At 41.8% G+C, this 102,908-nt stretch overlaps 7 protein-coding genes across 12 annotated transcripts in view; 2 read left to right on the top strand and 5 right to left on the bottom strand.

Annotated features, from left to right (window-relative positions):
- Nucleotides 1–4,073, top strand: part of LOC139459334 (sodium/mannose cotransporter SLC5A10-like) — an 18,108-nt gene extending 14,035 nt beyond the window's left edge. For both annotated transcript variants that reach the window (XM_071240794.1, XM_071240793.1), the window contains 3 exons: nt 1–84; nt 1,308–1,407; nt 3,839–4,073. The exon at nt 1–84 is cut by the window's left edge and continues 132 nt beyond it. In XM_071240794.1, the coding sequence (XP_071096895.1) occupies nt 1–84; nt 1,308–1,407; nt 3,839–4,008 (354 nt within the window). In that variant the 3' untranslated portion in view covers nt 4,009–4,073. The remainder of the gene's footprint in view (nt 85–1,307; nt 1,408–3,838) is intronic.
- A 6,173-nt stretch (nt 4,074–10,246) lies between these two features.
- Nucleotides 10,247–17,596, bottom strand: LOC139459333 (uncharacterized). Of its 2 annotated transcripts, none has more exons than XM_071240791.1 (3): nt 17,489–17,596; nt 12,512–12,632; nt 10,247–10,503 (listed from the first exon to the last, which is right to left on the bottom strand). In XM_071240791.1, exons 2-3 carry the CDS (start codon nt 12,576–12,578, stop codon nt 10,256–10,258), a joined length of 315 nt encoding a protein of 104 aa, XP_071096892.1. In that variant the 5' UTR covers nt 12,579–12,632; nt 17,489–17,596; the 3' UTR covers nt 10,247–10,255. The 2 variants fall into 2 exon arrangements, with proteins under 2 accessions (XP_071096892.1, XP_071096893.1); XM_071240792.1 differs by having other exon boundaries at nt 17,493–17,576.
- Nucleotides 17,597–25,150: 7,554 nt separating this feature from the next.
- On the bottom strand, nt 25,151–36,486 carry LOC139459332 (uncharacterized). Of its 3 annotated transcripts, XM_071240789.1 has the most exons (4): nt 32,319–32,389; nt 29,481–29,495; nt 26,859–26,934; nt 25,151–26,390 (listed from the first exon to the last, which is right to left on the bottom strand). In XM_071240789.1, the coding sequence occupies exons 3-4, from the start codon at nt 26,923–26,925 to the stop codon at nt 26,155–26,157; spliced, it is 303 nt and encodes a 100-aa protein (XP_071096890.1). In that variant the 5' UTR covers nt 26,926–26,934; nt 29,481–29,495; nt 32,319–32,389; the 3' UTR covers nt 25,151–26,154. The 3 variants fall into 3 exon arrangements, with proteins under 3 accessions (XP_071096890.1, XP_071096891.1, XP_071096888.1); XM_071240790.1 differs by lacking the exons at nt 29,481–29,495; nt 32,319–32,389 and adding an exon at nt 36,406–36,486; XM_071240787.1 differs by lacking the exon at nt 29,481–29,495 and having other exon boundaries at nt 32,319–32,402.
- Nucleotides 36,487–46,130: 9,644 nt separating this feature from the next.
- On the bottom strand, nt 46,131–47,069 carry LOC139459331 (uncharacterized). The gene has a single exon (XM_071240786.1). The coding sequence runs from the start codon at nt 47,067–47,069 to the stop codon at nt 46,131–46,133; it is 939 nt and encodes a 312-aa protein (XP_071096887.1).
- Nucleotides 47,070–48,821: 1,752 nt separating this feature from the next.
- LOC139458703 (uncharacterized) lies at nt 48,822–50,039 on the bottom strand. Its single transcript, XM_071240114.1, has one exon. It carries the CDS (start codon nt 50,037–50,039, stop codon nt 48,822–48,824), a length of 1,218 nt encoding a protein of 405 aa, XP_071096215.1.
- An 18,368-nt stretch (nt 50,040–68,407) lies between these two features.
- On the top strand, nt 68,408–102,628 carry LOC139459913 (tyramine beta-hydroxylase-like). The gene is made up of 9 exons (XM_071241639.1): nt 68,408–68,527; nt 75,313–75,505; nt 78,645–78,777; nt 79,025–79,132; nt 80,716–80,892; nt 94,355–94,515; nt 95,121–95,364; nt 96,584–96,680; nt 100,931–102,628. Exons 1-9 carry the CDS (start codon nt 68,499–68,501, stop codon nt 101,805–101,807), a joined length of 2,019 nt encoding a protein of 672 aa, XP_071097740.1. The 5' UTR covers nt 68,408–68,498; the 3' UTR covers nt 101,808–102,628.
- LOC139459914 (carbohydrate sulfotransferase 11-like) lies at nt 82,285–89,774 on the bottom strand. Of its 2 annotated transcripts, XM_071241640.1 has the most exons (4): nt 89,729–89,774; nt 87,817–88,454; nt 86,602–86,654; nt 82,285–83,370 (listed from the first exon to the last, which is right to left on the bottom strand). In XM_071241640.1, exons 2-4 carry the CDS (start codon nt 87,923–87,925, stop codon nt 82,303–82,305), a joined length of 1,230 nt encoding a protein of 409 aa, XP_071097741.1. In that variant the 5' UTR covers nt 87,926–88,454; nt 89,729–89,774; the 3' UTR covers nt 82,285–82,302. The 2 variants fall into 2 exon arrangements, with proteins under 2 accessions (XP_071097741.1, XP_071097742.1); XM_071241641.1 differs by lacking the exon at nt 89,729–89,774 and having other exon boundaries at nt 88,231–88,344.
- Nucleotides 102,629–102,908: the final 280 nt, after the last annotated feature.

The following is a 102,908-nucleotide window of genomic DNA, read 5'->3' as shown; positions in this document are numbered from 1 at the left end:
TACTTCAGCATCTTCATCTTCTTCTTCACCTGCGTCTGCATCTACGTCTTCAGCTACACCAACAAACCGCCAACAGAGGAGCAGGTTCGATGCTTTAAAGTCAGGTAGTGAGTAGTGTTTCACGCCGCTTTGAGCAATATTCCAGCAATATCACGGCAGGTGTGTGTGTGTGTGTGTGTGTGTGTGTGTGTGTGTGTGTGTGTGTGTGTAAAATTATTTTTTTCAAAAGCTTTTCATGTTTGGGTCCTTTACTTATTGGCTTCTTTGTGTAATTTTTAAAACTCAAATTAGTTAAAGCTCGTCGGGAAAACGGCGGATCTGTTAATTTAGTACTTAAGAAACCACGTCACTTTATACAACCACATGGGTTATATAACCTATCAGCAACAAATCTAAGACTGTATATTAGCTCAGACAATCTATTGCTGGAATGGCACAGAGGTGTATCCTGAATTACTGAAAGGTGTGTGTATGTGTGTGGTGTGTGTGTGTATGTGTGTGGTGTGTGTGTGTATGTGTGTGTGGTGTGTGTATGTGTGTGTGGTGTGTGTATGTGTGTGTGGTGTGTGTATGTGCGTGGTGTGTGTATGTGTGTGTGGTGTGTGTGTGGTGTTAGTGTGTGTATGTGTGTGTGTGTGTGGTGTGTGTATGTGTGTGTGCGAGAATAGGGGCTCATCACCGCATATTCACGGTCTAAAGAAACCTTACCCAAATATGTCAGAAATAATGTGTATCTGTTTTGATGTTTATCGACGCAATATTCAGCAATATATCGATATATAGATCGATAGAGTGAACAATGTTCTACGTATTCAGAGTAAGATGTGACGGAAAGAGGTAACATCTGGGTTTCCAGGTTCCTAGCAACTACTGCATCAGCATTACTACTGCATCAGCATTACTGCATTACTGCAACTACTGCAACTACTGCATGGACCGTCATTCACCGTGTAACGGAAACCTAGGATCGAAGGCTCGAACTCCAGATTCGCACTTGTGGGCGGACCCAGAGGGGATAGGGGTGGGGTACAGGGGACCGCCCTCTCCCCTTTTGAAAAGCAAACGTTGTATGTTGTAGGCAGTAAAACTTTCGGAAAAAAATATGGATATTTTTGACGCCTCTCTTTTAAAAATGCTGGATCCGCCGTTGTCCCTGATTATGTTTGTCTGTCGCCTGTATCTTCTCACGGCAAGCAGACACGCCATGATATATCCGACACAGAACCAAGAGAGTGGCCTGAGTTGTATACAGTGCAGTTCATGAAAATACTGACTTCATTGAATCAATTGTCTCTGTATTTATTCAGCTGCATGGGGTCACATGGTGGACGAGGGTAGGCCGGAAAGAAGAATCTTCCACGAACGTCCTTGAAGAGCAGGGCACGAACGACAACTCTGACAGACAAAGTAGGACTTAGTTCTGTCTATAATAATGAAAACACCCACGATGGCCTAGTTATATATCTAAAACGTCAGTAATAAAATTACAGATGTACAATGTATGTATGCTACTTTCATTCCGTGTGTTTGTTGGAAATAGAGAGAGGTGTTTGACTGTAAATTCAAAACGTCAATGCCAGAGACTCACCAGTCTCGATTATCGATTATCTGCCGAAACAGATTCCATTGGGCGTAAAGGCAAATTAGTATTGAAATTATATGAATGGATCACTGAAAACAAAGGTGTTCAGTTTCATTTTTTAATTAGAATGCCCGTGACATATCCTGGCGCAAATTAGTGACCCACGATCGCCTTTAATCGAATTACTGCTCGTCAGGGTTCCCTCGGAACAGAAATAGCTAACTAATTAGAGACTAGATATTGCTCCGTATAAAGCCTAACTTTTAAAGACGCAGATCAAGAAACAACATGTGCTGTAATAACTCTGCAAGGGACGTAATTGGTTAAGCAAGTTTAGGGACGACTTCTGTGAAGTTGGACTCGAATATAATCTAAAGAAATCGGATATAAAGAATTTTGATATAAAGAATTCGGATAAAAATGCTTTCAATCGGATAAAACGTTAAATAAGGCTACAGCCAATAAGTACGGTGTCAACAGTCACCACTGCTTCAGTACCTGCACCCTCGAGATATAAACTAGGAAAACCCTACTTCCTATCATTCCATATAATAGAGCCGTTATTAGAAATTGCTTCCTTTAATACTTTTATGACTAAACATACTCATGTTGAAACACAGAGACAAAAATCGATTATCTACTAGCTGTTGCTAGGCAATGGCCAATTCAATTGCTTCTGCATCTTTGCACCAGGTGTTATACATCAGTACCCGCGACTATCTTGAGAAACATACAGTTCTTGTAGCAACTGTCAGCAGCTGGGAAGGGTGTATTAAACACATATCACACTATGAAACAACGTGCAGCAACGTTCACCTGTTGTACCTATGTCGGGATTTGAACCCGGTGTTGGAGGCTGAAATACTCCCCAGGCTCAGACGAGACGCCTAGAGTTATTTGAGCCTAGGCTCAGATGACTACCCTTAGGCCCAAACGACTCCCCCGTCGTTGGCTCAGATAACTCCCAAGGGTCAGTCGACTAGAGTTATTAGAGCCTAGGCTCAGATGACTACCCTCAGGCCCAAACGACTCCCCCGTCGGAGGCTCAGATAACTCACCAGGCTCAAATGACTCCTCCATTTGTTTTGAAGAATACAAATTTCTTGACACTAATTGTGCAACATTCTGAGAATGTCGTACACAAATAATAATTTTTCGACGATTTAGCATAGTATTTTCGATGATTGCACCCCATTGTTTTACATGTTGTGAAATAACAAGATTTTTTGCATAATCAGATCTTATGTGATAAATTTGAAGGACATTATCAAGTCATTTCGTTTAGACTTTTTAAATACTGGTACACATCAGCAACTCTGACATAATGGCTGGATATGATGTGATAGTGAAGCTTTACTGCAATATTTGTTGAACTTATTTGTTGAAGATTTGTGTTCAATATTCTGATTTACTAACTTTGTATTTCAAATAATACTGCACCTTATGTTTGATTGTTATGTCTGTAATACGTTTAAGAAAGATAACGGATCCTCACACTAACTTCCTGATGTTCACATCAGACACAACGTGCAGATGGTTTAGAATTTAGTGCACAAGTATCCGTTCCATCTGACTTCATTATTCCGACTGCGCTATAACATACACCCGGAGTTGAATTTATTGTTTTCGCAGGGTCCACGGTTTGTGTGTTCGAATGTGTGACTCCACTGCCGATCAAACCGCCTTCGTGGTGTTGTGGACAGCAAAGGTCGGTGGTTCGAACCCCGGTCGCTTCATTCAAAAATACTTTAAAAATGTTGTACTTGTTGTTACCACGCCTGGCGCGCGGCATTAAGGGGATAAATCAAGAACTGTTGGCCAGTGTAGTGTGTCTGAGTGGGATAGCACAATAACACCGGCATAAGTCCGAAGTAGGTACAACCTCTCTCTCTCTCTCACTCTCTTTTTATCGCTGTCTCTTTTAATCGCTGTCTCTCTCTTTATCGCTCTCTCTCTCTTTATCTCTCTCTCTCTCTTTATCTCTCTCTCTCTCTTTATCGCTCTCTTTCTCTTTATCTCTCTCTTGTTATCGCTTTCTTTATCTCTCTCTTTATCGCTTTCTCTCCCTCTTTATCGCTCTCTCTCTCTTTATCATTCTCTTTCTCTCTATCTCTCTTCATCACTTTCTTTCTCTATTTCTCTCTCTCTCCCTCTCTTCTGTGGCGTTAAACAACATACACCCCCACTTCGTGCGGACCTCTGTCATATAACTGAAATACTGTTCAAACTAACAAGGCCATTTTTTAATGTTACCAGCATTTCAAGTCGGGGCCGCCAACACAGCCGATGAAACAAGAGAGGGAAGGTGTTCTTATTGGACTGGCGTCATCTGCGGAATACCAAAGGATCATGGGACGGCGGATGAGATCCAGGACATTGATGATGACCATAAGCGCCACTTCCTGACAGATCGAAATGGAGGCTGATTTTAAACTTTAATGCTGGGCTCGGATTGGTTGTTATGGCTTTCATGTATGGCTATTTCAAATAAAGCACCACACACTGTTGTCCACTAGAAAATGCTTGCTGATTGGCTAATTCTCGTCTATCGTTCCACACACTCCTTCCTTTTGATCAATCTCGCTACATATCGCACCACATTGTCTATTCAAAACTATGTCCATCTTTCTTTTCCTGTTTGAAGACTTCACACACTAATGAGATCAACACATGTTGCAAAATGCTCAGCTTTCATCGAGAAATGTGACCAACGTTTCCATTACGTATTTATCCTAACACGTGCAGAAATCATAGCTCTATGGATAGCTAGTTTTAACTAATTTCAGTTTCAGAAAATACACAAAGAAGCCAATAAGTAAAGTACCCAAACATAAAACGCTTTAAAAAAAATAAAAATTATAGTAACAATAAACTTTAAATTTTATAAAAATATCATTACAATCCTCAAACGAAGTCTTATTAAAGTCGTGAAGCAGGGTTATTAAAGAATAGTGTTCAATGCCGAAATCGAATGTTAACCGTGTGTTTGTTTGCTCTCCCTGGAGAATATTTGTAAAGCATACGTCTGTCCACACAGTGTTATTAATGTCTAGTATACAATTTAATGCATGTAGAGATTGCAAATTCTACATTATCAAAAGGGTGTATGTCTGTGTAAAAGTTGCGATTGTAACATTGAGGTCAGTCTTTGGCCTGTTCCACAAATACATCTTAACGCTGCCATAGTCGTAAGTCTGTGTTAAGGTACGGGTGTTACGAACGTCTTAGCGGTGAGATAGATTTGTTGGTCGAGTTTCAAAGAATATATCTGATATAAAAAAAACACTAGGATGAGATTCTATTTAACGACACATTAAACTCAACACTAAATGGTCGGGCATAATTCGTGTCAGACTTATGATTGTAACGAACCTCTGCTCTTGACACTGTTAGTTATACAGGATAACTCCTTAACCTGTATCTCGGTTAATTTCTCGTTCTTTGGCAATGGAGATCAGATTACACTTAACGTCAGTTTGACAATGAAATCAATTGGCTCCCCACACTGAATCATTTCCCTGTAAAATCTACACAAAAGAAGAACATGGCAACACGCGATTGGAAGAAAGAGCACCAAGTAAACAGAAGTTAATTATGAATATATTTAACATGGTTTCATATAACAGTTATCAATAGAACGTGCATGAACAAAATACACGACTTGCTCCTCAAACTCGGCCCAGTATGACAGCGACAGACATAATCCACATTTGGTACTATTATCTGTGATTAGTTAGGATTTGAGTTACTCGCGATCGCTGCGATCGAAACCTAGGATAATGTCATCCCTCGCGTTATTACTTCTGTCGTTAATTAGTACCAGGATACGAAATATGTTGCAAGGATCATTGCTTGGCGTCGGTCGGCATTTATAAGCAAATGGTCTACATTCATGTTGTGTTCAGACAGAAACAAAGCAATTTGGCATTGTGTTTCCAATATCTCTGAAGGACAAATGTAATGAGATAGGACTCATTTATTCATTCATACGTCTCTTGCTCAAATGTTGTGTGATCAGGGTTACAACATTGAAAGCCCCTGCAAAGCTTCAAAACTTTTTATGTTAGGCACGTAGGCAAATTTGAAGCATCTGTGACAAAATGATGTCCGATGCAGTTCCCTTTTACTGTATGTTCCTGTGTATATTTATAGGAACAATTGACTTGCCTTTGCATGTGTTTGTTACGGGGGCAACCAGGGTGGAAGGATACGGTCCCCGTTTTGCGAACACCTGCTGTCATCACAATGTGATAGTGATTTATTTTCCTCAGAACGTTCACTCTCTGCGAATACTTCCATCAGATGAACCCTGTCTTTGACCCCAAGCTAAAAGAATGCTGCGTGGGCTCTTTAGCCCATTAGCTGTAAGCTTTCTAAAACGATTCGTATTCATTTTTTTGCCGCCTCGATTCGGAAACCTCACACAGAGCACAAACTTTGGGTGAAGATGCAATGGCGCTCAAAAACGAGAGGGTGCATGAAATAATCCAAATGTTCTGACGCCTCTGTACTTTCTACTACTGACTGCGTCCAGCACGTGCATATACGATTTCCTGTGCGGGGTTGCAAAAGGCGTCAGGACCCGTGAAGATCGGGGAAGAATAGGTCTTCACCAACCCATGCTTGCTGTAAAAGGCGACTATGCTTGTCGTAACCCGCCTAACGGGATCGGGTGGTCAGGCTCGCTGACTTGGTTGATGCATGTCATCATATCCCTATTGCGTGGATCGATGCTTATGATGTCAATCACACGATTGTCATTGCTATCACTTCTTATACTTCAATGGTAAGTGTTTTTACCTTTCCGCAGACCGCCTCCGTGGTCTAGTGGATAGAGCGTCTGCCTGGTGGGCGAAAGGTCGGTGGTTTGATCCTTCAGCCGCGTCATACCATGACGTTATATTGTAATAATTGTACTTATTGTTATACCGTTTAGCGCTAGACAACAAGGACTGGTCGGCTCGGAGTTCCTGTGTAGAGGCATGGCGTTGTTAACATTTTATGTCTGTTTCAGTTAATTTCTGCAGCTGTAACACGGGAACATCTTATTGAATTGGAACCCCGTGAAAATCCGAGTTAGAATTGTCTTAAGCAATCCATGCTTGTCGTAAGAGGTGACTAACGGGATCAGGTGGTCAGGCTCATTGAACCCGACTGATGCATGTCATCGTATCCAAGTTGCGTAGATCACTGCTTATGATGTGAATCAATGGATTGTCTGGTCCAGACTCGATTATTTACAGACCGCCGTCATATAGCTGGAATATTGCCGAGTGCGGCATTAAACAGCAAAGAAAGAAACAAAATATCCAACACAATACTTCTTACGTTTCGAGAGATTTTACAGCCGCTTCGACGCTATCGACGACTTTTGTTTTGTTTGTTTGTTGTTTAACGCCGCACTCAGCAATATCACAGCTATATGACGGAGTCCGAAAATAATCGAGTCTGGACAGGACATTCCAGTCATTGACATCATGACCATCGATCCTCGCAATTGGGATACGATGACATGCATCAATCAAGTCAGCGAGTCTGACCAACCGATCCCGTTAGTCGCCTCTTACGACAAGCATAGTCGCCTTTTACAGCAAGCATGGGTTGGTGAAGACCTATTCTACCCTAAGTCTTCACTGGTCTTCGACGGCTTAATATGCGGGACTCGCGGGGCATCTTATTGTGTCTCTATTTATATACTGGTTGTATTATTTATACGATATTTGTATTAATAATGATATTATTTTTCTTATTTATGACTTGACCTAGCATGGGATATTAAACGATGGGTCGCTTACAATGAAAAGAAAACAACTGCAAATAGGCACCGGTATTCTTATTAAATCGTCACTTCATTTTGGTCGACACTGTACCCATCAGTAGGTAAAGGGCCATTGACCTTCCTGTAGGGTCATCATTTCATAATCTGGCGCGGGGGTGGGGGTGGGAGTGGGGGTGGGGGTGGGGGTGTATTTGTCTGGAGATGAGACATTTCTTTCAGCTACAGCCGCAGCGCCACATATAGTTTTAATGACGACTAAGAGCCTGATTATTTTTTTAGGAAAAACACCTTGCAAGTATTTTCTTCTTTTTCGATAGTCTAAGGCATAATTATTTTTTTCAAGAATTTTCTGTGACATTTGATTTTGTTCGATAAAATCCCAGGTTCATCAAGGAATATCAAATGATCGGTCCCTTACGAGTCCGTCGAAATCGGTGGAGTGATCGAGTATGGTTTTACGCCGCTTTTAGCAATATTCCAGCAATATCACGGCGGGGGACACCAGAAATGGGCTCGAAATCGGTTGAAGGTGATGTGAAACGCTTAACCTTTGACATGAAAAGACAGGAAAGTAGAACCCTTATCTCATTTCAACATAAGTACGGAAACACAAACAATATTTTTTTAGAATCCTGCATAGCAAAGGACATCAGATCGGCTCTTGTCTTATGCATATATACACGTGTTCACAATTAACATAACATATTGTGAGGTGAAAACGTCATTTTATGATAAGGAAGAGAATATATGGATGTCAACTTATTTATTATTAGGAACACAACGTTTCGGAGTATATGCTTACTCCTTCATCAGGTGAATGAATATGCTCCGAAACGTTGTGTTTCTCATAGTAAAAAGGGGCGGTCGGGTAGCCTAGTGGTCAAAGCGTTGGCTCGTCACGCCGAAGACCCGGGTTCGATTCCCGACATGGGTACAATGTTTGAAGCCCATTTCTGGTGTCCCCCGCCGTGATATTGCTGGAATATTGCTGAAAGCGGCGTAAAACCGTACTCACTCACTCATATTAAAAAAGTTGACATCATTATATATTCTCTTCCTGTTGTGTATCACTTCTAAATGCCTTTCAAAGACATCATTTTATGATAATTTGTATGTCTAATTGCTTCACATAAATATCATTCTTTGAAAATTTAACGTTAACTGGCGTCTCCTTGGGATAAGATGTTCCATGTATGATGTATAGTCATATGTGAGTTTGTTTGTTTGTTTGTTTCCAGATATATGACGGCGGTCTGTAAATAATCGAGTCTGGACCAGACAATCCAGTGATTCACATCATAAGCAGTGATCTACGCAACTTGGATACGATGACATGCATCAGTCGGGTTCAACGAGCTTGACCACCTGATCCCGTTAGTCACCTCTTACGACAAGCATGGATTGCTTAAGACAATTCTAACTCGGATTTTCACGGGGTTTCAATTCAATAAGATGTTCACGTGTTACAGCTGCAGAAATTAATTGAAACAGACATAAAATGTTAACAACGCGATGCCTTAACACAGGAAGTTCGAAATAATTCCCCCCCACTCATCCCCAGTTTGTTTGTTTGTTGTTTAACGCCCCACTCAGCAAAATTCCAGCTATAAGACGGCGGTCTGTAAATAATCGAGTCTGGACCAGAGAATCCAGTTATTGACGTCATGAGCATCGACATACGCAATTAGGATACGATGAAATGTATCAACCAACTCAGCTAGCCTGACCACCCGATCCCGTTAGTCGCCTCTTACGACATGCAGTCACCTCTTACAGCATGCATGGGTTGCTGAAAACCTTTTCGACTCTGGATCTGCACATCTCCGGCGGCAGATTGCTACTACTCTTGGCTTGTAACTCATGTCTAGCATTACAAGATATAGTTTTGAAAACATTGCATCATAAGATAAGTGGGGGGTAATTTTTTTGAAAAGATGAGGTGAGGCGTTCAAAAACACTGCACTTATGTAGCAAAGTGCATGCATGTGCGTTTTGTGCGTAATAAAGTCAGTTTTATAGTGCATGCTCAATGATATACCATGCCATAGTGACTCCGAGCCGACCAGTCCTTGTTTTAACCCCTTAATGTCTAGCGCTAAACAGGGTATAACAATAAGTACAATAATATAACGTCATGGTATGACGCGGCTGAAGGATCAAACCACCGACCTTTCGCCCACCAGGCAGACGCTCTATCCACTAGACCACGGAAGCGGTCTGCGGATAGGTAAACACACTTACCATTGAAGTATAAGAAGTGATAGCAATGTACATCAGTGTCATAATCTTATCGCAATTTATGTGCTAAGTATTTGTTTATGTGTTATATGAGTGAGTGAGTGAGTTGGGTTTAACGCCGTGACATCAGTGACAAAAATGATGTCAAATGCAATTCCCTATTTTGTCATGTACCATGTGTCCCCGTGTTATTCCAGGTGAACATTTGACGTGCCTTTGCATGTGTTTGTGACGGGTGCCGCCAGTGGGGCAGGATACGCTAACCTTTTGGCGAACACCTGATGTAATTACTATTTGATAGTGATTCATAAACACATGCTCATGATATACTCGGAATCATACAGTCGACTCGTTTGAAGACCATTTCTGGTGTCCCCCGCCGTGATATTGCTGGAATATTGCTAAAAGCGGCGTAAAACCATACACACTCACTCACTACAGTCGATTCGTTTTTTTGGCAGAGATTTCTTCTGACTGTGGCAAGGACTTTGTCGCTTTTAGTTATTTTATAACGTCCTCATACTAGGTAATCTGTCATGTTGTCATGGCAACAACGTGACTTTGCCCAATCAATAAAACGTGTTGCTTGTATCAGATGCATATACACACAACAAAAAACGTGAACCTTTGATATAGTTTATCGTTTTATTCCCGTGTTACAGAGTCTGACCAAACAAACCCCAGACGACTGTATGGAGGCCCAGGAGGGACACGCTGACCAGGTGCATGCAGGCGCCACTCCGGGGTGTAGGAACGGGCACCATGAGACACGTGCAGTTGTTGGCGCCCCACAGATTCACGACTGCATCAGCACATTGCTGGCAGCAGACCGTCACCCCGTTCAGTGAGTTGGTACCTTGGCACGAATCACACTGATTCTGTCGCCAGCAGGGGACATGTTGCCCTGGAAATAGCAGGAATTTCACTGCTAAAATACTAGTGTATGTTTAGATCCTATAAACTACTTTATATCCTAAACATGTTGAACAATTTGTTTAAAATCTAAACAAGTTCGGATCTAAGTAATCATTTTCAAAATGTTTTCAAGATGGCCATATTTAGAATAAATTCCAATCGCACAGTGCTGCTTTGCGGTGTCAATTAGTAAACACATACCTTTTTATTCAACAGTGGCTGATGCTAGGTAGGGCAGGACATGTTTTACCGTTTCGTGAACACCTGGTGTTATCACTCATTTTCAGTGATCCATTCATATAATTTTTACCGCTGTTTTATCTGTTATGGTCAATGTAAACTGTTTCGTCGCATAATCGTGTCTGCCTTTTATCTGATTTTTTATTTACTGAAATACTGTTCAAAGTGGTGTTTGCCAAACTCTCTCACTCACCAACCCAAGGACCTTCATGAATTTGACACAAGTGATACGACACCCATCTACTCTAAACATTGTAACGTACTTCCTGCTGCCTCGCAAGATGGACTGATCCTATTGAATTTTATTACCCAGTCAGTTCAGACCATGACTATGAGTTGGGAATATGCTTAGATATTAAACACATTGCTAAACGTGTTTAGGACACATAAATTGAACTCCTAGATCATTTCATGGCTTTGTTTCTTTCAGGATTAAAACCCAACCCTTAACACGTTTAGAGTTCAATATATTTAGTGTGTGTTTTATCCCTAAAAACATTTTTACAGTGTATCCGGGTAAGTTTAAATGTACGCTGACTCATGCTGACATTCCTTCACCTGAAACAAATGTTCCTCAAATCGAAATCATTTACCAATGTATACAGAGGTTTGACTTACCTTCATCTCCTAGTGTTTGTGTGTATGTACGAGTGTTAGGTCACCTGATCGCGACATTGACGTTCATAAGTGTATGAACGACACAATTTGACGTTTATAAGTTTTTCACGAGACCGTGTTCTTGAAATGACGTAAACACTGACGGACTACTTCCACATTCCTGGGGAAACCCCTGGGAATTCCCCAGCACGAATACATACAGAAGCGTTCTTTCTGATCATTTAGACCCTTTAATCTTGAACTCAGCGTTTTACAATACATTGAGAAATGTCAGAGTTTGACTGCATGATCGTTCACGAATATTCTCGCTACGACCCATCCTAGTGAACAAAACGAAGAAATGCACATCCAAACTATGGTATTATCGACTCGATCTGTGTCTAGGCTGGCAGTGACTGTCTCCAGTAATCTATGACTTTACCTTTGTGTCTATTTGACACATCTTTAATCACCTTTCAATGATCGGCCAATGGATCAATGATGACTAAACCATGTAACCGCCATGGGTTCATTAACAACTCCCGAAATCTCTCCCGTCACGTTTATCGTGTCAGCCATTTTGTACTTAATGTAAGTGTACGACGGCGCCCTGTCATTGTGACTGACTTACTGAGGTTGTTCTTAACAGACCATTCTAATCTAATGGTGATATTATTTGAATACATGTGTTGCGTAAGATAGTTTCTGAAGAGCAAGTTGTGCATCCATACGCTCATGTCACCTCTCTTTTTCAGAAACTATTTTACTCCGCGATATAGCTGGTTGTTGTATGGCCGTCAGTGTAAACATGAAGTCACACGTACTAAATAAAATTGTGTTTAGATCTAGGCCTACATCCTTTGAGGTAAGAAATTGTGATAAAAATTATAAGAACTGACTTTCATTGGGTCTGTGAGTTCATTGGAGTATGAACCTTCATAGAGTAAGGGCCAAACAATGGATGACGTCATACAATAAATGATGTCATAATACAATGGATGACGCCTTATGCGTCCATGAGATCTTGACCCCTTTCGGAATGTTGCACAAGAAAGTGTTCTATAATTAATAATAACATATATAGCCACATTAAAGTAAACTTCAGTAATTGCTACTGAATAGATGATATGTATATGTAAATTGAATCAAGTAATGCTTACTGTCTTGTCCATCAGCGGGCATCCCGGAGAGAGCCAGAATGGCGAATAACACAGCTGCGGGGGACATTTTCAGACGGAGAATGGAGAATGTTGAATCACCTCGTCTTCTGTCCAACAAGGGCTAAACATTAACAGAAGAATGTAGGTACTCACAACGCAATGGACAGGTGCATCATGGTCTGAACTGGTTGCTTTGTGGTATTTTGTAAAATGTGTTTGCAAAATATATTAACAACTAAATATAAGATCATACATTACAGATTATCATAACCCCATGTCAGAATGATGAGAATGATGAGATCTGATAAAACACTGTGTAACCCGCATTGGAGGGGAATACATTTCTCAGCGGGGGAATAAATCCCTTATACCCCGCCACGGGCACTACAGGCTGCACGTCGATTTCTGAGAGACAGAATAAATCCTTTATACCCCACTTCCGACTCGTGGTATAAAACCTTGCTCGCGATGCATAAAACTCCATGTGCCCCTCGTGATCCTGCATTTCTGTTGTGAATTTCATTTACCATTTAAATAACCACTATGCTCTTCACATAGTCCCTTCTTCATATTCGGGGATAAATCATTTTAAATATTTAAGTAAACTAAAATAAGCGGCAAAAGAAAATTTAAGTTGGCAATTTGTAATTTTCCTAAACACAGCGATAACTAGTGGAAAGTTGGTATTGGGAATATGACAGGAACAGGTACCAAAAAACACCTCACCCGAACGCGCCACCTTTGACGGCGCTCGTTCGGTGACAAAAAAATGGTGAAACAGGTTTCCCGCCTATGGCATAAGCTGCACGTGCATGTTAGCTGTATAATCGCGTTCGTCTGCAGGGTATAACAACACGTGATGAAAGCACACAAAAGAAATGCCACGACTGTCACAGGAGCAGAGAGAGAGAGACATCGGTATGGCCGAAATGGGGGCAACACAGGTCCAAATTGCCAGAAGGTTTGGTTGTACACCATTGACAGTAGCCAGGCTGATGCAAGAGTACAGACAGACAGGGAGGGCACACGACAGGCCTAGATCCGGACGACCCAGAGTGACAACACCACGGGAAGACGGTCAGATACGGCTCATTCACCTGCGAAAAAAAATCGTAACGGCGACGGCGACGGCAACATCGTTGGGACATCCCATTAGCCAACGTACAGGATTACGACGACTTCGTGCTGCTGGAATCCGAACGTATCATCCTTTAAATTTCCGAGGAATGGTACTGACTACTCAACATCGACGCCTGAGACTGCGAACGCTGGTAAGTGAGAAATTGGCGTCGAGTGCTGTTTACTGAAATGTTTGGAAATGACGGTAGAGGACGAGTTTATCGACGCAGAGGCTCCGGCGTGTATTCGAGAGGTCCATCCATTCGGCGGTGTAGGTGTCATGGTGTGGGGCGGTATTTGTGGAGATCAGAAGACTGATTTTGGTGATTGTACAGGGAAACCTGAACGCTGTGCAGTACACAGACCAAGTGTTGCAGCCAGTTGTGCTTCCGTGCTTACAAAACCAACAGCAGGGGACAATGTTTCAACACGACAATGCCAGGCCCCATACTGCAAGACTGACTCGGAACTTTCTAAACCAGCAGAACGTTGACGTTTTGCCCTGGCCTGCCCACTCACCCGATATGAATCCTATTGAACATCTGTGGGACCATCTTGACAGACAGATTAGAGCACGCCATCAGCCTCCCGTCAACAGACAAGAATTGCAGCAGGCCCTGAGAGACGAGTGGCAACGGATTCCAGTCCACGTCATCAGAAGACTGACGTCATCGATGAGGCGGCGTATCACAGCATGCATTGAGGCAGCTGGAGGTCATACACGCTATTGAAGGCAACTGTGTCGACAATGAACTTGTAGTGTGTCTGACAATGTTTTGGCGACATTTCAGACAACTTTTGAAAATGAAATTTCTTACCCCACCATTGTTTACCTTGAGCTTACATTACCTGTGATTGCACAATTTAATTCAAACTGTGGTTGATCAATCACTTGATACTCCTCCCTAGATGATATTATAATTCACAACAAAACCTCTTCTTGTTATTTTTTTATCGACCATGGAACTCGACCTATACTTTCTTTTGCCGCCCAGTTTACTTCAGTTAATACAAACCTTTCACAATTTCGCTGTCAACGTTCAACCACAGATAGTTACATCTCTTCACGTTGTTAAAACAGTAATATACATTGAATAGCTACAAAGATGCTCAGGAATCTGCCGAATCAGATTAGAAATAGACTGTAGACTACATGTACTTGGATATGAAGTCATCAGTAAACAATGTCAACAAATTCAGACATCATATAAACGTTTATGTCAGCGTTGATATAGAGAATTTCACCCGAATGTCTTTTGATGTAAAAAATATCAACACGAGTTGATGAAACTGGACAAACTCGAGCTCCGAGGCTTGCTAAGGAGTTTTTTAACTTTTATCAACGAGTGTTGATATATACTCGGATAATTTGGGCCATAAAACCAAAGATTAGCGGACCAAGAGGTGCAACATGAAGACTGAGGTTTAATGTGTTATAGTGTCAGTGATAAATTTCACGGATCAAAATGATCACAACAAGGACATGCAAGCCATCAGTCGGAAAAACGCACCCAGCGCATCAACAAAAGGGCCATGGAGCTGCACGCACTGCACGTGCAGCAGCACTATGAACGGTATTAAAGTGCATGTGTTTTATTGCCTGGCATCTGCGTCAATCGAACAGCGACAGTTCAACAACATGCCAAGATAAACAGCAGTGCAAAGAAACAACCTCATAGGTCAGACAGGAGGATCCCGATCAGTTGTAGCCAGGGTTTTCAATGTAGCGCCCAGCACCATCACAAGGCTATGAGATCGGTTTCAACGGCATGGGTTAACACGTGATCGGCCAAGCTTAGGACGACCAAGAGTAACCACCCCCGCCCAAGATCGCTACACCCAACTGCGCGATCAACAGGAAAGGACGACCACAGCCACCTCAACCGCATCACAAATACCCGGACTGCGCAGAATCTCCGACCAGACCGTACGAAAACGTTAAAGAGCTGCAGGTCTACGAGCAAGACGTCCTCCGTCGAGGGGATGGAAGAGCATGGGTCTACAGACGTTGGGGAGAACGTTACGCCGGAAACTGCGTACAAGAAGTGGACAGGTTTGGTGGTGGTAGCGTTATGATGTGGGCGGGTATCTCTCATCATGGCATTACAGGTTTGGTCTATATCCAGGGCAATCTAACGGCTCAACGATACATCAACGAAATTCTCCTACCACACGTCCTCCCAATTTCAACCATCGGCAACGGTATATTCCAGCTGGACAACGCTCGACCGCATACAGCAGGGATCACAATAGCCTTTCTACACAACAAAAACGTTGATATTCTCCCCTGGCCCTCCAGATCCCCGGATTTGAACCCGACAGAGCACCTGTGGGATGAATTGGATAGACGGCTACGTCGACGTAAAAAACAATCCAAGACGTTGAACCATTTGGTTTTTGCGTTGCAGGCCGAGTGGGCTGCCATTCTCCAGGATGTGATTCGCAAACTCGTCTCTTCCATGGGCAGGAGATGTCAGACCGCTATCGATTCCAACGGGGAACATACGCGTTATTGATGGTAGCTGACCTTGACCTAGGACGTTTCCTATGTACTGATAACTGAGATGACTACAATCACCAAGTGTTTTCTCCACAACATTTGGGTTCAGTACCTTGTACGTTCCTCGTATAAATATAATTTCCTACCTCACTAAAATCATCTGGCTTTGCGTTTCTTCTTTTGAAGAGTATGATATCAACTCCAGCTTCTGGTGTCTACATTTCCCCTTCATGCCGAACAATATACTATCAGCTCCAACATCTGATGTCTACATTTCCGCTTTCACCGAAGTGGTAAACGTCTGAGATCTGCATCACTTCAGGCTTTCCTCCCACATTAAGCTGACAAGCAGTGATATAACTGGAATACTGTTAAAAGCGGCGTTAAACCAAACTCACTGACTCACTCTCATGAGGCAACATTGTCTAAACACAACGGTATAATAAGATCAACATTTAATGCATCGCGAAAAACTGAGGCTATAAACTACACGTATACGAAGTTTAATTACATTTTGGAAGCAGAGAATTAGGGACATAAGTTTCACTCTTCAGTACGTTCAAAGTTCAGAGATAGCATCGAGGTCGAATTTATAATATCGTACAAAAACGGAAATGTACAGTGAGCTTAACAACAAACTATACATTAAACCAAATGTCATGAAACATTCCATGAAAAGTCTAACAGAAACATAGAGTGATGGCCATAAATAGCGGTTTCAATATGGTTACTTTGTACAAATTGGGTTGTCATCACTTGTGTGAAGAAGAATGTAAGAAACTATAAACAACGGGCGAAGGACAAACAGTCCATGACTTAAGATCTCTAGGCGCTCAGTCGGGTGAGCTAATACTGCACCAGGTGAGCTAATACTGCACCAGGTGAGCTAATGCTGTACAAGAGGAGCACCGGAACAATGCCACGTTACTGGTCCCAACTGTTTCGTTTGTCCTTATCGACCAGTGAAGATCCGGGGTAGAATAGGTCTTCACCAACCAATGCTTGCCATAAAAGGCGGCTATGCTTGTCGTGAGCGGCGACTAACGGAATCGAGATGCATGTCATCGATCCAAATTGCGAGTATCGATGCTCATGATGTCAATCACTGGATTGTCTGGTCCAGATTCGATTATTTACAGACCGCCGTCATATATCTGGAATGTTGCTGAGCGCGAAGTTAAACAACAAACAAACACAACTGAACAACTGAACAACTGACCCCCATCCTCCAAACTGGGAACAAACAAACAAACAAACAAAAAACAAAAAAAACCAAAAAAAAACAACAAACAAACAAACAAACGTCTGTCCTTATCACGACTACTAGTTGAGGAGCATATTCTACACACTCTACTCACATACGTGTACTCCTCCGGAGCAGGGCAGTCGGCCTGTTTGTCTTTACAGCTTCACTGATGCTTCCAACCTCCCACACTGAGACGCAAACAGGATTCAACGTTACTTCCCCCCCATGTAACTATGAGCCTGTACCATGTTCCGGGTTACATTGTGTTCTCCGCAACCCATGTTAGGGAGAGGCGACTATCTCAATCGGCTGGTCTGGCTCGGTGATTTGGTTGATGGAGTATCATCGTACTCCGATAATAATATATCACTGGTTTGTCTGGTTCAAACTCGATTATTTACAGGCAGCTAATATACAGTTAACTACGGTATTAACGAACTCAAATGGACCACTAATTTTAGTTCGTAGTAACCGTAGTTCGTTATAAGCATATACACATGTACAGTAAACTATGTTTATAACGAACACGCTTATAACGAACTGAACGATATAACAAACATATTTTTAGTCCCGGCCATTTGTTGTTTATGTGCTGTACATTTAACGAACTACGGTTATAACGAACTAAAATAGTGGTCCCTTTGAGTTCGTTATAACCGTAGTTCACTGTATACAACAAATGGCCCGGACTAAACATAAGTTCGTCATATCGGTCAGTTCGTTATAAGCGTGTTCGTTATAAACGAAGTTCACTGTAATTTGAATAGTGCGGCGTTAGACAATAGTAAACAAACAAGATGAACGAAAATGGTTATTTTCTACTTTATTATATGTCATCGTAGTTTATTTCAGCATTCACTTGAGCCATCGTCACATGTTACAGCAGCAACAATAGTGTTGTCACAATATGTTTTTCCTAAGCTGCATAGTCTCTTTAACACACGCTGCTAGATTTCAATACAACCAACATGTACACTTCTTTCAAAAATCGTTTATTACCCTGTCTTACTGCACAATTGGCAGTGGTCGGGTTCTTCAGGTGGAGGGGCACGGGTGGCCCAGTCGTCTATGGCGCCGCGATTCGCTGTGCAGAGTTGCGTCCCTTGGGCACGCCAGAAACCTATGATTGTGGGTTCGAATCCCGGTTTGCCCCAATTATGTTTCTAGGTTTATTAGCACCATACCCGTGCTCGAGGGGTTCGCCGAAGTGGTAAACGTCTTAGACCTGCATCACTTCTGGCTTTCCTCCCACATGAAGCTGACACGCCGTGATATAACTGGAATAATGTTAAAAGCGGCGTTAAACCCAACTCACTCACTCACTCTTCAGGTGGAGATCGAGGTCAAGACAGGCGGTGTCTAATACGGAACCAAATCACTCAGGCATTTCTGGCGTTACCAAAATGTCGGAACTACAACACCCGTGTCTACGTCACTTGTGTGGCTTGATTGGTTGCTGATAATGTTGACGATGTGATCGACTTCCAGTGAATGTCCGGTTCTTCGTTGCTATCTATGGGGAAATTGTTTCAGTTTGGGTCATGTCGACATACGTTCTAATGGCATCTCTCAATTCGGAGAGGGATATCGTCTTCTGTGACAGTGGCTACCCTCAGTACTGACAAGAAGATGTCTGTAGATATTCAATTTGGACCAGACATTCCAGTGATTGATTACATGAGCATCCAACCACGCAATTGGGATACGATGACATGCCTCAACAAAGTCAGCAAGCCTGACCCGATCCCGTTAGTTGCCTCTTACGACAAGCATAATAGCCCTTTACGGTAAGCATTGGTTGCTTAAGACTTATTTCTGATCTTTACGGATGTGCTCATGATATCAATCACTTGATTGTCTGGTCCATACGCGATTATTTATAGACCGCCGTCATATATCTAGAATATTGCTGAGTAGGGCTTTCAACAACAAACAAACATTTGTTAATTACTTCGACGCCGTGGATCGTAGCTCATAATATCAATTACTGGGTTGTCTGGTCAAGACTCGATAATTTACATTTATGAGCTGAAATGTTGCACATTGCATCGTTAAACAAACAACAATTATCTATTAGGAAGACTTCACTGGATCCAGATCAATGACGTCAAAACAGATTGATGTGTCAGCTTGACCATACTATATTGTAGGTCATTGTATACGTAACGGAATATCAAGGACATGATCGGAAATGAAGCCAAGAGGACAGAGGGCAAAGAGCACTGTCATCCGGTAGCCCTTGTGACTAAGTGGGTGTGTCTGGTTGTCTCTATATGGGACGCGTGAACATCCGGGTTAGAATTGGTCTTCGGCAGCCCGTGCTTGTCTTAAGAGGCGACTATGCTTATAACAGGCGACAAACTTGCAGACCCCATTTGCGTAGGATCGATGCTCTTGATGTCAATCACTGGATTGTCTGGTCTTGAATAATGCTGAGTGAGGCATTAAAAAACAAACAAATAAACAAATATGGGAATTCAAGTTTGTTTAGTACATCAACGTTGAAATGACCGTCAGGTAGCCATCCATGATTTAAAAAGAAACAATATATATTCATCTCAAAAACGAAAGGGTCGGAAGCCCCATTGTTGATGTTGTTTACGACACCCTTGCCTAAATTCCGGTATTTCTTTCTCTCTCGCTCGGGAAATACCGCAATTTAGACACTCGTAAACATAGTATGACACGAACACTCGTATAATATCCTTTATATATTTAATCATGACCTTGACTTTGACATTGAAACCAATAAAGCAGAAAGTCGCCTCTTCCAACCAATAATAACACCTGAATTTGTTCAAGACGAATCGAATTTCCAATATGGCCATCAAGAAACAAGTTCAGTTTAAATGTGTAGATAGTAGTGGGTCTAAAAAACAGGCTTTTTTTTCACAAAACGTTTTAAGTTAGAGAAATGAAATTTACGCACGTCTATCACTGGTCATGATCTAAGTGAGTTAGGTGTCTTAAATGCACTTTTTAAGAGTTATAGTCCTTGCTCCGTGCTTTTTAACTTGGTGCATATTGCGTCAAATGGGGACAAGTTTTCTCAGGAGCTACTGAAGTTACCTGAATAAAGGTTTTCATGCTTATCTTAGAAATACTTGTCAGGACTGAGTTCGCAAATTGGTGACCTTATTTTTTTATAAACAGAGTTATGGTCCTTGCTCCGTGCTTAGATACATGAATGGAAGCGATACTTGTCAAGACATTGGTGCCGTAATTCTTTTCAGAGAAGGGGCATTTTGTGTGTATTAATGTCACATTCAGTCATTTTACCCACATGAACTAGAATAAAGACGACCAGAGGGACCGCCTCGTCTGTTTCATATTTAGATCTTGTTTAAAGATTCAGAGTGACTAAACACGCTCCACAAGACTGTATGACGAGACGGATGTCTTCAACTTTCGAATTGTCAACTTTCCCTTAATGTCAAGAAATATTCAACAGCTTCAGTCTTTGATGTCTAGATTTCACTACTTTTGAGATACAATCGAACATGTTCTTCTACCAAGTTACCAAAGACCACCATACGACTCTTGCTCAAACGTTGTTTCATCATCGCCACAAGGCATGAGTAAAGCTTTCATAAGAGTTTATGGTAGACATGTGGAGGACATTTCCTCATGTGCCGCATTAGTGACGAAAGTTATGTCTAAAGCAATATCCTATTTTGACTTACTACATGTTCCCGTGTTTTTCAGGTGAACAATTGACTTGCCTTTGCATGTGGTTGTGACGGGTGCCGACGTTTGGGCGGGCAACGCTCACCTTTTCGCGAACACCTGGTATCATCACTATTTGATAGTGATTCATAAAAACATGCTCATGATATAGTGGGTTTCGTAAAATCGATGTCTTATAAGTGAGTGAGTGAGTGAGGTTTTACGCCGCTTTAAGCAATATTCTAGCAATATCACGGCGGCGGGCACCAGAAATGGGCTTCACACATTGTACCCATCTGAGGAATCGAACCCGTGCCTTCGGCGTGAAGAGTGAACGCTTTAACCACAAGGATACCCAACCGCCCCAGATTTCCTAAGAACATGGAAATAATGGACTCTAACGTACCAGAACAGATCCCATTAGGCGTAAATATTGATAAAAATTGTATGAATGGATCACTGAAATTTAGTGATGACACCAGGTGTTCACGAAACAAATTCACCAAAGTAATTATGTTTCACAATCTGAAGGGATTTGACAATCATGAAATCATGAAACAATTAGAAACGACCTTTAGAGGTGCATGTAACACTGCTAATAAAATGCATGAATATATCTCCTTTTCTCGAAGTAACCTTACATTCATTGGCGCTCGACAGTTACTGACAACATCTTTGGAAAAATTTCGTCAACAATTTAAAAGCAGAAGGTACTGACAGTTTACACAACTGGCACATGAAGTTCCAGTCCAGCAACGAAACAGTTTGTCGAACGTACTAACACTCATCTGTCACACGTACTTAAATTCATCTGTCACACGAACTTACATTCATCTGTCACACGAACTAACACCCATCTGTCACACGAACTAACACTCATTTGTCACACGAAAGTACTCATTTGTCACACGAACTGACACTTATCTGTCTCGGAAACTAACACCAATCAGTCACACGAAGTAACACACATCTGTCACACGTACTTACATTAATCTGTTGCGCGAACTAACATTCATCTGTCACACGCACTTACATTCATCTGTTGCACGAACTAACACTCATCTGTCACTCGTACCTACACATCTGTCACACGTACGTACACTCATTTCTCACACGTACGTACACTCATTTCTCACACGTACGTACACTCATCTGTCACACGTTCCTTTTTGTATGTAGTTTCTTGTTAGCTAAAATTAGCTTTGTTTGTTTGTTGTTTGACGCCGCACTCAGCAATATTCCAGCTATATGACGGCGGTCTGTAAATAATCGAGTCTGGACCAGATAATCCAGTGATTGTCATCATGAGCATCGATCCACGCAATTGGGATACGATGACATGCATCAACCAAGTCAGCGAGCCTGTTACGACAAGCATAGTCGCTTTTTACGGCAAGCATGGGTTGGTGAAGATCTATGATGTTACACTGAGTGGAAACCTCTTTATTGTAATATTAGTAAAATACACCTTATGTGAAACCTGTGCGAGGCCTTTCAATCTACAGGTTGAACAATTTTACGATGCCCTTTTTAGATAACTTTATGTCCGAAACAAACGGTTATGAAATCAATATTCTGCTGTTGCATAACCTGTTTTCAAGAGTCACGTGACATCGCTCTGAACTTTCATTGTGTGACTATTAAATTCTCCGGTCGATAAGCAACAGATAAACGTATTTGCCCGATTCATTTATCCCCCAAACTCAGATAATTTCATGTCAGTATATAACGAAGCAGTGCGACTCCCTTATGGGAGTCTAACTGTAGACCAAAGACCTGACAGTAGTGAAAGAGAACGGCGTTAAACAGCAGAGTGCAGACAAATCGACGTTGGACGGTTGCCGAGTCTAATCTCTGCTTTCGGTGTCTCTAAAACCAGTTCATGTGACGTATGGTATGAAAGATTGCTACTCACCTTGGGAAATGATGCTTATACTTTACTTGAACCTTTACGGTAAGGGAGTCGGCTCTCGTTTCAATCGAGCGAGACTTTAAGAGTTCACATGATAGGAAAGTATCTCTCATACACAATTCTAGTTTAGATTGCTGGTAAGAATTTTCTTACACGTGTCTCGTAAACAAATGATACACCTATTTCCTTCTACATTAACTTGTTTTGGAACAGATATAAGAGACAATTACCAGCATGGAGTGAATGAGATGTGTTGTAATCCAAAACGGGTACCTTGTAAGATGATTTTAACGTTAAACTTTTGGAGTTAAGAACGCAGGAAAACTTTTTTAAACTGACAGTTTGTAGCATTGGGGGTTAGGAACACATTTTTTCCGAAAGTATTCTTTCCTTCTAATATAAGTTTTCAAATTTTACACATGGCTATGATTAATATAATGATTACTATATGATTATGATAATGAATATTTTTCAAAAGGATATCAGTAACGTATTTTAAGACTGAACAAGTAGGCATTGCTTTAGGACGTTCAGATACTTGTGATTGGGAAATGTCAGGGGTATTGCCAGATATGTTTGCTTAGCTCCCCGTCCCAGGTCAGTGCGCGATAACGTATCTATGGACAAAGGTACCTACCCTCAATTTTGTTCAGTGGTATTTTCCTTCCGTGTAAGTACTTATTTATATGGAATTCATTACTCTCCCTTGTTCTACCCGGGGGCACGGGTGGCCCAGTCGTCAAAGGCGCCGCGATTCGCTGTGCAGAGTTGCGTCCTTTGGGCACGCCAGAAACCTATGATTGTGGGTTCGAATCCCGGTTCGCCCCGATTATGTTTCTAGGTTTGTCAGCACCATGCTCGTGCTTGTGGGTTTCATCGAGGTGGTAAACGTCTGAGACCTGCATCACTTCGGGCTTTCCTCCCACATTAAGCTGACACCCCATGGTATAACTAGAAAACTGTTAAAAGCGGCGTTAAACCCAACTCACTCACTGACTCTTCAAGGCCCCGCTCTTTTGTGCCGTCATGCATGTGTGCATAGAAGGATCGTAAGGTGCAGCAGCCTACAATTTATATCTACAAAGTGTTTTTATGAAACATTGTGTCAAAAAGAAATTTTGACATATTGTTCAGTATTGCCGATCCTCGTGTGGATTCAAAATTACATCTTCAAATAGAATGTGTAGATGAGTGTCTCTTGTCTGAAAAGATGTGTGTCTGCGAAGAACTACCAGCGATCGTAAACAGTAATGACGAAAACAAGACTATCTATTGCAGAACAATCAAACTATTGGAGGGCTACTGTTGGAGGGCTACTGTTAGAGGTCTACTGTTAGAGGGCTACTGTTAGAGGGCTACTGTCCAGTGGTCAGACTATTGGAAGATTTCACTATGAAAGGTCACCGTGACCAACTAACATTCATCTAGCTTTGTTTTCAACCTGTGAAGGTCCGTGGTAGAATAGGCTTTCAGCGACCCAAGCTTGTTGTAAATGGCATTGCTTGTAACAGATGACTAACAGGATCAGGTGGACAGGCTCGGGGTGACTTGGTTGATGCATTTCATTGAAACCCAATTGCGTGGATCAATGCTCATGTTATCAATCACTGGATTCTCCGGTCCACTCTCGATTATTTACAGACAACCGTCATGTAGCTGGAATATTGCCAATTGTGTCGTTAAAATAACAAACAAACAAACTGACTTGTTTAACATATTACCTCAACACAAACTGTCATGCAACCCTAAGTAAATATCATGCCAGTGTTGATAACGAAAGCAGGCAGTAGTTGGTTTAGAGCGTGCCATATGTGACCTTACAGAGTAAGGTCCCACACAGATAGGAGCCTCTACAGCAACAGCCCAGCGTAAGTCAATAATCTGGCCATGTCACCATACCAACACTATCTGACTGCTAATTTTAGCGACCCGTGAAGATCCGGGGTAGAATAGGCCTTCAGCAACCCATGCTTGCCCTTACAGGCGACTAACGGGATCTGGTGGTCAGGCTCGCTGACTTGGTTGATGCATGTCATCGTATCCCAATTGCGTGGATCGATGCTCATGATGACAATCACTGGATTGTCTGGTCCAAACTCGATTATTTACAGACCGCCGTCAAGTAGCTGGAATATTGCTGAGTGCGGCGTCAAACAACAAACAAACAAAGCTAATTTTAGCTAACAAGAAACTACATACAAAAAGGAACCTTTTAATATATTTTTCCAAACAAATAGGAATCTGTCGAGCAGAAAGCAGTATAAATTTGACTCAATACAAAGGATTTACAACTTCTTTACATTATAAAAACAAGGGCGGGTCCAGCATTTTTAAAAGGGGGAGAGGCAGGATATCACAAGCCTCTGGACCCGCCTATTATAAAACTACATACAAACGTGATGCACTGCTTAGTAGTCATCTACATAACGTCCACATGGCTTCTAAAACACCACGCATTTTAAAACAGAGCACCTGGAACATCCCAGATTACTGGATAGAAACACAGGATCAAGTTACATTGGAAACAAACCAGTCGATCTTAGATTCCAGCAACGTTTCCTATGTCCAGAAAAGATGGGAGTGTGGTAAGCGAATGCAGGTCAAGATGTACCAAACGTTTCAGGCAGACAGTGTCTGTAGGATCAGGTTTCAATGTAGGAGGTGTTTCAGGCAGATAGTGTCTGTAGTTTAGGTTTCATTGTAGGAGATGTTTCAGGCAGACAGTGTCTGTAGGATCAGGTTTCAATGTAGGAGGTGTTTCAGGCAGATAGTGTATGTAGTTTAGGTTTCATTGCAGGAGATGTTTCAGGCAGACAGTGTCTGTAGGATCAGGTGTCATTGTAGGAGATGTTTCAGGCAGAAAGTGTCTGTAGGATCAGGTGTCATTGCAGGAGATGTTTCAGGCAGACAGTGTCTGTAGGATCAGGTGTCATTGTAGGAGATGTTTCAGGCAGAAAGTGTCCGTAGGATCAGGTGTCATTGCAGGAGATGTTTCAGGCAGACAGTGTCTGTAGGATCAGGTGTCATTGCAGGAGATGTTTCAGGCAGACAGTGTCTGTAGGATCAGGTGTCATTGTAGGAGATGTTTCAGGCAGTGTATGTAGGATCGGGTTTCATTGTAGGAGATGTTGGAGGCTCATCTGATCAGGCTCTAGTGCACGGGATGGGTCCGGAAGATGCTTCGTTTTAGTAGGATGGGTTCAATGCAGGAGATGTTTCAGGCAGATGGCCAGCGTCAGTGTGATTGCGGATGCAATGACGGACACTCCCCGAGGCAGGGCTGCAATGGAAATGTCGCACGTGCACGTCCCGCCTTCCACCATCTGCAGGACGCCGGGAGTACAGCTCGGGCAGCACACGGTGCCCAGACCGAAAGCATTTGGTTGTGCAGAGGAGCATGACCCGCACTGGTTGTTTGTCCAGCAGTTTTCTATCCCTGGAACGACGGAAACAGTGAGTGAGTGAATGAGTTAGATTTAATGCGGCATTAAACAGTATTACAGTTTTGTGATTGCGTGCCAGCTTAATGTGGGAGGAAAGCCCGAAGTGATGCAGGTCTCAGACGTTTATTGAAACCACTGTTCTGGTGCTGACAAACCAAGAAACATAATCGGGGCAAATCGGGATTCGAACCCACAATCATAGGATTATGGCGTTCCAAAGGGACGCAACTCTGCACCGCGAATTGAGGCGTCGACGGAGATACATACATCACATTTACAAAAAAACCATACTGAATGTGTATATTATAAGTGCAAGCCTACAATTATACGATTAAATGTATGTATGGAGGTACACCATTGCTGCAAAAAACTTGGAATTGAAAACGCTTTTACCATTTTGTTACAACGAGGACTATCATGTGATTATTGATATTAAAATTGTTACAAAAGTTATGACTTACTCATTTCAACTATGTTTATCATAAGACAGAGTGATACCACCGCCAACCAACTTCGTATTGCCGCCATCTTCCAATGCTGCAACGATAACAGAACAGTAATCAGCGACACATGAGAGGGTACTGCTGAACACTGATAGCGTGATCCTTTTGAAGAGTTTATTTGCTGTCTAACGCCGCACTCAGCAATATTCCAGCTGTATGACGGCGGCGTAAACAATCGCGTCTACACCAGATAATCCAGTGATTGCCATCACGAGCATCGATCCACGCAAGTGGGATGCGATGGCATGCATCAACCAAGTCAGCAAGCCTTACCACCCGATCCTGTTAGTCGCCTCTTATCACAAGCATAGTCGCCTTTTACGGGAAGCATGGGTTGCTGAAGCATGCTAGATTTAATCCTAAGCTAAGTCGTTGTTGTTGCATTAAGTGTTTAAGAGGTCGCCTTTTGCCAAAGCAATTTCGGCTGACCTGTCCCTTTTTGGGACTCATGTGTGTGAGTAGGGTACACATATCTATTGGGAGTTTGGTATTCCCATAATTTCTGTTTTTGTATTGATATTATTTTTATTTTCGCATATTGATATAATTGCATTTGTAGCCTTGGCTGCTCTTTTTACATACATTCAAGTAGCTGTCATCTCTCAGAATGCGCTATTGCATCTCTTGGCTTTAGGAGATCTATGACAGATAGCGGATCTAACTGCAATTCTTGAGTTAACCGAGCCCGGGCTGGGACATGGTCTTGACATTCTAGTAACACGTGATCAATGGTTTCAGCCTGATTGTAAGATGAACAAACCTTGTCATAGTGCTTTTTGTGACCGAGTCTGAGGCGTGAGTGGCAATTTCAATTTTCCTTTCATTTGAGTATGAGTTTGGCTTTTGTTGGATCTTGGGTTGAATTGCCATCTGCCGATCTTACTTACATCCTTGTCATGTTTGGGCTATAGAGGCTTTGATTTTGCTTTTTATCTCTAGTTTACTAAAAGGAATTGACTGTATCTCCGCTTTGGCTAGAGCTAGCTTCGCCAGTGAGTCTGTTTTTTTCATTTCCATGAATATGTTTGTGAGAGGGGATCCAACACAGCTCCACCTGTTGCCCTTGGTCCGATAGTTTTGTTTATTCGTATAGAATATTGTTGACTGTGTTTGACCTGGAGTTTGAGTTTCTGCCGCTGATGGCTTGAAGTGCACTTAGCGAGTCTGATAGGACGACTGTCTTTGCTGCCGGAAGTTCCGGTATGAGTTTGAGTGCATGATGAATTGCCTCCAATTCAGCAGTGAATACTGACTGACCATCAGGCAGGGTAACCGAATGTGCTTGGGGTGTGGAGCTGTCACTAAAGCTGAACCACTATCACACTGCCATGTATTGTATTACGTAGCCTGGATGGTCAGTCTGCAGTTCCCCCACACCTCATCCTCAATGCCATGTTTCACAGCAAAAAAAATGCAGTTTCCGGTATCCGGATACCTGCCGGATACCACCGGACACTTACCCAAAACGCGTCCGGGTATCCGGTGGCAGATACCAAGCCGGATACCAGATCCGTGGTATCCGGCATGGACACCTCACCTGAAAGTATGCCACCTGGAATCCGGGTATCCGGCACCGGATACCTCACCGGATACCTCAATCTGGGTGTCCAAGGATCCGGCACTGGATACCAAGGATCCGGCACCGGATACCTCATTCTGAGTTTCCAAAAACATGTCACAATTTGGGGGTGCATTTTGTTCAATTAAGTGTGAAACACCTAAATATATTTAGTGACCACCTGGTCATTATGTACAGACAGTTGACCCGCAAATGGTCATAACAACACAACAGTCAAAGCAACAACAATCTCAATTTATCCCAAAAATAAACAAATAAAGCAAATAAAGCAATACGATAGATGCTATAAGAAGCGTGGGACTTGGTGCGGATAATTGAACAAACAATACACAGTAGGCATATTCCTAGATTTCTCTAAAGCTTTCGATATGGTATGGCATAGCGGACAAATACAAAAACTCCAAAAAGCAGGACAAAAGCCAAATAATAACTATATTCATGACTTCCTAACAAATCGCAAAATAACCGTGGGAATCGAACAAACGCTATCGGAGCAGTGTCCCCTAGAAAATCACACACTCCAAGGCAGCATTCTAAGCCCAACACTTTTCAACATTGTGATAAACGACTTATTCGAGGAATAATTAAATAAAGTTCAAACGTCTAAATAAGCAGATGACGGAGCCCTCTGGATCCGCACTAGTAGCATAAATATGGCACAAAAAATATTGCAGAAGGCATAAAACAATATACAAATATGTGCAAATAGATGGTTCCAATTGGGGGGCCTCCAAAGAGACCCTAATGGGGCACATAATTAATTAGATCAAAAACAGACAATGGATGCCCAATATATAACACCTTAAACACAACACTAAACGATAATCTAAACTCAATCCAATATCAAGCACTTTAGATAATCACACGCACACAACAAGGCACTTCGCTTACGTCACTGCAGGCCCTAACAGGCGAAATCCCCCTGGATTGACGCCGACAACAGTTAACAATTCATGTCGGGGCCTGAAACCAACAAAACACCCTAAACCTTACTGACTCACTCAATGGACTCCAAGCTATTAGAAACAAAAACAGAAAATATCGACCTAAATTAATTCAACAGATGCTCAAAAGCTGCCAAACAGCTCCGCAATCTCGGTAAAGAAATAGAATTCGTATGGATCGCTGCCCGTCGGAATGTTTGGTAACGAACAACCCTCTAGTCCACAATAATCTGTAATAAAATATGTCTCCGGCACCACTTCTAAACCAACTAAACGACCTTCAAAACTTCAAAGCATTAGGCATACTCCTAATTACAACAGGCCTACTAGGCCGCTTCTAATAACTACAAAATCATTCTACACCATGCTAAAATCCTAAGAAAAATATATATAATACAAAAACAAACTGAAAGAATAAATACATAACGATTACAATAATAAAACACAAAATAACCCAAAACCACACAAACTCCCTTAGTGCCCCAACCTATTGCGCGTCATTCTTCAAAATTCCAAATTTCCCCTAAATTGTATCAGCCTGGTTCCCTGGGTATGCTGCGCTGGCGCAACACTCATCCGGGCAATGACTGCACAATGGCCGCCTCCACCAGACGAACAAACATGGCGGACACGACATGTATTTACTATCGAAAAACGCTAGAACGGGTGGTTATAATTTTTTCTTAGCATTTTCATGAATGCTCTATTTAATGATAGGGTCTGTCATTGATTCTGATATTGGGCCTTTGGATTTTATTCTCATAAAAAGCCATTCATTTGGCATTTGTTTGAAAAGAAAACCAATATGATCATGATGGTAATACATAACATAAAAGTGCAGATTTCACAGAAAATGTAAGATTTGAGGATGAAAGCTGGAGTCACATGTGTACTTTCCACTATTTATTTGTGACCTCTTAAGGGTGATGATTACCCGGTACCAATGGCACCTGTCCTGACTATGAGAACCATAGTTTGGGGGGCTCAAAGCCAGTACCAAAGCATATACTGACATCATTTAGAGCATGATATACATGTAGATCTGACAAAAGTAATAACTCACATAATGTAATATGATGTCATCTTTTATTCTGCTAGTGCATTTGAATCTGTTTGCTTCACACTCTTATGCTTTAACAGTACTGCTTCCATGCCTGGTTCCACACAGAATCAGTGATTTTTCTTTGATCATAATTTGTACTGAATTTGTTGACCAATTTTTCATTGTAATTTACATACTAACAAGTTCCAAAACTAATTATGTAACTTTGTTTTTGCTTTTATTCAGGACATCATGTTAATCAGCTTTGCATATTTTAGATTGTTCAATTTGTTGTGAAAAAACATGATGGAATTTTCTCAGATGTCTGATTGTTGAAAACCCTTTGGAGTTAACGTAGATTGGTCAGTACAATCATCTTAAATTACATTTATTTTTAATGTGCTTGAACGTTATGGTTATTTGTTATTTGCATGTGTGTGCCTTAGAATGTATTATTTGAATTTTGATGATAAATAATAGGTATAATTATAACATGCCACACCATGACTACTGTTACATTTTCACATGTTTCATCCTGTGAAAAAGAGAATACACATGGATGTGTATGCCACTGTACCAAATTTATACAAATTAATTAACATATTCTTTATTGTTATACCATTCAGATCCGACATTTTTACAAGCACACACATAGTTAAAAAACACTATAATGGATTTAATCAATTATTTTTCCAAAATAAATAGATCTATGTATGATTAATTTCATTGTGTAATAAGAAAACAAAAGCCAAATGAATGGCTTTTCATGTGAATAAAATCAAAAGGCCAGTGAAGACCCTATCATTATATACCATCATTACGGATCAAAAGTGTTGGTTTTTTCTAGTTATTATACAGGGCGTTCAATAACTACGCTTAACCCACCACTTTACAATGGGAGAAAACGGGGCATTATCGGCGACATTTGCGTCATAAAATAAATATGCTAACGGTATTTCATTAACGCGGTCGTTTAATTCCATGTATCATGTGAACGATTTCGTGACAACAGTGAGCTGACACGAAATATTAACGAAAATAGCACTGTCGAAAATGGGGTATGTGTCCTTGTTTATATTTACCGATGGGACAACCACTTTCGAGTCTCGTAACAGCTTAAATAATGTTTCCTTCACTAAAAGTAACTATAAAAAATTAAAAAAAATTATAACCACCCGTTCTAGCGTTTTTCTATAATAAATACATGTCGTGTCCGCCATGTTTGTTCGTCTAGTGGAGGCGGCCATTGTGCAGTCATTGCCTTGGAACCCGGCTGCTATGATGTCGGGTCTGGACTGACTGCCTGCCCAGATCGAGGCTCTCTACTAGGCACACCTGCACATTCCACATGGTCACATGATCCTTTTTAATGATGGCGTTGATGCTATTTAAATGTTAAGTTAGGTTAAGAATTTATGGATGAATAATTCTTTATTACAATTCAGAGCGACGTTTCGGTGTAGGTTCTAACACTGTTATCAAGCAAGTGATTTTCAGAGTTTGGTTGGCAAGTATATATACAAGTAGAAGCCAATGTTTAACATCCTACCTGTATACTCTGGAAATCACTTCCTGGATAACGGTGTTAGAACCTACACCGAAACGTCGCTCTTAATTGTAATAAAGAAATTGTTCATCTATAAATTCTTATCCTTACTTAATGCTCCAACTACTAAATGCCTATCAAAGAAGTAATTAAACGTTCACACATTTTTCTAGAATTTGGCCGGCTCAATTGAACGATAACGTGAGCTCTGATGCAAAGACACGAATGCATACCAGAATTTAGTTTGATATTCATTAATGCGCTTGACATGTATATCTTTACATGGCTAATGAAGCGTATGTCATACCTTGAGGACGAAGAATTCCCTTTTAACACTGCGTCATTCACAACCTTGTGCGGGGAAAATCATCTGGGGCGTTTTAGATCACGCCACTCGGATTACCTCGTGTTTATTCTTACTTGGACCCCGGCGTCTCACCTGGACGCATAGACGGGCCATATTGGTGACATTGAGAACGCAACCGAGGTACAGTCCGTTTGACTCCAAATGAGAACGATGAATTGCAAAATAACTCGAAATCCAGAAAAGTGTATAAAACATCAATACGGTACTTGACCATGAATACCCTGTACCCAACAAAATCTGAATTTTGTTTATTTTAAGACCCATGACGGATGAAGTTCTTTAAGTAACTGCCATTTAATTTTGTAGAGAAATTTGTACATGACACGTAGGGGGACAAACCGTGGAAGGAACAGCACAAGCACGGTCTGCACGTGCTACACAGTGACCGTGTTCATTCAATGACAAGATGCGCTACTCAGCAGATGTTAAACAGTTGATGTTGAATGTGTATGATTTCTTTAGAAGTGAAGCAGAAAGAGCAAAGCCTTTTTATGCAATAAATTCTTGAAACGAGCTTCAAAAGCTCTTGGTATGTCCCCTCAGAAACTTAAAAATGTTGTTAGTCGACGAGATATCCGTTCACGGTATAGAGCTCGGATTAAAACATATTTGGATCCCATTCTCTGATGTGTCATTCGTTTTGTTGCAGCAGTACCCCAGAAAATCAAGTGTCGCCTGATACAAAACGCCCCTCGCTTATTTACACTGCTGACACATACATGGATGCCGTGCGGGTCAAGGTGTGTGACGTACAACCCCGGGCATTGTGAAACATAGCCTGGTCATTGCAACATACAACAAGGATTCCTGGGCGTGGTGCTGATTAGCATTGCCCCAGATAGATAAACAACATACTTCATTCTAGAGCACCAAACATCTCGTAGATCCAGCTGTCGTTCCCAACTAAAGCACATGAACCCTGTTGTATACAAGTAGAGATTGCTGCAGAGCATCAATAGCTCCCCGCAATGTAATGTTATGTGCAGAGGAAGGAAGTGTAAGCTATTGGAGGAGAGAATTTGTGTTAAGTACAAATTGGTTGTTATTAATGTAGTTATCTTTGGAAAGTACGTGTACGCTTCACTCAGACATGAATGGTTATAATGATATCAATTATGTAAGAACATTTAATGGAGAACTGATAAAGAAGACATATTTCTTTGCAACGAATCTTCAGGCAAGTTGGTATCACTTGTTGAAAAAGACGTATTCACAAATATTTATGAAAGTATTGAGTTTATTAGATTGGCACTCTCCTATGCCGGTGATGAAATGAAGAAAGTCGTTCACATGGATAAGAAAACACAACAATGGTTTAATTGGGAATGTCAGTTACAAAAAAGAGAGATGTACATGCCTCAACAAATACAGAAGAGATAAAGATTTGCAGTCGTTAAGGGAATATACAAGAATTAGATATCTTTACAAAACCTCGTGCAGGGAAAAGAAACATATTTTTCTTGAAAACAAAAACAAAATAAAATTGGAAGGTAACATTAAGTCGTCGAAAGAATTTTGGACAACCCTCGGAAAGCTAATCCACATTATGAGTTTAAAAATAATATTGAAATTGATAACTCGTATAATATTTCAAAAATATGATTAGTGGTAATGGTGTTAGGGATGATACCATCTTTGAATTTTCAGGTCAGGAAACATATGACAATGACATAACTGACTCGCCAATTACAAGAGAGGAAATTCAAGTTATCTACGAGCATAGATGGTTTAATTCCAGAGTTTTTTAAACATTCTGTCAACATTTTACTCCCATACCTTGAATTACAGTTTGATATGATTTAGAAACGTCTTATTTCCCAAAAGAGTGGACCATCGGTGTGATTGTTCCAATACGCAAATCAGAATCATGTAATGATACGAACATTTATCGAGGAATTACCCTTCTGAGTGTTTTTAGCAAAATATTTGTTTCTATTATCAACAAAAGAGTCACTTTTGGTCAGATTCATTTGATAATTTTTCGGAAGAACAAGCAGGTTTTAGACAAGGGTACTCAACCACGGATAATATTTTCATAATTCATGCGATTATTCACAAATACATGCAGATAAAAGGTGGAAATTTGTATGCAATATTTGTAGATTTCAAAAAGGCGTTTGATTCTGTAAACAGTAACATAATGTGGTCATTGTTTCTATCAAATGGTGTGAGTAATAAAACGGGTAAATTATTATGCAATATTTATCAAAATGTGAAGTCTTGTGTTAAAAATGGGGGAATATATTCTGATGCCTTCACAGGTAACATTGGTGTACACCAAGGCTGTATTCTTAGCCCCTTCCTGTTCTGTTTTTTCATCAATGAACTGACTGCACAACTAACTGAGGATAATTGTACTGATAGTATACAGCTGCATCCAGATATTGTTGATATATTTCTGCTGCTTTTTGCTGGTGATATAGTTCTGTTCTCTAGTACGATAAAAGGTTTACAGAATTTGATAGAAAAGTGTTAAAACGAAAGTGTTCGTTTTTAAAAAGTAGGGAACAATGGTTCTTCAACTCACAACCGTTACAAATTGTCACTTCTTATAAATGGGGTTACTTTCACAGGCAGATTATCGTGGAATTACCACACCAGTAATGCAGCAATGCAGGCAAAAAAGATACTAATGGGAGTCTTACATAATTTAACAACTTTGACTGATCTTTCGTATAAAACCTTTTTTGAAATATTTGATACAAAAATTACTCCAATTTCATTTATATAGAGCAGAGGTCTGGGTCATGAGCTGGTCCATCTATATGCTTGTAAACGATTCCTTGGCGTAAAAAAAACTGTACATCGTGTGTTATGGTATATGGTGAATGTGGACGTGTACCACTTTACATATTTAAACATTTTAGAATTCTCCAGTATTGGTTCAAAATTCTTAAAATGCCTATTGGTAGATTACCTAGAAAATGTTATAATGAAAAACACGGAATCCGCAATAGGGTATATGATGTAAAGTCGTTATCAAATGAATGCGGCTATGAGTTTATTTTTCATAATCAATGAGTACATAACAATCCAGATTCGTTTTTAGTATCTCTGCGCCAAAGACGTAAGGATATTTACTTATAAAACTGGTCATCGCATGTTTTAAGATCAGAAATATGCAATTATTACAAGCTTTTTAAGACAACTATTTCCCCTGAATACTATTTATTTGATGTCAATTTTAAAAAAGCTAAGACTAACTTTAGCACAATTTAGGTGTAACTCTCATAGAATATGTGAGCAATGTGGTTTAAATGTGACTGAAGATGAGTTACATTTTCTGTTAGTTTTTCCAAAATACGACAACTTAAGAAGAAAATATATTTATCTGCCTTTTTATGTACATGCCACTCACAGAAAATTATATCTATCATGTCAACAACTGATAAAGATACTCTAAAACATCTATCAATGTACATTTATCATGAGAGAGAGAGAGAGAGAGAGAGAGAGAGAGAGAGAGAGAGAGAGAGAGAGATTTTTTTTACAAAAGTTGGCACTCACTAATTAAATAAAAATACACGACCAAATCGGAAGTCTGGCGGCGTCATTTGTGCGGGGGCACCTAGTCGTCACGAGCTTAACAATACCGCAGCTGTCACAACTTCGGGGGTCATGTAAAGGTCAACGCCTTGTGATGGGTTTGGCTTTATACGTCCGTGGTGTCCAGCGCCTGGACTAGATCTGTCGCCAGTCAGATTATAATTTGCATTGATATATTACATTTTTGGGCTAAAAACATAGTCATATTATATAATAATTTGTTATGTATGTTTATGATCAGATAGTGTAATACATCATCAGTGTGACAGCAGGAGTTAGATAATGGAGGAGTGAGATAGTTGAGAAACAGTATGCGACACATGACGAGTGTATGTGACAGTCTAACGGCGTCATTTTAAAGGCTTTGTGCCCGGCGGACCTGCTCGTCACGTGCTTAACAATACCGCAGTTGTCACAATGTCGGGGGTCATGTCAAGGTTACATAGGTCGTCAACGTCTTGTGATAGGGGAATGTACTGACCTTTCAGCGAACGTTTTGCTGATAGTGGTTCGAGGTAGATTGGTTTGGCTTGATACGTCCGTGTTGTCCAGCGCCTAGACCAGATCTGCCGCTTGTCAGATTTCGTCTCGATCACACCCGGAAACACCCGAGTCAGAGCGGATGGCCAATCCTAGCTATGCAACACGATGTATGAGTGCCGAAGCAACGATCACTCCACAGATGCAAAACGAATTTAACCGAGGCAGCCATTTATTCATGGCTAGATAAATATACGTTCATATCTTTTAGTAACCATTTTGTTTTATTTACAACACATCGATTATAAACACAGGTGAACGTAAGATATATTACATATTATATTTGTTTACATCATACAAGATTTGTGATAGAATAGGTCTTCAGCAACCCAAAGCTTGCCGTAAATCGCGAGTATGCTTAGGTTGTAACACTGTTATCAAGCAAATAATGTACAGAGTATGGTTGACAAGTATATATACAGGTATGAGGCAGTTTTGATACAGTTGAGTAGGTTAGGATGTAGTTACACTGGAGTGGAGAAGCCTGTTACGTACACAAAAAAAGTAAATATTTAGACAGGTGAAGCCAGTGGTTTGATTGTTTGTTTTTTAACGCCGCACACAACAATATTCCAGCTATATGGCGGCGGTCTGTAAATAATCAAGTCTGGACCAGACAATCCAGTGAGTTATATCATGAGCATCGATCCACGCAATTGGGATACGATGACATGCTTCAACCAAGTCAGCGAGTCTGACCACCCGTTCCCGTTAGTGTCCTGTTACAACAAGCATATTCACCTTTTACGGCAAGCATGGGTTGCTGAAGACATATTCCATCCCGGATTTTCACGGGTCTGTTTGATAGCGATTGATAAACACATGCTTGTGATATTGTGAAAATCGTACAGTGGAATGGGTTTTGTCGCTTACACTCAAAGCCTTTTCCATCTGTGCATAACGTGTCCGCATCAGCAGCTGACTCGAAACCAATGAGGCAATGATGTAGCATATCGGCAGCTGTGTAAACCAAACAACGAGGCCTCGTTTGGCACGAGGAAGATGCGAGGGTTTTAGCGACCCCGTGTGTTTACCAAGAACGATGAGAAGTGTTTTATTACTCATAAGGGAACGGAGATGAGTGGTAATATTGGTATAATGTAACCTCCCTAAAGAGTATTCATGACCAACTCAATATGGCGGCGGTTTGTAAAAAATCGAGTAATCTAGTGATTGATATCTTGAGCATTGATCCACGCAATTGGAATTCGATGGCATGCATAAACCCATTAGTGACCAACTTGTGTTACTCCGGGACAAGCCGAATAGCGACTCGTGTCCCTCTCATGTCCATTTTTGCGACCGGGATCCGTCTTAGCGCAAACGGGCATATGTAAAACAATTGTCAACTCGTTGCGTAATGGTTCACATATATTTCCCCATATATTATATATATTTCAGATGCATTTTAAAGCACATCGGGACGTGTGGAATTATACAGTATGATTGCACACATTTTGCTGTGTTTTGGGTATATTGTTAAATGCAAGACATATGTAAAATGGGCGATTTTCGGAACTGTTCATTGTGAAGAGACGCTGACGGCTGTCATACACGGTGCCACGTCTGTTGAAAAACGGAAATGAGTTGCGGCGATACAATAAACCATTCCTTTGAAGATTTTGACATAGGTTTATTGAAAAAAAAACATGGACTACATTTCACATTTCGGTTGCAAAAGCTGAGGCACGCTCGTCACAGAATACGAAGATCTCGACAAAAACTGACGTGAGTGTTCAGTGCCCTGTTCCACAAGGCGATCGTTGCGCAACGCCAGCCGAAAGTCTGTTAAAGTATGGGAGTTAAGGTAAATTTAGCGCTACGATGGCCTTGTGAAACGGACCGCAGGTCGGTAACGAGCGTGCAGTGAGTTACAGAAAAGCATCTTTCATATACACCATCGAGTCTTGTTGCAGAAATTCTGTCTGGGGATTCTGTCACCGGTTGTTGCTGGAAGATAGGTTGGATTCCTGGTTCAAGGATGTGCCGAATCTGCGGACAGGATGTGACGCCTCTGTGTCAGATTGTAAGCGATTTTACTGCCGGAACCAAGGGGAAAAACGAAACACGAAAAACATCTGAGCATACGTAAAGGTATTTTTTTCAAAGAAACATGACCATTGAAGAGACACTCGGGTTTCTATGTCATTTTGTTTCATGGTAATTCCCGAAAGAACACACATCTTAATGGGTTTGTCAAGTAATACTGATGTAGACTGGGCGTGGTTCAGAGGTGTGTAAGATTACCATGACACGAGAGAGCCGACAGACCGCCGTCCCGGCGTAGTGGCCGAATACACCTGTCGACATTTGCTACGAGATAGGACAATGGGGGTCATCCGGTGAAAACAGGTTGGGTGTTTGGAGGCAGGGATGACAATATTCAAGGTTTGCGTGCCTGTAAGAAGTACTGTTGAAGATCGTACAGGACTGGATCATTGAACCGGGCTCGGAGATATGGAGCGACTGCTGGATATTCTCATGGGGCAGTTAATCATTCTAAATGTTTTGTAAACAAACAAACCGGAAACCAACAGGATAGAAAGTGTTTGTTTGTTGTTGAACGCCGCACTTATATTATAATGACATAATACGTACATAGACTCACTGATGATTCAAATAAGTGTTTTCAGATACTAAATAATTTTTACAGTAATAATGTAGTTTTTTATGATTAATTTGTGTGGCGAACAAATTCTATATTCGCACCTATCTGCCGAGATACACAAACGCGATATCGATGTTGTGATTTCTTCATACTCACAGCACGCAACTACCTATATGATGTACAACCTAGTTTCCTAGCCCGATCTACAGCGGTGCTTTCAAGGTAAATATTTGCAAACCTGTTGAGTCGTACCGACCCAAATGTCGCCACATCGTTCACATATCTTCAGGCTCCGAATTTAACTCTTGCTCCAATGTTTGTGGTTAATGCACATTAACATTGAAACTTTATCGTAAACACTTTGGCAAGGAGGTTTTATCAGGGAATTTATATATGTTTTACATATTCCCCGATTGAAGTAAGTTAAACATATGTTCTTAAATATCCGGGGCACGGGTGGTCCAGCCGTCTCAAGTGCCGCACTTCGCTTTGCAGAGTTGCGTCCCTTGGACACGCCAGAAACCTATGATTGTGGGTTCGATTCCCGGTTCGCCCTGATTATGTTTCTAGGTTTGTCATCACCATACCCGTGCTCTTGGGTTTCACCGAAATGGTAAACGTCTGAGACCTGCATCACTTTGGGCTTTCCTCCCACATTAAGCTAACATGCCGTGATATAACTGGAATACTGTTAAAAGCAACACAGAGAGATTATTAGCATGTCACGCTTTACAATGTTGCAGATTAATCATATAGGAATTAAATACATAAGTCATGAAAACATATTCTTAAATGTGTGAAGCTATAACAATTTCAGCACTATGTAAGTATTGTTAAAGACAGTTCAATATAAAACATAACTTATGCATAATTATCATCAAGGGTATAAATACTCTGGGATAAATTTGAAGCTTCATAAAATAATTCATATCTTAAAACTCATTAAAAGGGACACAAAATGAGAAAGTGCTTTTCATCTTCAGCAGTGCAGATATTCAAAACATTACAATATTTACAAATTAGAAACAGCAGCTGGGCTAATATTACCATGGCCAGCAACCAAGAGTCTGTCGGTCAGCTGTCTGTCATTAAACGTTCGACAAAATGGCCGATTGGCCAGGCCACGGAAGCTGACGTTGTGACTGAGGTGCGGGATACTGCAGGCTGATCAGTGAGTGAATGAGTGAGTTCGATTTTACGCCGCTTTTAACAATATTCCAGCAATATCACGGCGGGGGACACCAGAAATGGGCTTCACACATTGTACCCATGTCGGGAATCGAACCCGGGTCTTCGGCGTGACGAGCGAACGCTTTAACCACTAGGCTACCCGACCGCCCCTCAGGCTGATCAGAGAGGTATCGATTTGTCAGTGATTTGTCTAGTAGTTTAAGTTAGGATACTTTTTGTTAGTCGCGACTTGACCCTCGGACAGCGGCTAGGCAGGTTGGCTGACGATCGCCTCCAAGATGGCACGTTGCCAATACTGTCCAGTTGTCAGTGTAGGACATATGCTCACTTGACAGAGTCTGTCAAATAAACCTTACTTGTTGTGAAATCACTTTACACTGTTTGCTGTTGTTGAGAATGTGCAGACCGACAAATATTTTGTTTTTCTTTTCACGAGAACAGGTGACTGACAGCCATGTCGACCGAGAGAAACTGGCGAACAGTTTGAACTGCACGTATTTGGATTTTGCATAAACAATAAAGTCAAGTCATTTTTTATTCATTGTTGTACTATAATACACGAATCAAAAGGTTTATTTATCGCCAAAAATCAATGTTTTGTTTAGATTGTCGAAGAATTAATGCCGATCAAACGAATAATTTAACATTCGCGGAATCTTAGTGTTGAGTGTAGACTGTGCGTGATAAGGTAAAATATCCAGATTAGGTAAAATTCCACGAATTCGATGCCGTTTCAGACGCGTTTGAATATTATGAAACGCGACTTCGTCTCTGTTATAAGAGCAAACTGTTTCTTGCCTTTTAAGTTTCTTATTTTAAAGGGGGCACGGGTGGCCCAGTCGTCTAATGCGCCATGATTCGCTGTGCAGAGTTGCGTCCCTTGGGCACGCCAGAAACCTATGATTGTGGGTTCGAATCCCGGTTCGCCCCGATTATGTTTCTAGGTTTGTCAGCACCATACCCGTGCTCGTGGGTTTCACCGAAGTGGTAAACATCTTAGGCCTGCATCACTTCGGGCTTTCCTCCCACATTAAGCTGACACGCCGTGACATAACTGGAATACAGTTAAAAGCGGCGTTAAACCCAACTCACTCACTCACTCTTATTTTAAAACATGACGATGGGCAATAAAAACAATAAAGTACCCGTGACGAGGAATGACGGCCTAAGTTCGGGACAGATGCTCCGTCATTGCTCGTCGATCGTAAATTATGTTTATATCTCTAAAGTATAAACTGACTCTAAAGCAATATTCCAGCAATATCCCGGCAAGGGACACCAGAAATTTGCTTCACACATTGTACCCATGTTGGGAATCGAACCCGGGTCTTCAACGTGACGAGCGAACGCTTTAACCACTGGGCTACCCGACTACCCGCGTATAAACTGAAGGAATATCTACAATTAGTAGTTAAAACGAAGACAATTATGTTTGTTGAGAGATCGATGTTAGCAAGACTTTGTATAACGAGGAACGAAGGGAACAAGTGTTGAAACGGGAATGTTGCAAGGAGGAAATGCTGGAATAACACGCCGGCCGATCAGAGGGCTGTCTTAGGTCACGTGGTTTGGTCTCAATCCAGATCGGTGACACCCGAGACTGTACGAAAAATCCAACTTAGGTGTGTCCACACAATATTAATACGTAACATTTTTATTTCATGTTATGATAAACCTTATACAAGATAGGAAAGCAACTTAAACTTATCTTTCACTCACATTCCGACTGGTGTCTCAACTTTGTGTTTGATTAATTAATCTCGTGTTTGAATTGCTAATCTCGTGTTTGAATTGCTAATCTCGTGTTTGAATCGGTAATCTCGTGTTTGAATCGGTAATCTAGTCGCCTTTTGACAGAGTAGAATAATAACAACAGATTACATTCATGATTTAGACACCACGGTTGCGGTACCTATTTTATTGATAAGCTTACAACAAAGAAACCAGTAAGAAGTACAACCTGTAAAGACCGCCCCCGTGGTGTAGTGGTAGAGCGTCCGCCCGGAGAGCGGAAGGACGCGTGTTCGATCCCCGGCAGCTTCATACCAAAAGACGTTAAATGATGGTACTTGTTGTTACCCTGCCAGGCGCGGGCATTAAGGCTAAAAAAAGGACTGGTCGGCTCGGAATCATTACACTGTGTCTGAATGGGTATTGATGTTGAACTCTCTGTGATGGGTCTACAGGTGTGCGAGAGACCGAGTGACACACAGAAGAGCATCATTTCGACGGTCTTTTGCTGCAACAAGATCGAAGTTGGGACCCGTGACCGACAGTGGGACCCGTGAAGATCCGGGGCAGATAGGTCACAAACACATGCAAATACAAGTCAAGTGTTCAGTTGAAAAAAACACTGGTACACATGGTACAAGTCAAAATAGGGAATTGCATTAGACATCATTTTTGTGACTGATGCGTCGGATTTGGAAATGTCCTCCATCTAACTCCCTTAAAACGTTTTGAAAGCTTTACTGATGCCTTGAATGTGTAACCTTGATCAAACAGTTTGTTTGGCGCTCTTTGAATACCAAGTAGAAAGAGACATCAAAAGATCTATTGATGGACTACAAGGTAAATAAAAGGATAATGATTATCTTATTTCATCTCACAACAGAAAACACTACCTTTACAAGTTTATTATTGAGAGGGCTATCAAAACAAGAAGGCCAGACTTTAACGACCTAATGTATGTGTTTCAGTGTTAGGCGATTAGTTTACTCAACATATTTTCATCACATTTAAAATTACGCCAAAGGTATATTTTCATAAAAAATACATAAAAAAACTTCAATTTAAAGTTCCAATAAGTAGAGTGATATGGATTTTGATAGAGTCTTGTATTAATGTCACCGAGTATGGGCACGATAAGTGGCAAACATGAATTAAATGTCCACAATTCCACAATCTTCAACGCTATTTCGGGGTGTACCGTGAAAATATCCCCATCAATATGTCGTTTGATTATGGAAGCAAATGAACGGAGGTCTGTTTTGAAATGTACATGGGCATTTTCAACAGCGGTCGTCCTGATTGCGCGGTGTGTGGATTGACTAGGTTTTCTTGTCCAGACATCATGGCTGTAATACTTCAAAAGGAATATACCATCCCCCCGATGAACTATCTTCCTCACCAGACACACGCATTTGTTGATATTGCACAAACCCCGTTTCCCCGTACATATTTGCACAAAGACAATGGTGTAGTTCATATCGATAAGTCTGTTCCTGTTGGCTAGCTCTAGTCAATAAATACCACTTAACTTGGAAAAGATAAATATTTACAATCATAATATTACGTGTCTCGTTTATACTGTCAAAGAAATGAAAGTCCCAACATTATAGAAACAAATATCCCATGAACATCATTGTAAAATAAGACCTTTAATTAGATTGTTTCACTCATTATTCCTGTTCGAATAATACAAAACGTCAACGCCAGAAAACAAACAGTCTCGATGATCCACCGATTCCATTGGTCGTGAGAGCCAATTTAGCCGTGGAAATGACACGAATTGATGACTGGAAATCAGTGGCACCGGGTGTTCGTACCACTGTTCGAAATTTTGGCCCTGAGAACTGATTGCTACTATGGTTAGAAAAACATTGAAGTGGGCAACAATGACTAACTAATGTCCTACACTAGACATAAGGCACCCGTTCTGGTTTAACAGTTGGAGTAAGTGAATGAGTTTTCACAATTATGACCCGGTAACTGGGGGTGGGCAGCGCGAGTAAATGATTTATTACCCATGTTTTCTATTACATTACAAGGGGTGGTGGGGTAGTCTAGTGGGTAAAGCGTTCGCCCGTCGCGCCGAAGACCCGGGTTCGATTCCCCATATGGTACAATGTGTGAAGCCCATTTCTGGTGTCCCTCGCTGTGATATTGCTGGAATATTGCTATAAACGGCGTACTCACTCACTCACTAAGCCAGATACCCACCCACTCACACACTCACCCACACGAGTTCAGAAGCAATAATGAAGTCAGTATCCGACAAGCCAATTTGAATAACTGTGCCTGTCCCGAGCTTTAGCGAGTTTTGTAATATATTTATTACCTACGATGAGGTACGTCGGTACGTTGCCCTTTATGTCATGTTACAAATAGATGTTCAAGGTTAAAGAAAGGAGCGCTTTCGACTTGCCATTCGAGATACTTCACTGTTAAATCTCCGCACATCTGCTCACGTAGTCTACCTACACAAAGTACAGTAGGTCAGCATTCGTCTGTATTCATTGTGTATGCATAGATAGGAAAGTCCTCATAGCCGTGGGCATTCCGGGGTAACTAGATCACCAGGAACCTGGCTTTTGACTTCGTGTCATCTTACCCTAATTGCCTGGATCGTTGGTCACAATATAAATCACTGGAATTTCTGAACCAGACTCTATTATTTAGGGCGCCAGCTTGAAACAACAACCAAACAAAGACCTGACTGATTCCCTTTGTTGGGCCAAGTTTTCAACATGAAATTGTATTTACAGCTAAATATGAAAACAGCGTGTAACTTCTGGTGTATTGTATTCGACGACGTGTCGAGTTAGGCTCTTACACCAAGTGATGAGAGGTGTGTTATGTTGAAAGAAGCACCAGATTAACATTATTAACAACAGGTAATACATAGCTTGGAAGATGGTACTAAGGGATGGGGAGACAGTGAAGATGGTATCGATACCTATGTGGTGCTTATTTAATAAGTAGTCGGCAGAGTTGATGCGAAGTCTTGCCAATGTCGTGAAGGATGATCCTGATGGGTCCGATTCTGGTCTGGTCCACTTGACTAACTTGGTAGGTTACTGGTTGATATCGAAGACATGCTGCACATGCTTACATTCAGACGGGAGAGTCTGGAGAATTCCACCGCTTGGACACAAACTAAGATAAAGTTTCATGTTCAACTGGACATCAGTCCACATTTCCAGGTGTTGCCCTCAGTATAGAACTTACCAGCCACGCCCTTGAAGATACCCATGAATGGTGCTACCGTCAATTCAACATACAGCTGCCCCCATAACATTGGGCATGCTCCTCTGTTCCCCATAGTAAGTAAACCGGAGCGCGGATTCTGGACAACGTAAACTTTAGACCAACAAGATATACAAGAAAACCAACACGGCGGCAACAAACTATCATGTTTTTATTTGAATGCTAGGCATGTTTGAAACAAAGTGAAAAATATTCTTTTAATATTACAATAAGATTACTTAACGAAATAATAAGATCCTCGTCGGTCTCTCTGCTGCTTGTATTTACCAGTTCTTCTCGAAAAGTGTTCTGTGACGATTTAGACGCAATGAAATCCCCCTCATATCCGTTTTTCCGCGAAGTTTGTACAGTACACGCATTGGGTTCAAAAACACACTTCCCAAAATGGTTTCGAGACATAGACTTTGCTAAAATGCTATTTACAGGGTATCATTCTAAACTAACCTCAAACAAGCATGAATTATGACCCTACTCCAAATGACATGACAAATCTGTACTTTGAATTTTATACACGTGCTCAAAGAAGAAGACCTAATTTACAATATTTGAAGAAGAAAAAAACCCAACAAAAACATTTACACCATGTAACAAATGTTTATGATGGGCCATGCTTTAAATAAGTTGAACTAACACTTACATAATATCGTATAGCAATACATATTACCTAATTTCATAATTGTCAAATACATGCAAGTCTCAACTTCTTGACTCTCGAACAAAGCTATGCTGTTTTCAATCAAACCAACTGGTTTAATCAATAATGCTTTCACAAACACCGATGACATATTACATTATTGTAATTCTATACTACATGTAAACTTTAATGATGCGCAATATGTTCGAGTATCAACGATTCAAATTTCATCCCCATCAGTGAATTAGGATGCTATCCCAACTTTAATGTTAACAGTTTTACCAAACCATCTGACACAGCCAAGAACAAACGAGACGATGTCCCCAAAGACTACCAGGCTGAAGAAAAACGTCACGACACCGGTGCCAATAGCACCAACCCCAGTTGCAGATTTCCGAGAGTCAGGGGCACTGATTCGTTTCCGTATTGTAGCCGACAGTGTGTCTTTATCGAGAGTCAGGTTATTTCGAACCTCCTCTAAAATGCTGTCAAGCTGTTTAAGAATGTCAGCCTTGGTTCCTTGTAACGTCTGCTTCCAGCATGGACAGGAACATAGCAATGACACATGCGCAATCGTGGACGGATATGACGTAACTATATCTGTTGCTGTGGCTGATACGACTTGAACACTGTCACTGTTGGGAAGAACACTACCATGCATACTGGTTGGAGGAAGGAGACGGTCAAAGGAAAGAGTAGCGGATGTGTCCAACACTAAGGTGGGCAACAACATAGTGGTTAGAACATTTACAATTCGAGTGCTTTCGCTTTCTGTCTGGAATGTGTCCATCCCTGTAATCAGCACGTCTATTCCGCTTGTTGATGGCATTATCATGGTCGGGGGTCCTTGGAATGTATTCATTTCCGTGTCAGCTGAAGTCAGTATCAGCGTATCACCAGGATAGTTCTGGGTAGTGCTTGTCACAGATGAATAAGGTCTTTGTTCTGGGGTGTCGGTGGTGAGTGTAGAACTGGGCCCAGCAAACGTCCTACTTGTTACAAGACCTTGTATCACAGAAGAGTGACTCTCCTGAGCCAGGGTTTCTGAATGAGCATCTGCAGTAGGACGGTTGTCTTGGGAGATTGAACTGTAAGTGCTGCTGTCTTGTGGCATCACCGTAGACCCGAGCGTACTTTCCTGAACAAACTCGTCACTTGTGAAGCTGATTGTGCTGAGGTCCATTAGATCAGGAGACGAACTTGGACATGCATCTGAATAGACACAATATTCAATATGCAAAGTAGAATTACTCACTATGACAAAGTAAGCATAACATAACATTATTCCTTAAATGTCATACAGAATGGAAAGCATGTTCAATGATAAAAAATAATATTCGTGAATGTTTTGTGCAGATAGTATCCATTGTTTTAGCTTCATTAAAGAGCATAAATGTTGTAAAGACATTATGTAAAGAGCTTACATTTGTCTGAAGAGTGGGAACGGAGGAAGGACATGTGACTTCTTAATGCTATCATGGAAGTTCTGAAGGTCAACTTCGGAGAGTAATTAGTCCAGTTATTTTGACGAAACACATTCCATTGGGCGTGAAAGGCAGACTAGTGATTATGAATGAATGAAAAGAAAGATAGCAGCACACACATCAGGAATACCAACACACACAACTGGGCACGATTTACTTCTGATGACGTTGGAAATATGCTTCTTTCTTTTCATTCTTAGTTATTCAGTATTTTTTCTGAAATATTTCGGTCGATGTTCGAAATTTAGTGAAAATGAGTCAATTATGTTTCATTTCTTTTCATTTTATATCCGTATATCGTTGGTTGGTTGGTTGTTTAACGCCGCACTCAGGAATATTCCAGCTTTATGACGGCGGTCTGTAAATAATCGAGTCTGGACCAGACAATCCAGTGATTGATATCATGAGCATCGATCCACGCAATTGGGATCGATGACATTCATCAACCAAGTCAGCGAGCCTGACCACCCGATCCTGTTAGTCTCCTTTTATGACAAACATAGTCGCATGGGTTGCTGAAGACCTATTCTACCCTGGATTTTAACGGTTCCGGTAGGATTAGATGAATAAATATGTTACAACTTCTAAACACTAAACTGATTTTCCATTTGGCACTTGTGTGGCATAGAACAGGAATGTTAAACATGCTACTGTGTTTACATAGCAACAAGAAACATACTGCGTGAAAAGTAGGATCTTTACTGTTATCTCCTGCCCTTTTACGGTGCTAGTAGCACCTTAGTGTCTTTGAAAAATGGCAACTGTTGGTCAGCAGACGCTGTTCTAACTGCAGGTCAAGTAAATACCCGAACAACCGGAAGCGTTGCGTCTTTCGTCGGTGTTCTCCCGCCGCAACAAATTGTTTGAATGATTTCCAATTGTCCCGAGCCTCTTTAAGGAGTTTTATACCATAGTCATGTTAGAGACGATAAAAATAAGTTTACGAAAAGAAATCAAACCTGCTTTACTGCTTGTGATACATTTCCTGCAGACAGAAATCAACGTCGAACAGCAGTTGGCAAATCTAGTTTTACCCAAGATATGTCAAAATCAATCAAAAGCTTTTTGCTTCAGAACACGCTGTGTTACAGCCTCTCTGCCAACAGTATCTATATCTGTGTGTGTCATACCGTTGTCAGAGGTGCCGGAACTTGCTGCCTATCGGTTATTTACTTACATCGCATAAATTTAATTGAAGTGTTTAATAGGCCTTCAGCAACCCATGCTTGCCATAAAAGGCGACTTTGCTTGTCGCAGAGGCGACTAACGGGATCGGGTGGTCACTCTCGCTGACATGGTTGATGCATGTCATCGTATCCCAATTGCGTAGATCGATGCTCATGATGTTAATCATTGGATTGTCTTGTCCATACCCGATTATTTACAGACCGCCATCATGCAGCTGAATATTGCTGAGTGTGGCGTTAAACAACAAACACACAAACAAAAGCTTAGTGGGACTTACCACTGTTACCTTCTGGAGATTTGACTGGTTTCCCAGGAAGTGCTGAATACCCGTAGGCGAGATTGTTTCGAAATCCATAGGTGATCAATCCATATGCGGGATGGTCATCACTGCAAGCAACGTTACCGATGCCCTGTTCAAGCTGAACAAACAACAATGTCACGTTCAGTTGTTCTATGTAAATATCCTGGCTACACACCAACTGACTGTTGATCCACACATTTCTGTGAAGTCCCCTGGGTGCCTCCATCTGAGCATAGGACCTATACCCTTCAGGGGAGATAACTCTATAATACTTTCTATTTTCCGTTGATGGTTGAATTACAATCATGACATTTGAGTGACTGTCCTGGCTTGTTCCGTCAATGATTAACATCGTTAAAAGGACAGGTGAAGATGATTCAATTTTTGAAATTTGAAGTTTATCCTTTATATCATAGAATTCACCTTCGTTAATGACAGTCAAAGTTGAACTGTCATCTTTGACAATCGCAGTGTTGGATGTTGAAGCAACGATTCTGTAAAATCCATTGACACTTGGTGGAAAGGGACCAATGGTGAACTGAGACCCTAATAATCTTTTGGGGGGTATCTGTTCAAACGTAAAGTCGCACCCAAAGGTGCCAACTTTATCACAGTAGCTGCCAGAGAACACGTTTGTTGGGAAGGGAGTGAAGACCTGGGACCCAGAAATATCCCCTTTGCATCTGAGCAGTGTGATCTCATACTGAAATATGTACACAGGTATGACATCACCATCGGTGTAATTAACACCGTTTATTGTGACAACTGTTGGTGATCTCACAGTGACCATGATCTGTGGACTATTCATGATACCAACGATTGCAATCAATGAATTGCAAGTGTCATTTTCTGGACAGTGCGTGACGACTCTATGAGAGAAGTAGCCCCCAACCAACTGAGGATTTGCTGTGTAGGACAAAGCAAACGTTTTACCCTTTGTCAACACGTTCACAGCAACGCTGTTGTTACTGACAACATGGATCGCCTTCTGACTGTCCCCCCCTGATAGGATGTCAACATGATGATCCGCCCCGAGAGACATGTTCAGGACTCCAGATGCATCTATTGAATCAGTTATCGACAGCGCTGGCTCCGTTGCTGTAAGTGTGATAGTGGTTCCTTGATCCCCAGCCATGGAGATGGTCGTCTCCACGTCTTCCCCACCATCACCTGGCAGCATTAGCCAGAACGAAGTACCTTCTATCTTCCAGGACTGGGCTCCTGAAACACATAGAATACCGTATTCGATGTAATAAGCGCTCTCAAAATTAGAAATAGGGGGCTCTTATTAGAATATTATTTTGGTGGATAAAACAGAGTTGAAAGATAAATTTCGTGGTTTATGCTGACAGCCTGAAATGTTTATGTACGACAGATATATTTTTCCAGAATTTCATTGCCCATAATTAAGGGTGCATATAACACACGAGTGTGTATTATACGCGAATAAATAAGTCTTGTGTACATCGGTAGGGGTGACTAATTGGGATTGTTCACTAGTCAATATGTTAGGAATTATCGCCGTAGGCGCTTATTAAAGCGGGGCGCTTATTACGTCGAATACGGTATATACATAGACACATAGACTATGTACACCTATCACCCCTGGGAACGACTATGACATCTCCATCATGTAATTGGTATCTAATCATATATGGAATCAAACCAGGCTTTACGGACCCAGGTTAAAATGTCCCCAGCACCCATTGCTAGTTGTAAGAGTGGGGATAGAATTGAACCCAATCAACATATTGTGCAACATCTAGGATGCGTTTTGCTGTTTTACAGACGTTCTTGCATAGTGTGTTTGTCATCAACACTTATTTATGTTCTGGTGTTAACATTTACATGTCATGATCCCCTGCCTTTTTTGAAGAGTAGTAATTGTTGTGTTATTTGAGACCTTGTCAGTTGGAACAACTACAAACGTTTCATGTAGGTCAGACAATGTTTGGATGGCATCTTGCTGGGACACAATGGGTTTATTTCGATCCTGTTTCCTCTTTTTAAGTTTGTGCGTTCTACAAACGACAACATCACACACTGCCTTAACCCACTCTGAAATTTGGCCCATTTTGGGGCATGTGCTTCGACAGCACCCATAATGATTAAAGCTGTGATCCCGGGGGGCTGCTCACGATATCTTGGTCCATATTTGAACAACTGACGAAGGTTTAACTAATGTTATATTTGGGATAACACTTTCTTAGTAAGGTACAGATTCTAGTACTTTTTTGGGTTGAGTCCCGTCCGGGATTCGAACCCAAAACCTGCCAGGGTGAGGCACCTAATCGCCAGCACACAAAGTCAGCGATCTAACCCACTCAGCCACCGAGGCTTCCACAAAAATGAAAGTCCGACAACTGGTAGTCTAGATCACGTACTTTGAGTACCCCCCTGACAAGTGTAAATTGGCACGGCTCCCATGGCCGAAAGCTATGAATACACAATGCCATTTAGAAAGTGGTCAAATGTAACTAATGTTATATTTGGGATAACACTTTCTTAGTAAGAAACGGGACTCAACCCAAAAAAGTACTAGAATCTGTACTTTACTAAGAAAGTGTTATCCCAAATATAACATTAGTTACATTTGACCACTTTCTAAATGGCATTGTGTATTCATGTTAATGTCAACAATAGGGAGGTCACCTGTGATTATATGACCTACCGGTTGGTAGCAGTATGGTGAGTCTTGGCAGCCACAAGTAGTGTACATGTTATATGATGAGCTGTTCATTCCGCCTTATGCTACACGTTCCTTTAATTGAACAACTTGGGTAAAATGGTGTCCGTATAGGACAATGAAGCTGTTGATGGGTCCTGACATTTGAAATATTGTGGGACACATGTGGCTTTTGTCTGATTTAGTGGAATCTGTTTCTGGTTTGGCCACACGTTTCAAAGCAATATCAAGAACTATACTCTCTAGTCGATGATGTAGGCTAAAACTGTCTGCAGACCCACCCATCAGCAACAGTTGCTGGAGTCATTTACTTTCTTTCAATGACACAGACTATAGTCTTGTTCTTACTTTGTGTAGTCCCAAAGGTTAATCAACAAGTCTTCAAAATGAATGGTATCATTTCGCCTTCAATACACTGACGTCTGCAAATCTTTGGTTCGTAAGACTGCCAACGTTGTTTATTTTGTCATGAAAGCTATATGGCATAGCGGTACACAGTCGAATTCAATGATTTTCTCCGGACATTCTATAAGGTCGTCTTCATTTAAGGCTATTTGATGGATTGAATATTTTCTCTAAGATCCTAACTTTCAGGCAAAGTTCAGAGTGATTTGAAATGTCTGAAGATAAAATTGGAAACATTTCCGTTGAAGCCTTCAGGCAATAACTGGCCAAACTTCTGTTGTCACAAGATTTAGTTATAAATAATGAAGATTCAGAAAAAATCATGTTCTCAACAAGAAAACAGTTGTGTTGTGTTTGTTCATATAGTAGTGAATATTAACTTTGACAAAGAGTCCAATAAAACCTCAAGTGAAAGGCACAAGAGTCCCTTTATAACAAAAGGATTAAATGTGAAATTAATACACATGAAAGGCCCCTCCCCCTTGAAAAAATAATTAATGGCACCCATTTTCGAACTCAGTATCACTTAGATCAGCTAACATCAGTAGTTTCTGAGAAGACTATGCATTTTTTGTAAAATAACATTGATCAGGGGCCGTATGCCTAAAATCTAAAAACATGTTGCAAGTGAAGTAACTCTGGAAAATGAGATTTCAGATTTCAGTCAAGTATCTCAAAGATAAGCATGCAAAGTATCATTCGCGTAACTTCAGTAGCTTCTGACACAAGTTTTCCCCATTGCAGACACTACGGACGTTGTTGAAAAGCACGGAGCAAGGGTCATAACTCTGTAAAACATGAATTAACGACACCAATTTTCGAACTCATTTGATATCATGACCAGTAACATCAGTGTGTAGTAAGTTTATTTCTCTGAATCAAGTAGATGTTGACGCAAGGAAGGAAGGGCTGACAAACTTCGGTCGCATATACCCCGCCACGAAGTGGGCGGAAGATAATAGTTTTCATCCCAGCAGCAAACGTGGTCAAGTTTTCAAAAAAAGACGGCGGTAGGGTAGCCTAGTGGTTAAAGCGTTCGCTCGTCACGTCGAAGACCTGGGTTCGAATCCCAACATGGGTACAATGCATGAAACTCATTTCTGGTGTCCCCCGCCGTAAAATTGCTGACATATTGCTGAAAGCGGCGTAACACCATACTCACTCACTCTGGATAAGGTGTTAAACTTGCTTATCGGGTGTTTATTTTGTCTTCTTTCTAATTCGCTTATTAGGTTCAGGGATGTGATTGATTGTGCATTTCTCTAACTATGCGTCACTTTGAACTGCACATCACAGGAGGAAAATTTAGTTCAAATCTGCTTATAGTTTTAGATACCATATTGTTTGTGTGTTGTTTAACGCCGCACTGAGCAATATTCCAGCCATATGACGGCGGTCTGTTAACAATCGAGCCTGGACAATCCAGTGATTGATAGCATGACCATCGATCCACGCAGTTGGGATACAATGACATACATCAACCAATTCTGATCACCCGATCCCGTTAGTCGCCTCTTACGACAAACAAAGTCGCTCTTTACGGCAAGCATATTAAAAAACATTGAATAATGTTAAGTATAAAGGCATGTTAATTTTGTAAACTTTTTCATACAATTCTACAGTTAACACAACTACGTCGTTGATACGTCGTTGTTAAAATGCGCATTGTAAAATGGTGCGTTGATGTTTCATATGTGGTTTACAGAACGCGCAGGGAAGATTATTGTCGCAGCGATAAGCCAGGACTCTAACAATCCATCTGGCCCTGTTCCACAACCGCCGTCATACAGCTGAAATATTGCTGAGTGCGGCGTTAAACAACAAACAAACAAACATTATTCCACAAATGGATGAGCCTCTTTTGCATGTTGTTGATTTTCTGTTTACATATATTTTGGCAATGTGGGGAATACCCCCATCCAGTCTTGTTGTGTACTCTTTTCTGTTTATTGAATGTGAACATGTTAATGTTGTGATATGTACGGTGAAATGCTTCTAACTACAATGGTCACTGAATTGTGATAACGTCTCACACCCAACAGCGAGTCCTTCTTTGGCGAGTGAGCTGTCACACACGTGCATGTACTAACATCTGGTTTTGTTGGGTGATATGATTTTGTGAACATGAACACACTGAATATAGTTGTGAACATTAGGTCAGTGTTTACCTACTCCTGCATTATTTACCACGGTTGTCATTTATAGAGCCCCAAACATTCACATTAATGTGGTCTTTAACAACTGGGGCTTTGCTTATTACAAGTTGGCAGAGGGGCCTTGTATTGTGTCGTCCATACCAATGTGGGTGATCCTTCAATAGTTGTATTGAGTATATTCAGAACAACCAACCTTTGAGCAGGAGGGTCGCCAGCACTGCCAGAAGATGTGTGTTTTTTCTGCAATGAAAAGAATTTGTTGTAGCCTTCATTCGGGTGTTTGTTTGTGTATTATTTGACGCTGAGCTCAACAACAAACATTCCACATATATGACGGCGGACATGACATGCAATCAACCAAGTCAACGCACCGTGCCACGCGAAATATTTGGTCGCCTCGTAAGACCAGAATAGGCTGCTTGAGATCTATTCTAACCCGGAATCCCAGCGTTGCGTCAATACAACAACTGAAAATGATGTTACTTATATCTACTGAATCGTTTGCTTTAAACTAGAAACGAAACTTTCAGACGCGTAAGATGTTTTTCTTAACTCAACGATCCGTGAAGATTCATGGGGTAGAATAGGTCTTCAGCAACCCATGCTTGCCATAAAAGGTGACTATGCTTGTCGTAAGATGCGACTAACGGGATCGGGTGGTCAGGCTCGCTTATTTGGTTGATACATGTCATCGTTCCCAATTGCCTGGATCGATGCTCATGATGTCAACCATTGGATTGTCTGGTCCAGACTCGAATAGTTACAGACCGCCGTCATATAGCTGGAATATTGCTGAGTGCGGCGGAAATCAACAAACAAACACACAAACAAATCTTACCTCAACATGTTGGACATACAGGCGCGCACCTGCTCCCGCTGCTTGCAATACCAGAACCAGTGTCTCACTATCCACAACCCGTCCCAGAACTTCGAACACATTTAGTATGGAAAGGAAGCAAAGAAATTAATGTTTGCTTTGATGTTGATCGTGCATAGAAAAACTGGCCCTAGCAAACCTCATATTTGTACTGTCAGTAAGAAATATCCGGGAACGTGTCAGTCAGACAATATTTCATAACCTGTCACGATACGTCGATGAATGCGCTATTGATGGAACAATCCTATATTGTCTCAATATCTTTTTTTCAAGGCAACGTTTATATATTCCGATTCATAAATACAAAGAGCTGGCCACTAGCTTTTGTCCTGTTCTTCATATTTGTGTGGGAAGCCACTTATTTTCTGATCATAGTCATTGAAGTATGCTTCAAAATTCTCAGTAAAATAAGTTGTTTATTTGAATAACGTTAAAGTAGAGACGGACGTTTATGTCAATATTTCCAGTTGCTAACATGGTTACCACGGTACCCTGCGTAATAAAGACGCACCAGTTAAATGAGTTGTTTGTCCATCTTCCATGCTCCCAGTATATTGAGCAGATGGCAAATACCCTTTGAAATCGGACGAAAAGGTACAAATTAGGAATTAAAGTGTGTTTTCAATGTAGAGCTAGATTACCTGTAGATTTAACCGCGCTTAATTGAATTCGGAACCGAATGCGCAGCGTGAGGTATCAAATGTTAAATTTAGCGCGTTAAATCAACAGGTAACCTACTTCTGCATTGAAAACATAGTATGTTTATCTCCAGTCTGCCATGACCACATGTATTGAGTGAAGCGGCATGGGTTGCAGTGGTTGTAGATTAGAATTTACGGAATCACCGACAACAGCCTTCAAACAAAATATGGCTATCAATTGATCAAGCAGTTTGTTTACTTAAGAAATATACGACGAGCGGGAGTCGTTCATTGTACAATAAATACTGAAGTGTTTTCTTGTATGATAAACAACGACCATGAGTCGTATATTCCATGAGATATCGACTTAATGTACGGCCTCTTTAAGGACAATGACCAATATTTATGCGTATTTAATAATGATGCCTTACTGAACAGAATCCGACCTCGGCAATGTCCATTTTGTGGACAGGTGGGTTACGTTTGGTTTTTCCTGCATATTCTCACAATCATCAGCTCGATTATCTGTGCCTCTTCTCCCAATATCTCTTGTCAAATATCTCTCACTTTGGGATGCGACCGTTTGGACACTGTGTTTATCTGTGTTGCCTAGCTACATCAATGTGGAAGAACTCACTAGACACTTCCCTCTAAAAAATGACGTCGTCTAATATACGACGTCATCAGGTTGAGGGCGCATTTTCAAATCTCCTGAAATGACGTCATGATAAAACAATGTTTATTGCGAATTAACCACGCTTCGTTGTTCATTGTTCTTTGCAATAGCAAGCTCTTTGTTGTCCTCTAAAACGTTTCTATCGTATGTTCTGCATGAAATGTATTGCCACACGTGCATTTTGTAGCCTATAATTTTACATATAATTATTTAAAAATGCCTACCGACAATGACTGTAAAAGGAGTACTATTCTATACATTAGCTACCGCGGTCATGCGGCCGTCAAATCTGCTGGTTCATTCAGAGACGGTTTATTGTGATTTAATACCTCTGATTGACCAATCAAAATAGAGTAATTTCCAAATTAGAATGTCGTTTAATAGGGGAACTACGCTCCATAGCTCTGATTCAGTTATTGTGTAGCGCCGCACTCCCTTATACCGGCGATCTGTAAATAATCGATACTGGACCAGACAATCCAGTGATTGCCATCATGATCAGCGATCTACGCATTTAGAATACGGAGTCTTTATTAAATCTATAAATGTTGTTTAACGCCGCACTATAAAATATTTCAGCAATATCACGGCGGCCAAATAATCGAGTCTGGACCAGACAGTTCTGTGATCAATACTGGGAGCACTGGAGCACATGTCATGCCATCCGCTGGAACACGTCACCATGCTCGACCACCCGATCAATTTGGTCGCCCTTTACGACCAGCGCAGGCTGATGGGGACCTTTTGTAACACGGAAGGAATAATTGATTTCTTGTACTACTGCGACACGAGCAGACAAATGAGATTAAACAAAGATGCACCAAATAACGTATCATGACTTGTTTGTTGCGAGTTGACCTTTCATGCTTCCGGTATATAGTTGACCTTTCATGCTTCAGGTATATTGAGTACAAAGTAATATTCAGCGGGCCGACAGGAAGTGCAGATAATATTGATTTGAACCAACAATAATTCAGGCAAAAACACTTTTGTCATATGATACGTGTAAACAATAATCTAACTCCATAATGGGACAACCACGAGGGTTGCCAACAGTGGGTCGGTCAGTCCAAGGATTTAGCTCGGACAGAGTGCTCGGGTGAGCTCCAAATGCTGTCGAGAGTCTTTTTTATTACCCACGTGATGAAGATACAGGAGGTGAGATACTAAATCCGTCACACGTGTGTCGTACAAGGTTGACCTCGTTTCATTCGTTTTGATTGGATAACCGTGACCTATGTCACACCGGAACGACTTTTTTCATTCATAAAAAATCGCGAGACGTCATTCATTTTGCAACTACAAGGCAAAACTAAAGCTATCTCATGAGAGCAAGAGATGTTTACAAACCCTTAATTAAACCAAACAAGATAGTCACACGCATCAAATTCGATTTGCATTCTATATAACTTATGCATAGGGCTTCTACAGACATTACATAATCGAGTTATATCCATTTACAATTTACGACTACCGATCAATAGATCGAGGGTACCCTTGAGCATGACGCACCCGACCACCTTCGCAACTTCCAATTTGATTTAACGTAAAAGGATTAGCTAGGTGAAATGAAGTCAGTTTAAACTATCTGGACAGATATCTAGACTTACTGGGGATGATCCGGTTGTGCCACCAGTGTCCCCTTCGAAGCGTATTTTGTGGTATTGTTTCGGGAGTTGTTTGTTTATGATTATGTGGCCCAAAATATCTCAAATGTGAACACTAACATTCCATATCCCTAGCGTAAAACGTTTTGAGCACGGTTGTCTTTTCGTTCGAAGCTGTCACTGACATGCAAGCAGAGTTGAGTTTGAGACATTTTCATGTCTTCAGTATAGATTGGTAAGTTAACACGAATGTCTTTGACGAACACCCTGATTTCCCTCTTCAAAATGGTACGGACATGATATAAATTCAGCTGATAGATCAAGGAAACCGAACCGTTTTGATTGCACTACCGGTACCGGGACCCCGGCATTGCGAGTGACCGACTGATGGTCCGATATTCAAAGCGCGGCGCTTATGTGACTTTTCAAATTTTCTTAAAGGTATCTTGCGTAGTAACAACATGGCGCTTGAATTCTCATAAGTTCTCATAAGCTGTTTTGTTGACAAACACAGATGCATGAACATGTTGTTAATGCGTATGCATAGAAATGTCAGCAATGCCCATATTTGGGCATATGTCAATATTCATGCGCAACCAGATTATGGTATCTAACGACATGAGTGTAGTATTCTCGATATATTCTTCATTATATATATTAATATTCTTTGCACAATTATCGGGATGACTTATTATTACAAATTTGATGTAGCAGTAGATATTGTGGTTTATATTATTTCAGTGGTTTATAGCGCGGGTGAAATGACGAGGGCAATCGGTGGTGGTAAATAGTTTGAGTTATCTCCCCTGGTTGGTTACAAACATGACAGTCTTGATCGTTCGAGACGTTTCGTTGGTGGGACAGTTTCTCGAAGGCTGACTGTACCTACATAAACGGGACACAAGGGCGAGTCGAGGCCAAAGAGTGAGTGAGTGAGTTTGGTTTAACGCCGCTTTTAACAGTATTCCAGTTATATCACGGCGTGTCAGCTTAATGTGGGAGACAAGCCCGAAGTGATGCAGGTCTGAGACCGAGGCCAAAGAATTCAAGAACAAAGACATGCCTGTTCCACGTGCCGTGCTGACCGTTTACGTGCCATAGGCATGTTGAAGGTGTGCACACGTCAGAATATTGTTGCCCAAGTGCTGCATGTCTCTCAATCTGTCACCCGCAAACTGTGGGCCCGATACCAACAAACACATAACGTCGATGATCGTCGCCGCTCTTGACGCCAAGGGACTCCAGCCCAGGACAGTTTAGTCAGAACGATGCCAACTGGTGTAAGAGTACATGCCAAGACGGTGCGAAATCGTCTGCACACAGGACATTTGCGTCAACGACGTCCACGTGTCATCCCACAACATACTTTAAATCAGAGGCGTCAGCGGTGTAGGGGACGTCAGCACTGGATAATCGACGTTGGGCTTATGTTTTCTGACGAATTGGGGCTCACTCTCGACTTTGGAATCGATTTTGGAGATGTCCTTATGAGCGTTTTATGGACTTTAACGTCGTACAGCACGATCGTTTTGCGGGTGGGTCCATAATGGTATGGATTGAATACAGATGACTCGCAGAACAGCGCTCCATATCTCCATAGTGGCCCTAAGGCGCCGCGATTCGCTGTGCAGAGTTGCGGCCCTTGGGCACGCCAGAAACCTATGATTGTGGGTTCGATTCCCGGTTCGCCCCGATTTTGTTTCTAGGTTGGTCAGCACCATACCCGTGCTCGTGGGGTTCACCGAAGTGGTAAACGTCTGAGACCTGCATCACTTCGGGCTTTCCTCCCTCATCAAGCTGACACGCCGTGATATAACTGGAATAATGTTAAAAGCGGCGTTCAACCCAACACACACACTCACTCTACGGCATAGCCACAGATCAATACTCGGACAACATCATTGCACCACCCATGGTGCCATTATTGGGCGATGTTTCATCTTCGAAGATCATGCACGTGCTAACCGTGCCAGGATTGTGTCCCTATTCCTCCCATATATCTATTTCATGCCGTGGCCAGCACCCAGTCTTGACCTACTCCCCGCTGAACACGTCTGGGACGACCTTGTCAACGTCAAAATCCACCCACCACTCTCAATGAACTCGGTGGTGCTCTGACTGACGAGTGGAACAACATGAGTCAAGCTGACATTGGTCGACTCACCAGAAGCATGCCTCGCATGCCTGGCCTAACCGATTTTAGTTACGTTGGCTATATATTTCTACCTCCGACCTCTTGAACGACCTGGTGCGCCACTCCAACCTTTGTAGATGTAGTCGCCTACTCCCAAGTAGATATGATATATCATTTCCATTTGCCGATACCACATAGATCAGAGGATGTGTCTTTTTGGCATCATATATTATTAATAATTCACACACAAACGCATACAGTGAATGCGCGACAGACACTATAATGACTAGGTGTTTATTTACTGTGTGTATTTCATGGAGCAACACTCCTGAAAAAAATAATTATTGACATCACGAAATCAATTTATGTTTCATCTTTGTGTTATCTAAACATTTGTTCACTGATGTCTAAAACCAGAATTTTTACATCACTAAATTAATTGAATTAATAATAATTTAAAAATATAATTTGTTTTGGTATCTTTAATGAAAAAAGGACTAGATCGTAAAACGGTCTTGCCAAGCTAGAGAATCTAACTCGCTGCGCATCGGTCAAAGATGCTCACGTTATGTTTTGTTTGGTTTTGTTCCGGTAAACAGGCCTGTCAGCGAGCTATAGTAGGGCATGAAAAATTATCAATAAATACATCTCTCATCAAAGCCACTTTGAGGTATATTAAAACAATAATTTGATAGTACGAAACGTTATTAACTAAAGCTAAAACCCTTTTGAAACACAAATAGAGAGGCAATTATAACAAAAAGTAATGTTTTAATCAAAAACAAAGTTATTGACTCAATTCGACTGGTTATTGGTTTCCGGGACGAAACCGGACGTGTCGAGTTCATCGTTCAAATACAGAGTCGACGCGCTGTTTACATCAAATAATATGTTGCTCAGAATTGGAATTAGAGTAAACAGTACTTTCTCTACAACTGCTCCAGGATCAAAGCAGAGGTGAGTTCTCTAGATGGATGCAGGATATTGATGCAGACATTCGGTCACATATGGGTCACACATGGATGTGGAAGAGAAGCATCGCTGATGTTCAGTATGATAAGGTTTGTTTGTTGTTTAACGCCGCACTCAACAATATTCCAGCTATATGACGGCGGTCTGTACATAATCGAGTCTGGAACAGACAATCCAGTGATTGATATCATCAGCATCGATCCACGCAGTTGGGATCGATGACATGCATCAACCAAGTCAGCGAGCCTGACCACCCGATCCCTTAGTCGCCTCTTACGACAAGCATACTAGCCTTTTACAAGCATGGGTTACTGAAGACCTATTCTACCCTGGATCTTCACGGGTCATATTTAAACTGTGAATAATAATTGAATACAGATCAAGCGTCGAGGGTGTGATGCAAATACTGAAAGAAGCAGTCATAAAATGTATGTTTGAAGATAACACTACATGATGAGACGCAGCCAATGTTTGTATGTGTATGTGGCAAACAAGGTGACAAAATTAGTAGATCAATTCCATTAATCAATGTAGAAAACCATGTCAACGCGAGCAATTAATCCTAGTCCTAAGTGTGCTAATACAGTCAAACACCGTTGTGTCTAACTTTGATGTGTCGAAATTACGGTTGTCTCGATGTAAGAGCTTGGTCCGTGCGTGTTCCTTCTGTATCTATATTTGTCGGTTGTGTCGAGCCTCGGATTATTCGAAGTATTTACGTAGGTCCCTTGAACTTCGACACAGCTGTGTTTGGCTGTACTTGTTTTGACGCAAGTCACATCTCAAACTCAGGCTCAAGCTCTTACTACAGCTGCCAGTTAGGGTCGATCATTATATCGGGTATGTCTCGAAGCAGTGTCGGATAGATAGTCTACAGCTTAACACGTCAACAAAACGACACACTTAACTTATCAGCATGACACACAGGTGCATGCACGTCGCGATATAAGTGCAATAATCATGAACGCGACGTACACCCCATTGAGGGGAAATCTAGGACACTGTGTGTATCAACGTAGTGTCCGATATCACATCATCTTTACCATTCCATACCACGGGTGGCCAAGTCGTCTAAGGCGCAGCGATTCGCTGTGCAGAGTTGTGATTGTGGGTTCGAATCCCGGTTCGCCGCGATTATGTTTCTAGGTTTGTCAGCACCATACCCGTGCTCGTGGGTTTCACCGAAGTGGTAAACATCTGAGACCTGCATCACTTCAGACTTTCCTCCCACATTAAGCTGACACACCGTGATATAACTGGAATAATGTTAAAAGCGCCGTTAAACCCAGCCCACTCACTCATTCAATCATTGTTATTGTTCACCAAACTTTCTACATGCCATCTTCTAATATTGAATATTTAGCTAGTAATGCGGCTTTCTAATGTCAATGAAACATGTGTTTCAACGTTGCCAAAACCCTCTGTCATATGCTATCCTCGCCATCGCACATTAATATAGTGATGGGAATGTATATATAGTGCATTATAGACTTGAAGAAGTTTATACATACATATTTTGAACCGACAATTTTAACGTTCACGTGGAGAAAGGTTTGGTTTCATGTTGTTTATATTGGTTCTCTGGCTATGTACATTTATACAGGGGATATAGTCGGAATCGTACACTCGACCTGCTTTGTGCAGAGATTTCTAATGGAAATGGAAAGGGTTTTGTCTCTTTATTTAGCTGTCAATAACATAGATGTACCTAAGGTTAGATTTAAATAAACTCTCTCTGTTTGTCTTCCCGAATTAAAACAATAACGCAGCTTATACCTTGCCCTTCAACTCAATGGATATAATGTACTTTTCTTATCTAAGTCTTAACCATGTTCGGTTTTACTAGAACTTCAATTTACGCGTATTTACACAGAGGGTGCACGCCGGATTGTACGTTTATACGTCCATAATCGCAAAAGAAATTGCAGTCAATTCTTATAAAAAAAGGACAACAATAACTTCAAAGATTCTCATTTAATCATTAACACAAAAAGCTGGAGACAACCGTACGAAATGAATGACATCGTTCAGCGCAATAATGCAGCACAAGCGACAAGACAAATGTCAATCATTTCAATGTCAAGTTCAACCTCGCCCACCCTATTATCAGCCAATTAAAAAGCAGGAAACTAGAACAAGGTCATGGTCAAGACCATGATGTTTGTGTTCCACTGATCGTTGGCGCCGGGTGCACAGTTGAATGGACAGTTGTTACGACTGGAATGTGAGAGAATGCCTGATGACGTCACCTTTGTAGATGCAACGGTGTTCAATTGAAAAAGCATATGTCAAGAAGGAACCAAGTCCTGGTCAACTGATGGCGCAACGGGAGACGAAGACTGGCAGAAACCAGGGAGGACAAAACATGGCTGGTGTGTGATGTCTACGTCGTCGAGCAATGGCGATTATAACTTCTCACGGAGCTTTCATTTTTGTGTCCAATCATGAAATGATTTGCCGCGGCTCAAAGCGAGCATCATTCATTGTCTGAATGCTTGTGCTCGGAGACAGAGTGCAGTGTACATTCTTTTAACAACTTGCATTGCGCAAGATTTCATTCATGAATCGAACTGAAAAATTGATAGGACTTACATTGTTTGTGAAAGTATCAAGACTTGGTGTTTTCAAGATTTGGTGTTGCAGTTGCCTCTTTTCAACAGTGGTTAAACAGTGGTTTGTCAGAATGATCTGTTTTGTTGACAATAAGGTGCAGGGACTGAAAGGGGCAAGCATTACCATCTCCTTATTAGATACCGCTTCATCACCATTCAGACTATAATTGTTCTTCTTCGTCCCCTGAGTCAGTGTGACATATTCGTCACCCTTCTCGTCGAATCTGAAGATGAATTAGTTGTTTGTGAAGTGCTGTGCCCCAGTGATGAAGTGTATTGCCAGTTCGTACCATAAAAGTTGTGGTTGAATGAAAGTATGTGGAAATATGTTGTAAATCTGTCCGTTGAACTATATCGTTATGTTCCATTGGTCGCGAAAGCCCATTGAATTTTAGTTTCCCATCGGTAAGACCATTGGCTGGTCTAAACTATTTGTCTAACAATATCAATGATGTTTTATTTCCCGGTCTCACATTTCTTTGAGAGATGTTCTTTGGTTGGGCTTCAACGTAAAATTGTCTTAATTTCATGCACAGCTCTTCAGGCGTATTTGCTTAAGCCTGTTGATGTGGCCACTGCTACCTTAATCCACCCAATCTGGAATTGATACAAATTAGCGTGTGAATTATGCCTTGCTAAAGTTATTTCGTCCGTAAACAAAACTATACAAAATGAACACCAACAAACCACGATGTGCATATGTGCCTATATGATATAGGCCATTGATCCGGTGACCTAAAAAATAACTTGGAGTTATCGCCCGTGGACCACAGAACGTTTCGGTGAATGTTTTAGTATTAGGGAATGACAGCTCGGCCTTGATAATAAACTACATTTTCCTATATATATACGAGCATGTTTAGCAATTGCAAATTGGCGTTTCTTTTTATATCAGCCACAGAAAACTGTCCCAGCGTTACAGTACCTTGGAACATTTCAACACCCAATTAGGTGTTTTTGTGGTAGCTTTAGATTGACGACAGTTCCCTGAATCCTTTAGATCATTTTCAGATGGTTTTCTTAATCTTTTCCTGGGTAGGAGTTGTAAAGTTGGAGGTTCATGTTCGACTTCTGAGGCTCTGGAATACTCGAGGGTAGCTTCTGTCGTAAATGTGATCGACGTCTCGGCGCCCGACATTGTCTCCAGATCGAAATCTTCGTCTAGAAAATCCATATTCCCTAAACTCACAATATCATTTAAAACATCGGAATTCATTTCGAAAACAGTCTCAATGCTTCCTAGATGAAAATCGCGTCGATGTTACTTGCATCGGCCATTACTACGCTGTAGCAGACAACAGACGCTGTAATCGGGCAAATATGTTTAGTTGTGAAAATACAACTCTTGGTGTGCGTAAATTATATTTTAAACGATCAAAGTTCATTGTTTGTTTGTTGTTTAACGCCGCCCTTTCAAACAAAACAAACAATGAACTAAGATTTTCAAGGAGCACCGTGCGACTCTTTCATTTTTGTCACTGATGCGTCATTTTTGGTAATGTCGTCCTGATGTCTACCATGTCTACCATTAAACATTTTGGTCACTGATGCGTCATTTTTGGTAATGTCGTCCTGATGTCTACCATTAAACAGTTTGGTCACTGATGCGTCATTTTTGGTAATGTCGTCCTGATGTCTACCATGTCTACCATTAAACATTTTGGTCACTGATGCGTCATTTTTGGTAATGTCGTCCTGATGTCTACCATGTCTACCATTAAACATTTTGGTTACTGATGCGTCATTTTTGGTAATGTCGTCCTGATGTCTACCATTAAACATTTTGGTCACTGATGCGTCATTTTTGGTAATGTCGTCCTGATGTCTACCATTAAACAGTTTGGTCACTGATGCGTCATTTTTGGTAATGTCGTCCTGATGTCTACCATGTCTACCATTAAACATTTTGGTCACTGATGCGTCATTTTTGGTAATGTCGTCCTGATGTCTACCATGTCTACCATTAAAAATTTTGGTCACTGATGCGTCATTTTTGGTAATGTCGTCCTGATGTCTACCATGTCTACCATTAAACATTTTGGTCACTGATGCGTCATTTTTGGTAATGTCGTCCTGATGTCTACCATTAAACAGTTTGGTCACTGATGCGTCATTTTTGGTAATGTCGTCCTGATGTCTACCATTAAACATTTTGGTCACTGATGCGTCATTTTTGGTAATGTCGTCCTGATGTCTACCATGTCTACCATTAAACATTTTGGTCACTGATGCGTCATTTTTGGTAATGTCGTCCTGATGTCTACCATTAAACATTTTGGTCACTGATGCGTCATTTTTGGTAATGTCGTCCTGATGTCTACCATGTCTACCATTAAACATTTTGAAAGTGAGCACTAGAATGTTGTAGGGGCGGTCGGGTAGCCTAGTAATTAAAGCGTTCGCTTGTCACACCGAAGACCAAGGTTCGATTCCCGACATGGTAACAATGTGTGAAGTCCAATTCTGGTGTCCCTCGCCGTGATATTGCTGGAATATTGCTAAAAGCGGCGTAAAACCATATTCAGCCACTCACTAAAACGTTTTAACCAATCACACAACTTTTGAGCAACCGCTTTTTGACACGTTTAGAAATCTCCGAATATAGAGCAAATATATGCAAATATGTCCTGCATCTATACTGAGGACTGAAACAAGTATCTAATTAACAAAATAAGCTTTTTTCACAAGGAGAAACATAGATGGCATAGTTCAGCTCCTTCAATCGTAGTAAATTCCGAGGAGAAGTTTACAGAGCGAAGTATGCATCTTGATAAAATTCAAGGGCAGAGTCAAAACATAAAGTATTGCAAAGGTTACTGTGGCGTGGATTGTTTACACTTTCAAACCTTTATATGAATTTTGGGATTTTCCAAAGAAGCTCGACTAAATTCAACCAAATAGACGTTACTGTTTTGGGGCAAGAAATAACGAAGTTTCTGTAGAAATTGCTCCAAATGTTCTCTATAAAAGGTCAGATATTGAAACCAATACATTATTATGTCCACATTAAGCAAACCTCGAAAAAAGAAAAACACCACTTTTGATCGTTTCGATGAGATTCCACCATGCCACGCCTAAATTGATATCACCCATAGCGAGTAATAGGAATGTTGGATTGCCCTACCTCGGAGCGTACCTCTATTCAACGTCCACTGGACCTACATATGGCACTTATGGCGACGTTATCAACAGAACGACCTTGTCAACCCACCCGTGAGAGCCTCTCGCCAAGACATGGATTCGTACTACTTCGACAGAGGTTTCAGGCAGCAACTCTCACAGCCAACCATCTGTGACTGAGGACGGTCCGACGACGTCGACGTATCTACGGCATCCGTGGGAGGTCCAATCCTGACGGCCGAACATCAACGTCGACGTCCTCAGCTCTTTCTACCAAGATTGCGAAGAGCGTCATACGACTCATGCTCAGACGTTGTTCGATGAAGGTTACATTCAAGGCCTCAGTAAAGATTTCAAAACGTTTTATGGAAGACATGTGGAGGACATATCCAAATTTGACGCATCAGTGACAAACATGATATCCGATGCAATTCCCTATTTTGACTTGTACCATATATTCCCGTGTTTTTTCAGATGAACAATTGACTTGCCTTTGTATGTGTTTGTGATGGGTACTACCGGTGGGGCAGGATACGCTCACCTTTTGGCGAACACCTGGTATAATTACTATTTGATAGTGATTCATAAACACGTGCTCATGATATAGTCGGAATCGTAAATCAACTGCTTTAAGCAGATATTTCTATTGGATATGGAAAGGGTTTTGTCGTTTTAGCATTAGTGGTGCAGTGGACAGAGAGTCAGTAGAAAAGGGTCCCCTGATGTGACACGTCTCCTTCTTCACCGATCCAATGATAGGTCATTTATTTACAGGCGTCAAGGTGAACGTTACGTTACGTCGTGTGTTCTGAGAGGCAGTCACGTTTGGGGGCGATGCATTATGATCCGTGGTGAAATCATGGCTGCAGAAATGACAGGTCAAATGATTGATGGGAGTGTGAATGTTGTACGCCTGTTTGCAAGTTTAGAGGCCGTTCTCATATGGCTGGGATATTGCAGAGTGCGACATTAGAATGCTTTCACGAATGTCCAGTATTTGTCATAGTTGTCATAGTTTAATGTCTTGAATCATTGTTGTAAATAGACAGAAAGGTCGGGAGCTTACTCTAAATCAAGGTCACTACAACTCAGCATCGCACGAGCACCTTATAATTGATGAACTGCTGCCACTTAGAATCATCCGAAATAAAGTTTCAATATATACACTGCGACATAACATTGTTAAGTCAATAATAAATTTATTTTTTGAATATCTTACATGATATGACAAACGCCAATAGCAACCACAGAGTGTGAGTGTGAGTGTGTGTGATTGATTGATTGATTGCGTGAGTGAGTCGAGGCGGGGGATCGAACCACTGATCTTTCGACTCGTGAAGATCCGGGTTGGAATAGGTCTTCAACGACCCATGCTTGCCGTAAAAGGCGACTATGCTTGTCGTGAAAGGAGACTAACGGGATCGGATGGTCAGGCTCGCTTGCTGAGTGCGGCGTGAAACAACAAACAAACAACAACCTTTAGCACTCTGGCAGACACTCTAGCTACGAGAGCACGCAGCTAGTCCTTGTTCCCTCTGGTTATGAGCATGGAGATCAAGAACGCACAAAGTAAACTGCATGGCCCTGAGGTGTATCTTGGCATACATGAGCCATAAGACAATTACATTACGCATATTCAGCAGAGCGTGTTATATCGCGTAACCCACCAGCCTCTCCCAGTGGGAGAGCACCTTTATCTACCTGCAGCACTACCTTTGATCATTACAACTGGTCGACGTGCAGCACCTGTAGCATGTTAGACGTGGCAGTCATCTCGTCCAGGTAGGTTCCGATTGATATGTTTTACCTTTACTGTTTTACTGTAAAGTACAAAGGGTAACTAGGTTAAACTTGTACACTGGTAGTGACAGTGGTCGAAAGCGACAGGGCTGTTTTTTATCTTCGTGCACTCTGTAGATATATCACTGTGGGTTCACGAAGCACATATGCTATAGCCCGTCGCGGCTTATTAATAATCAACTCCTTTCTATGGTAGCTCCTTCCTACTGAATACGACCTCTGACAAACCACACTTACTGCATGTATGGTAGGGGCCATAGTTCCACTTGGTTTTGAAGGGCAAAAAAATAACCACCCGATCCCGTTAGTTGCCTCTTACGACAAGCATAGTCGCCGTTTACGGCAAGCATGGGTTGCTGACGACCTATTCTACCCTGGATCTTCACGGGACTCATCTTCGGTGTTAAAGGTGGTCGGACATCACCTTTGGAAACATGAATGGAAGTTTGACGTCCGGTCTTAAATCATGATCTTGTATTCGACAAAACCAAGTGCCGAGCCCTCTTAGGATTAGGAATAAACCGCAACTCAAACTGCGCATTTGCCACAGTGGAATACTGTGATACGCCAGTTGACATTGCCTAGCGTGTCAAACAACGGGAACCCGTTTTAATCCAAGTACCGTAAACCACGGTTAAAACGAGAACGCTTATAACGAACTGACGGATATAACGAACTTACGTTTTGGTCCCAACTATTTGCTGTAGTTATGCTGTATATATGCTTTTAACGAACTACGGTTATAAGGAACTAAAATTTCTAGTCCCTTTGAGTTCGTTATAACCGTAGTTTACTGTAAGAGGATTCATCGCAGTTGCGGAGGTTTACGTTCGGGGGACGACTTTGCCGGTAATTTTTCTCGTCAGTTTTACGCTATTTCTGTTGGGTTTTTTAAATTAATCGTGGTTAATCATTTATGATTAAGTACGCCCTAAAGTATAAAATCTGCAAGACTGCTGTGCTGACTTTACTTGCCCTTTAAACAGTCGTTTCCTGGTAACCAGAGTCGTAGGGGAGTAGATGGACCTGGGGAGTCGGGCTCTGTGGATCGGGTAAAGTCGTGCCGGATGGTTTGGAAGATTCTCCTAATGAAACCATTGCCTTCTGTCCCGTGACAGAAGTCGTGATGAAGTAGGCGTATGTCGACTGCGGCTCGAACAAACAAACAAAGGTGTTCAGGGTACAAACCTTCAACAGTGCGGCCATGGGGCGTGTCAACTGATTCCCATTCTTTTGATCGTTAGTACAGTTATACTATTAACACCTGTGGGGTGTGGGATTCCGGGTGGGATTCCGGGTGGTATTCCGGGTCGGAATGAAGATCCCCAGTCCGTGTCCAGCTGTTTGTGGAAAATAAGCTCCGATCACATCAAACTCGAATGCATGCTAAGAATATATTCTTTATGGTAGGAACACACACTGCCAGGAGTTTCAGAAACCAAATCAAACCTACAGGTGGTTGGGTTGCATAGTGGTTAAAGCGTTCGCTCGTCACGCCGAAGACCCGGGTTTCATTCCCACATGGCCATAGGAAAACTGTATGAAGCCCATTTCGGGTGTCCCTCCGCCGTGATATTGCTGGAATATTGCTAAGAGCTGCAGAAAACCTGACTCACTAATTAATCAACCCCGCCTGGAGTTCGTCATGTCCGACAGTTTTTGGACATATAAGTTAAAACGGCCATATTCATACACTCACCTTCGACCTGTAACGTTTTTATCGCATACTTAGACCCATGCCAATTCAGTGATTGAGTTAGAATGTTTTACCCTGATTTCAAGGACATTCATGCAATGTGACGTTGAGGGAGACAAGAAATGGACTTCACACATTTTGCCCATGTTGGGAAATCGAACAAGACTCTTTGGCGCGACGAGCGAACGCTTTAACCGCGAGGCTACCCCTCGGTCAATTAAAATGATAACCATTAAAAAAGAAGTCGTGTCTTTGATTATGTTTAAAAAATAACCTTTGATTTGTTTTCACTATAACATTGACAACTGTCCTGCTGGGTTTATCAAGTGTGGTCTTGAAAATCTGATGAATTTTGAAATACACCTGTACTTAAATCAACGCCACACTTTGCACCATTGGAATTGGCAATTGTACAGCAAGTCTTACCACGACACTGTATGTGTATGTCGTCCTCGGCTGTGATACTACAGCCGCTCGACGGCTGTCTTGCACGGTTGAGCACATCTCTTTGTTCGCATTTCACAAGAACGCTGCATGAGTCATAATCATACAGGTTTCTTGCATGACTTCGTTCCGCCCCGTGATGCTACATAATGGGTCTTTCATCAGATCCGTACTGAACATGGTAACATGAACAACGGATGGAAATTGTATGCATCTTTTAATTGTTTGTTGGTTTTTTAACGCCGTATCCAGCAATATTCAAGCTGCATGACGGCGGTCTGTAAATAATCGAGTCTGGACTAGAATGTGTCTGAAACAAGGCAGAGTAAACTGAGAAACGTAAGGGTCAGCACATGTCAAAAACTGTAGGCCCAGTGGAAACAATTGTAGTCCCAAACATAGCTGCAGCAGGGAGACATTCTCTTGCAATATTAATTACAAAACGACAGTCAACCAGAAGCTTTTACTGCCTTTTTGTTTGTTCGCTTAATTAATGTTCGCTTGTCGTAGGAAGCGACTAACGGGATCGGGTGGTCAGACTCACTCACTGACTTGGTTGATGCATGTCATCGATCCCAATTGCGTGGATCAATGCCCCTGATGTCAATCACTGCATTGTCTGGTACAGACTCGATTATTTACAGACCGCCGTCATGTAGCTGGAATATTGCTGAGTGCAGCATTAAACACCAAACAAACAAACGACGTTACAGAACACAGTTGCACAGTGTTACCGACGAACCCATTCGAATGACAAGGTGAATCCTAAAATAGTCCCTCCTGCTCGTGATGTCATTACACATGAGAACAGGTCGAAGTGTAGGCCAAGGCTGTCATCTCGTACAGGAGGGCTCCGACTGATATGTCTGGACGCAGGCACATGATGTTGTGATGAAGTAGGAGTATGTCGAAATAAACAGACAGACAGACTTGTACTGATATGATTATATAAACATAAACACTACAACAGGAACTACGGGTCATCCTTCAGTTACAATACAGGGATTTTATTTTGTCACATGAAAGGGTATACCAGGACATTATCTTCTAATGATATACATAATATTCAGGGCCTTGCGGATAACAAAGGAGATAAAGTTACTGGCCGATTTTCACAATACGCGTTATATCAGTGAGAATTCTGCTGTCATAGCGACTGATTTATGACTACCTCTTGTGTGCCTGAGCTGGAAGGTCCGCTCATCGCTGTGTTTGTGTTGTCATAGCAGGCTCATTGTGCAATTGTTGTTTACTGTTTGCATGTTGGGCATAAAGCGTTCCGGGACAGTGATGTCGATTTTGTCCTTTATTCCCCGAAGAGCTAATTCCCCGTCAACTTGCGCGTTGACACTGCTTTTAAAGAATGCTTTGTATTCGTTGTTTCTAACCATCTCGGTGTATGTTGATTCCCTTTTTTAACAGTACGATATCAGACAAATAAAACCTTTATATGTCTGTATGCTAGGCCATTGTCCTCTATATTGAATAAATTGTCTTGTCTTGTCTAAAATCACTAAAACCATAATAACCTATCAAATCAAAATCACATAAACAAACAATCATCCACCATACCCAGCTCCCTTAGTTCTCCTCCCCAACCCCATCGGCATCTATTCCAAATCTCAAAATTCCCAAATTCTATATAAGCAACCCCTAAAGCCCCCTCTTGGGTTGCACAGACCACCCTCGCCCCTTTCGGAAACACATTAAATGGCCTGGCCGGGCCCGTGTGCGAAATACGCATCAGTCGGAAAGCGCACGTTAAATCTCCAAAGTATGTAAGTAACTAAAATCACTGGACGAAATGCCGGTCGGATTTTACACCTGTGACACAATTGCAACTACTGTAGGGAAATGCACGCAATGACCAGATTTCCGATCTACACTTACCATATCAGCACTCTTGCTCAAACCTCTCTCTATCACGGATCTCTCCCTTTCTTACACTGACCTCTGGATATCACAGCACAAATGTCTCCCTCTCTATCACAGATCTCTCCCTCTCTATTACAGATCTCTGCTCTCTGTCACGGATCTCTCCCTCTCTATCACAGGTCTCTCCGTCTCTACCAAAGATCTCTCCCTCTCTATTACAGATCTCTCTCTCTCTCTATCACGGATCTCTCCCTCTCTGTCACGGATCTCTCCCTCTCTATCACGGATTCTCTCCCTCTCTATCACGGATCTCTCCCTCTCTATCACATATCTCTCCCTCTCTATCACAGATCTCTCCCTCTCTATAACAGATCTCTCCCTCGCCATCTCAGATCTCTCCCTCTCTATCACGGATCTCTCCCTCTCTATCACAGATCTCTCCCTCTATATCACATATCTCTCCCTCTCTATCACAGATCTCTCCCTCTCTATAACAGATCTCTCCCTCGCCATCTCAGATCTCTCCCTCTCTATCACGGATCTCTCCCTCTCTATCACAGATCTCTCCCTCTCTATCACGGATCTCTCCCTCTCTATTACAGATCTCCCCCTCACTATCACAGATCTCTCCCTCTCTATCACAGATCTCCCCCTCACTATCACGGATCTCTCCCTCTCTATCACAGATCTCTCCCTCTCTATCACGGATCTCTCCCTCTCTATTACAGATCTCCCCCTCACTATCACAGATCTCTCCCTCTCTATAACGGATCTCTCCCTCTATATCACAGATCTCTCCCTCTCTATCACAGATCTCTCCCTCTCTATAACGGATCTCTCCCTCTATATCACAGATCTCTCCCTCTCTATCACAGATCTCTCCCTCTCTATCACGGATCTCTCCCTCTCTATCACAGATCTCTCCCTCTCTATTACAGATCTCTCCCTCTCTACCACGGATCTCTCCATCTCTATCACGGATCTCTCCCTCTCTATCACGGATCTCTCCCTCTATATCACAGATCTCTCATTTTCTATCACAGATCTCTCCCTCTATATCACAGATCTCTCCTTCTCTATCACAGATCTCTCCCTCTCTATAACAGATCTCTCCCTCGCCATCTCAGATCTCTCCCTCTCTATCACGGGTCTCTCCCTCTCTATCACAGATCTCTCCCTCTCTGTCACGGATCTCTCTCTCTCTATTACAGATCTCTCCCTCTCTATCACAGATCTCTCCCTCTCTATCACAGATCTCTCCCTCTCTATCACGGATCTCTCCCTCTCTATCACGGATCTCTCCCTCTCTATCACAGATCTCTCTCTCTCTATCACGGATCTCTCCCTCTCTATTACAGATCTCTCCCTCTCTATCACAGATCTCTCCCTCTCTATAACGGATCTCTCCCTCTCTATCACATATCTCTCACTCTCTATCACAGATCTTTCCCTCTCTATCACGGATCTCTCCCTCTCTATTACAGATCTCTCCCTCTCTATCACAGATCTCTCCCTCTCTACCACGGATCTCTCCCTCTCTATCACGGATCTCTCCCTCTCTATCACATATCTCTCCCTCTCTATCACAGATCTCTCCCTCTCTATAACAGAACTCTCCCTCGCCATCTCACATCTCTCCCTCTCTATCACGGATCTCTCCCTCTCTATCACAGATCTCTCCCTCTCTATCACAGATCTCTCCCTCTCTATCACAGATCTCTCCCTCTCTATCACGGATCTCTCCCTCTCTATCACGGATCTCTCCCTCTCTATCACGGATCTCTCCCTCTCTATCACGGATCTCTCCCTCTCTATTACAGATCTCTCCCTCTCTATCACGGATCTCTCCCTCTCTATTACAGATCTCCCCCTCTCTATAACAGATCTCTCCCTCGCCATCTCAGATCTCTCCCTCTCTATCACGGATCTCTCCCTCTCTATCACAGATCTCTCCCTCTCTATCACGGATCTCTCCCTCTCTATTACAGATCTCCCCCTCTCTATCACAGATCTCTCCCTCTCTATCACGGATCTCTCCCTCTCTATTACAGATCTCTCCCTCTCTATCACAGATCTCTCCCTCTCTACCACGGATCTCTCCCTCTCTATCACGGATCTCTCCCTCTCTATCACATATCTCTCCCTCTCTATCACAGATCTCTCCCTCTCTATAACAGAACTCTCCCTCGCCATCTCAGATCTCTCATTTTCTATCACGGATCTCTCCCTCTCTATCACAGATCTCTCCCTCTCTATCACAGATCTCTCCCTCTCTATCACAGATCTCTCCCTCTCTATCACGGATCTCTCCCTCTCTATCACGGATCCCCCCCTCTCTATCACGGATCTCTCCCTCTCTATCACGGATCTCTCCCTCTCTATCACGGATCTCTCCCTCTCTATCACAGATCTCTCCCTCTCTATCACAGATCTCTCCCTCTCTATCACGGATCTCTCCCTCTCTATCACAGATGTCTCCGTCTCTATAACAGATCTCTCCCTCGCCATCTCAGATCTCTCCCTCTCTCTCTCTCTCTCTCTCTCTCTCTCTCTCTCTCTCTCTCTCTCCCTCTCTCTGTACCACGGATGTCTCTCTCTCTATAACGGATCTCTCCCCTATATCATGGACCTCTCCCTATCACCCATCATTTGCTGCGTAGACATGCGCAGTACACTCATTAAAGTTGCGCAATAGATGTCCCATGTCTGACGCACCAAGCTGTGCATGATGTATTATGTTTCCTGTTTGCAGATGGGCACTATTCTTCGTGACGCTGCTGCACACGGGCTCAGGGTACGCTCCCTACCGAGATAAAATACCCAACGGTCACAATGTCCCCAGCCCCTGCAAGCCCGGAGAGACGTGGGCAGGGGTGGGGCACAAGCTGATGGCGGGGGGCGGGGTCAGGAACCCATTCGGACAGGATTTTGCAGACAATGGCTGGGTGAGTGCAAGTTGTACAACAATTAGTATTGTTACGAGTTAAAATTTGAAACAATATGTTAACCCAGAAATCTGTAGGTACGAGAAATTAGTGTGAACCAACAGTAGGTATACAATCAATAGTAGTACAAAATTCCCCAGGTTTGCAAATCAATACAAATTTATGCACAACAGTTACAATGACAGTGGACAATAGAATGGTAGTACAATATTCACTGGCTAAATATAATATGATGGCAGTGGTCAGTATCAAGTACAAAAAACCCCACAGTGGTGATAGCAAAAGTCTGTGATAATAATATGTATTCACCCAGTGGCGACAGTGGTCAAGCTTCCGGGATTGGCTAGGCAGGGAATCAAGGATGATGAGCGATCCTCACATAAAAGCTGGTTCCGAAGCGATGAAAAGCGTGAAAGATACGAAAACACGCTATTGTCCCCTTATATACAACCTAACATACCGTGACTCATCACATAGAACATTACAGAAATGTCGGTAACATACTATCACAGTCAGCAGTTTACCGGACCGGAAGTTTACCGACCATAGTAGCATCTAAATATAGTAAATTCCTGACGACAGATCACTGTCCGAACACAATGCAATGAGCGTCTACAGAATCTCAACAGACACAATGCAACACAGCTACAGTCACTATTAAACAATGAAATACACTGCCACATAACGGTATAAAGACCGACCATTTAAATTTGAGGGTAGGGGAGTTGGTTGGTGAACGGTGTCGTTGACGTTGGTATGTGTGTGTTTGAATGTGTCAATACGAGTGGATCCATTATATAGTTTCCATACATAACAAGGAGAGATCAATTCAAAAAATAATTTAATTCTGGCAGTCTACTCAAACATCATATTATACACAAACAGCAAGAGCAAGTATCAATAGTCACAATAAAAATGTCTTACTTCATGCAGAAATATTCATTATATCCCAACAAACTCATGTTTGTTCACATATTCCATTGTACTTTGTTTGTTGAACAACGTTCACATATCGCCGATATGGCAGATCAGTTCACACACAATCCCAGCCTGGGAACTGACTCCTTATATTGATGAATCTTGCGGAGACAAAATAGCCAAGATACATTACTACAACATCAGCCTTTACTTGGCTGTGGGATAAATATTTCAAAGTTTCATCGCTAAAGGATTTTTTTTATCAGGTAAGTTCTCATTTAATTCTTGCCTTTTTAAAATACATTAACTTAATTCATGAATTTTGATTGATATGTTTTGTAAATAAATAAATTCATTTTAGAATTGGTTGAATAAATCAATAACTGAGATTGTTAGTGGCTATACCCTCGAAGGGGGTTAAAGTAGTGTAAAATGATTGTCCCCCTGAGAGGATATGTAAGACGTTTTTAATCGCAGTATATATGTTCCTTTAAATGGTGGCTAAATTTATCAATAATCGCCAACAGCTGAGGGGATGATGTAAATCCGGCTGGGGTCCATGCAGGTAGCAAAAGTACTGTAAGTCCCCATGGACCCTAGCATGGTGATCTACCTTCAGATGCTGGCGATCTATAGCCCTTTTTTATCTTGTAATGTTTCATGACTATTTAGTGATATCTTTTTATTGCTATATGCTAGTTTAAAACATCAAATCTGTGATATTCTAGTAATGTTACTGTCAATCGCTGACAGGTTCTTTTTTGGTTTAAACATATGGATAAATACTGTATAACTTCTCGTCACGATATGGCTGAAATATTGCCGATGTGACGTAAAGCACTCACTCACTCACTCACTCACTCACTTGGCTGAGAGCTCACCAGTGCTTACATACAGACAAAGTTAAGGTGTGTAATATTTGCCAGTGTTAATCACTGCAAATCTTGACACAAGCAACATAATATATTTAAAGGTATGAATATACAGTTCATGAAAACTAAATGTATTTGATAAGTGAGTGAGTGAGTGAGTGAGTGAGTGACAAACCTACAAACATAATCGGGGCGAACCGGGATTCGAACCCACAATCATAGGTTTCTGTCGTGCCCAAGGGACGCAACTCTGCACAGCGAATTGCGGCGCCTTAGACAATGGGGCCACCCATGCCCCTATATATGTTTAATATATTCTTCATGAAAATCAAATATACGTATATAAAGAATTCTCTTAAGAGTGTGATGTGTGTGATTTATAATAATCACTAACATACAACAAAATCCGGTGAAATACCCCTAGTGACTTACAGATTGTTTTATGATGCAGCCATTGTCAGATGCAACCGATAGGCCGAGGGTGAAAGACACACTGTTATCCGGTTTTCTCAGCATTCTGCAATTCATCTGACATCCCACGTTCACGTTTTGTTTAAGGCGATCTTTATATTTTTGGTGTATTCAATAATTAATCATTAATCCGGTTTTTTACCAGTTGTAGGCATTCACCATTGTCAGGGTTGTTACGAAGGTTTCAAACTACTTGACAAAACACATCCTCGATGCTCCAGTGTTTGATATCGCCGTTCTATTACGATATATACCCAGTGCCCATTCGCAAGCATTGCTCTGTTTTGAATGTGACGTTGATATTACAATGACATGTTTGTTTTTGCGAGGTAGACACGTTTCCTCTGGCGCGTCATAAAAAACTCGACATGTAGATTAAACATACAAAGCACACACAACACATCAGGCGCCCATGGTTCGGCCGGGAAATACACACACATAAAAAAAGAAAATAACAGACATCCAAATACAAGCCAAATATTCTTGACCTAATACGCTATGGTGACAATTATAACACTCACACCCGCCTCTATAGCAGTAGATCCGGGGTAGAATAGGTCCTCAGCAACCCATGCTTGTCATAAAAGGCGACTATGTTTGTCGTAAGAGCGACTAACGGGATCGGCATCAGGCACGAGCACGGGTATGGTGCTGACAAACCCGGAAACATAATCGAGGCGAACCGGGATTCGAACCCAAGTTTAGAGGTTACTGGCGTACCAAGGGACGCAACTCTGCACAGCAAATTGCGGCGCCTCATATGACTCGGCCACCCGTGAAAAAAATAAGTATCATTACTATATTGGGGAAATTTGAAGTTAGGGGATTCGTAAACCAAGCAATAAAACACCCAGTAAAAACGTTTTTTGTCACCCCAGAAATGGACAAGAGCGTTGTGTGAGAAAGATTCGGACAGTGACGGATTGACCAATGGTCAGGAACTGGGCGACCCCAACTGTACCTGGTCACAGGGAATGACAAACCCCACCGGTTCAACGCTATCCCACCCAGGTGAGTGTGAGATGTGTCACATGACCTAGTTAAGTGGGTTGAAACCTACCTTGAATACTATCTAATTTGTAACTCTCATTGCTCACCACTGAATCCCGAATCACTTAACACAAACATCATAAGCATTGAGAAAAGGGTGCGATTCGATGTTAAATTTCCCCCAAAATTTCGAAAATGAAAACATTATAAAACATACTTAAACATACACCATTAAGTTGTTTCATATATTGAATCTCCGTAACCCCAGGTGTGTGTGACCCCTGGAACGACCCCAAGTGTCTGGCCAGAGACGAGAGTTGGGTACTGACGGCTTGTCAGTCTTCGGACTTCACCTGCAACGGCATCAATGACGTCAGTACGTATCCTTCCCTGCGGGGAATCAAGTCATACTTGTGTGCGGGTGTTTAGCATCTCCCGACAGTTCTCCATCCCCTCCTCACCAAAAGGTATTTTATGTCCACCGAATCTTCCGCATGATAATGGGGGGCTCGGGTGGCCCAGTCGTCTAAGGCGCCGCGATTTCAGTAAATTTCAGTAAATTCATTAGTGTCAGATAAAGCCGACTGTCGATTGTCGGATTAACGAGTGTTGGATTAACGAGACTTGACTGTTCTTCAGTGTTGTATATGTTGGGCCAAGAACCGAGAGAAGCGGCCTTCCTTTAATCTGGGCAGACGCTCCATTGAGCGGAGTGTTCTGTATTGTTAAGGGTGAAACGATACACCGATATTCCGATGCATCGCGATACTTGACCCACGATATGATATACGATAAACATGGGCCCATTTATCGATACGCCCCGTTACGGAACGCACATCTCAAGTACAGCTTTTCCTCGCTATTGTGCCTTTCAATTAACCGCTAACTTGGTTATAGCGCGCGGTAACACATGCCTCCCAAAAACGTACTTACATTTTTAATAAGCTCAGTTTTTACACTGACAGATGTTTTTCCCAATCTCAAAAAACATTATCAGCTGATCACCGCAAGCACATAACACAGGAAATACCAGTCAGCAAATCCGAACTGAAGTACGCAATTCAATACCATCATTATACTATCTTGTTATTAAAACGTGTTCATCGTATATCTGGACATGTGTTTGTAATATGTTTTATTAATTTTATTCAAAATTTCATTTAATATTGTTTTCATTAAGTTATGTCAAATCGTGTGTGAAGAGATACAGCTACCACGGTCAGATTACCGCTTTTGACGCATTGAAACGAACTTTAGTTGCTAGAGAATGGATACATATATTAGAAATGCCATACTTTGACTCGTTAAAAGTCATATCTGTGGCAATTTGGCTAATATATGTCAACATAACATTTTTGCAATCGAAATACGTACATGTCGCGCGGGAAGTCCCTACGGTGACTGGTCAAATTGTTCCATACGTAAAAATATCCTGCAACAGCAATCACCAGTACCAAAATTATAAACAATTGATCAATGATTCCAAAACAATATTACTACGTTGGTTTTGGGGAACAATAGCTTTAGCTTTCCAACTGTTTTAGAGGACCAACAGACCTATTCGAACTAGATACATCTAAACCCAAATCACTGTAGACTGTACACACCATCACATATATCTCTCCCAGCTTCCGGGTAAGAATATAGGTCCCTCGGAACCGATGCTTGGCGCATGAGGCGACTAAATGGATCGGGTGGTCAAGCTGGCTAACGTGGGTCAGTGAAGAATATCGTTTCCAAATTGCATAGATCGATGCTCACGATGTCAATCACTGGATTGTCTGGTCCAGACTCGTTAAATTACAGACAGCCATCACACACGCTAACTGCGACGATGAACAACTAACAAAACGATATTACTAAATTCTGTTCAATACGGCGTTAAACTGGTTTAATGGATAAGAGATAGTTCGATATTACGGAACATATTGAGTAACATTGCCAACAATTTCCATCTAGACGTGCGAAACATGGATCTGAAGATACCACGGACATCTGTACCACCAGTTGAAACAACCTACATGTGTCAGATCTTCTCCATTCCCAACGACACCGACTACCACATCATTGCCAGCACGCCCATCATCGACAACGTCAACATCATGCACCACGCCGTCATCTTCGGCTGCACTGAAGGTAACAATAAACTCCACTTAGTTAATTCCGGGTTAGCATATAGATCCCTATGCTTGTCGTAAGAGGCGGCTGATTTGTTAGGGTGGTCAGACAAGGTGACGTAGTTCATGCATGTCTCCGTATCTCTTTCTTTCTTTGTTCTTTAACGCCGCGCTCAGCAATATTCCAGCTATAGGGCGGCGGTCTGTAAATAATCGAGTCTAGGCCAGACAATCCAGTGATTGCATGAGCATCGATCCGCGCAATGGTGAGTGAGTCAGTCCGGTGTTTTACTCCGTTACGACGCATTGTAAATGCTTGAGTCTGGGCCAGGCCAACCGGTGGCTAATCGCATGTACAACGGGTATTCTGGATCGGATGCCACACATCCCTCCATCCCGGAAACTGCGACTTAAAGTACCTGGGATTGAATATGGATTACGTAACTCTGTCGAGGTCGGTATTTAAACTTAGAGTTATTTTTGCGTATTTTCCTCCAGCTGTCATCTTAATATTTATCATGCAAATATCTGAGGCAGATGGTTATTTGAGCACAGCCTCCAGTTGCATGTCTAGTTGAATATATTAAATTCTATGCAAACATTGTATAATTTATTCATTTACATGTAAAATGTAAACCCACATGTAAATATTTTGCAAAGTAAATAACCAGTTTAGATTATCCGCCGAAACAGATCCCATATGCTTATCTCTCATTGGACGATGTACCTGTATATCAGTCGAGCAGTTAATGGTTGTCATAACAACGCACTGCTGCACACAACTCTACTTACAAGAGTGAGTCCGGTTTTCCGCTTTTAGCAATATTCAAGCAATATCACGGCGGGGGACACCACAAATGGGCTTCACACATTGTACCTATGGCTGAAATCGAACTGATGTCTTCGGCATGACGAGCGAACGCTTTAACCAGTAGGCTACCCGACCGCCCCCTAATTACAAGAAATGGATTATGATGTGAGGTGAGGTGAAATGGGGTTTAACGTCGCGTCCAAGATTATTGCACTTATATAGCGACGTGTGTGTGCGTGTGTGTGTGCGTGTGCGTGTGCGTGTGTGTGTATGTGTGTGTGTGTGTGTGTGTACTGGTCTGAACTGATGCGGTTTTATAGTGCTAGCCCACTGAGATACCATGCCGCAGTTTAACATGAATACCCCACTCAGACACAGTATACTGACTCCGAGCCGATCAGACCTTGTTTTCGCCTCTAATGCCGAGCGCCAGACAGGGTAACAACAAGTACCATCTTTTAACGTTTTTTAGTATGACGCGGCCGGGAATTCGGAAGCGAACAGACGCTCTTCCATGGAGGCTGTCGTAGAATATGGGAACAAGATCATGAAGAATACTTCTTTAATAACAATAACACAAATACATTTTCGTTATCATGGCAGTGTATATAGTCATTATCACATTTGCAGAAGAGTGTCTACAGAGCTGTCGTAGTCGAAGTATAAGAAGTCATTTCTGAATAGTTTGACCACTCTGTCAAGTATACCCCGTGGTACAGAGGCGTAGGCCTGTCTAAGGTAGGATCGCCTCTGTGCGGAAGACTCCTGTTTTGTCGAAATGGAATCCTGATAGGAACGGAACATAAGCTGCTTCAGTTTGTCTTTTGTCAGATTCTCTGAAGACTCAGCTTCTAAAAGTTCCTCTGAGCCAGGAGTTAGATAGCCATTGATCTGAAACGTTCTCCACAACCTTCCTGCTAACTGCTTCCGGGTCAGGCACATGTCATGAGGACGATAGTTCCAGTCGGTTAGTATTGTTAACTCGTCCAGCACGTGATCTATGCGAGAATGGTTCTGTAATAGGTGTCCAAGTCCGAATCTCTCCAGTATGAAGCGTGAATCTCGCGAGAACGTCTCCTGTGTGGCCACTATGTCTGGTTTGAATGCACATGGATTACAGGCGTGCTCTATCGGACGCCAGTGTCCGTTCAGAGAGACCACATTACGTTCACCGACATCCACAACATGCCCAAGGAATTCAGTGAAAGAAACATCGTGTCCACAACTCAGACTACGAGAAGATGCATTCTCTCGGCGGGAGACGATGGTCTTCCCAGCGCTGGACCAGTAGTCAGGAAGATACAGCTTGTCGATGTAAGCCGAGAACAATCGAGTAAATGGGCTTCTCGCAACCATGAAACGTGTTGTTGCCATGACAACACGTCTGTCCTCCTCCTTTTGAAGCCTGTACATCTTGATCTTCCTGGGACCACCATGGGCTTCATACCTCGTCATCTGGAATGGGTTGTCAAGACTGCGTCCCCTGGTATCGTTGTGCAGGAAGCGGAACACGCGGATCCAAAACGTGCAGCCTGCCTTAGGTACCACACCGTAGGACATGTTGCGGTAGACGAGGATGTTTTCCGTCCGCCCCGTTCCGTTATTGCCCTCACATACTTGTTGCAGACGACGTCGCCGCGCTGCATACACGGAGGCGCCGCCATCAACCACGTTGGCGTGCAGTATCTAAACAAAATATAGCATTGAGTATTTTCTATTGCTCAAAACATTAACTTTGAACCGCTGGGAGTATTGTATTTTCTACTTGATGATGATACATGACATATTACATATTACTAACACCAGTACTGTCTGAAATGCTAGAAAAACTGCTTTTATGGCTTCAAATTAAAAACACGAATAATACTTTCCCGAATCATTTTGCGAAAAACATGGATAATGGGATCTTTTTTAACCCCGAATCCTCATTATATGGTTAGACATGGGGTACTTGGGCATTATCATTCTGCCCCAGTATCCCCACCTGGAAACATTCATGGGGTACACATCTGTGCATGATCACCTTGGGACACATGTACACATCTGTGCATGATCACCCTGGGACACCGGTACACATCTGTGCATGATCACCCTGGGACACCGGTACACATCTGTGCATGATCACCCTGGGACACATGTACACATCTGTGCATGATTTCCCTGGGACACCGGTACACATCTGTGCATGATCAACTTGGGACACCGGTACACATCTGTGCATGATCACATTGGGACACATGTACACATCTGTGCATGATCACACTGGAACACCGGTACACATCTGTGCATGATCACCTTGGGACACCGGTACACATCTGTGCATGATCACCTTGGGAGACATGTACACATCTGTGCATGATCACCTTGGGACACCGATACACATCTGTGCATGATCACCTTGGGACACCGGTACACATCTGTGCATGATCACCTTGGGACACCAGTACACATCTGTGCATGATCACCCTGGGACATCGGTACACATCTGTGCATGATCACCTTGGGAGACATGTACACATCTGTGCATGACCACCTTGGGAAATATGTACACATCTGTGAATGACCACCTTGGGAAACATGTATACATCTGTGCATGACCACCTTGGGAAACATATATACATCTGTGCATGATTACCTTGGGAAATATGTAAACATCTGTGCATGACCACCTTGGGAAACATGTATACATCTGTGCATGACCACCTTGGGAAACATGTATACATCTGTGCATGACCACCTTGAGAGACATATATACATCTGTGCATGACCACCTTGGGAAACATGTACACATCTGTGCATGATCACCTTGGGAGACATGTACACATCTGTGCATGACCACCCTGGGACACCGGTACACATCTGTGCATGACCACCTTGGGAGACATGTACACATCTGTGCATGACCACCCTGGGACACCAGTACATATCTGTGCATGATCACCCTGGGACACCGGTACACATCTCTGCATGATCACCCTGGGACACCGGTACACATCTGTGCATGATCACCCTGGGACACCGGTACACATCTCTGCATGACCACCCTGGGACACCGGTACACATCTATGCATGATCACCCTGGGACACCGGTACACATCTGTGCATGATCACCTTGGGACACATGTACACATCTGTGCATGATGACCCTGGGACACCGGTACACACCTGTGCATCATCACCCTGGGACACCGGTACACACCTGTGCATGATCACCCTGGGACACCGGTACACACCTGTGCATGATCACCCTGGGACACCGGTACACATCTGTGCATGATCACCTTGGGACACCGGTACACACCTGTGCATGATCACCCTGGGACACCGGTACACACCTGTGCATGATCACCCTGGGACACCGGTACACATCTGTGCATGACCACCCTGGGACACTGGTACACATCTGTGCATGATCACCCTGGGACACCGGTACACACCTGTGCGTGATCACCCTGGGACACCGGTACACACCCGTGCATGATCACCCTGGGACACCGGTACACACCTGTGCATGATCACCCTGGGACACCGGTACACACCTGTGCATGATCACCTTGGGACACCAGTATACATCTGTGCATGATCACCTTGGGACACATGTACACATCTGTGCATGATCACCCTGGGACACATGTACACATCTGTGCATGATCACCCTGGGACACATGTACACATCTGTGCATGACCACCCTGGGACACCGGTACACATCTGTGCATGACCACCCTGGGACACCGGTACACATCTGTGCATGATCACCCAGGGACACCGGTACACATCTGTGCATGACCACCCTGGGACACCGGTACACATCTGTGCATGACCACCCTGGGACACTGGTACACACCTGTGCATGATCACCCTGGGACACCGGTACATACCTGTGCATGATCACCCTGGGACACCGGTACACATCTGTGCATGATCACCTTGGGACACCGGTACACACCTGTGCATGATCACCCTGGGACACCGGTACACACCTGTGCATGATCACCCTGGGACACCGGTACACATCTGTGCATGACCACCCTGGGACACCGGTACACATCTGTGCATGATCACCCTGGGACACCGGTACACACCTGTGCGTGATCACCCTGGGACCCCGGTACACACCCGTGCATGATCACCCTGGGACACCGGTACACACCTGTGCATGATCACCCTGGGACACCGGTACACACCTGTGCATGATCACCTTGGGACACCAGTATACATCTGTGCATGATCACCTTTGGACACATGTACACATCTGTGCATGATCACCCTGGGACACATGTACACATCTGTGCATGACCACACTGGGACACCGGTACACACCTGTGCATGATCACCCTGGGACACCGGTACACACCTGTGCATGATCACCCTGGGACACCGGTACACATCTGTGCATGACCACCCTGGGACACTGGTACACATCTGTGCATGATCACCCTGGGACACCGGTACACATCTGTGCATGACCACCCTGGGACACCGGTACACATCTGTGCATGACCACGCTGGGACACCGGTACACACCTGTGCATGATCACCCTGGGACACCGGTACACATCTGTGCATGACCACCCTGGGACACCGGTACACATCTGTGCATGATCACCCTGGGACATCGGTACACATCTGTGCATGACCACCCTGGGACACCGATACACACCTGTGCATGACCACCCTGGGACACCGGTACACATCTGTGCATGATCACTTTTGAAGACATCTACACAGTTTAGCATGATCACCGGGGGACATATGTACACACTACTTAAAAAATGCGCTGTTCATAGTTTATTTCGATGTCCAAATAATTTCGAAATGTCTGATATTTGTAACGCCTGGGATTTCAAATTACAAATCATCGATTACTCACTAACCAAGGAAAGTCTGAAACCTGTAACATTTATTGAACTGATTACCTGTGACGTTCTGGCTACATCATCACTAGTTGACTTCCGGTGGACTTTGTGGCCTGGTAGATGATGAAATGAAAAACATTAAACATTATTGTCCGTTATGCTACCAGAATACTCACTCACACACTCACTGTGTAAGTCTGAGTAAAAATATAGGAGAGATAGTCGTCTATGTAAAGCTATTATACGCTTGTTAAAATATCTTAGTGCTACAGATATGATAAACCGGCGTTAAAGTTGCATGTATTATTATTATTTATCACACATCCAGATCAGAATGATGAGTAGTTGGATGGATGACCACGTTAATCAGCTTGACTCCCGAGAGTTTCTAGGGCTTCGGTCCTGCCCCACACTGAAGCACATGTACCACATGTGGTGTCTCCTTAGGCAAGAGACTTTGTTCGAAATGTGCCTCTGTTCACCCAGCAGTGAGTGGGTACCCGGTAGGATGAGAAGGTAATGTGGCTGTTAACTTTCTAGCGCCTTAGAAGTTGGGTTGTATACTCTCCAGGGAGCTGAGAATGAAAATCGAGTGCTCACTGATCCATTGACCGGGGAAATAATAATGTAGCGCTATGAGCATCTACTTGCACTGATTATAATTATCATTACTTTAACACAGACTTAAAGTACTACAGACGTAGCGTTACGTTCGGTTTGTGAAAGTTTACTATAAACGTATATCCTCGGGAACCTCGGGTTGGACGTGTGTCCGTGTTTTCTTTCACAAGAAAAAATAATTCGATAGTATCATTTTTCATTTCATAAAAGCCCCAGATCAATTACTCTACACAGGACAACTATGATTATTCGATTCTTTTAATACCGGCTCATGTATCAAAACCCTGAACAGTTTCCTACATGGCTGAACATTTCCGCCGTGACGCTGCAATGAACGCCCAGTTTGCAGTAACATATTTTAATCTGTTGAAAAATTGTGTCGATGACGGTATTGGCAATATGTCAGAAGGTGTAGCCAAGCAGGTATCCTGTGGCGTTCCTATTGTATTCCAACCACACGATTTGTCACCGTACATATATATCTTTCACCATGTTGTCACAGCTGGTGGACGAGGCTGATGATGATGAGTTTTAGGAATGATGAACAAATATTAACGCGATGCACTACAGCACTTACGCTTGTCCGCCGGTCAGACTGACGTCCCTTGTTACACTGATAACTGCCTATTGTTACACACCGATAACCATACTTGCCTGTTGTACAACAGTATACTGTCAGTGTTATCATCCCCACCGCCGCCATTGCCGCCAGGGGGCGGGACACCCTGCGCGTGCAGAGGAACAGGCAACGAACAGCTGTCATTATGTCGCGTTATGTTTCAGCAGGATTCGTGTTGATCAGCCTTGGAAAGCTTTGACCAATCTTGATATAAACCGGGCTTTCGTTTAAAGTCTTGACATAAATAGGCTTTGGGTTGAGAAGTCGATTTAAACAGGGTTTGAGCTGACCAAATTGCATTGGGTAGTCTTAATTTACATGAGCACAGAATTGACATTGCCCAGTCTTAATTTACATGAACATAGAATTGACGTTGACCAACTTGCAATGGATAGTCTTAATTTACATGAGCACAGAATTGACGTTGCAAAGTCTTAATTTACACGAACATAAAATTGACGTTGACCGACTTGCAATGGGTACAGATTTAAAAGGGTTGCTTTGAGCATTCGTGAATCCCAGGTGATTTGCGCTGTTCCGTCTTGGATTACACAGTACTTCCTGTGATCAGTCTTGATCAATGTTGAAACTTTTGCCAGGCTGCGATGGTCCAGTTCTATTTCCGCTCCGCGACGGTGGGGTTCCCCTCCTGTGTATCAGGCTGAGTGACAACCTGCGAGGACGACATGACTATATTAACCGACTGAAGTACTTGTCTCGAAGTTACCTGTACATATATATCCATGCTACTCGCTATATCTCAAATGATATCCCTATCTCGAAGTTACCTGTTTATATTATCTATCCATGCTGATGGCTATATCTGAAATGATATCCCTGTCTCAAAGTTACCTGTTTATATTATCTATCCATGCTGATCGCTTTATCTGAAATGATATCGGTCTCAAAGTTACCTGTTTATATTATCTATCCATGCTGATCGCTTTATCTGAAAAGATATCCCTGTCTCGAAGTTACCTGTTTATATTATCTATCCATGCTGATCGCTTTATCTGAAATGATATCCGTCTCAAAGTTACCTGTTTATATTATCTATCCATGCTGATCGCTTTATCTGAAAAGATATCCCTGTCTCGAACTTACCTGTTTATATTATCTATCCATGCTGATCGCTTTATCTGAAATTATGTCTCTGTCTCGAAGTTACATGTACCTGTACATATCATATGTCAATGCTGCTCGCTTTATCTGTAATTATTCCCGTCTCAAAGTTACCTGTTCATTTTGTTCCCCTTTCTCTAAGTTTTTTGCCCCCCCCCCCCCCCCCTCGCCAAAACCAAACCGACAAAATAACAAAACAAAACAAAACAAAACAAAACAAAACAAAACACACACACACACACACACACACACACACACACACACACACACACACACACACACACACACACACACACACACACACACATATATGTGTGTGTGTATTTCTTTTTACGCTTTGCGTTGACCAACTTTCTGTTTATAATAAAGTAACAACTTCCAACTTAGTTGTTCATGAAAATCAGATTAGATTGTCCAATTCACATACACGTGAACACAATTAACAATTAATTGGTTAAATATGTTTATTCTGAACCTGGCGACAACAGCGGTAGTGACTGTATATAAATATTTGATCAATCTGAACTGACACTAACGATATCCTGTTTATCTGCATCATTGATATATACAGGTAGATAATTTGACACTGAGTATAGTACAATGCCCTCATTCATCTGATGAATGGGTAAGAAGTAACTCTGAAACGTTGTATATGTATAATAAAGAAGTTGTTGTCCATAATGCTACTCATTGTCATATTAACATGACGGCAACATATATACAGTTATATTACAACGATATGCATGTGTTGAACACTGGCGATATATTCAGTCAATGATTTACATCTCTCGTGTAAAACAACTAAAATTGTAAAAGTATATTCACCTGCGCTGATATGCCGATTATAACCGCTTCCCTTCAACTTCCCACATAGTCTGTGACTGTGTAACTGTTCACAGGCCACGCCCACCTTTCACAGCTGTCACATGGTCCTGCTGCTGGTAATTCTAGATTTTATCCTTGCAATTTCCGGGGGTCGTTATCACCTGTAATTACCCGGCCGATATGTCGCATGCAGGGCTCCCTTACACACAGCACACGTCCCACATAAAGAAGCATCATCAATACGTCATCGTCTCGTCGTTGTCGCTATCATCATCTTCATCATCAGTGTCATCTTCAGTATCATTGTCATCTTCAACATCATCATAATCATAAAGACATTCACCTTCATTATCGCGTAAGAATTATCGATATCATTATCATCACCGACATCGTTGACATCATCGTCCCTGAGTCATCATCATCATCATCATCATCATCATCATCATCTTGACATTGTTGATGTGAGTTATTATGAATAATACGTGTTGATGATGAATACTTCAATGTAAGGGCCATGAAACTGATACTACCATACATACACTTTCAAACATTTGCCAAATACCTGTGTGTCGTGCAACAAACATTCAAACTTAAATAATATTTAAAACAGCGATATAACTGGAATACTGTTAATAGCAGCGTTAAACACAACTCACTCACTCACAATATATAAAAATTTCGAGAGAAGTTATTTAAATCGTATACATTTGCATTATGTATAGTGTCTGTAGCGGATGGACGGAAAGTGCGCACATCATGGTATACGTTACTGCATCCATGAACGTAAAACACATATTGTAGACAATTCTTATGACTAAATAAGTAAACAATAATAACTTAGACTGCTTATTTAACCTTAACACGAAAAACGAAGACAACGATATGTGATCAGTGATATTGCTCAGCGCAGTAATGTAACACAAACCCCACCCACTCTGTTATCAGCCAATCGGCAAATAGTAATCTTATGTTCATAAATGCGAACATACTTGGTCAGCCAAACAAACGACATGGAGTCATATATTGCCTACGACTCCTTAATTAGGATTCCCAACTCTAGCCTGAACATAAAGTTGGATGTAAATTTGAACAGAGGCTCTTGAATTAGGTGAGGTGAAATTGGATTTAACGTCACGTCTAAGATTATTGCACTTATACAGCGACGTGCATGCACGTGTGTGTGGCTGCTTGTACTAGTCCGGACTGATGCCGATTTATAGTGCTAGCTCACTGAGATACCATGCCGCAGTTAAACATGAATACCCCACCCCACTCAGACACAGTATACTGACTCCGAGCCGACCAATCCTTGTTTTAGCCCCTTAATGCCGAGTACCAGACAGGGTAACAACAAGTACCATCTTTGACGCGGCCGGGGATCGAACCTCGGACCTTCCGCTCTCCGGGCGGACGCTCTACCACTAGACCACAGAATTGAATTAAATAGGAGGCCAAGTTCAACTGTCCGCCAAATCGGCCATTGTTTATGACGTCATGGATTAGATTGGCTTCAGGGAGACAGTTATCGATCAGTTCCAATGTAATTCAGTTTGCTTAAAATCATAAAACATAGGTTGGGTTCTCGACTGGTCATTATCGAGATCAAACGTCACTTGATGCTATAAAGATGGCTGGTTTTAGTAAAGGTGATAGATATTGACGGATTTAAACCATTTTCATTGATAGATAATTAATTCATTTCTCACACACCTGTGGATGAGAAACCCATTTGAGATAAGTGGTTTCAAACATATGTGTGAGATTCGAGGCAGTATGGTTGTAGGGACCGACCATTTGATATTCTGGGTGGGGACAGGGAGTTTGCATCGAGATAAGATATTTTTTCAGCTTCAGCTGCAAAACCAGATTTTTTTATTTAAATCTATGAGCCGGAATTTCGAAAAACACCTTGCAACAATGTAATTTTGGTGGAAGGCGATTATTATTCTTAGGAATTTTCAGTGACAAATTACTTTTTTCTATAAAATCCCAGCGGCCCCCTATGCATATTAAATGGTCGTTCAGAGTGATTAGCAATTGTTCTTTGATTATTATCATTGCCTTGATAATCCACAGATATGGCTGACACATTTTGTGGAGGGTCACACTGCGTATGAGTGGTTGGTATTCAACCGGAACACGTGACTGATCCGTTGTACATTAATATTGTCTATTCATGTGCCGCGGCAATTGTGACAATAGGCAACTTAGGCGCCGATTCGATTTTAAAATGGTTCGATATTGGAGTATGTAAAAACCGAAAACTGCATTCGTGCTTGTCACATACCATCGACCACCTTCGCATTCAAACGTTAGTCACATTTTGAAGTGTCGAACAGCTGCTGTAAGATAAATGGTCTATGACAGACAATCGTTCAGTCATCTCTTTTAGTCTTCAGGACCAAATATCACACGATACATCTCGCCTACTACGGGCACCCGGGTCTGAAAATGTAACGATGTTCAACTTAACAGTTTCCGTTCAAAAACAGGTCAAACAGTCAATTCCCTCCCACTGATCTACCCACCCGAACCAGGCGTAACAGAGACAAGCAAAACCGTCTCATCTTTGTCATATTTAGATCTATGTTTACAGATTCAGAGTGACAACATCTTCTCTACAAGACTGCATGCCAATAGGGATGACTTCAACTGTCTTACCGTCAACTTTCCCTTCATGTCGAGATACCGGGGTAGAATAGGTCTTCAGCAACCCATGCTTGCTGTAAAAGGTGACTATGCTTGTCGTAAAAGGCGACTAACGGGTTCGGGTGGTCAGGCTCGCTGACTTGGTTGATACATGTCATCGATCCCAATTGCGTGGATCGATGCTCATGATATTAGTCACTGGATTGTTTGGTCCAGACTTGATTATTTACAGACCGCCGTCATATAGCTGAAATATTGCTGAGTGCGGCGTAAAACAACCAACCAACCATCCTTGCCTTCATGTCGAGCAAGAGTCCAGCAGCTCCAGGCTGTTGTGCCCACGTTTCACACCTTTTGAAGTTAATCGGGCATACACTTTCTACAATGTCAAGGGGAGTCGGCGACCGTTGTTCAGAAGTTGTTACAGGGATAATCAGGGTTACAAGAGTCAAGGGGGCGGTCGGGTAGCCTAGTGGTTAAAGCGTTCGCTCGTCACGCCGAAGACCCGGGTTCGAATCCCGACATGGGTACAATGTGTGAAGCCCATTTCTGGTGTCCCCCGCCGTGATATTACTGGAATATTGCTAAAAGCGCGGTAAAACCAAACTCACTCAAAACTCACTCTCTAGAGTCAAGGTCCCAGTAGAGCTTTCAAAACGTTTTATAGTAGGCACGTGGAGCAATTTCCAGATTTGACACATCAGTGATCAAAATTATGTCCGATGCAATCCCCTGTTTTGATTTGTACCCTAATATGTTCCCGTCCCGTGTCTGTGTCGGCTGCCAGCGATGTCTGATCCGACTGATGTCCCACTGGACGCACCAAGAAGTACAAAATCTTGCGTCCAACGACTTTCTCCTCTTCTGAACACTCCTTCTGTTTGGCTTCGCACGCTGAAGGATCCCCGGTGTAGCGAAACTCAGGTTTCAAACGGCGAGAAAAAATAAACTTGGAGGTATCATGAAAAACAAGGCCCATCATGCGAACTTGTCCGTTGACAGACGTATGTCTTACTAACCATAGTGCGCGTTATATCATGCGGCAAACACTCAGCGACAACATCGCACCAGCACGTTGTGGGAGTGCCAGGACACAAGAAATTAGCCAGATCATCGTGTCACGCGCCATGCCTGTGGTATCCTCGGCACGTACATGGGCACTTCCGTCCTTGACCTGGACCTCAGTCACATGCAAACAACACTCTGAGTCAAGCACAGTTGGAATGAAAACTATTTCTAAGTTGTTGGCACTGTGTTTTCTGGTCCGATCCATGGTGATGTTTTTAAAATTAGCATTGATTCGGGTGACGCTCATTTTCGCAATGACCTCACAACGTGTTCGGCCCAAGTCAAACGTTGACATAGTTCACGTGCACGTATGAGCGATTCGGCTTCGGCTTCGGATGAAAGTATTTAAAAAAATATTTTTAAGTGTATAACCTTTTACATATGAAAATTAAATGTTGAGAAAACAGTAATTGTACTCCAAAACGTTAAGTCGTTATTTCAAAACCTTAATCCATGGTATTTTTTTTCTGCGTGCAAGGATTTTCTTAAATGTGTTATACGGTCGACATTTGGTTTACCAAACACTTGTATTTCTACGAATATCTCTTCTTATACAGAGAACGCAATCTGATGTTTGTAGGGCGTTATCAAAACTTTGAAAGCGATGGGTAATAAATTATGGTCCCACATGGAATCAGTTTTCTTTGTCCCCTGCTTAAGCTCGGGAGAGGCAAAATCATTTCACGATGTATATAAAGATGTATATATATAACGCCATTCATATATCATAACGCTGAAGAGCTGTCATGAGACAGTTAAAGTACTATGTCTGAAACTGATATACAGATCTTTTGGTATGACGCGACCAGGGGATCAAACCACCGACGTCCCTGTCTCCGGACACTCTGTCCACTAGACCACGGAGGTGGTTCTGGATGAAGGAGGTTTGACCGTCTACTCCTCTTTCAGACGAACCTGAGTCCCTTGCCCCCTTTACTTGCGGCATGCTTCCTGGTGGGAGCTGTCGGGCCCTCGTGAGCCTCTGGACATTGGGCAACGCTGGTGATTGCATCCACGAGTCGGTGGGATTCCGGATGGGGGTACGCGGCTTCAAGAAGTTAGCTGTTCAGGTAAGTTGCAGACACTGTCATCTGTCTATATACCTTAATTGAGTCAGTGCGTAAGCTGGAATGACGCCGCTTTGAACAAAAGATTTATCGCGGCGTGTTAGTTCTACGGGGGAGTAAAGACGGAAGTGATGCGGGTGTAAGACGTTTACAACCATGATGAAACCCGCTACAATCACTTCAGTTTCAACGTTTTCCAATAATAATTGATCACATGTCTTCGCAGAAGTAATACATATACAATGTAACCAAACAACTCCATACCAAATACAAAAAGTATACAAAAAAATTGACCCAAGCTCTTTTGGACATATCCGGTTATAGGTGCGCATGCGTAACGTCCTTACTTACGAAATTGAGATTGATTTTGCCGATAAAATACAACAAACTGATTTGCTGATGTTAATTTTGGCAAGAGCAATTTTACCTCACGAATAAGCTTCACTTAGTCCGCTATTTGTTTACATTCGACACCGAGAACCAATGAATGTCATGTTCAGTGTCATCCAGTCGCAGCCTACATGGAATCGGCCAATGCCTGCCCTTGTGTAGGTAGAACGGAGCCCAGTCAATGGTAATCCTTTCTAACCCATTCACTCTTATCACAGCTGCACTGGAACAATCCCGAAAAGAGGAGTGACTATTTCGACCAATCAGGAATGACGATCTACTTCACCCCGGTCCTGCGAACTTATGATGCAGGTATCCTGACAACTGGCCAAGAGAACCTGCTGATCCCACCTGGAGAGCCTAGTGTGAAGGCCCTGGCCAGAACCCCCGGTGCATGTACCAACCGTTTCTTCACAGGGACAATATATGTAACAGAAGCTGCTAACCACATGCATTACCTAGGTATGTGCAGTATTCAACATTTGCTTTTATAAAAATGACAATAAGGCCCTTCACATTTTCTTAGTCTGTCTCACAGACCCTGACACAAATATATCAAATACAGCCCATGCAAATCTATAATGTTTGAAGAGAATCTCTGGGCGCCTTGTTATTTAATTCTTATTAAGATAATTTAACAACTGTTTTTATCTGTACGATATGTTCATGTCAGTAAGCAGAGTTGAGGGTGGGAATATCGGTGAGAATATTCAGCAATGTAGTATTAGGGGTTGAGGGTGGGAATATTCAACAATGTAGTGTTAGGGGCTGAGGGTGGGGATACCGGTGAGAATATTCAGCAATGTAGTGTTAGGGGATGAGGGTTGAATATTGGATAGAATATTCAGCAATGTAGTGTTAGGGGACGAGGGTGGGAATATTCAGCAATGTAGTGTTAGGGGCTGAGGGTTGAATATTGGATAGAATATTCAGCAATGTAGTGTTAGGGGCTGAGAGTGGAATATCGGTGAGAATATTCAGCAATGTAGTGTTAGGGGTTGAGGGTGGGAATATTCAGCAATGTAGTCTTAGGGTGTGAAGTGTGGGAATATCGGTGAGAATATTCAGCAATGTAGTGATAAGATCTGAGGGTGGGAATATTCAGAAATGTAGTGTTAGGGGTTGAGGGTAGGAATATCGGTGGGAATATTTAGTAATGTAGTGTTAGGGGACGAGGGTAGGAATATTCAGCAATGTAGTATTAGGGGATGAGGGTGGGAATATCGGTGAGAATATTCAGCAATGTAGTGTTAGGGGTTGAGGGTAGGAATATCGGTGAGAATATTCAGTAATGTAGTGTTAGGGGTTGAGGGTAGGAATATCGGTGAGAATATTCAGTAATGTAGTGTTAGGGGTTGAGGGTAGGAATATCGGTGAGAATATTCAGTAATGTAGTGTTAGGGGTTGAGGGTAGGAATATCGGTGAGAATATTCAGTCGTGTAGTGTTAGGGGTTGAGGGTGGGATACAGAGAACGTTAAGAACAATAACGTTGCATCTACAATATTTCAGCAATGTAGTCCATATTGGTTTGATCAAAGTGGTAAACGTCTTATGACCTGCATCACTTCTGGCTGTCCTCCAACATCAAGCTGACATATCATGGAAGCTGAGATATAAATGTTATACTGTTTAAAGCCCCGTAAACACACTTACTCAGGTGATAATGTGTCACTCGACAGGTGTCTCCCAATCTCTGGAGCTCTACAGGAATGGCGTCAAAGTCCGAGATCTTGCAAGTGACCGTAAATATAACTATGACAACCCCCTGACCCACAAGTAAGTGATCACACGTGTGAATAGTAATTTAAATCTTCATGATAAGTTAACACTGTTAAACTTGTACAGTGTCCAGTGAATTCGTTCGGTTTGAGAAATATCCGGACTAACGAAACATTGTCTTAGAGGAATATCATTTGTATTTGTATGTTGAGAGTTCTTAACAAACACGTCCAGAACTAGAGGTATGAGAACGTCCAGAACATCTTTGTATGTTATGTGCGTGTATGCGTGTGTGCGTGCGCGCGTGTTTATGTGGCTACGTGTACAAGTTAAGATGTATACCAATATATCTATATATATAGCATGCATAGAGGTTATCACTCGATTGTGTTTTGGGATGGTAAATATCCTGTATTAGGAATAAACATTGTATTTAGCCAAAACACAGAAACGTCATAACCTCTTAATCATATAATTTCATTGTTAAATTCTGTCCTCGATAAACCTGTTTTTATCTCTCGCAAACAGTACCTAAACATTGCAAGGTTACCTGGATTGTGCGCATTAATATATCTTACGTCAGCAGGTCAGTGATTCGTCCGACGGACAGTGACTATATTCAATATAGTGCCAACTATCATCTGTTTCTTAGTGGCGTAACTACATATAGGCAGAATAACAATTGCTTACACATAGAGATTTTGCTTGCCTTTCGCGGAGCTCCATCGGTCCGCCCGCCAGGGTCAGTGCCCTGCCCTTCCCACACAAGCTCTTACGCTGTTCAACGTCTCTTCGGGTGTTATGAAAACTTCAACTTACCATGTAGTCCAAGCGATATCTCCTGTGGGAGTCAGTTTTGGATGATAAATATATGTATATAAAATACAAAAAATACAAAAGTCCATATATATATATATATGTCATCTTTTTTATATATGGCGATAATTGAGGAAGAAGGGAATTAAAGTTTCAGGAATGGGATTTTCATGAATCTATAAACTAAGTTAAAAGGATGCAAAATGCAAAGATTATGCACCCAAACCCCATGTAGTTTGATTTTCATGACATTTATAATTTGTGAAGACATAAGCAAAATTGTATTTACTGTTTAACGCTTAAAACCCTAAAATCAGTGATACATATTGTGACTTTAATAGTCTAGAACAGGCAAGGTCAAACTGTATAAACATTACAAACGTCATAATGACAGTGCCTTCATGCAACATCGATAATTCGCTAGGTGTTCTTGAGTTCTCTAATATTCTTTGGGTTTTACATCAGCGGGGTAATCAGAATTCGTGTTTAATACATCCATCACTTAAGCCTAATATCCATGTCTCCATAGGTCATATTATTTTATCTTCTCATGTGTCAGTATAATCATATTTCAAATTTGTTCTCTTTTCTGAAAGTAATTAATTGACAAGTAACATTTACTGCAGCTGGATAAAGTATAGTGTTTTAAATGTAACAAACGAACTGCATGTACTTTTTCAGTAAATATATACATTTAACTAGTTTACATTGTAACGAAACTATTTGTTAACCTTTAGATGCCAAATGTATAATATTAAAAGTAAATTTAACAACGAAACTACAAACTAATGTCCCTACAGTTATACCTTTCTTCTGATTTAAAGTTAAGTTCCAATTACAGTTAATATCTGTGTGAAAATATATACATTTTGATTATTATATGAAATAATTTACCACAACACATTTTGATATTTACCCAGTTCTTAACACATCTTTTAAGAACGGTTCCGCGTAATAAGTAATTTTGTTAATTTGAGTCTGTATATCTTCATGTTGTAACTCAAATTATGATGTAAAAAGTTTTGTACTTTAGGTCACATGGCCTTTAATGCAAATAAACCTGTCTGTCTGTTTGTCTGTTATCTGAAGTTAAGTTCCTACTCTGGTAAATATCTGAATCAAAATATATACGTTTTGATTAATATGACGCAATATACCTTTTATACAAGATACATTTGAAACTTTACAACAACGAATGAAACATCAAGTGATATTTTGGAATCATTTTGTCCTTAATGTTTCATTAAAGTGTCCCCACTGTTACATCCACTAAGTTTCAAAAGATAGACACTACAGTAAACATTGATGTCAAATAATGTGACGGCCTGTTATGATATAAAAGACTATTCCTTTGAGTTGTTTGTCTTTAAAGGTTCATATTTCACGATAAACAAATATCAGATTTTGAAAGTAATATAACCCCATCATCCACGTCTCTCCCTACCGTTACACTGCAATAAAATCAAAGAACTGTAAAAGGAGTGACACAATTTAGAACCTTTCAACAATGAGAAAATGGATTCATCATCTATTTAAACATTTTAATATTACAATTTACACTATTAATGTAAATTATAAACACCCTCAATTAAACATGAAATCAAAACACTGTTACTGTTGTCCATACCTATGCATAATGTCTGCCGACTGTTGTCCGACATGTCCTCACTGTTATGCAACAGTAGAGACATAACAGTTAAGACTAAATGTACCAATTAATTTTTGCTCCCCAATGGCTGTTTTTCAATATCCCTTCTAGTTAACCTTTCTTGTTCATGCATTTTATGAGTGAAAATAAATATAAATATGTTTTTGTTTTGATTTTTACAATGTAACAGTAGGGACAATTATTATTATAAAGACTAAAACTTGGACAGGGGATGACTGTAATTTTTGTGTTTTTCACTCTCTGTGTTGTTGGGTGGTCTGGGTTTGACCATGTAACAGCTGGGACAATTATTTTTATACATGCTCATAATTGCTTGGGTTTGGACACGTCATGGCCGTCTATATTTTTCATTCTCTGTGTTTGGGGGTTGTTGGTGCCATGGGGTCTTCCCAAAGAGGGAGTCACCTCAGGACAGCAGGAGGGAGAAATTATTGTTTTCTAACAAAAAAAAACAGTTGACAGAAAACAGTAGGGACATCCGAGTTTGTGACAAGACTGTTAGGGGTCAGAGAATTTGTTTAAAAAAATCAATTTTGATGCAAGATCTTGTTTTGAAATCTAAAGGATATTTCTACCATTAAGATTACATAATATTTAGAGAATATATAATAAATTATCAAAATTTGGATTGAAAGTTTGAAGGTCAGGCTTGTACCAGACCAAAGCTGGTCTTCATAAGTGTCAAACAATCTCTTTTAGTTTGGAATAATTCACCTCTTTTTCCTAGTACATCTTAACATATGTCGGAATGTAACATTTAAATGGAAAAAATAATATTTACAGTAGATTTATGTAAAGAATATTACTGTGTAACAAGAATTGTTACAATTTTCTGAAATGACTCAGCTACAGGCATCCGCTCAATCAACAATACGAATGAGGCTGTCTTTTATGTTTGTGCAAAATAAACCTACATATGTATACTGTGCAACGGCCCATTTAACTGTTGTTGCTATCAGAGCCGGAATTAGGTAGATAAAAGATGTCTGTTTCGGGCTTTCGTAGCATTATCTTGAACTTTACCTTCAACAAACATACTTTGGGTTAGCCAAAACGGCTTGAAACAAATGCTACCTTAAGTAAACGTCATATTAGTTTCAAAGTTAATAAAACATACCACGTGTTTGTTGAAATGTGACACCAATGGATTTCACTGATACGGTTGCCTCACGACACTATTTTCAAGTAATGTTTCAATGTTCATGTCTAATGTTTTATCTTTCTTAACCTCTTTGATATTAAATTTGGAAGTCTAATAATAAAACCAAACAAATTCAAGCACAGTATACAATTCTGCACATTTGAGCTTCATCGCCTATTAAATATCCAGCTGTCGTGCTCTGCATATAGCAGTATCAAACAAACACGGTGGATTGCAATTGGTGTCCCATACTCTGTAGGTGTGCCGTCCAATGATCTAAGGAGCTGCAACAATATGCACAAAGTTGTTTCCCTTGGCTGTGTCAGGATTCGCTGGTCCCATACCCGTGCGCAAGGGGTTCACTTATATGGTTAAAGTTCATTGCATGTTTGACTGTCCTCCTACGGTGAGCTCACAAGCCGTGGTATAACTGAATACCGCTGAACCAAAATCATGCCTGTTTCCAATGCCTGCACGGAACAAGGCGATTTTATGCTAACATTCTTAGACAACTGTGGAAAAAAAAAACAAGGAAAAGCAATCCTCTATGAAACACAGGCCTAAAATGATGTTGTTCCAATAACCCGACCGACCCTGAAATAAGATGTCGATCCTGTGTGGTCATTAAGTCACTGTTGAAAGTTATAAATAGTATTGTTGATTGTCCATGTTTATGCACAGATTCAGTGAGCCCGTTGAGATCCGACCTGGTGACGAGCTGAGGACGTATTGTGAGTACGCATCCTCCAAGAAGTCTACGACAACAATGTTCGGTGATGCGACGTCCGACGAGATGTGCTACAGTTTCATCACCTACTACCCTCAACAGAACTCCAGCAGACCATTCCTCACCAACTTCAAGAGCATTCCTAAATGCATGCTTGACATTGAGGACACGTACGAAGGTTGTGCATGGAAGACGATTTTCACCGACCCCGAATTATTGCAGCTTCATGGCCTTGTGAACACCACTTGCAACTTGTTTGAGAAGTGTTCGCCCGCATGTTACAACGCCATTCAGACAACAAAGCAGCACAAATGTTTCCAGGGCGATATATGGAAATATAACATCTATGAACTGTTAAGGGCCAAGATCACGGTCACGTTTCTCATGAAGTTACGGTCGTGTGAGTGTGAAGACGTTGCACCCTCCTCAGCACCCCCTACAGCCCCCGACGCGGTCTCCAAGCCTGACAACAGCACCTGTGACTGGGCAGGCTTATATGTTCCATCGGTTGGAAACCCACTCGACACCATCTTCATCAACGTCACCGGCAGTTGTGCTGCTACGGGCGACTGTCTCCAGGAGTGCGTGCCTGCTGTCAGGGCTGCGAGGGAACATCCGTGCTTCCAGGGAGCGGAGTGGGAACACGGACGGCGCTACCTCTATGAAAGATCAAACTTCAAGACTCTGGAGTTTCTCTTGGACTTTGAATCCTGTAATTGCGAGTTGGGGATCGCTGCTACACCTCCTACAGGTGCAGTTTCATTTCAGTATAGTTATCATCACCTTGTTCTGATAACAATCATTTCCGTCTTCTGTGTTCTTGCTTCGTGAAGAGATACGCTAAACCAACCTGATAAACCTGTACCGAGACCCGGCGACTAAGCAAATGAGGTCATCTATCAAAATCTCTTTTCATAAGCTCTATACATCGACGGCATGCCTACTGGCTTGAAAATACTATTTCATGACGTTCCCCAAAGGTTGGTAGTTTTTGTAAACAAGCGTGGCTTCACATAACTTGGCACGATATATATATACATGCATGTTATTCCTGTGCTGTTTCTTAGTTCTCTTTGTGAATGAAATTTTCACATCGTGTTTTATATATTATTATAACGTTGTAACTACCCACTTGTCAACTGCTACTGTAACTGCAGTTTCTACTCCTACTGCTACTGTAACTGCAGTTTCTACTCCTACTGCTACTGTTACTATAACTGATTCCCTTCCTCCTCCTACCACTATAACTACTACTGCTACACCTACCACCACCACTACTACAACTACTACTACTACTACTACTACTACAACTACTACTACTACTACTACTACTACTACTACATACTACAACTACTACTACCACCACTACTACTACTACTACATACTACAACTACTACTACCACCACCACTACTACTACTACTACTACTACATACTACAACTACTACTACCACCACCACTACTACTACCACCACCACTACTACTACTACTACTACTACATACTACAACTACTACTACCACCACCACTACTACTACTACAACGACTACTACTACTACTACTACTACATACTACAACTACTACTACCACCACCACTACTACTACTACAACGACTACTACTACTACTACTACTACTACTACTACTACTACTACTACTACTACTACTACTCCTACTACACAGCCATCTAACCGCCTCAGCCACCGAGGCATCCACGCTGACTTTGTTGGTTCGCGATTAGGTGCCTCACTCTGGCGGTGTAGGTTTGAATCCCGGACGGGACTCGACCCAAAAAAGTACGAGCATCTGTACTTTACTAAGAAAGTGTTATCCCCAATAGAACACTTGCTACATCTGACCGCTTTCTGAATGGCATTGTGTGTTCATGCTGCTACTTCTACTATTATAGTTTGTAATAAACATAAAGACGCACATGCA

Source organism: Haliotis cracherodii, unplaced genomic scaffold, assembly GCF_022045235.1.
Source record: "Haliotis cracherodii isolate W230 unplaced genomic scaffold, xgHalCrac1.p SCAF_13, whole genome shotgun sequence".
Classification (NCBI taxonomy): domain Eukaryota; kingdom Metazoa; phylum Mollusca; class Gastropoda; order Lepetellida; family Haliotidae; genus Haliotis; species Haliotis cracherodii.
The sequence above is the reverse complement of the archived record's forward strand: the minus strand, read 5'-3'. Positions and strand labels throughout refer to the sequence as shown.

Coding starts and splice junctions, on each gene's coding strand:
- LOC139459914 (XM_071241640.1), bottom strand. CDS start 87,925: ATGACAGCTGTTCGTTGCCTGTTCCTCTGCACGCGCAGGGTGTCCCGC. Junction 86,655..87,816: donor AGTATACTGTTGTACAACAG/GCAAGTATGGTT, acceptor ATCATCTACCAG/GCCACAAAGTCCACCGGAAG. Junction 83,371..86,601: donor ATGTAGCCAGAACGTCACAG/GTAATCAGTTCA, acceptor TATTTTGTTTAG/ATACTGCACGCCAACGTGGT.
- LOC139459913 (XM_071241639.1), top strand. CDS start 68,499: ATGTTAGACGTGGCAGTCATCTCGTCCAG. Junction 75,506..78,644: donor ATTTTGCAGACAATGGCTGG/GTGAGTGCAAGT, acceptor TTGTCACCCCAG/AAATGGACAAGAGCGTTGTG. Junction 95,365..96,583: donor TAACCACATGCATTACCTAG/GTATGTGCAGTA, acceptor GTCACTCGACAG/GTGTCTCCCAATCTCTGGAG.
- LOC139459333 (XM_071240791.1), bottom strand. CDS start 12,578: ATGTCCCCCGCAGCTGTGTTATTCGCCATTCTGGCTCTCTCCGGGATG. Junction 10,504..12,511: donor GCCCGCTGATGGACAAGACA/GTAAGCATTACT, acceptor TGCTATTTCCAG/GGCAACATGTCCCCTGCTGG.
- LOC139459332 (XM_071240790.1), bottom strand. CDS start 26,925: ATGGCGGCAATACGAAGTTGGTTGGCGGTGGTATCACTCTGTCTTATG. Junction 26,391..26,858: donor GATAAACATAGTTGAAATGA/GTAAGTCATAAC, acceptor CCGTCGTTCCAG/GGATAGAAAACTGCTGGACA.
- LOC139458703 (XM_071240114.1), bottom strand. CDS start 50,039: ATGCTGCCAGGTGATGGTGGGGAAGACGTGGAGACGACCATCTCCATG.
- LOC139459331 (XM_071240786.1), bottom strand. CDS start 47,069: ATGGACCTCAGCACAATCAGCTTCACAAGTGACGAGTTTGTTCAGGAA.